Raw genomic sequence first — 139,497 nt, 5'->3', positions numbered from 1 at the left:
TTTTCTAAACAACATCTTGGTCCCTCATTTATATCTCTCTAATTGATTTTCTATTTTTTTTTCTTTAACTAACATAACAACATCGTTGGGAAGGAATTTTATGTTTTCCAATTGAATTGTCACATAACTAGTATTAGAGAAGTGTCAACAACAGCTTCTTTGAGATACTTACCCTTTAATTAATTGAAAATCATATGGATCTCATACCTTTTTTATAGAATTATTTTTAAAATGAGCCACTACATTGATTTCAAACAATTAGAAAGTAAGTGTTGAAAAAGAATTTTAAAAAGTTTTCGGGAGCATAATTCAGTTGGTTGGGACATTGCGTGTAAAATGCAAGAATCAGAGTTTGAACCTCGGTACTCCCACCATATCACCGAAATTCTAGCTACTAGGTTACTTGAAAAAAAAATAAAAATTCTAGCATCCTTGTGTTATATTAATATATAACCTACATACAATTATACTTTTTTTTTTCTCTATGTAATTTATAACAACTTAAGCCACTATGTTTGGTCTAGTGGTGATGAGTTTGGATATTACATTATAGATCCTGGGTTCGATCCCCAGCTCATCGTAAACAAAAAAAATTATAACAACCTATGACATATATTTACGCATATTAATTTTTTGATATTAATCTTTGTTTTATAGGCATGTTTAATAGGCATAGCAATAAAACCCAAACCCGCGGGTACCCGCCCAAACCATACCCGCTTTGACGGGGAAAACTCGAGTTGACTGGGTTCGGGTTTGGGTTTTCCCCGATTTCAAAATATGGGTTTGGGGCGGGTAATGGGTACATTGATACCCACCCCGAATCCGTCCCCGAACCCGTCCCGCTTATACTAAAAATTAGATTTCATCTCTTTTAAATTAGAAACGTTTAAACAATCTCTTAAATTACATTCATATATTTATTTTTAATTTTTAATTTGAGTATTAAACAAACCATTTTCTCTATTTTTTTCTTTATTTAAAAAATATTGTTGAGAAAAAATAATTTTGGACATTTAACTTTTTTTTTAATAAAGAAATACTAAAATACAATCTAAATTCATGTGAAAAGAGACGTAATAGGGATACCCGAAACCCGATAGGAATACCCGATCCCCGTTGGGTATGGGGTTGGGGTTATCATTTTTATCCCCGTTAGAATTTGGGATGGGTTTGGAGAAACCCGAACTTTATGGATTTGGGGAGGGCAAAACCCGTCCCCGCCCCGTCTCATTGTCATGCCTAATGTTTAAGTTGATTTTTCATATTTTAAAATCAATTGGTATCATTAATTATTAATAAGAGATATATTTGAAACAAGAGTAATAAATATATTTAGAAATTTATACAGGGTCTTATATTCAGAGCAAAAATTCATTGACAATTTCAAATTAACGTTAGCAAATTGATAAGCTTAATTGAATTGAGTCCATCATCTTTAGCTTTTCTGAGTGATAATTGTCATTGCTTGCAACATTATCATCTTGATTTTCTGTGGACATTGATATATCGTTATGACTACTCCCACAAACCTTTGAAAAATAATTGTCTTTGTTCCCCCACCACATATTCTACCTCAAACTCTTCATCCTTTGAATTATCTTCACTAGATGAATCTAAATCAAATGGTACAAATTCATCAATAGTGATATCAACCATACTACGTACTTTTTCTCTTTGGTTTTGGAGTTACCTTATATTTCCCTTTTCAGCAGCTGGAACATCAACATGTTCTTCAACGATTACATATGTTTGAGTTGGTATCTGAGAAACAAAGGCATGGGTTTGGGTAGATTCTTCAATCACCTAACTTAATTCAACATGTACACGTTTATTTTAAGAGTAAACAATTAAACATGCTTTCATCAACACATGCAATTAGCGTGTTTATCACGAATTTGGATCCTCTCCAATTATTTATTTTTTATCTTATCTATGTTTGTATGTTATAGTAATTTTAGTCATTCATTCAAAAAAAAATTATCTCTTTTCTTAAATGTTTTTATATTTCTTTTGTGATTTATCAACTACGTATTAGATTAGATTAAAAAAATGTACCAAAAAGAAAAATTAGATTAAAAAAAAAAAAAAAGAGAAACATGAGAAAAAAAAAATTGAAAAAGATCCAAATTCGGACATGTCTTTCTTCGGCGCAAAATATATCAACATTAAAAGGAGCAATTTCTAGGTTTGTTACCGAACCCACACCCGAAATCATCACCCAAACCCAAACTCAAAGGTTGTTCGGGTGGCAAAACAACACCCATTGGGTTCGGGTTTTTTCCACCCAAACTCAAACCCGCAGCACATTTGAAAATAATTTGCAAATTTAAGAAATTAAATTTCAACATAGACTTTGAATTAAATTACAACTAAAATTAAGGTCTTCCAAGGAAATTCAAACATAGACTTTCAAGAAATTACAACATAGACTTTCAAGAAATTAAATTACAACTAAAATTTAAGGTCTTCCAAGGAAATTGAGGAAGACTATGGGGGTAATTAGATAATTATAAAATATTCCGGGTGGGTGTATGGGTTTCGGGTGTGAGTTTGACTGATACCAAACTCACACCCATATTATCGGGTGTCACCCGAACCCAAACCCAGTCAAATTGGGTTTCGCCCGTTGACTTGGGTTTGGTTTCGGATGAGTCTCTCGGGTTTGAGTTTTTTTGTCATCGCTGGGTTTCTTGCATTGAGCTTGCTCGTTTACTCATAATATATAAATACAAATTAGAAAAATCAATGCAATATTTTCTTGCTCATTCTTCCAACTTGACATGATATTTTGTTGACTCTCTAAACGTACGGTTCTCATAAGACGAAGCATCCAAGCAATTTCCAATATTTTGTTTAGCCAGATTACCTGCAATTCTAGGGAAATCCATTTTTTTGCAATAAAGATGAAAGGAAATTGTGAATCAATCAAGGCTGGATACCAAACCAACTGAAGCAAATTAGGTACCCTAAAAAAGTAATCCTCCACCCCCAAACTTTTTCTAAAAGGAACGTAAAACCTATAAATAAGTCATGTACGTGTCCCACGTTCAATTTCAAAGCTTAATTTGCCATGTCTCCTACCATTAAGTCATTTTACACAATTTTCCGCTTTTTCGTTCAAAGTTCAAAAACCATTGGGAGTACTCGTGGTACACACACATGGCTAACAATGTTGAATTTGGATTCTCTTCAAACCTTTAAAAACGAAAAATTGAATAAATTTAAGTAACAATTTTTATAATTATAAATGAAAATATACTAGAAAAAAGATTTTTTTTAACCAATCCTTCGTCATTTTAGCTTAAAAAATGTGTGATTTGTAGATAGGTAGATGATGAAAGTAAAAAAGAAAAATGTGACTAAACCACATTTAAAACTCCAAATCTAACCTCCATTAGGAAATTTCATCAATACGGTGAAATGTACTCTCCCGTCCCAAAATATAAGCAAAAGTTGGTCAACAAGAGTGGATGTATTTGGTCCAAATCTTTAACCAAATACATCAAGTTTATTTGACCAATTATTGCTTATATTTTGGGACGGAGGGAGTATATAATTATCTCTTAACTTATTTATTGGTTTCATATTGATTTTTTAATTAATTAACGTTATAAATTGGTCATTTAACTAATTAACGTTACAAATTAATTCCTTAACTTTAATTGTGTTTTTCATATTGATCATTTCCGTTAGGTGATTGAATTTATTTTGAGACTTGTTCAGTGTTGTTAGCCAACCCACCAACTCGTTAATAAACAGGGTGGGCTTTAGCCGGATGCCTAAGTAGGCCCGCCCCACTCCATTTTTGGACGGGCTTTAGCGAGGGCGGGCCATCTGTTTTGCCACCCCTAAGAAAAACTAACTAAAATGATTAATATGACAAACAAAATTGAAGTTAAGCGACCAATTTGTATCATTAATTATTTAATGTGCTAATATGAAACTAATAAATAAGTTAAGGGACAAGTTTATAACTTTAATTACTTAAGGAACCCGTATGAAACTAATAAATAAGTTAAGTAATCAATTGTCCAATTTGACCTTATTTTTTCATTCGATATAAACACAAAGACAATCTCGCACCCGACGTAAAACTTCTAAACAATAACAACCAAATTGAAAGCTAAACATAAAATAACATTGGATAAAATGTTGGCCTTCATAATTTTATTCAGTCCGTTGTATTTCAGACCATCTCTGATTATGTTTGTGATGATAATCTATCTCAACCACCAATTGTGATTGTATTAAACAGATACTCCTATGGCAGAAACTGTTGGAGATTGTGCTTAATGCATTGTGACATCAAAGAAGCATTGGTGAAGGACATCAAGAAGATGTGTTAACCTGCCGGCTGCCACTTAGGTCCATGACAGCGTAGATAAGAAATTGGTGAAGAAGAAATTGTGTCACATATTTGGCTCATGTGTAAAAAAATGTGACACATCATAGCAACTGAAAAATAATAGATGCTAGTTAATATTGAGGACTAACTTTTACTCAAAAAAAAAAATGTTATGGACTAACTAACATAAAAATGATTGAAGGAGTTTTATGTTTTTTATTTATCTATGGACCATTGTCAAACCAGCATGTCATTTTCAATAGATTTAAAATGCAAATAATATTAATAAAATTAAAAAATTATTATTATTTTCACTAATATAAAAAAAAATTGACAAACAAGTCAATCTCTATCAATGCCTCTCCATTTGATAAAATTATAGTATACCAATTAACCATAAAACGTCTAAATTTTTAATCTTTAAGACCCTTCATAATAGAACAATTTTTTTTAAAAAAATTTGTAACTAATAATTTTTTTTATTTTAGAATAAAGAGAATCTTGCGTAAAAAAAACAATATAAAAATCTCTCATTATCTTATAATTTTTTTAGACCCCATTTATATATGTAGCACATGCATATGATTCCAAACATGATGACACAAATAGTTAGTTACAATCTAGTTAGCTTTAACTCTTGTTTATAAACATGACATACTGCATAGATTTTTTTTTTAATTTCTTAATACATTTTTCTTTTTCTTTTTTAGGAATTGAAGAGGGCTAAAGCCCACTAATACATTTTTTTTCTTTTAGAAAAGAAGTTAAATTAAACTATATTCTAACTTACTATTTTGTGGTATCAATACATTATATAAACCAACAAAACTTGTTGAATCTAACATAGAACTAATATTTCTGCAATCGTTGTAAAAGAATAAGTTGTATACTACCCACAGTTTCTTTTTGTATAATTTATTGACAACATATAATAAAATGAAAAGATAAAACTGAAATTGCCAAAATAAAGTACGTTATGTCCTCAGTTGGCCGGGACATTGCACTACATGTACAAAAGTGATGTTCGAACTTCGGATACTTCACTTATTCATTTTAAGATAGATTTTCTAGCCTACTCGATAAAAAAAATGTAGCTTATAATTAATTGACCTATCAAACCCAGGATGATGCAGAGCAGGTACAAGGAATTATTGAGATGAGGCGTGAGTACAAAACACATGCACCTCAACTATTGATTAATTGTTTGTTTGTGAGTTGTGACATATGAATACAAAATATTTCACATGCACCATTCACCCTTTCCCACTACACTACCATGCATTTTTTTTCTTTTCATAAAGGTACAGTTTGGTCCTCCACTATCTTCTTTAACATACTCCAAAACAGGGGAGATAATATTAGGGGACAATAGTGGTACTCATCATAGTTATATATATTTCATGTCCTTTTAAATTTGGATATTATTTTATATTTTTTGCATTGCAGTATATATCATGTGCTAGCTACCCAAATGATCACAGCAAACACAAAGAGCTCAAATGCCCTTCTTTATTTTCTTTGGTAAAATTGGATAATAAATATGCTTCATACAATATAACTGTATAAAAAATTGTGTACTGTTCTCATAGTTTCTTCCTTCTTGGGTTGCTGCAGTTGGAATTGGGTTGCTGCAGTTGGAATTACCAAACTGAAACTATATTGCTTCAGGCACCGAGCCCGTAAATATGTGGATATGGATTCCCGCAATTTAAAAGTGACTGCACGTGAATCATAACCATTAGATATGGATCAGTATATTTTGCAGTGTTAAATTAGGATCATTTGATTTCAATCAAAAGGAACTGAATGTATGAATGTACCATTCCCTTATTGCATGGTAATGGAATCCTTAACCGTAAATATGTTCTTCATTTCTGTACAAAATGGAGATTTTTTAAGGAGTAAACAATTAAATTGATCTGTCTCTGTAACTCGCTCGTAAATAAGTCATAAAATCTTTTAATATTTTGAATTAGTTTATGTCTCTATCAAATGTTTATCAATTTAGTACCTCTGTATTTCACTTCCTGTCAAATAAATTTTTGTTTCATCTACTTTCTATCAAAATAATCCATGACATATTTAACATAGTGACAAATAGTCTGTCTTTAAACCAAATCCTCTAACCCCAAATGGTTAAAGAACTCAAGTATTTATCACTTGTGTCACACTATGTTGGTCAAATAGTTATTGGTTTAAATTGGCAGTTAACTACGTGGATCTTAAATTTTGTGATGTCATTGTTCATGAAACATATTAACATTTCATATCAACGCATATTTACTGGTGTTAGCAAACACATTCAACATAGGGACTGAACTGAGAAACGTTTTAGCAGAAACAATGACTAATTTGACATATGCACATGCAGTATACTACTCCCTTAGCCCTCTTTTTAGAATGCATATAAGAGATAAGAGATGAATTGGCTGCAGACAATGTGTTATGTGGTCCTTTCTTCTATCTAGATATAATGTAGCAGCAATTGCAGCAGAATTGAAAGCAAAGCAATGTGGTCATAGTCACATATAAACTTTGGTGAATAAAATTTTAACAGATAGCGAATCATATTGATATTGAAGGTTTGATATTTCTATCTGCAAAAATTAATTAAATAGTACTAGCTAGACATTTTTCTTTCTCATGTCCATGTTCTAAGGTCAATATTAGTCTCAAATATATAATCCTATGTTGCTATGTGTCCTTGTCCCGTCCTTTGGTCTGCTCTTTCACTCTTTGCAGTTACTGCATTAATTAACCTTTTTTTATAGACAAAATAAAATAGTCATCGAAAACTCGCACACAAACGAAATAATTAGGGTTTGAATTTCAGTCATAACATGATCAATTGTACGTAGATGTACATGTGTGCATGTCTATGAAAAGGCACGCGCATGTGATGATCTATCAACATTGCATTGCATACCCCAATTTATACACGAGTCAATCTCACATTGGTATAGTGTCCCTCAAATTTATTTTCCCAATTATTTTTGTTTAAATTATATGATATGATATTACATGGTTGTTTTGAATTTTCAGATGTGGAGCCATGTTTGCGATTACATTTTCAATAGCCATATCTCTAAAAAGTAATTGTAGACCAAAGAATGAAAATTCAACTATTTCTCCTCTTTAGAATAATCTTCAATTTATAGTCCACCTCACTCACCAACTTCTCAACAAACGGGATTAATTGGACAATTGAAGTGCAAGTTGCATATATATAGCATGATGAGTCATACCTTTAATTTGTTGACTTCAACTCCATTTTCATTTTCATAATAAATGATAATTGCACACAATAATAAACATCAAATCAAACACCCGTATAAAGTTGGTCTAATAAATCTTTTTGCCTGTTTTTAATATTTTCTCACATAGTTTGGACTGCATGTACAAGCTCATCAACTTGCATTGAAAGTTACAATGTATGAAAAAATTTGTTCTCGTCGCACCTCTCTTTTATTTTTTATATATAGATAATCATTTTTCATATATAGATGACCGGTGTTGGAAAAAACAATCCAGAGAAATCAAGGAATACAATCAGAGCACAAGAGCATTAATTTTTTTATTTTTTTTATAAAAGCACAAGGGCATTATTGAAATTGTGTTGAAGTCTCTTAATATTGACGTTTAAGGGCTCACAGTCTGTGGGAACAATGTCATGATCTTTTTTTAAATGAGATTCAAACTCTTGTAATATGGTAATATTTGGATGTATATATATGCTGCCACAGACACGCTCATCTTATGAATTAGTTTTTGAGAATAAGTTCGATCCAATTCCATTTACCAAATATAATACGAAAACTTTAAGATGAAAAAAGACATTTATGTCCAACACTTTTCAAAAGAAATATTCAAAATACGTCTCATAACACTTTTCAATCAACTTCAATAATCCACCTCATCTATAGCTAATTCCATTAATTATTAGTCATTGGGAAAACTTCATTAATCATCAACCCTCTAAAAATGGTAAGTTATATACATGATGATTTGTAAACCTAAAGAAAATCTGAACCTCTTAAATGTGAAGTGTGAAATTGGATTGGCCCATCATGCTGGTTTATCAGAGTCTTCAAAAGAAGCTACCCATGTTCTGTGAACCAGATTGGTTATAGTATCTGGTAACAACAGTGAAACTATTAACACAAATGGGGTATATATTCAAGTGAGTATATGACCCTACAAAACCAGTTACCACACCCTCCACGGAACAAAGAAAGTGACCACTGACCTGTAATTAATTTCTAGCCAAATTAATTAACTGTGGTAGTGAAAAAATGCAACAAACATTATTAGCCTCTCTCTGTTATTATCTTCTCTGTTTCTAAGCACATGTAACCATGTTACTTTTTTTTGCACTCTCTAGCAAAAGCTGAAAGGACATAAACAATTGAACAGTACCAACTACTTTCTACAATTTAACAAACATCATTCAAAGCCTATACGGTTATAGCTTTCCATAATTTATAGCAAATACAAGTTAGAAGAAAATTTTAGCTACAACTCTACTTGTTTTACATATTTTAGAAATTCAATAAACACAAGTTAGCAGTTACCAAATTAAATTATGACTCTGTTGTTGTAGCATTTGGTAAATGGGACTCATGTGTTTTTATATCTAACTAAAGAAGGCATTAATATATCATCAAAATAGCTAGCTTCTACAATAAATGCTAGATATGCATTAAAATTCTTTTGTTGCTATTATATAGGTACGAAGTTTTTGCTATCACCTGTGGGACACATAATATGAGTTCTTCTATTTCAATCGAGTTTTTTCATACGCATGAGACAACAATGGAACCCCGACTCCTCTGAAGCATGGGTACTCCAAAAATGAAGAAGTACTTGTATGTATAAGTACCGAGTACGCGTATGGTACTCGTTGAGTACTTACTGGTCTGTGGTCGTTTTTATTTGGTTGATTTGGGGCGGGGAATATGACAAAAATGTATTGGTGGTAGAAATTTTTTTAATTTTTTATTATATTTCAATCATTTTCATCGCTTAAAAAAAATATCGTCATCGCTTTTTATGTAAATAGTGGAGACAAAAAATGGTAAATCTCTAAAATATGCCGATAATGATTCACTTAAAAAATATTTTTTTAATACTTCATATTAACCTACATGTACCTCCATTTTTTAAAAAATGTTCCACTACCGGGCGGGTACCATATACATATCTATGCATTATGGCTAACTCTGACCACCTAAGGTCCAAAACTCTTATCATTTAGAACAATTTATTTTCATATACATATACACATTAGTTAATCAAATACATCTGAAACAAACAATGTTTATACAAGTAAGAAATAATGATATACACCGACGACTGTATATATGTAGCATGCATCCATTTTGATTTTCATATTACATGTCTTAATAGTTCAACAACCAACCCATTAAACCAAGGTGGCTACCCTAATGCTGAGCCTAACAAATAATATTGAAACAGTAGTCGATGACCTATTAAGGGCAAACACTAGAGTAGGTACATATATAGCTTTATTAAGTTGGAGGGAAATATAATTGGGTCCATTCATTCACAGCTCAACAGAGAATCACGAGCACCAAAGGACTTTACGGATGTACCTCTAACGTGCACACCTACATGTGCTTCTGCTACATGACACGAATTGAAGTGAATATGCATATCAACATCAAATTTCGTTATTTCGAAACACAAAAACAAATAATTCTACAAAATGGGTAACATTTTAGTATATGCTTAGAACTTTGAGGGTCCAAGCCAGGTTGGAAATTTTGTTGTAATATTAAGCTCTAGATTGAAATCAATTCCATTTTTGACTAAATATAGTACTCTGCTGAGTTAATTGCTCAATAATAGTTTTTGATATTGATAGTTTTTCTATTGTGTTTTTTTCCTAATGATTTCTATTTTCTTGAAGAAAAAAAATTCCTGCTTAGTGGCACATTAATATATGAGACTCTTATTAATTTTTTTTTTTACAATTTTGCATAATTGATCTCCCTCGATTTTAAAATTTGACAGGTTTAGTTCCTCAATCAAATATTTTGTCTAAAATATGGTGATACGACATGTTTTAAATTAAATTTATAAATGAATTTTCACAAGTGGTCCACCGTGGACAAGTGATATACCGAATATGAATTTTACAAAATTCAACGTTGGATTAAAAATTTATATTGTATACATCATCCATAAAATTTTTAAAATTTTTTGAAAATCATTTGATATGTTATTGAGACCCATCAAGATTTACATTATTTAATAAACCGTTAATCCTGATGTGTCTCAATAACGTATCAAATGATTTTCAATTTTTCTAAATTTTTCTATGGATGATCTATATGATCTAAACTTTCAATCCAACGATAAATTTTATAAAATTCGCATTTGTTATAATATTACTCATAACTGGTCCTACATGAACCACTTGATGAAGTGGTCATATTAAAATTTACCAGGGTTTTAATAGTTGAATCAAAAAGTTGTAGATTATGATAGGGAATCCTTATCCAAATGACTATAAAAAAAATAAAAAAAATTCAAATGATTAGCAAATAATTTTTTTTTTTGACTTAAGCAAAAAATATTTTTTTTGTTTGCACATACTTACGTACGTACAAAATATTGATTGTTGTTTAGTAGTGACTAATCTTCAAAAAGAAATATATAGAATATATAAATTGATTCTTTTATCTTAACCAAGAATTTTCCCATACACAAGACTCAAATATCTTTTACCATTTTGAATTTAATTGGTATTATTTTTTTTATTTCTCAATATACACCACTTCATTTTTTTTTATTATATTTTAATTTGTTTATGCCAAGGAAGACACGCGTTAATTTGGAGAAACGTAACATTCAGAACAACTCTATATATTGAATTTTGTTTTAAAAAAAAAAAACTATATATATTGAATTTATTTTATCTTTAATCATCTAACCTAATTCAAAGTATTTAAGATAAGAGGGGAGACATGACATGTACCAAAACAAAAACAAAAGGAAGGGATATGATAAGTAGTTACTGAAATTGTAAATAACACGTGATCCTTGAAAGGTTATAACGACATGTTTAGTCTCAATTAAGATGAGTTTCTTAAAATTAATTATAGTAATGGTTCCATGTGATTTTGACAAACTAATTTGTGGCCAAGTATATGGGTCAACAATTTAAAATGGCTTTTAAGTACAGACATATTCTATCGACAAGTTGCATTGTATTAAATAAATAACCAATGGATCGAAGTTGATTATGAGAAAATTTGTATAAAATTTGTATTTTACGTATTAATAATAAATATTTATCTTATATCAACAAAAATTGGTAAATATTTTTCCCCGGTAATACATAACCAAATTTGCTGAGAAATAAGGTTTTTTCCTATGAGAACAGAGGATTATGGGTCCGATTGGCCCGATTTTTTTTTACATTTTAAGCTACTTTAAGATTAAGGCAATCCATAAGAATTTTTTAAGTTAAAGTTAAAGTTGTTTGATAATTTTATATTTTTTTTCTAACTTGAGTATAGTTATGTTTAAATAATTTGCTATCTTTTCTAATAACGTTTGTTAAATTTATTTATTGAAAACATTGATCATGAAAAAAGTTAAAATTAATTATAAAAGATGACTAGTTTTGAGAATTTATTTTTAATAAATTTATAAGAGTATTTATAAGAAGAGAATTCAATAGTAATATATAAACTATAAAATTATAATTATTATCTAGTAAAATGTTTTCTCGTGTTCTATATTTTAATTATAATTACGTCAAAAAAAAAATTATGATAATAGTATGTTAGAATAGCATTGTACAAAAATAATTACAATAGCACTAGATAAGTATATTTTAATTTAGTCGTAACCAAAAAAAAATTTTGGTCTAGTCTTTTAATTTTAATTCATAAAAAATGAAAAGAGAACGGTGTTTCTTTACTTCAAAAGATATAAAGATAGCGTGCTTTATGTAAAAATATTAATAAAATTGTTAAATGTGTTGCTGCCGGGTTTCGAAAGCAGTACCAGGTAAAAATCAACCGTATAAGTCACTACAAAGTTGCTATTTATGACTTTTTTTTAAACTCCTTATATGTTGTTTTTCTTCATTAAAATAAGTTCCTTATTTTTAGTAGAGCTTCTATCAATTTTGTTGTGTTTGGCCAAACTTCTCCTTAAATAAAAAAATAAGTTATAGAAAAGTCAGGTCAAACGGTACCTAAGATTAACAGCACATCATATACGTGAAATAACATATTTTATAATTTAAAATAATGATTTCATTTATATTTGACTAGCTTAAAAATTTAAAAACTAAAATTTGACCAAACTGTCTAAAACTCACGACTAACATAAGGTTAACCCATTTTTTACTATTTAAATTTTATACTTGTAATTTTTATGCAAATAAAAAATATATTTGGTTCTCACTAAGTTAGGTGGGTGTAGTTAGTAACTAATAAGTATCAAATAGAAAATATACTATGAAATAGCATGGGCCGAAAGATCAGAAAATAACAGTAAAGTGGGGGTTTATAGGATGATTTCTCTCCCGACCCCACGCCTTTCTTTTATGCCCCCAAAAATCTCATTTTGTTCCTTGTGGTTTGAAAAAATTTTGCCAATAAACTTCGGTTTTTACGAACCGAAGTTTTTAAACATGGAAAAAAAATTCGGTTTATATAAACTGAAATAACATAAATTTACCCCCCAAAAAGAAGAAAGATTTATGTGAAAATTCGTGTAGAGCTACATGTGGTAAATTTATCATATCACTCTGAATATAAGTCGTATGCTAATAATTTTTAATCTAGTGTAAAGAAGACAAAATTTACTACAAGATTGACACCGGAATTGTTAAATTTCATTAAGTATAGTATGAGAAAATCTACCTACAAGTTTGAGAAAAGTTTCTGCTCTGTTTTTGTACCAGTACCCATTATTTGGTCAAACTGAACCAATTGGATAGTTAACCCTCAAAACAAAAATTATATTTGTATTCTTGACACCCTAAGCTTTCTAACGAGTGATCGTTTACTCAAATCGGACATCGTTTAGTATTTCAAATAAATTGTGGAATTTGAGAGTCTCATGCAGAATTTATGCAGGAAATCTGGAAAAAAAATTGGAACATAATATTTCGGTTTATATTAACCGAAATTTTTAAGCATGACAAAAAAAATCGGTTCGTATAAACCGCAGTACCCCGAAGGGCAAAAACGGAAATTCAGGGGGTAGAAAAGAAATGCGGGGGGTCGGGAGATAAATCATCGGTTTATAGAAGCATGTTTTATGGAAGCACGGATGGATGTAGGTAGTATAACTAATAGAGGTTTATTTTTGTCACCCAACTGATTATGGCATGTGCCCTACGAATTTATCAAAATACTCCGCCCGCTACTTAAGTAGATGACGTTATTTTTTTTAAAAAAAAAAAAAATCATTTTTATAACATCCGCTACTTAAGTAGCGGAAGGGTAAAATGGAAAAGGCGTATGGTGCGCGAGTAACTGGTAGGGCGACAAAAGTAATTCTCTAACTAATAACAGGTTTAAATTGAGTCCAACGAGTGATAAAAGCTTATTGATCAGAAAAAAGTGAAACTTACCCTGACTCCCTCACTTGTTGTGTATGAATTTATAATGACTTTACAATTTCGTCTATTTACATAAAAAAAGTGAAACTATTTTTTTATGCTCTTTAGGTTTTTTTTTCATTTATATTATATATTGTTCTTAAGAGGCCCAGCTGTATTTTTTGTCAGATTTTCTTTTACAAATCTATGAATTTTTCTCTTTCTACCCCGTGTTTCTTTTTTACCTCCCGTTTTTCTATTTTTGCCTTGTATAACTTCAAAATGCTTTTTCCAAAATTTCTCTAGTTGAAATTCGGAAAACACATTACGAAATTTTTTTCAAGACAAAAAAAATTGAAAAACGCATTCGAAATATTTATTAAAGGGAAAAAATGAAAAAACAAGACGTAAAAAAGAAACACGGAAGATGAGAAGAGAAAAATGCCTATCCCAGCCTAGTTCCCAAACTTTGGGAGATTATTTTTAGATACGTTTGGCCCAAAAATATCATACATGAAAATTTCTCTTCACCCCCTCCCCTTCTTTGATACCCCTAAAATAATATTTTTGCTAATGAGAAAAAAGTTTTGAAATTTTTTTAGTGTAAATATTATTTTTAATGAAAAATATGTTCCGAACTTTTATTTATGGGCAAAAATGTAAATTCAAGAGGATAAAAGAAACATTGGGGGAGGGGAAGAGAATTTTTCCTCATACATAGGCATTTTTTTTTCTTTTAGTTTCGTTGGAACGCATTAGGATGAACCGATCTTGATGAAAACTATTGATGTGGGAGACAGGCCCGCACACATCTTTTTCGTCTCTAAAAATATAGTAAATTTTTATTTTAATCTTTAAAAATAATGTCTAAATAATGTTCATTTTAATGTCAAAGTTATAACTTTTTAAATGCAAGATGTGTCTATATTATGTCTATCAATTATATTGAACTTATATGTCTAAAATATTATATTGAACTTATATTGAAATTATATTGAACTTTTTAAATGCAAGATGTGTCTAAAAATATTATTTTTTTTTTTTTGTTCTTAGAAAAATAGAAATTTTAATTATTATAGATAATAATAGAATAAAACACATGTTACATAGTATACTATAAATATGGGAGTTAGCTAAAAATGAGTTCACTTCACACGTGATATGAAATAATCATCTTCATCGTGTTCTAAAAAAATGTGTTAAATTTACTAGTAGGTGATAAACAAACGAAGTTATCTATGTCTTAGTAGTATAGTATAAATGACAACATTTTTTTTTTTTTTGAAGGAAGTATAAATGACAACATTATTATAGCTAATTCACATATATATGTTTATTAATATATCTCAACATGTGGCTATTATGTGTGCAAAGGTGAATTTCCACCTAGTTTCATGGGATAGTTGGTAGTTTGGTAGAACGTAACCAATAAAAATCATATATATGTCCAACCATGCCCCTTACCCAAGACTTGTAAGTCTTGTGTTCATCCGTTATTAAAGAAAACAACGTTGGCTAATTTGTCTTTTCCTAGCACCGTCGAGAGGATTATACATATACTTGGGATTGTCTCTTCCTAAACATGCTTATTATTATAATCTTTCAACATCTACGTTAAATTAAAGTACTTAAATAAGCCATAGTCAAAATATCACCCACAGCACGATTTTCACTCTGTACCAACAAACATATTAAACAAATGCAGATTCAAACACTTGTCCGATTATTATTATTGTAATTAATATATACTAGTATAGTACATGAAAATTATAAATAAAAAATGACAAGACTAAATTATAGTGATACTTTTTGAGATGAAATTATGCCACGTCCACTTAAATATTCAATGGCATATACATAAACGTACACTGACAGAGTAACAAGTTTTAATTAAAAGGTAACTAATTTTCATATGGCCGCACATTTTATTTGATTTAGTAGGAAGAATATTTTTAAAAAGGTTATGAAATACAATGAGATGATGAAAAAAAAGAAAGAAAGAATTGGGATGGAATATTACTGAAACATTCTTTCTTCCATTGTTGAAGGTGGCTAGTAATGTAGCAATGGAGGGGTTTGACAAGACAATAAGCGTCATTGTTTAACTCCCACCCTTTTGTTTCCATGATTGGCAAAATCAAGTACAATAATTAATGAGATTGCCTCTAAGTAAATTAATTAGAAATATCTTCCTTGAGTTAGGGAAAGAGTTCAGTAATTCAGTTTCAGGAGTTTATCAAATAGTATAGATTAACAAATTCAATTTTAACGCATGTGTCGGGAAAACAATAGAAGTACAAATTAATTAACTAATTATAATCTCATGCGAGATTCTTTTGATGTTATAATTTTAGAGATTTCTCCTACGAATTTTTAGAGTATCTTTTATCCTTACAAGTATAAAATTTCATCCATTATATAATATTAATTGTTTACCGTTCCATCAGCTATGAGATACGATGCATAAGTCATAGAGTTTTTTTTTTTTTAACTAAATATTTTTCTTACACAATAATCATGATTGAACTAAAAGTCACTTGCTTAATAATTCTAAATTTCTTAGCACTAAAAACTACTTTGTTATTTCTTGATTGAAAAAACTAATTTTGAATTTGTATGAGATTATGTCCTTTTATTTTTTGCATTATTATTTTTTGTATTATTATGGTGATTGATGGGCAATTAATTTGCAGGCCCAGTAGCTTGGACCGGTAACTCGTGCAACAATCATAACAGCTGTGTTGATCACATCCATGATCCATCCTCGTATTCAGTAGGTCCATCTAAGTTTTGATGTACTAGTAGTACTTATTTTCTCCCATCATTGATGTTTTTCTTGACAAATACTATTGGTGAAAATTTTGAATTTGTCCATTTACACTATTTTTAGTAAATTCCATTTACAATATTTGAATTGCAATAATAAAAAAAATTACGTCAACATATCTTAATTCAATTGATAAAAAAATATCCAATCTCGCTCCTTTACTTATGGTGTGAGTTTTCAATAACTGCTATTTTGTCTACTAATCAAACATATCAAACGATTTTAGATTTTTATACAATTCAACATAGATGATCTATACGATATAAGCTCTCAATCCAACGGTGAATTTTGTAAAATTTGTATTCGTTAAAGCGTTATTGAGCGGTGTAACATTACTTAAATGTTGTAATGTTACACCGGTGTAATTTGATCCCTCCCCATATATATATATATATATATAATTTTATAAACGATAAAAAATAAAATTTAAATAAAAAATTTAATTTTACAATTTTTTTTATTTTTAGAAGGGCCTCATTTTTAATTCGTATGGATCTTTGAAATGTGTTGGACAAAGAAAAAGAAGAGAAGAAAGACTAGCAACAGGAAACTCACTACCAAGAAGCAACAAGACGCACACCCAACAAGTCACCAACTATTATCAACCTCAGCACAAGATGGTTGCACTTTCCACTGATCGAAGGAGCATGTGTGTTAATTCGTACAAATACATATATATGCAGTACATATTTATCCCAGTTAAATTCATACAATTTTTTTTTTGTTTATAATGTTGGCAATGAGAATCAAATCTAAAACCTCATGTATATATACTACCAAAATCTTTCACCACTACATTAAACCTAATGACTTAAATTCATACAAATTTTCAAATTGCAACAATCCATCCAATTTATTTTCCATTTTCGTATACAGGCAAAACACTACAATTGACGACCGGACAGACAATGTTTGCAATTTCACGTGCCATCAACGTGTGCTTAAACTCCCAACTCCCAAGTCCTGTGTACTAGGACTCCATAATATTTTATATCAAAGATATTTTTAATAATTAATCTATCTTTATTTCATAAAAAAATAATCTATAAATTTGTACATCTCTAATGATATTTTTTAGAGGATCTAAATATACTCGATATCTCAGTTTGATGACTTATTATTAGAGTCTGTTAGAATATGTCAATGATATAAAGAAATGCATTGATAAATCTGTAATGATCGTCAAACAAATGAATGAAGTATGTTAGCTTAATTTTTATCCCAATGCTGTAACATGTACTTGTGTTATCGGAGTTTGTTTGAAATTTCACATTACATAAGTTTCCGGATTGTTGAATGTATAAATATGTAAGGACAACCTCGCCTTATAAGTCAGCTTTTAGAATTGAGATACAAGCATATTAACATATAATACATCTCCTCCATTAATACGTGTAAGGGTAAGACTACTAAAACATTGTTTCGTAAAAGGCCTCATACTTATTTTTTGTAGAACAAAATGTCTCATAGTTTACTAATTCTAAAGTTAAAATTAACAAAAATTTATCTAAAGTTAATTTTTATACATTATTCGAGTATTAAATTTGAGTTTTTGAACCCGTCTACCCGTGTACCCAACCCGGTCATGGAAATGATGTATTTTTTGGGAATTTGCTACTCTTATTTAGTTTATTAAATGTTATGATTAAGGATGTATTTTTATTTGAAGTTAAATGAGTGTGTTTTATTCAATTTAAGTGTTAGAAATGTGGCACAATTATGTTAAATTGTATTATAGATTTTTTTGAAATTTTTTTAAATTTATTTTTTTCTATCAAAAAATTATTTTAAATTTTATGAACAACTCGGGAATCTAACTCAATTCATCAATGACCGGGTTGGTTCAGTTTGAATTTGATAATGAAAGTGTAAGTTTGATGATGAACTCAACCCAATAAATATTGAATGAGCTGAGTAACGAATTAGGCTAAATTCAGTTCAACCCAACCCGCGTAAACATATGTGTGTATTAAATGACATACTTGAATTTGAAAATAATAATAATAATAATAATAATAATAATAATAATAATAATAATAATAATAATAATTGTTGGAGTCATATAGCTTGGAGGCTTGGCACACGCCTTGCAATATCAAGCCCACTGTGTAGCTGGCCTTAGTGGCGCGCTAGTAGGTCTTGCCTCAACAATTGGTCAAGTTAGTTGTGTTTGTGTGTGTATATCTCTCTATATAAAGAGAGCTTGTATTGTTGGATCAATCAATGAGAATACAAACCCTTTGTTCACAATAATAATAATAATAATAATAATAATAATAATAATAATAATAATAATAATAATAATGACATACTTGAATAGAGTTAACATAGTTAGTGTACAATTTTAAAAGACACATGAATTATTATAACATAAAGTTATATACGTGTGTATTAAAATTCTACACGCTTTAAGTATGTATGGTTAGTTAATTTTATAGTAAATTTACACCACATGAAATACACCGAAAATGATAGCATCCAAAAAGTATAAGAAAAGAAAAACGAAACGATAAATGAATATCCACCAAAATTGCAGGAGAATATGTCACGAGACATGACATATGAGATATGATAGTGGTGACATTTCTTTTTTAAATGGTAGAACTATATTAAATTTGAGATTTTTTTTATAATTAAATTTGAGATTTTATACTCATATAAGTGAAACTCAATTAATCGTTATTACAAACATTATTCATAAAAGTGTGTATTTAAATTTGAGATTTTATTTCTACCAAAAAAAAAAAAAAAATTTGAGATTTTATACTTTTTAATATTTAAGTATGTGAGTTGAATCATTTTTGATAAAAAAAATTAAAAAATTTAAAAGTATGAGTTCAACTTCCACTATTAATGTGAGAATCTTGACAAATGATTTGTATATACTCCACATATCCTATTAGTATTTTATAAGTCTTGAGACATATTTCAGCCTTATCAAACTCCGATCCCACAGTTTTCAAAAAAAAAAAAAAAACTAAATGCATCTAAAATTATTCAATTTTTTTTATTTTTGATCGGTTTGCGGTTTTTATTTGAATGAGTTTGGATTTAAACACTCCTAAATGTAATAATCTTGACGAATGATTTGTATATACTTCTATTAGTGATTTATAAGTCTTGAGACGTGTTTCAGCCTTATCGAACTCTGAGACTAAATTCACCTAAAATATATTAGAACGAGAAAAAGAAAGGATAATAAAATTAGTAAGATGGATATATAATATCTAACATTATTAAATATAGAAATAGTAGAAAGCAAAATACTATAAAGAGGGATAAGCAATGACACACATTCTTATTCACTTTTGGATATTGGATTTCAAAGTGATTGCTGACTCCTAATTGCTTCCTTCTTTGTTCTGCTTTTCATTCATTTCCCTTTTCACATCACTTCACTAATAAACACACGTTCCCTTCCCTTCCCTATAGCTTCTATCTTACTATTATTCTCTTGTCCCTTCCTTAATTGCTTAAACCTCTTCTCATCATAACTAATAATTGAATTCTCTAAATTTTGGTCTTTATGGAAATTGAACAGCAGCAGCAACTACCCATGATCATCAAGTCTAGGTTCAAACGCATCTGTGTTTACTGTGGTAGCACCCCTGGAAAAAATCCCAGCTACCAAATTGCTGCTATTCAACTTGGAAAACAATTGGTAAGTATTTTATGGTAATCAAATAAATCCTCTGTTTTATCCTCTGCTTCCAAAATTGGCCGTTTTATGTAATTTCAGTTAATAATTGGAATTGGAATTGGAATAAATATAAACCAAAACAACACTTTTGAGTTACTTGGTTTGATGTGTTATGTGAATTATTACTTCCTAGTTCTTTCACATTGAGTTGTATTGATTTTTACCAAAGCAAGGTATTATTGTTCTGTTTTTCCTCTGTTCTATTATCAATCAATATATTGTTTTATTAAGGAAAATTGGGCTGCAAGAAAACATATCTTAATACATATGATTATTGAGTTTAGTTTGACATTTTGAATAATTGAATTAATAAAAGTGTGTGTGTGTGAGTGTTGTAGGTGGAAAGGAAGATTGACTTGGTATATGGAGGAGGAAGCATAGGGTTAATGGGTCGTATCTCACAAGTTGTCTATGATGGTGGACGCCACGTCTTAGGGTAACTTAACTAACCACTAAACAAATTCATTCATTCCTCTCTCTCTATCTTTATTATAATATTATTATTATCATGCTAATGAATGAATGAATGAATTTGTTGCTTGCTTGCTTCTTCTACAGAGTGATTCCAAAGACACTTATGCCTAGAGAGGTACTACTATTTAATTACTAGTAGTATACTGTAGTTTTGAATTTGAGCCAAATCATACTATATAGTACGTACTATTTGATTAAATTTTGTATTGTGTGTTATTTAATTGAAATTAGATAACTGGAGAGACAGTGGGAGAAGTAAGAGCAGTAGCGGACATGCACCAACGCAAGGCTGAAATGGCTAGACAAGCTGATGCTTTTATTGCCTTACCAGGTTCGTTCGTTCGTTGCATCTTTTCTACTCTCTTTATTAAGAATCTAATGTATCTAGACCATATTATGGATCAAATACATTAGATTCTTATATATTGGATCGGAGGGAGTATTTTAACTACTCTAGTACCTTACTGTAGAGTATAATTACTACTATACTAGTTAGTACCTTTATATATACAGTAAAATTTTAATAAAATAGGAATATTACTAATGAGTTTCAAATTTAAATTTGAACAGGTGGATATGGCACCCTCGAAGAACTACTTGAAATTATTACCTGGGCTCAACTTGGTATCCATGATAAACCGGTAAGATTAATTGCATCTCTCTCTAGCTTTGTCTAAGATATCCATCATACCATATTTCACATTAGGTTTATTCCGATGGTGAGAGATTTAAACTTATTGGTTGCATTGTAAATAATAAATAAAAAAATGACTCAACTGATTAAAAAATATTTGTTTTATAATTATAAATAATTAAACGAATGAACATTATTGGCAAGAAATTCCATTTTTGTGGAAGTCAAAGAATAGGACATATGGTAGTACGTGTTTGCAATTCAAAAGAAGAACTTAACTTATTTACCGTAAAGCTTAATAACCATCAAGCACGGATACAAACACGTAAACCGAACATGATATAGATATGGACAAGTCGACGCTAATAATAATTTAAAAATATAACATAGTTCATTGTAATTATAATTGTAGTGTCAGTATCATGTCAATAATATCAAACCCTCACACGTGTTGACACTGCAACATGCTTAATGTGAAGAATGTTTGGATCTTACTGTATTACTATTGTAAGAAAAATGATGAATGGGGGAATAATTTGGTTGTGTTGTGTAGGTGGGGCTGTTGAACGTGGATGGTTACTACAATTCACTGCTGGCATTCATGGACAAAGCTGTAGATGAAGGTTTTGTAACACCAGCTGCCCGTCACATTATTGTCTCTGCCCATACTGCCCAAGACCTCATGTGCAAACTTGAGGTATATACCTACACAATTAGTACACTTAATTGAACATTCTTCTTCTAATTATAACTTTGCACTTGCACATGATTGGGACAACACCGTGTTATGTCTAAATTATTGAATCTTATCTAAGCCGTTCATTTTTGTATTTTGAACAGGAATATGTCCCTATGCACTGTGGTGTGGCCCCAAAGCTAAGTTGGGAAATGGAGCAACAACACTTAGTTAATACAGCAAAGTCAGATATTTCTCGTTGACTAAATTAATTAAATACTACTCATGTCTTAATCCACAATTACTACAGTATTAATCCACCGTCAGGGTGGACCCTAAATTTAGTGTTTATTTATTATTTAGTCTCAGCCCAAAAGCAACCAAACCCGTATAGATGTAATGTAAGCTTCACATTATAGGCTAGGGACCCTATATTTTATTTTATTTTAGTCTTGAATATGATATAATGTTCAAGATTTACTGTATTATTATTATTTCTTGCTTATTTTTGTTCTTTAATTTATCTTTTGTATGTTGTTCGGCTTTTATGCCTCAAGCTTGTTACTTATGAACTAATTGTGTATTAGAGTTTGACCAAAGATGAAAGATTATATATTGTACTATGAGTTTTCTATCATGTCGGTGATGAGGAATGCTATATTCTTTTATAAGTTTTACATATAAAATTAATCTGCTGTTGAGTACAGCTTTCAATTAATCGAATTCCAAAGAATTGATGTGGATATATACATTACATACATGGCCCAAGGCCAACGGAGATGACATAAATTGAAATTTTGATTTCAATATTATAGAACAAATTAACATTATATAAAAGAAGACTAAAAACTCATATTGATTCAAAATAGCACTAAGCAAATCTAAATTAACTTCAGCTCATTTGAGTTATATCATTTGCAAAATATGATCAATCAGTTATAATTATCTTTAATGTACATACAAATAGAAAAAGATGAGATTTTATACGGTCATAATTTAGATTCTAATATCATGAATAAAACTATTACTTCTGTTAGTGCATCAAAACAATGAATTATTAGATAAGGAATTAATTTAACTATTTTTAATCATAATAATCAAACTAAGAGTAATTATTTTTAATCTAAAGTGAAAGTGAAAAATGAAAGTGAATTGATAATTGTTGGGTCATGAGGATTCCGAAGATGATCACATCGGATTTTGAACAACTACACAATTGAGTTGAACAACATATCTTAACAAAAAAAAACCTACAACTTTTGACACAAATAGCCGGATCAATAACCATCGGCTTTGATGTCACTGTTAGGTTATGAGGAGTCTAGGGATCATTACATTGGGCCTTGAACAACAACACAAATGAATTGGACGCCACATTTTAACCAAAAACCTTAAGACATTCAGTTTATTATCCTCTCACTTCTAAAATGTTCAAAATCTATTTTTCCATTTGATGTAGAACTCAACTCACACTTAAAATACCAACGATAAATAAACTTAACATTGAAAATAAACAAAAGGAAAATGTTATTCCAACACAATTTTCAAACAAAAATACAATAAATATACACTTTTTGTTTTTTTAATATTATTTGCATGTATCGATTTCCGTGCATATAAGTGGTAAAAAAATGTGTCAATTTTGTGTCCCCAAATTTTATGTTTAGCCGACACTCATCTAAACAAAAATAGTACTGTACAGTGTACTGTATAACTTGCACATATACAAAAATAGATGTGAGTGTATAATTTCTTCGATCTAAAACTAGAAGTGTTGAATATTTGAATAATTGAGGGTTTGGAAGAACACCTGTCCTTGACCGTACTGAGTGAAGAATAGACAGGTCACACACACACACACAGGTGCATCCCTCTTCACTTGTTAATTCGTGTACAAATAAAAACATAACAACAAAATGGAAGAAGGAAGGATAAATATAAATAAATTTATAAAGTGATGACGAAGGGAGGGCTACCTACAACTACAAGCTATAGTGTGTGTATGTGTCCCATCCCATATAGGTTGGTTGGTCTTCAAACAACAATCCAAGATAAGAACTAAGGGCCCACCTACAAACTAACATGTGAGTTTTCCACGTGAACTTGGCATTACTGGTGTTGGATTTATTTAATGGAACAATTTAGACTTCTTTGCTCACATGCACCTTCATTTTTTGAAACTCTTTTGCTAGGTTTGAACTCTCAACTTCATTCATTTAAATTCTAATTCAAATTAGCAGTTGAGCTATCCAACTCACTTTTTAATCACACTTTCATAATTTATAAGGTACGAGTATCTTTGAGATGATAAGTACTAGACATAACGATAATATAATGAGAATTGATCACGCAACTTATTTCATTCTCTTGACTTTCCATCCGGGCTTTAATACGGCTAGAGACGGAGACTTTCCCAGTGAAAACGCTAGCGTTCAGTTTGGTTGTGTGCTTTCCGATCTCTTTCCCTCCTTTGTAATAAATTATAAAGCATATACATCTTTTATATTAGACGTGTCATTATGTTAGATGGCATGGAGGCTACATGTTTAAAACTTGATGAATTTCATTACAAATCCTCCGATTTGCTTTGATCATAAATCCTAGATTCATATCTCTAGTTTTTCTAAGACCAATTTGCACACCTCATCTCATAATACCAAGTATGACTTCCTAAACATTTTTATCTTTACACACATAAAGCTCTGTATTCAATTTAACGGTTGGTGGTGAAGACAGTTGGAATTAGAACTAGGAAGGAAATATGGTACTCCCTCCGGTCCTAATTAGAGTATAAAAAAATAATAAATCAAACTGCCCTTAAAGTTAAAGCTATATATCTTTTGATCACTTTGATTTTTTTTCCTTTCCAATTAATCTTTTTTGGTATTGGATAAGCATTGCCCTGCCTGTTTGCTAGTCTTTTTATTGTGTGCATTTGCATTCCTCTTTCCTACCTCATTTTTCCTTTTCTGCTGGTCAAAAAGATTAAAGACAAAATCAAAAGAAAGATAACATTTATTTAAGTTTTTCTTAATTTAATTACTTGTGCTAATAATAGCAAGCTTAATCCTTTTTGACATGAGACTGTTGTCCCACCACGACCGGATTTGCAATTGAATCATTATGGTTCTACTTTTGTGGTGGATCAAAAGCCTTTTTAAACAGTTTTTTTTTTTATAGTTATAAGTGTGAATTCTTGGACAAGGCATAGAAAGTGTGTATGAATGTATGTTATTAATCTCTGAATTCTAAGCCAAAATTAATTTAATTAGGGGTTTGGACATGAAACTTTCTGCTACAAAATATCCTGTCGAACCCTGAAAGTAAACATTCTCGTCTAGTTTTCCCTTTATGCATTCAAATCAATGTCTTGGCTTTCCTTTTGCCTTCAAACTCAACTCCCCTTTTCTTCATTGTTTGTCCCCTCCACTCCATTCTTACGCCATTAATAATATTATTATTTTTAATTCCTGGACATTAGCTAGTTCATTCATTACGTAATCATGATTCCATATGATGCTACTAAAGCTTAAGCACAAACCATCAATCTCATTTATAATACTCACCTAAACCTCGAGGTCCAAGGAGACTTGATCTGACCTTAGTTAATTCTCAGAATTCAACTCGCCTAAATATTTTATTACCCAAAAAAAAAAACCTCTTACTTTTCGATTTACCTTTTAAATGAAGTAGGTACAACATGAACTTGGGAAATTTGATTCTAGGATGTCTGAGAGTATAACTTATTTTTAAATAAAAAAATGCCACTTGTCTCGTAAAAACTATGCATAAGAACAAGAACATCACAATAACAGAAGTGTAACCATGTACCAAAAAAAAAACAGAAGTGTAACCGTAGAGGACTCTCTTTCATTTTTTTCCGCCCATGTATTTCGATGGCTTTATGTGCATTGTTAGTGGTCTGGTTTTTGGCATAGTTTGAGTGTAATAAGCACATGATAGAACAAGAGCTTCGGAACATACGTTAATGAATTCAATGAACAACTGTGCCAAGATAGATTGCTTGTAGAATGAAAGAAAACCGAAGAAGATCAATAATGTGATCGCCTTCTAATAATACCAACAAGAAGAATGAACGATAGATTCTACAAACAAGTGCAGTAAAATTGCTCAGAGCTGGTGAGGTAACAACTATAAATCAAACTTCACGATACATTAACAACTAACCTATTCACACACACGGTTCACACACTCAAAATCAATCGTGTAGTTACAATATCATGATCGATACACTTATAATATGTGATGATCAGGAAATGAATAAAGCCACATAAAACTCAAACCGGAGTGAACTTCTTTTGGGTGGAACTGAAGACGAAGAAGCTACAGCTTAGGAAAACGATTGAACGGCCGAAGATGTGGTGACTAAACTTGACAACAGACCAACTATGACAGCACCGTTGTATGTGCTTGGTTCTGTTTGCATAGAATTGTTCCTGGAATCAATAAAAGTATCATTTAAGAAGGGTCCACCAACAAGTGCTCCAGTAGCTACATTGGGATTTGGATCAGTTGAGTCAAGCCACTGGAAGCCGTCCTTGCAACCTGTTTTTGCATTAGCAGGAATTGAAGCGCCTCTGTGATGCACGAATTGTGGGTATTTGTTTCCATATCCCACCAGAAAACTCATATGCAGAGGATTCTTGCCCAACACGTAATCAGCCTGGATATATTAGACAGATTTTCAATTTACACATGGATAACTCCAACATGATATTTTATAAGAACCAATAATGGATGCATACCTGAGATCTGGCAAAGTTTCGAAGATCTGATGGGGTGAAGGAATCTGAATCACATTTTAGTTTGGGGGTCTGCGTTGTAAGCATATAATCACTGTAAACAGCAGCTAAGAATGCAGATGCAACAGGTTGCTGCAAAGAGTTCCACTCGCTCACCCATATCAGACCGTCTGTACCAGAGAGAAAAAAAAATCTAATTAGAGAACATATAGCAGTAGAAAGATATTGCTAACAATGGAATTTCAGTAGTTTGTGTTTATCCAGGAGGTAGGAGCATTGGTTGTCACATGCAGTAAAACTAGCCAGCGTGTAATAATTTGATATCCGCCAATTATTCAAGTCAGTTAATTAGAATCTCAAGTTTCCTAGAGGCTCGGGCATCTTGATAAACGTGATACGATTAACGAGATATGAAAAATGGAACAGGGAAGGGAGACAAGTAAAAGATGAAGAAGAACATTACGATCTGTTCTGCTTTCTGTGGCTGTGGGAGAATCTGGAAGAAGGCCACACATTACAGCCTCAGCAGTTTTCCGGTAATTTTGTAGGCCAGAGCCAAATGAACTGGAAAGACCCTTTGCCTTAAAAAAGCTTATTCTGGATAACAAAACCTGCGTCAAGAAAAAGATTTATTAAATGAAATACTCTTAGAGTCTGCAAGTATCATCTGGGATAAGATAGTGCTGCTAGGCTTGATGTGGTGTGTGACATTAAAAACCACTTTCGGTAGCAACAGTATTTATATTGGGGCTGAAAAAGCTCGTGGATCCAAATAAAACATTTTCTACAGCTATTAATGATCATAATATAGAATTTGGAAAACAAGATCCAGTAGTTCTCTGTACCTGAGTTCCGGCAAGCTTGTTGTCCCAACTAAACCAGGTCGGGCTTCCAAATTGAGCATAGTCTTCTCCATTTTGGCCAGTCGCATACTGAAGGTAAGAATTATCACCTGTAGCATGATAGAGCCAGGCAGCTGCCCACAAAAGTTCGTCCCCGTATCCAGTTGAGTTATAATATGTCGCGACTTCAGGTATATTCTCACTGTAAATTCCTCTATGCTTGTCCGCAAAAGTAAATAACTGTTTTGCATGCTTGAGGAGAGTGCTTGAATATGTAGAATCTGCCTCTTTGAAGACCAAAGATGCTGATGCCATGGCTGCTGCAGTTTCAGCTGCAACATCTGATCCAGGACAGGATGTGTTCACTTGTATGAGGGGTCTTGCCTCGGTCATTGACTCAGGTCTATCCCAACACTTGTGATCTGCAACAGGATCTCCGACCTGCCACATCGATTTTGACAAATGAAATTGGATAAAAAAAACCAATTCTGGAAGAACAGCAATATAGTTTTATTTTAAATTTGATCAACTTTCAACTTAACAGTTTTCCTCAGCAAGCAAACAAGAATATACTACAATGTTCTAGTAATCGAGAAATATTAAACACTGCCGGTGGATTAAAATTTAACCCTATAATTTAGCTAGATGAAATGTTCCAAGAATTATGGACAGTACCTTGATTGTTCATGTCCTTCTGAGAATATATAACATAATAAATTTGTGAATTCACACCAGCTAACCTGAATATACAGAACATTCTCCGAAGGGTGAGCATTGACAAGATAATCAGTGATCCATCTGAGTGAATCTTGAGCTGGTTCCAACTGGCCAACAGCATCCATTTGATCTCCATATTCAAGAATCGCCCACGATAGCACTGTGGCAGTAAAAGCCATAGGAAAACCAAACTTCATGTGATCCCCGGCATCATACATTCCTTTTGACAGATCTAAATTTGCTTGACTTCCATCCTTAAGACCGGAATCCCCTCTCCAACTTATTTTGTTGTTCACTAACTTTCCAGCTGCATCACATGAATAACAAACATATCACTGTTAACTCAACTAGAATGTGCAAATCATGCGCAACATCATTAACATACCATATCTCAAATATTTAGTCAAATAAATGTATCCTATATTCTCATTAGAATCTAAAAACAACAAGCATAACAACTATCAAGTCTTCAAAATATTGCGCAATAGTTTTAAAAACCAAATCGGACGATTGAACCTTGAACCGGCCCATACTATCATTTTTGCAGTTCGGCCTCAATTTTATCCCAGTTCTACTGTTCTAACAGTTTCACGCGACGGTTGAACATGATTCACATGTCTTGTCAATTCCATATCCGGTTTTCAAAACATTGAACAGAAGATCATCCATGCCCTAATAATAACTACCTATTATCTTCAGCAGATTTAGTTATCAAAGCCAAAATATCTAAATCAGATACAGACAAAAAAAATTAATCCAACAGTAACAGAAAAAACAAAGGTATTATCCAAAACATGTTTCATTAAAAGCATCAATAATGAACAACATTATAAAATGCAAAAAAGAAAAAGTAAAAATAAAAAAGAATTATTACACTTTTGCACATCGAAGAATTGCATTGCAGTTTTGAGAGCAGAAGCATATTTCTGTTCAATGGCACCAGGAGGACCAGGAACAGGAGCTGGTTTATCTGAATCTGAGTTATCGATTTTCTTCTTAACGGCATAAACAATAGCACCAACTACAAGAGCAAGAATCACAAGCGCAATAAACCAACCACAACATCCTCCTTTTGATCTTGATTTTGCCATTATGAACAAAAATGCAGAAACAGAGTTTGGGGTTTTGGATCTAACTTTTTTTTTTTTTTTTGTATATAAAATCAAACCCCAAACAAACACATTGTTATTTCTTACTTGTTTAACAACTCAATGTAGCAACTTCGTACCGGAAATTAGTTGTTACAGCTAAACGAAAATGAATGACAGAGACAATTTCTATATTTGGAAGATCGATGAATTAATGTTAGAAATGGTTAAAACAGAAAAAAGAAATAACAGCACGAACAACAACCTAGTACACAGTGTGCTTCGAAATGGATCTGGTATGACCCGACCCGATTGCGGCGAGAGAATGCAGTGGCAAATGGCAACGATTGTTGTTCTCGCGGGAGTATCACTGCCACTGGATTTTGGAGTTTAGTGGTTGGTTAATTGGTTTTGTGTATTGAATGACAGAAATGACCCTGATGTTTTTGTTGTATTGTGTCGGTGAGTTGAGGGTATGAATGTAAAAATGAGAGTCAAAAGATTGACGGATGATATGTTCGTCGGTGGACTTTGTTGATGATGTGGACCGTTGATTTGCTGGCTGTTGAGAAAAGAGTGGAGAGGTTGAGTGAGAGTGACCCTTCATCTTAAACAAACAACCATCAACTCCTTAAACTTTTGATCTCACTTCAACTTTAATTAATTAAACTTTTGATGTGTTTTTGGAGTGCAGCTTTGCTCCTTTTTCTAGAGCTCTTTTTTTCCGTTTTCTTTAATTGATTGACGACATGTGGCAAAATTGAATCTGATGGTTAGAATTTAATGACTTTAATTAAATAATTAAAAATTAAAAACAATACAAAATAAACTGAATACACGCGCGTGATCTTTGTGTTGTCTTTCCATCTTCTTCCTTCTTCACTTTGTCAATCTCAGCCACCGTCACTGCCCCCACTTCCGGCTGTCATAGGGCGGCGGTTTTTCTCCCCTTTTCTCAATCGACCACCACGCACACAAACCATCTCAACATCTTGTCATTTCGCACTCAGCATGAAGCTACAACCCAAATAACACAATTTGACACATTGGAATTTCAGCATTTCTGTTAGATATATAATGTCTAAGTATTTTGATGTATTTGTTATGAGACATATTTTGTAATATGACTATTTATGGAGTAATTTTTTATGGTTTAATAATTTTTTGAATTATCAGGAATTTAGGATGAGATACTCTTCTATTTGTAATATGAGCATCTTCACCACCAAGTTAACAATTTGAATTATCAAGTTACATCAGTTTGTACTAGCAGATTGTGATTTTCTAGTATAACATATGGTAACAGTATGTATGTGTTTTAGATTGTCATTTTAGCACTTCTCTACATAAAAATAGTGAAAACCATGTTTTGTCCACATAACAGTGAGAAACACTCTGGGATAACACTGCAATTTATCATGTATATTGTCTAGTTTGTTTACAGCATAAATTGAATCAATATCTTTTTTCTTTTCTTTTTCGAATGGCACAAATTGAATCTATATCATTTCAACAAATTTCAAAGAAAGCATTTAAAAGTCAAACACCTTATATAAACTGTTTTAATTCAAATGCAGTGAGAAAATTCCCCACTTCATAGTTACAACAGATGTACTAATTTAAATGGATTGAAAAATTCTCTTTTTATATAATCAAAATCTGTTAAAATTCATCTTTGTTTCAACTCAAATGCAGTAAAAACTGCCAGAGTCGTTATGGCGAGATGGTGTGTGGAGAAGAATGGAGGAAGGACGCCAGATGGTGTGTGGAGAAGAATGGAGGAAGGACGCCGCTGTTGTGACGACGACGAGCGGCGGCGAGGGGCAAGATGAAACAATGATTGTACAGAGAAAGAAGAAGAAGCAGCGCGTGTGTCAGAGGAAAAGCATTAGCGCTCTTGTTCATGGATATTATTCACCCATTTATCAACCCAATTTGGAATTGATGATGAATTCATGTTTCCTGAAGAAGTAAAAAAAAGTATAGAGTCAATATATTAACTATTGTGAAAAATAATAAGAGAAGAATATACATTCTAAAATGACAGAATAAACTATGAATCAATGATAAAGTAAACATGACAGAGTAATATAACAGTTATACATATAAAATTAACAAAATTGCACATTGATCAAGTAAACATGAGAGATTATGTAGCACACATTGCAGAACAACAAAACTGCACAAAACCAAAATATACATATCAAATTAAAAAATATAACAGTTAACACACCTATAACAATATTTTAAAGAAGGGGTCAATGCCAAATTAACAGATTTCAAAGAAAGGATCTAACATTACACTTATAACAACGGTTTTAATTCAAATGTAGTAGTGAAATTTTAATGGATTCAAATGAAGCAAATGAGTGAAAATTCCATGGCAGCACAATAACAACACAATTCTATTTGAATTTTTACATAATTTCTTTCTCTACTTGCAATAACAAAGAGGACCAAGAATAAAAAAGAGTGTAGTTTTGAAAAAGAATAATACCTCGATCATGAATATTAGTAATGACGGCGAGCGGCGGCGAGGGGGAAGATGAAACAATGATTGTACAGAGAAAGAAGAAGAAGCAGCGCGTGTGTCAGAGGAAAACCGCCGCCCTATGACGCTGGGTTGCTTTGCAGCAGCTTCGACATGGTTGAGTTCTGCAATTGCGGCAAAACAGGCCGGCGAAAAGGCGAATGCGAAATGACAAGATGTTGAGGTGGTTTGTGTGCGTGGTGGTCGATTGAGAAAAGGGGAGAAAAACCGCCGCCCTATGACGGCCGGAAGTGGGGGCAGTGACGGTGGCTGAGATTGTATTGTTTTTAATTTTTAATTATTTAATTAAAGTCATTAAATTCTAACCATCAGATTCAATTTTGCCACATGTCGTCAATCAATTAAAGGAAAAGGAAGAAAAGGAGCTCTAGGAAAAGGAGCAAAGCTGCACTCAGTGTAAATACAAAGGGTAAGGAAATTTCAAGTTTGGATATAGGAGGAGGAAGGGATGATTGGAATAATAATAATAATAATATGTTTGTTCCTTATGATGATGAGTTTTATAGCACTGATTATAGTAAGGAGTTGGCTGTTAATAATGCTTCTTGTTTGGTTGATGATGAGAAGGACAATGGGAAACAATGGGGAAAAGATTGGTGGTGGAAACAAGATGGAAGTGGTGAGTTATGTAGTAAAGACTATGTCATGGAGTGGATTGGAAGTCAGATTTGTCCATCAAATGCTGATTGGGATGATGGTATTGATAGTACTAAGAACAACAACATTCAGGAGAAATCAGAGTTGGAAAATTCAAGTCCAATAGGTAAAACCAGTGATGCAATTGCAAATGGACCACAATTACAGGTATCTGTGATGGAAGATGCAGATAATGGAGTTGTTGATATGAAAGAACTGAAGGGAAAGAAAAGCCACAAGATGAAGAATAGGAAGATGCAAGAGTGGTGGAAAGAAGAACATCTTGCTGAATTAAGCAAGAAGAATTCCAACAAGCTGAAAAGTCTTCAAACTAAATGGAAGAAAGGATTGAAAGTGATGCCTCATTTTGGTTTGGGTAGAAGGTTCTATCTTTGCCGACGTAATAAGAACTATGGAGAGGAAGGACATCATGAGTGTGAACAAAATGGTGAGTTTAGCTTCAGAAGAGGTTGGAGGAAAAAAAGCACGCGTTCGATTGGAAGTGACATGTGGAGTGGAGATCTTTTCAGCCGCGAACTCAGCAGCACAACTAGTATGAGAGGTACACTGTGTTATGTAGCACCGGAATATGGAGGGTGTGGATTCTTAATGGAGAAAGCTGATATATACAGTTTTGGAGTTTTGATTCTTGTAATTGTGTCAGGTAGAAGACCATTACATGTTCTTGCATCTCCTATGAAGCTAGAGAAAGCTAACTTAATTAGCTGGTGTAGACACTTGGCTCAAGCTGGTGGCAGTAACATTTTAGAACTAGTTGATGAAAAATTGAAACAAGATGATTACAACAAGGAACAAGCAAGCATGTGTATCAACTTGGCACTCACTTGTTTACAGAAAATTCCAGAGATGAGGCCAGATATTGGAGACATTGTTAAGATTTTGAAGGGGGAGATGGAACTTCCACCACTTCCATTTGAGTTCTCTCCTTCTCCACCTTCCAGATTATACAGCAGATCAAGGAGAAAACAGAAGACCAATGTAGAATAGATATTTGTAATGTTAAATGTTTCTTGGCATTAACTACCTTGTTTATATGTTTTATATTTCTTAAGAAAATGAATCTATATGTTACATATTTAATTAATGCAGTAGTTCAGCTGAATCAAGCTTCTGAATGTTGAGTCATTCTCCAAAGCAATTAAGTATAAACAATTCTTATATCTCATTTTGGCTTATTTAAAAAAAAAAAAAGTATAAACAATTCTTATTGATGAAAGAACACGAAGCTAAGCTAGCACAAAGATTCATTTTTGCAACAATGGTTGGTCTATTTTAGGATATCCAATCCAACAACTAAGTTGGTTTTTGGTTAACAAAACAAATTAAATCTGACACCTAAAATGGGGCTTGAAATTGGCTGATATTGACTGTAACATGTTGTATGTTTTATTTATTTACACATGTAGTTATGGATGGACCACAGAAACACTAGTCATAATCAAAGACTAAAGTAAGTCACTATAAAACAGCAGTGCTTGTTCTGTTCCTTAGTAAAATACATGCCATAATCCCCACTGGTATATTTTTCTTTTTCCATATTTTTGCATGACATAAAATCATCTAGTTGTCTTCATCTTCACCATTTCTTGAAGAGGACAAAGTCATTACAAATGCCACCTAATCCAAAAAAAAAAAACCTGTGTAAATTAAAATATATTTTGAAGATATCTCAACATCTATGATCAAACAATCATTCAACAATTCACTCTTTATGTCAGTTCAACTATTGCAGTTACCATAGACAAAATTAAAGCCAACTGCATAAGAAATATACAGAAAGGAACGCCTAGAAAAATAGCAACCAAGAAGAACAATGATCTGCAGAAAAACTGGCAACAAAGGGGTCTACCACAATGTTGTTTGACCAAGTGAGCAGCAACGACGTACAAGCAATGGCATTTGTGTGAACATTTTTCTCCTACTCGTGTTGATGGCGTCTGAACAATGATTTAGTAAATAGTGCTTTTCTGATGCACGAACAATGTTTCTGTCACGTGAGCAATAGTAGTCAAAGGTCAGCAACCGCGGAGAGGAAAAAATATGGGCAATAAACCGCAATGTAGGCGGAAAAAAAGGAACAAAACTGCAATGACAACAACTAAGGTTTATGTTTCGGAAGCAAGACCCCCAAAACTGGAAACTCGTGATACCATGTAGAAAATATTTCTGATTGTATTTCAATGTTATGAAAATAGGACAAGCATTAATTTGCTCAAATAGACTCTTGATTAATAATTACAAAAAACTTATTTACGCCACTTATTTACAACACTCTATTAGTTCGTTAATCTATTTACACCACTTATTACAAGCCTTTAATAGGTAACGGCAAAGACATATGCCTTTATTTTTGTACCAGGTCAAACTTGAGTCGTGCAAAACCTAACTCGCTTCAACTAATTTCCACGCCTCCCTGCAAATATTCAGCTCCATTTGTGCTTCCAACATGTTGTGTGCAGGACAAAGGCTTGACATAGGGACTAAGCACAACCCTCTAGTCCTCAAGTTCTTTCCCTTATTCGCTTTTGCAGTCTGATTATTATTTTCAAAAAATGATTAATCAATTAATTTAATTGATATCATTACAAATAATTATACTTCTATGTGAAATTTCTAATTTCACTTCTCTATGAAATTTGACTTCATAGATAAGTGAAATTAGAAAAGAATACCTGGTTTGGAATTGGAGCACCCTTTCTTTTTAGGCCAGTGTCATCCAACAGCTAGATGGGAATAAAAAGAAGAAAGTATATTCAATAATACTATATGCTATAGTTCTACTAGTACATACAGTCCAACAAAATAAATTAATAAATAAGAAACATGACCTCAATTTGACCATGAAGAAACTTGATGTATCCAATGGCTTCAGACAATACAGAAGCCGTGTCAGTCTGCAAAAGTGAACCACATATCAGTTCACAATTCACAACACATCAAAGCTCTCATCTTTCTTTTTTTAATGTTAAAAGTGATTTTTTTTTATCATGTTATAGGTACGAAGTTTCCAATATCGACAAAAGTGAAATTCTAATTAACGACAAAAGAGGTACACATAACTTGAATCATGAAAGGCTACTTTGAAAACCAAATTAACACAAACAATGGTTTATGATATTGAATTGTGCTTAATTGTGTAAAATAATGATAATAATGGAGTGATTAATTAGTTTCACAATTACCCTTCCAAATGGGGAAACTAGCTGGTGAAGTGCTGTTATTCTATCACCTAGCTTCTCCTTCCTCACCTGATTCATTCAGATTCATATATAATATAATTAGTATATACTTCTGAAGTTACCTATAATTAAGGATATATAAGAATTTCATTTGCTTTAATTAATTTCTCTCTTCCAAAAAAATAATTAAGACAATCAAGAAAGACAACAAACAACAAAACATACACATATATACAAGAGAGAAATTATAGAAAAGAGGGAGAAAGTTAATTTAATATAACCTTTAGAGGTGGTTGGCTTGAAGATGGCTGAACCTTGGCCGTCTTATTAATTCCAACAGTAGAGCTATTACACTATAGAGAAAAGGATCAAATAGATAAAATTAATTTCAATAGCATATACATGACTGATATTGATAAATAATAGGTCAAATGTATCTTGCGGCCCTTTAAGTTAATGTTTGTAACAAATTGGTTTTTAAGGCATTAAATATCTGTAACATTACCCTTTTTCATGCAACTCCGTTAAAAGGTGTTTATGTAGCTGTTTAAATGTTTAATGTTGAGGTGGCAGGTCTGAATAGTACATATGACATGACACCAAACATGATTACTTGCGCATGTTTTCTTCTTCTATCTGAATTCAAACCCAATTTGACAGATACAAACTTCATGAACAAACATTATAAATTTAGTAGTAATTGATTTCGTTTCAAACAGTGACAGGATAATACACCTATGAACCATAGTAGTTTTGAGAGCAATGAATTTAGCCATGTCACCTCAGCATTATACGGTCATAGTTTCTAACAAGTATAATTAAGACAATCAAGAAAGACAGCAAAACTTACACATATATACAAGTAAGAGAGAAATTACAGAATAGAAAAGAAGGGGAGAGTTTAATTTGTGATTAGTTAACCTTTAGAGGTGGTTGGCTTGAAGATGGATGAACCCTAGCCTTCTTATTAACTTCAACACTAGAACTATTACACTAGAGATAAACACCAAAGAGATAGATAAAATTACTTTGAATAGCATATACACATGACTTATATTAATAGAAGTTGAGAAACATAATAATTAGCAAGAACCTATATATATTATGACCAATCTTTTTACCTTAGATACTTCATCAACTGTAGGTCCATAAGCTCAACTGCATACTAGATAATACAGTAAATTAAGAGCACTAAATCCGGCTATAACCCAATAGTACTTGTCAAAACGACCCTGGTTAATATTATCTGATATCCATCCTTCTTTTTCTCCTCTCGAAGTGACGTTTTCTATAGTGATGAATACAAAAGAAGATACCAAATTTCCTGCAACCATTCCCAATCCAGAAAGGGAAGCAGCAACACTAGACATAGTCCTCGGAAACTCCGTGTAATAAAACTCATTTTGGCCTATGCCATTGAATGCTTCAGCTATACCACCCAAACAAAGTTGAGGTGCAAGCCACAATGCAGACATTTTCAACACTCCATGAGTATCATTCAGATATCCTTCCTTGATTGCTTTCTTTCTCCTTATAGTCTCAAAAGTTGCTGCAGTTACCAAGTGCAGAAAAGATACCAACAATCCAATTCCCATTCTTCTCTTTGCACTGATCCTAATTGGTTTCCCTCTGATCTTTGATGCTAGAGGAATAAGAATGCGATTGTAGAGAACTATGCATATAAATAATGCAGCTACCATGATAACACTAAAAGATCCTGCTGGTACTTCAAAGTGTGAGGTGATATGTCTGTCTAAGGATTTAGCTTGAAGCAATCCAAATGATCCTCCAATGTTAAGGGACATCATGATCCCTGTAGACCACAATGGAATAACTCTAACAATGGCTTTTAGTTCTTCTACTTGATCTACGGTGCAGAGTCTCCATGGATTTATTGCTGAACCATCAGGGGCTATAACTTGCTCATGTTCCTTAATGACACAAGCTTTATTCAGAAACCTGAAAATGAAAAGCATAAGCTGATGAAATCAAATATTTAATCCGAGAAATGATTTTGCTACAAGCAAATTAAGACAACTTCTGCAATAACTTTTTAAGTTGCTAACACAATTCAATATGTGGTTAATTATATTCCGGTGATGGTTAATGAATATATCAGGTGTCAAAACTCATTTATAGCACAACTTCATTAGCCTAGAATTTGGACGTGGATAACCATAATTTTCGGGTGTTTAACTACATGAAAATTTTGCACACCTGAAAAATTGTGGCTAATCACGATCAAATTCATAGTTAATGAAGTTACGTTGAGGGTTAATGAGTTTTGACATATGGTATAAGCCAAAAAGATGGTATGATAATTTGATTCTATATACCTTAGTTTATCAGTTGGAACAACAAGATCCGAGTCCTTGTTGTGATGATAAAATTTAGGTGAGTTCTTCGGTGGTAATGAAAGTTTTCTGTTCTTATAGGCAGCAACAGTTACTTGTGCAAAACCAGTGAACAAGCTGGTTCTTCTTGTAACCTTGACATAAAGAGGAGAAGCAAGAAAGAATAAGAGGGTAGACAAAAGCATGAGTGCTGCTGGAACACCAAAACCAATTTTCCAACCAAGATGATCTTGGATATAAACAATTCCAGTGAGAGCTATTATGACAGAAATAGTTGTGAAAGCATAATACCAACTGAAGAATATTTCCAAGATCCTATGGTTATTCGGATTATCTTTCCTATTTACTTGGTCTGCACCAAATGCTATGGAACATGAACGACCACCATTTCCAATTGACATGAGACTAAATGCAGAGAGTAACATTGTCATTTGCCCTTTTGTTGCTGATTTACAGCCTTCAGTTAGATGGCTGCAAGCTGGAGGCCGTGCCGCTGGGATCATGGCTGTTAACCACAACAGTGTCATTCCCTATAACACAAAGAGAAGCATTGTTACCAAGTTTGATGGAACTGTTTTCCTTTGTATGATTGTTTTCTTTCATACAAGGGAATCTATTACTACTATCTCAAGTCTCAACATCTAATTTTGAATCATAAAAAGGAATCCAAGTAGACTTGAACAGAATTTCATTCATCCATCCACTAATAATTACTTTATCAGATGAACATAATCTATCTGTTTAGATAAACAACTTAATTTGCAGCTAATATTGTAAGTGCTTATCATGATAAGTGCTTATGTATAAGTTATTTCTATAACAAAGATAAAATAAAGTTAAATTGTTTTCATATAATCTATAAGATGTTTTCATAAGCTATCTTAGAGAGCATATGAAAATAAGCTGAAAACGGCTTATGAACATGTCATAAGTTGTTTTTATAAGTTGTCTAAAAAGCCTCACAAGTGCTTATGTCAGTAAATAAGTTCAAATAAGTCAATACAAACACAGAACATCCATGCATACCAAGAAACTGACAGCAGAACCTAATCCAACACCTAGGAATTGACCCAAATAAGGATCTGCAACAAAAGCACCAACAATAGGCGTGAAATTGCTAGCTGCAGAGAACAAGAGAAGTATCTGTGTAGCTTGTCCTAGATGAAGCTTGTAACTTCCCATCAAATACAATATCATGTTGGACAAAAGTCCCAAACTTGCCATTCTAGCAAGTGCCTCATTTGCTGCAAAAGAAAAATAATAACATCAACAACAAAACCATATTATACAACACAAAATTCAAGCTCATTCAAATAGAAAATATACCAATGATGAAAGGCATGGTGATAAGACCAGCCTTGCATCTTTTAGGTTGTTGAGAAACCATTTCATCAGCATCAACAGAACAAAGTAGAGCTTCCTTTTCCATTTTTTTATAGGTATCTTCCTAATGCAAAAGGAGAGTGAAGTGATCATATAAGAGTATTTTAGTTTATTTTTTTCCTTCGAAAAAAAAAAAGAAGAGTATTTTAGTATCTCAAAACGTCTAACTGCTCCACTAACAACTATGTCAATAACATTGTAATAACATTGTGTTTGATCCGTTAAAAAACTTATGACTGAACTGAATAACTTTTTATTGTATTCTGTTTGATTTAAAACTGATTATGGGACTGGACAAATTAGGTAGCAATGGACAGGACAAACTCACTAAATCACAGGACAACTTTTTGTCCACAGTACAACTATAAAAAATACGAAAATACCCCTTTTATTTTTTAATATAAAAATATTATCGTCATATATCTCTCCGATATAGTTTTGTCATGTCTTATATTATCTTGTTCTGTCTTATATTGTTCTATGTAGTTCTTATTATTTTACGAGTCAAACGCACAGCTAAGCCCCCTAAGGCCTAAGCTGAAAGTAGTAATCTTAATGGGTCCATTTTGGATGGGAAACTTCCTAAAATGTGTTTAATTTAAGATTGGATAATGTTAAATGTTACGACATAATATTCCAAGAATATCACGAAGCAATTAAAAGGTGCGCGCCTCCTCTTTGTTTCAGTAGTAGACTAGTAGTAATAGTACTCTTCATATTTATATATATTCTTTGGTTACATTCATATTTATATATATTCAAATGAACAAAAGAAAAATCATAAATAATAAAAACACGTTCACAAAGAAAAACATGAAATGTGACCACTTTGAGATTTCTATTAACATTTTTATTTTGTTTAAAGATGTCTATAAGTGTTTGTTTGGTAAAGCAGAAGGTCGTAGGTTCGACCCCTACCTGGCGCGAATTTTTTCAAGACAAAATTGTATTATTGGGGTGGGTGGGGTAGCTCAGTTGGCACTTGCTGACTGAGCAGGTGTATACTGTTGGTCAGGGGTTCGATCCTTGGCAGCAGCAATTGTAGTATTTTCTTTGTAAATAAGTTGGTGGTACTTATAAACCATCAACTTTTAAAAAAAAAAAAAAAAAGTGTTTGTTTGGTAACATAAATAAACTAATTTATAATTTATTAGATTAATTTATAAACTTATTTGATAAAATAAAATGTGTTCGGCAAAAAGTTTTTCCTTTGAATTTATAAGTTTTTTAGATGATATTTTAAGTAGCTTTTTACCTTATAGCTTATAATTTTTTACCTTTTATTTCAATTTTAACCTTACTATTTTAATTTTATTATTTCTTTATTTTTAAAAAATATAATATTAATAACTACTCACTAATCACGTATTTTTATGTCATTTTATACGTACAACAGTTAAGTTGTCAAACACTTTAATTTCATTTGATTAGTTTTTCAAGTATTAACTAGCTTTTTATTTATAAAATAATTTATAGTTTAATTTTACCAAATAAAATTTAAAACTATTTTACCGACGATGTATATCTATTAAACTTGTTTATATTAATGTTTTTAAAAATAAATTATAAACTATTTTAACTTATAAAATATCGTTACCTAATAGTAGTAATAAATGCAGAACAGTGAATAGTACTCTTTATATTAATGTGTTAATAAGCTAGCTAGGAATAGTACGTGTTAATAATGCGTTGATTTCACTTGTTCGTGGTATTCGCTAAAGTTGCTCTCGCGACAAATAGCAGTACTCTAATCTTAACTTTTTATATTTCAAAACACTTGGTGATATTAATTAAGGGTAAAAAGAGCTAGTAATGATATCATTTTGTTCAAAAAAAATAAAATAATGATATCATTATCGTTGATGAGTTAAGAGACGCTAAAAAGAGCTAGTAAGTTCATGAGCTCAAACCTTAATTAGAAACCAAAGTAACTAGCTAATTTAATAACATTTACCCAAAAAAATGTAAAAATTTAGAGAATACAAAATTATATCATTGTATGTCTAAAATTGTGAAGATATCTGAACATATATGACCAAACAAGCATTCAACAATTCACTCTTTATGCCAGTTCAACTTCAACTGTTGCAGTTGCCATAGACAAAATTAAAGCTAACAACGTAAATAAAAATACAATTGAATATGCAATATATTTTCTAGTTTTTACAAATATTTCTAACAAATCACTAATTTAGTAGGGGTACCACTTAATTTTTAACGTGTCAAGACCCCTCATTTAACATTTTATTTGCTTAATTGGTTGCTCTTTTTACTTGTTACACAAAAAGCTCCGGATCCAACCCTCCATTAGCGCTGAATACTTAATGAACCATAAAATTGTATTGAAGATGATACATAATCCATTGAAAGGGTTCAGCATCAGCTTCAAGTCCAGCTCAGATATCCATTCTGGAATCTTACACTTGGTTAAAATGATAAAATAAAAAATATAAACAATAATAATTGATCGAACTCAATATGACAAAAAAATGAGTATGTTCAGTGATACCTGTTGAAGGCAGCAGAACTGATGGGAATTACACCTTCTGGAGATACAAGAGCATCAACTAGAACATCAGTTGAAGTAACTGGTATCACACCATCATCTAGTATTTGTTGTGAATATGAGAGTGCAACTGCAAATCCAAATTGCGTTATAGTGATAGAATTGTAGGTTTTATTCAACCAAATATATATTAACTAGAAGGAGGAAATGAATACCAAGCAAGGGCTGCTTCCAATTCTGAGTCTCTGCAAGGTCCTGATAATTTTTCAAGAAGGTATCGTAGTAACTGTAGAAATGGGAATATTAACTGTTAACAATCCTTGGACTATGAAGGAAAACCTTTTCTGTGAAATTAACAAGACGAGACATCATTTGAGTTTGGAAACCATTAACTGGTTACATAATATACTAATGGAAAACCTAATGCTTTCGTCTGGATGCTAGAAATATAGAAGCATACCCTCCACCACGGCCTAAACGTCGTCCAGATTTGTCAAATGCCAACCCTTGGGAAATATAAATGATTAGCTATATGTAAGATTAGACATCAATAATCAAATAAGATATGAGAAGCTTACCAGGTAAAAGCAAAATATCAACTGGTTCATTCGCCTGCAAAACTGCACCAAAGAGATCTTTCAGAAGGTTGTTGATATTGGCCAATCAGAATAAGTATAAAAATACACTAGACGGAGGTCAACACTACAAGAATCAGAAAAATAACAGTAACTGCACAAAAGTAGCCATGAAAGGGAGTAGGACATCGATGTACATAACTTGTACCTGATCTTGCGGAAGCAGCTTTATATAAGTTATACCATTCTGACTGGCTTCATTATTTCGTTATCTTTTTTTTAAATTAAAAAAAAAAACTTTTAGATTAGAAACCCTGATTAGGATTTTCATATTATCTGTAAAATTATGTCATGTAAGATTCAACAAAATTAGCTTCATGTGATGTAATTATGACTTGATAATGGCGGCATTTTGAAGAAGATTCAAATTTGAATTTGGAGGTTAAGCACACTGTTTTTGGAACTTTGCTACATCTTTGACAGCTAAATATTCAAGCAGTGAGATTGCGTGTTTGGCAGTAAATGAAAACAAAAAAACCCAACAATGAAAGAGAGAGACAAGTACCATCTTCACGTGCATTTCCATCAGCATCGACAGGATCTGGTTCTAAGATGTTCATTGAGTTTGCAACAAGATCATCAATACGCGATACGTTAAGCATCCTCATGTTACTATTTTTATCCTCCACCCGTGGTACATATAGTTTTTTACCACCTGCATTTGGTCATCACATTGTCTTGATAAATAAAATTCATATACTACAAGATTTTATTTTGGAGGCAGGGAATAAATATTGTTTGACACATGACAGGCTTCTAAGAACAAGCAAAGAAAATATGTAAATTTTTTAAAAAAAATTTACCCAGAGCATTACTCTTATGAAGGTATGCTTGCTGTAGGATTTACCATGACTTTTAATTTGTAGGTGCAATATTCATTCGTATAAATTTGCAATATTAAAAACATAATATATAACTTTTGAAAATTAAAAGCATAATATTAATATATAACATAATTGCTCTCTACAACTTTTCATTTATAAAAACAGTCATCTCTCTTACGATTTCACATCAGATTCACGATGATATTTATAATAGAAAAAAGTTCTTTCAATTGTTGCAGTTGTTCCTGAATCCCTGATTGTATCAAACCATACATCTATGAAATAGAATCCAGTAAAATATATGTATAAATATCATGAGCTACCTAATCGAGGACAGGATATAGTTGCTCTATAATCATATTATATTATATTATTGAATTTAAGTCCGTGTTGAGAAATAGGATTTGCGACCTATGTAGCATTGACAGTACAGATTGAAGAGGTACTCGGTGTTTGACATGTGTCAGTGTCAAACACAAACAAGACATGTTAGTATAGTGTCTGGTGTCCGTGCCTCTGTCCATGCTTTATAGTTCACTGCTGCCTACCTCTAATTTGTATACTAGAATTAGTCACAATACCATCACAGTGTCTCTCACGTCAATCTTTTGTTATAATATATGTATAGTATACTAATCGAGAATGGTTAAAATTTCAGTTGGGCATCCCATACACCTGTTGCCTTACATCTCTCTTTGCTTACCAAACGGCCCCTACCTTCTGCTCAGATTATCTCTAACCGGTATAGCCATATGCCAGCCATTGGATATGAATTGTAGATTGATCCAACTGCCAAGATTTAGCTAGACAGCGCAGAGTATTTGATTAAATGTCACGAGGAAATATAACTAACATAGTTTTCAAAAAACATCAACAATAATCATGTATACAGCATTCTGTTTTTTGTCTTCAATACAAAAATTAAAAACTTTGATATAGTTTTGTATGTCTACAATACAAACAAGTGGAGACCATCTCCATTCTTCAAAGAAATGGCAGATTCCTTTAAATGCGGATCACGGAAAATAGTGGTTTGTTCAAATTCTGCTATGCTAGTATGCTACAAAGCCTACAATGCTAACGGTGTTACAAGAACCTCTATTTGACAAACACTGTGTACTCTCTAAATAGCATATTGCAGAACAAAAGTGATTTGGTCAAATTCCACTATGCTTACGGCTACAACCGCTATTCGACAACATTGATATAATATAAAGTTGTTGTCATTAATAATTCCTCAAACAATTTTCTCTTATATATTAGACACTTGTGTAGGATCAAGATTCTAACTTCCCCAAAAGTATAATTTATTAACAAAAAATACAAAATCAATTGTTAAACGACATACCACTGGGTGGAGGCTGCAAAATTTGTGATAAGAGTTTGAAAGTATCAACTTCTCGTAAAGCACTACAACTAATGTATGCGCATAGCCTAAGGCTTGATTTGAACCACGGAGCTCCCAAAATTATGTCTTGAATAGCATTGTCTGAACAAAAAGCAAATAAACCAAATTTGTTTGTAGGAATAAAAAAACAACAGTAAAAGAAGGAAAGAAGATTAAAATGTACCTTGTTGAGACCTGAGGGAGGGGTCGATGGCCTTGAGGGTTTTTCTGACCTGAGTTCGAAGAATTCGTTTCTGTTTGAAAATGGAATCCAGGTCATCACGGTTGTTGGTGTTGTCGTTGTTACAGTTAGTTGACATCCTCAGCAGACGATTTGGTTGCCACAATTGTCCACTAATTACCACACCTTTCGCGGCTGCTCTTGTATACCACTGTGTCATCATAACTCTGTCTTCACATCCATGTTTTCGTTCTTTTATTATTGATATATAAATATGGTGAGGGGTCTATTTGGTAAAAAATAGTGCATAGCTCATAAGCAAGCTTATAACGGATGAGGTTACAGCGAATAGCTTATAAGCTAGCTGGTTGAATTTGTAATATTTAGTAAAATTAGTGGATGAACTAGCTTATAAATATGAAATGACATTAAAAATATGTTATCTTTTCAAGTAAGATGGCAGGGGTAAAATTGAGAGAGAAAAATGATAAGCTATAAGCTTGAGGGCCCATCTGGATTGGCTTATTTTTCAGCTTATGTAAATAAATAAGATTTCATGTTAATTCATAAGTTCTAACTAACAAAAGTTGCATCTTCATAAGTTGTGTTTTCATAAACTCTCTTGACAAGCTTATGAATAATACATAAAAGCTTATTTCCTTGCAAAAGCTATTTTACATACTCTCAAAAATAAACCAAACCAAACCAAACCAAACGGACGTCTATAAGCTTTAAGCTATATAAGCTAATTGAATTAGCTTATCAAAATAAGCTATAAGCAATTAAAAATAAGCTATAAGCTCGTAAGAAAAAAAAGAAGTGTTACCAAACAAGACTGTTTTTTTTTCTTCTTGGTATGAGCTTATAAGCTATGAGAAGATCCCGAAGTCCCAGAGGAGGAGAGGAATGGACGAGGACCTCAACATTAGAAGAAGCACCAAGTTTGGCCATAAAATCCTCACATGAGTTATCTTCTCGGAGAGAATGAATTAATTTAATGTCACAGTTTCAAGATCGAACAATAAATCTTTGAAAAAAAAAAATCTATCCCAACAATTGTACCTCTACCCCTACAAATAATTTTTATTTCCAATTTTATCCTTTTTTATCATTTGACTTAACCCTTACAAATGTTTTTCAGAACGACAAAGTTTTTTGGTAGTCAAAATTTCAAACCAGAACACTTAAGAAAAGAAATCTGGTATGTAAAAAGAGATCCAGTATGTAATATTGCAAACCAAATGGAGATAGTTAGCGGAGAAGTTTGTAAAAGTATCCGGCATTTCCTACATTGATGCATGTTATGCTTCTTCGTTGGCATTCATAAAGCAAAGGCCTACTCAGTTACTCTTCTGCAAACCGTGTGTAGCCCTTTGTATCCGCTACAAATTACTATCTGGTTCAGAAGCAAACAGATAGAATCCTTGTTTCTATTGTATGAAGAGGGAAGGGAGGGAGGCAAAGGGAATGAATCATCCAATATAGGCGTATGAAAGTAATAATGTAACACCTTTCTTGACAGAACAACTCATTATCTGTACGCATATTCACAAAATTCAGCAAAAAGAAAAAAATACAAAACAAAAACTTGCAAATCCCCAAATAATTGGGAAATCAGCACATCCAAGTATTGAGTAGTAAATTAAATCAATCCTACAGACAAGCACCAAGATATGATAACTTTGTCGTAATTTTTGGAAGTATTCCTAATACTTGTAATTTTAAAAGGGACCAGTCTCTTAATGTTTGAGTAAGGAAAACTATGGAGGTTTATATGTCTTTTTTTTTCTTTCTTATATTCAGCTTGTGAGAAATTGGACTCACATACAATGTCGGACCAAGCTGAGTGTTTGCAACATAAATCCTCACGGTTTTGTAAGATATAGCCAACTAATCAACAATGGTGAACTCTCAGGAAGACAACAAAAATATGTACTTTGTATATTGTTCAATGATGAACCACAAGACAATCAAAACAACAAAGTATGAGGGCCAGAGCATGCAGCAACGACCAAAACTATCAAGGATTCATTTATAGATCAGATAACATGAGGGTCACTATTTTTTTCATTTCTTCATTACATCTCTTGTAGCAAAATTCAAAAATTAGGCAGGTTGTCAAAGGGCTAACAGCCAGATTAATACATGTCAGGACTATGAAGTGACCTCAAGAAATTCACCTTTTAGTCAACAATATTGGCACTGCAAATGCTTCAACATTCCCAATGGTAGAATGCAGAATCACAAGATAAAAATCGGGAGCTTCTGTTTCTCTGCTTCAAGTAAGAGATTTCTATATCTTCACTGCTCTCAATGTTTTTGCCATCTCAACTTATCGCTTTTCAGAATTCTCACACTTTATCACTAATAGCCTTTATAACATTCTGTTTTCTTTTATCACCACTATCAAGCACTTCTTTCTGAAGGAGCTTATTAAGCTTTGGATCTTCTGAACATCCGTTTGAGATCATCTCCTCATAAAAATCCTTGGCTTTTATGAACCACCTGCATGTTACAAGCCCTTTAACCATTTTTCTGTAATGTATACAACTGGGCTCCACATCATATTTCTTCATTTCTGCCCAAATTTTCAGTGCATTTACAAGTTGCTTCAACTCTAAGAACTTTACCAGATTTATAAGAAAGGAATCTTTATTTGGACCCAAACCAGAACCTTTCATCTTACTCAGAAATTCTAACGTTCCATGATAATCTGTTCCTTCAAAGAATGCATGGTAAGTCTCAACAGTTGGACTAATATTCTCCTCTACCATTGTGTTCAACACTATTCTTGCCGCTGCTAGTTTTCCAGCTTGACAGAGAGGACGGATCATGGAGTTAAATGTGTCAGAGTCTGGCTGCAAACCTTGTTCCTTCATTTTATCTATAGTCTTGAGAGCTTCCTTGGGACAATTTTCACGAGTTAAAACATACACTAAGGAATTGTAGATCTCTATCCCAGGGATCCATTCCCTTTTTTTCATCTGATCATAGAGTCTAAGAGAGTCAAAAAGATTCCCTTCCTTCGAAAAGCAAGAAATCATGTGGCTATACGAAGTAGCATCTGGTGTTATACAGTATTTTAACATGTCTCTCCAAACTCTTTTTGCTTCATATACATCAACTGTTATGTTACACCATCCATTAAGAATAATGTTGAAGCTCTCGATCTCAAGTGGGAAGAACTTGTTGTTGACTAGCATAAACTCTTGAGCCTCTTCGACGTTACCATATTTACAAAGAGCAGTCAAAAGTGCACGAAATGCTTCCCGATCAGGGGTCAATCTGAACTTGTTCATAAAGTTGAATGTTTCAATAGCCTTAGCAGAGTTATTTGCATATGCATATCTGATTGAAATGAAATGGCACAATAAAAGGTGAGTTATTTGCATATGCATTATTTCTGAATTATCAAGCAGAAACAATCCTATAGATGAAAAGTGAATGTTATTTCCTAATTTTCCTACCCACATACAACCGATGATTCTAGCAATGCATCGAATGACAATATAAAAAAAGGATAAAGAAAAGTGATGTACCTGTCAATGATAATAAGCATAGCCTGATGAGTAGAGAGAGAAGAGTTATGCATATCTCGAATGATGGACCATGCTATGGAAAATTTTGCATGAGTTCCCAAAACCCATATCATCAAGTTGCAAGCTTTTTCGTTATTATAGAGGCTATTCAATTTGAAGGCACGCAATGCAGGTTTCCAATCTTCCCTTAAAACCCAAATTGCTGCGGAACATATTAAATCTGCATTTGGTTCTTCCAGTGATGAAAGGAAATGAACATCATCATCATCATCGTTTTTGTCGTTGTTGTTTTTGAGGAATTGGATGAATTTCAATAGAGTTGGGTGATTGAAATCAAAGTTGAAGTGGAAAGGATAAGGAGGAGGAGGATAGTGATTGTTTGAATGAGAGTGTATTGAAAGTGTTTGATAGAATGCCTGAGAGGGAGGAGGAGGAGGTTTTAGAATTGGAAGGGCATTCAGCCGCCTTGAAATTGAAATGTAAAAGTTGCAACAACGTTGAGCCATTGGAATGGAAACCTTCACTTCACTTCACCTACTTATTGCTTAATTCTACCAAAATTTAACCACTCTCAAAAACACACAGTCACGCACTTCCTTGGATTTGGATTCCTAGAATGAAATTTTAGGTTGTTGTGTTAGTAGTTAGTTTTGATATATAAGATTAGAATTTAGATAAAAAGAGCAAACAAATCATGAGAATTTGTTCCAGAAGCATAAGCAGACTTATAATCAAAAACCCTTATAATAGAGAATAATTGCTTAGTGTGCCTTAAAAGCACTGTTCACAAAGTATTCTGACACGTGGTGGTGTGTGAGATTGGTATTTTAGTCCAAAGGAAGCCACATGCCAAGTTTGGATTCAAATCTTGGAAAATAATTTTCATAGGCAGTGTCCCACTTTGGAGTGGGGTCCACACCCTAGGTAGCCCCTATTTAATTTTCAATTTTGTTTTAATAACAAAATGCTTTGGCAAGATGATAAATATATTTGCATTATTGTCGTATATGGTTGATGGGATTTGTTCTTTATCTTTTTTGTTTTACATGCTTATATCCAATTGTATATTTTTTCTCTTGCCTTTGCCAGTTATCGCCAGCTCATATCTACCGTTTGTTGTACTTAGTAAGGTGTGCAATATGCAATATTAATGAGGAAGAAACAAAGTCATTAAAGACAATGGTTTTTGTTTTACAAATCACTGATGAGATGGTTAATTTTGCTTGTCATATAGGTAAATAACAAAAAAAAAACAGCTGTAATACTTTTTCCCCAAGTATCTTTGCTCATATCTTTTGCCCCCATTGCCTATAAATACTACTACGGGTAGCAACAACATTTCACACCATATATTCAGTTCCATTCATATTGAAAATTTGTTTTCATATCTTCTTCAATGTCATCAAACACCTTTTTCTTCCTATGTCAATCATATTTGTTATAATAAATTATATTTCATGCTATTGCCTAATTTTGTAGGTGCAAGGAAAATTCATTCTATTTATGAATGTAATCACAACAGAAATTCAATAAGAAAGTGTTTGTAACAAACTCTAACAACAACCATCCTGCCTTGAATATGGCTATGTCCATCCCAAGTTATTAACTAAAAATTCATAGAGTGAAACACATTGATTGTGTGCCAACCCAGATTAAAAGGAATATATATTCAAAAGAAGGGAACATTTACAAACATAATGATATTAGTTCTTCCAAAATTTCTTGTGCCTCCAAAAAATGCAGCAACAATCATTGAAGTTTATAATTAGTATACATATTATAGAGAAAACTCTACATAGTTTCATTGACATGCACAAGCATACAAAGTTTATAGAAGTTTCTAATTAGTGATTATTTGTTCCTTAGAAACATCCACATACACATCAATCAAGAATGTTAACAAGGTGGAAACTCAAATTTCATAGATGCAGGTATTGCTTCTACATTTATAACTCCCTGATATTCTCTAATAGGTAAATAAATTTATAGTTTATTCTTAGTAATTTATGAACTTAACTAAAAAAAAAAGAATTCAGATGTGTGCCAAAAAATTTCTTTTAGGATTGGACTAAAAGATGTTTACCTGCAAAGGAAGGAAGGAGCATACCCTGACAATGGAGCCTACACCACCAATAAAGGAAAGTGAGTTTATTGAACCAACCTTAATTGTTTAAACTTGAGCAAAAATATATTCACACAAAAATTAAACTCTTTACCACTCACTCACTTACATCCTCATACTTCTAAAATTCCTCATATTATTTGAAAGGGACTTAATTTAGCTCATACACCAAAACAACAATTTGTAATATATAATAGTAAAAAAAAACACCTCAAGTTGGATGCATAATATAAGCTTTCCAAGCACCCTCCAATTCATAAGAGATCCTGCTAAACAGTGGAAAGCATCAAAGCAACCCTGACACACAAATGAAATAGATACATATGAATTTGTATGAAATGGGATTCTTAAGGACTATGCAATTCCCTCCCTTAACTCAAAGACATAAACCTATAAACTTTAGAATTCCACACTTAATTTTGATCAACTTCCATATAAATTAATATGTTCAGGAAGAACTATTATACTATTATTATATACAGATAATTTGGATCAATTTGAACCATTTACGTCTTATTGAAAAAAAATCTTTAAGAAATATTTTATGATTTGAAACTAATTTTGCAGGTACCTTTGAGGAGAAAAATATGAAAAATTTCAATGAGATAGTTGTTCTTTCTTCTTAAACTACATTCCCTATATAAGTCACTCAACTACTTCAACTCATTCATCACTCCTCCTGAATCTCGCATCAACCTGTTTTCAGATAAGACATTCATGTTAAGCCACACATTCTATATTAATATGTCACTTGCTTAAATCAAATTCGGAAAGGAGCCAGGCATAACCAACCAAGTTTAAAGACATGTGATGCTAAGAGTATCTCCCATTGTAGTCACATATTAATTTCTTAACCTTAGTTAAATATTACTTATTTTGTTGTTCAAGATTGGAACATTTTAATGTGGTAGACATGATCGTTTCAGTTTAAGGACTGTTTTTTAGTAAAGAAATCTTTAATTAATTGAGACTCCTAAGAAATCGATGTTGGTGGTATTCTAGAGGTGGTTATTGACACTAATTTATCCAAATACATGAATATTCAACCCCAAAAATATTTTCTTACTTTAAATTCTGCAACAATATAGTTTATAATATACCACCTCTAGAATACGACCAACACTCCAACAATCAAACAAAATCATATATTAAAAGATGGTTTCTACATGCAAAACAAATTAAAATGAAACGCATATTTCACGAAAGAGTTTCAATTTCAATATGCTATTTTGTATATTTTACTTTCAGATTTCAATAATTTCGTTTTCATGTATTTTAGTTGTCATATTCAAGAGGTGAGAATTTATTAACTACACCCATTTGTTCTATGGTAATCTCAGAAAGACACAGAAACAACAAAAGAAGATATAAACCATAAATAGGTTGAAAACAATATTGGTAATCTGTTAGATCTTGAAAAAGAAAAAGAAAAATCGTAACAAAGGATAGCTTACATGATAAAAGATTACAGATCCGGTCATAAACTCCATGGATGAACCGAAAGATGACCGAAAATTGTGTTTCTTGAGACAGAGATACAACATCAACTTCAAAAAAAAATTTGAAAAACTGAACAAATAGAAAGAAACTAGACGATAAGAGTAAGATATTGACAGTGTTGGTAATGGCCGTTTGAGGGTAGATGGTGGTGGGGGGCGGCAACAAATGGGGGAGGAAGTTAGGGTTTGTGTTAGTGAAGCTTGTGGAGAGAAAAGTTAATAATAATAGGAGAGTGATTAACCGAGAGTTAAGAAGATTGAAAATAAAAATAGAGAGTAATAAATCATACGGATTCCAAACCAAATCCAATGTAATTTATGGACTTCAAACCAAAATTAAATTAAGTTAATTTTTTATTTTTCAATTCAATTAAATCTTTGCTGCAAAAATAATATTATATCGTCAATAGTTAGTTGGTTCGGTGGTGATTGACGATATACTTGGTATGAAAAAACAATTTGATCCCCGCAATTACAATCAAAAGACGGCTGAAACCACTTGAAGTCTGAATTGACACCTGAATAAAAGTGGATCGTAGTATTAAATTTGTTGACAATTAATATTATTTTTACAATTTTATCCTTTAAAAAGATTTAAGGGTATGCTGATAAAAAAAATAATGAGTGCTATTGGATATTTGAAAGGGGTCATATAAGAAGGATGAAAAATCTTATATTTAGGGACGTAATTACATCATTTGATTTTTCGGCTAACCGTAGGTGATAAAAATAATCTAATAAGATAACAAGTATTATACAAGACACAAATTATCGATCTATAAAAATTTAAGAGTTAAATATGATTTTAATCCCTTCAAATATAACATTTTTTTGTGGACAAAAACAACACAGGACAAACATTTAAGGTATTGAACAAACTCTGTGTTGTACGGTGTTTCGTGGATAAAAAATTATTTCGGTATTTTAGATAATTTGTGTAGAAAACAAAAAGTTGTCTCGTGGTTCTGTAGGAGACAAGAATTTCTATTTTTGTCTTGTCCATTGAACTCCCGTTTGTCCAGTACCAGGAATTGTTTTAAAATCAAACATCGTACAACAGAAATTGTCATGTCCAGTCTTTTATTAACGCACAATGTCATTCATATTTTTTTATTTACCTCCGACAGATATTAATCGTCACCAATTGAATTAATTTTCAATAAGAAGGTAATTCAAGTGGATCTTGATCTCTTAAGCATGTGGTTAGAGGTTCGATTTATGACTATACAATATGAAAAAATTCGGTTGAAATAGAGAACCTACTTTGTGTGCTCTCCGATGTAGATTAGTTATCATCAACCGATGAAGCACAAACTCTGACACGAACACGACGACACCGCTAATGTAAAAAATATATGACACCGACACCGCTACATATTTATAAAAGATATAAATTGAGAATCAATATATATATAAATCTAAGTTGAGCAATTTATTTCTTAAAAGAAATTTAAAACAAGATATAATAATATTTTACCATTTATCTATCCATCTACTATCGAAAAAACTAAAAATATTATTGATCAATATTGTTGTTTCGACACATCTTTAACTCTTGTAGATATGTCTGATATGTGCCTAAGGAGAGTGTAAGTAAAGAAAAAATAATTTTATTTGGGACACTTGTTCGACACGTGTCATATGAGTGTCTTACAGGTGTCGGACACAGATCAAAGGAATGTCAAAGTAAAAGAAAAATTGACTTTTTTTGGACACCGGTCAAAGCTATCCGACACGTGTCATATGAGTATACATTGATGTTTAATAGGAATCATTTATCATATTTTCAAGACTGTTATAGCATCCACAATGGAGCTCCTCAAGTTTGAGTACTTAACTAGGTCTCACGTGTACACATTACTTATTTATTAATTTTTAATAATAGTACCTAATAAATAAATAATTCCTTGAGTCCGGCATCTCTTAAAAAGTTTTAAATGGATCTCATCAATGAAAAGTAAGGTGGATCCCAAAGGAGAGAGATGATGCTTATTTTAGACTCAGTACATAAAAGGTACTCAAGTGTGTATCGCTCTAATGGTAGTACATAATAAGTACCTAATTGGTACTATAGTTGAAGATGATCTTAAACGGGATATATAGTTGTTATTAGATAAGCGTGTAAAATAATACTACACTGTCAACTCATATAATATTTGTGAAATTATTTAATGAACTTAATTGTTGTGGTCTGTTTGTGTACTCTCCGGCGAGATTAATCATCATCAATTGGTATTGATACTATGATAACTAAAAAATAAAAAAATTTGTACCAAAAAAAAATAAAAAAATTTACTCACAGCATCGTGCATCGCACGGGGAACCCACACTAGTAATGAAGACAAAAGAAAAATGATATAATAATTAGCATAGAATGAAAGAGATGCGTGAAGTGAAATGAGAATGGAAAATAGGATTGGCAAATTTGTTACTGACCTGTTCCGTTATGTACATAAGTGTTGTGTTACTGAGCTGATCAGAACGGAGAGTGAGACACGGCGGCGATCGAGATTAGATTCAGAGTTGTTTGTTTGTTTGTTTGGGATTAAAAATTAAAAATTAAAAATATGGGAGGTGAACAAACAAGCAAGGAAGGAACCAACGGCACATAACCGTTGGATTGAGTTTCTTTTTTCTTTTTCTTTTTTTCCAAAATTGATTTTAACCGCACATATAATTTATTTATTTTTTGGGTGTGTTATATTGTATTATTTTTTTGTTACAAAGCTAAAAAGAAAAGAAAAAAAAGACACCATGAGAGTCGGCTGAGAGAAGATCCCGAAGTCCCAGAGGAGGAGAGGAATGGACGAGGACCTCAACATTAGAAGAAGCACCAAGTTTGGCCATAAAATCCGCACATGAGTTATCTTCTCGGAGAGAATGAATTAATTTAATGTCACAGTTTCAAGATCGAACAATAAATCTTTGAAAAAAAAATTTCTATCCCAACAATTGTACCTCTACCCCTACAAATAATTTTTATTTCCAATTTTATCCTTTTTTATCATTTGACTTAACCCTTACAAATGTTTTTCATAACGACAAAGTTTTTTGGTAGTCAAAATTTCGAACCAGAACACTTAAGAAAAGAAATCTGGTATGTAAAAAGAGATCCAGTATGTAATATTGCAAACCAAATGGAGATAGTTAGCGGAGAAGTTTGTAAAAGTATCCGGCATATCCTACATTGATGCATGTTATGCTTCTTCGTTGGCATTCATAAAGCAAAGGCCTACTCAGTTACTCTTCTGCAAACCGTGTGTAGCCCTTTGTATCCGCTACAAATTACTATCTGGTTCAGAAGCAAATAGATAGAATCCTTGTTTCTATTGTATGATGAGGGAAGGGAGGGAGGCAAAGGGAATGAATCATCCAATATAGGCGTATGAAAGTAATAATGTAACACCTTTCTTGACAGAACAACTCATTATCTGTACGCATATTCACAAAATTCAGCATAAAGAAAAAAATACAAAACAAAAACTTGCAAATCCCCAAATAATTGGGAAATCAGCACATCCAAGTTTTGAGTAGTAAATTAAATCAATCCTACAGACAAGCACCAAGATATGATAACTTTGTCGTAATTTTTGGAAGTATTCCTAATACTTGTAATTTTAAAAGGGACAAGTCTCTTAATGTTTGAGTAAGGAAAACTATGGAGGTTTATATGTCTTTTTTTTTTTACTTATATTCAGCTTGTGAGAAATTGGACTCACATACAATGTCGGACCAAGCTGAGTGTTTGCAACATAAATCCTCACGGTTTTGTAAGATATAGCCAACTTATCAACAATGGAGAACTCTCAGGAAGACAACAAAAATATGTACTCTGTATATTGTTCAATGATGAACCACAAGACAATCAAAACAACAAAGTATGAGGGCCAGAGCATGCAGCAGCGACCAAAACTATCAAGGATTCATTTATAGATCAGATAACATGAGGGTCACTATTTTTTTCATTTCTTCATTACATCTCTTGTAGCAAAATTCAAAAATTAGGCAGGCTATCAAAGGGCTAACAGCCAGATTAATACATGTCAGGACTATGAAGTGACCTCAAGAAATCCACCTTTTAGTCAACAATATTGGCACTGCAAATGCTTCAACATTCCCAATGGTAGACTGCAGAATCACAAGATAAAAATCGGGAGCTTCTATTTCTCTGCATCAAGTAAGAGATCTCTATATCTTCACTGCTCTCAATGTTTTTGCCATCTCAACTTATCGCTTTTCAGAATTCACACACTTTATCACTAATAGCCTTTATAACATTCTGTTTTCTTTTATCACCACTATCAAGCACTTCTTTCTGAAGGAGCTTATTAAGCTTTGGATCTTCTGAACATCCGTTTGAGATCATCTCCTCATAAAAATCCTTGGCTTTTATGAACCACCTGCATGTTACAAACCCTTTAACCATTTTTCTGTAATGTATACAACTGGGCTTCACATCATATTTCTTCATTTCTGCCCAAATTTTCAGTGCATTTACAGGTTGCTTCAACTCTAAGAACTTTACCAGATTTATAAGAAAGGAATCTTTATTTGGACCCAAACCAGAACCTTTCATCTTACTCAGAAATTCTAACGTTCCATGATAATCTGTTCCTTCAAAGAATGCATGGTAAGTCTCAACAGTTGGACTAATATTCTCCTATACCATTGTGTTCAACACTATTCTTGCCGCTGCTAGTTTTCCAGCTTGACAGAGAGGTCTGATCATGGAGTTAAATGTGTCAGAGTCTGGCTGCAAACCTTGTTCCTTCATTTTATCTATAGTCTTGGGAGCTTCATTGGGACAATTTTCACGAGTTAAAACATACACTAAGGAATTGTAGATCTCTATCCCAAGGACCCATTCCCTTTTTTTCATCTGATCATAGAGTCTAAGAGAGTCAAAAAGTTTCCCTTCCTTCGAAAAGCAAGAAATCATGTGGCTATATGAAGTAGCATCTGGTGTTATACAATATTTTAACATGTCTCTCCAAACTCTTTTTGCTTCATATACATCAACTGTTATGTTACACCATCCATTAAGAATAATGTTGAAGCTCTCGATCTCAAGTGGGAAGAACTTGTTGTTGACTAGCATAAACTCTTGAGCCTCTTCGACGTTACCATATTTACAAAGAGCAGTCAAAAGTGCACGAAATGCTTCCCGATCAGGGGTCAATCTGAACTTGTTCATAAAGTTGAATGTTTCAATAGCCTTAGCAGAGTTATTTGCATATGCATATCTGATTGAAATGAAATGGCACAATAAAAGGTGAGTTATTTGCATATGCATTATTTCTGAATTATCAAGCAGAAACAATCCTATAGATGAAAAGTGAATGTTATTTCCTAATTTTCCTACCCACATACAACCGATGATTCTAGCAATGCATCGAATGACAATATAAAAAAAGGATAAAGAAAAGTGATGTACCTGTCAATGATAATAAGCATAGCCTGATGAGTGGAGAGAGAAGAGTTATGCATATCTCGAATGATGGACCATGCTATGGAAAATTTTGCATGAGTTCCCAAAACCCATATCATCAAGTTGCAAGCTTTTTCGTTATTATAGAGGCTATTCAATTTGAAGGCACGCAATGCAGGTTTCCAATCTTCCCTTAAAACCCAAATTGCTGCGGAACATATTAAATCTGCATTTGGTTCTTCCAGTGATGAAAGGAAATGAACATCATCATCATCATCGTTTTTGTCGTTGTTGTTTTTGAGGAATTGGATGAATTTCAATAGAGTTGGGTGATTGAAATCAAAGTTGAAGTGGAAAGGATAAGGAGGAGGAGGAGGATAGTGATTGTTTGAATGAGAGTGTATTGAAAGTGTTTGATAGAATGCCTAAGAGGGAGGAGGAGGAGGTTTTAGAATTGGAAGGGCATTCAGCCGCCTTGAAATTGAAATGTAAAAGTTGCAACAACGTTGAGCCATTGGAATGGAAACCTTCACTTCACCTCACCTGCTTATTGCTTAATTCTACCAAAATTTAACCACTCTCAAAAACACACAGTCACGCACTTCCTTGGATTTGGATTCCCTATAAAATAATTCTTTTTTTTTCTTTATTCATTTAATCCTATAAAGACTACATAGGTTCTCAAAACTAAGCCACTAGGATCGGTCTAGTGGTGACGGGTTTGAGTGGTATGTTGTAAGTTCTGGGTTCAATCTCCAGTTCATTGTAAACTTTCTCTAAACAAAATTTAATTATATTCGAAAATTTAACCACTCTCAAAAAACACAGTTACCCACTAAGAATAGCACTTTGACTCTCATGTTTTTCCTTTTTCTATTTTTGGTGGGGCTCAATCTAATACTTTAATTTATTGTTGTGTGATGGCTCTTGATGATTTTGGGTATCTGTTTGAATGTTTGATTGTGCGGTAGACATAATTGATTTTGATAGAATTGAATTTGACAGAATTGATTTATGTTTGTATATATTCATACAAAAGTGAGTTGAACAAATAATTTGAGTGTAAAAATCAATTCTAGAATCAGAAGCTACGATTTCTAGCTTCATGTAGAATCAATTCTGGAGGCAGAATCAATTCTACTTTTGACAAACTAAACAAGCCAAAATCAATTATACACCTCTAGAATCAATTTCGGCGGCTTGAGAATTGAAACCAAACATAACTCATTGTTACCCAATCCTACTTTTTTTTTTTACTTATATTCAGCTTGTGAGAAATTGGACTCACATACAATGTCGGATCAAGCTGAGTGTTTGCAACATAAATCCCCACGGTTTTGTAAGATATAGCCAACTAATCAACAATGGAGAACTCTCAGGAAGACAACAAAAATATGTACTTTGTATATTGTTCAATGATGAACCACAAGACAATCAAAACAACAAAGTATGAGGGCCAGAGCATGCAGCAGCGACCAAAACTATCAAGGATTCATTTATAGATCAGATAACATGAGGGTCACTATTTTTTTCATTTCTTCATTACATCTCTTGTAGCAAAATTCAAAAATTAGGCAGGCTGTCAAAGGGCTAAGAGCCAGATTAATACATGTCAGGACTATGAAGTGACCTCAAGAAATTCACCTTTTAGTCAACAATATTGGCACTGCAAATGCTTCAACATTCCCAATGGTAGAATGCAGAATCACAAGATAAAAATCGGGAGCTTCTGTTTCTCTGCTTCAAGTAAGAGATCTCTATATCTTCACTGCTCTCAATGTTTTTGCCATCTCAACTTATCGCTTTTCAGAATTCTCACACTTTATCACTAATAGCCTTTATAACATTCTGTTTTCTTTTATCACCACTATCAAGCACTTCTTTCTGAAGGAGCTTATTAAACTTTGGATCTTCTGAACATCCGTTTGAGATCATCTCCTCATAAAAATCCTTGGCTTTTATGAACCACCTGCATGTTACAAGCCCTTTAACCATTTTTCTGTAATGTATACAACTGGGCTCCACATCATATTTCCTCATTTCTGCCCAGATTTTCGGTGCATTTACAGGTTGCTTCAACTCTAAGAACTTTACCAGATTTATAAGAAAGGAATCTTTATTTGGACCCAAACCAGAACCTTTCATCTTACTCGGAAATTCTAACGTTCCATGATAATCTGTTCCTTCAAAGAATGCATGGTAAGTCTCAACAATTGGACTAATATTCTCCTCTACCATTGTGTTCAACACTATTCTTGCCGCTGCTAGTTTTCCAGCTTGACAGAGAGGTCGGATCATGGAGTTAAATGTGTCAGAGTCTGGCTGCAAACCTTGTTCCTTCATTTTATCTATAGTCTTGAGAGCTTCCTTGGGACAATTTTCACGAGTTAAAACATACACTAAGGAATTGTAGATCTCTATCCCAAGGATCCATTCCCTTTTTTTCATCTGATCATAGAGTCTAAGAGAGTCATAAAGATTCCCTTCCTTCGAAAAGCAAGAAATCATGTGGCTATATGAAGTAGCATCTGGTGTTATACAGTATTTTAACATGTCTCTCCAAACTCTTTTTGCTTCATATACATCAACTGTTATGTTACACCATCCATTAAGAATAATGTTGAAGCTCTCGATCTCAAGTGGGAAGAACTTATTGTTGACTAGCATAAACTCTTGAGCCTCTTCGACGTTACCATATTTACAAAGAGCAGTCAAAAGTGCACGAAATGCTTCCCGATCAGGGGTCAATCTGAACTTGTTCATAAAGTTGAATGTTTCAATAGCCTTAGTAGAGTTATTTGCATATGCATATCTGATTGAAATGAAATGGCACAATAAAAGGTGAGTTATTTGCATATGCATTATTTCAGAATTATCAAGCAGAAACAATCCTATAGATGAAAAGTGAATGTTATTTCCTAATTTTCCTACCCACATACAACCGATGATTCTAGCAATGCATCGAATGACAATATAAAAAAAGGATAAAGAAAAGTGATGTACCTGTCAATGATAATAAGCATAGCCTGATGAGTGGAGAGAGAAGAGTTATGCATATCTCGAATGATGGACCATGCTATGGAAAATTTTGCATGAGTTCCCAAAACCCATATCATCAAGTTGCAAGCTTTTTCGTTATTATAGAGGCTATTCAATTTGAAGGCACGCAATGCAGGTTTCCAATCTTCCCTTAAAACCCAAATTGCTGCGGAACATATTAAATCTGCATTTGGTTCTTCCAGTGATGAAAGGAAATGAACATCATCATCATCATCATTGTTTTTGTCGTTGTTGTTGTTTTTGAGGAATTGGATGAATTTCAATAAAGTTGGGTGATTGAAATCAAAGTTGAAGTGGAAAGGATAAGGAGGAGGAGGAGGAGGATAGTGATTGTTTGAATGAGAGTGTATTGAAAGTGTTTGATAGAATGCCTGAGAGGGAGGAGGAGGAGGTTTTAGAATTGGAAGGGCATTCAGCCGCCTTGAAATTGAAATGTAAAAGTTGCAACAACGTTGAGCCATTGGAATGGAAACCTTCACTTCACCTCACCTGCTTATTGCTTAATTCTACCAAAATTTAACCACTCTCAAAAACACACAGTCACACACTTCCTTGGATTTGGATTCCCTATAAAATAATTCTTTTTTTTTCTTTATTCATTTAATTCTATAAAGACTACATAGGTTCTCAAAACTAAGCCACTAGGATTGGTCTAGTGGTGAGGGATTTGAGTGGTATGTTGTAAGTTTTGGGTTCAATCTCCAGTTCATTGTAAACTTTCTCTAAACAAAATTTAATTATATTCGAAAATTTAACCACTCTCAAAAAACACAGTCACCCACTAAGAATAGCACTTTGACTCTCATGTTTTTCCTTTTTCTATTTTTGGTGGGGCTCAATCTAATACTTTAATTTATTGTTGTGTGATGGCTCTTGATGATTTTGAGTATCTGTTTGATTGTTTGATTGTGCGGTAGACATAATTGATTTTGATAGAATTGAATTTGACAGAATTGATTTATGTTTGTATATATTCATACAAAAGTGAGTTGAACAAATAATTTGAGTGTAAAAATCAATTCTATAATCAGAAGCTACGATTTCTAGCTTCATGTAGAATCAATTCTGGAGGCAAAATCAATTCTACTTTTGACAAACTAAACAAGCCAAAATCAATTATACACCTCTAGAATCAATTTCGGTGGCCTGAGAATTGAAACCAAACATAACTCATTGTTACCCAATCCTACTTTTTGTTTTTACTTATATTCAGCTTGTGAGAAATTGGACTCACATACAATGTCGGACCAAGCTGATTGTTTGCAACATAAATCCTCACGGTTTTGTAAGATATAGCCAACTAATCAACAATGGAGAACTCTCAGGAAGACAACAAAAATATGTACTTTGTATATTGTTCAATGATGAACCACAAGACAATCAAAACAACAAAGTATGAGGGCCAGAGCATGCAGCAGCGACCAAAACTATCAAGGATTCATTTATAGATCAGATAACATGAGGGTCACTATTTTTTTCATTTCTTCATTACATCTCTTGTAGCAAAATTCAAAAATTAGGCAGGCTGTCAAAGGGCTAAGAGCCAGATTAATACATGTCAGGACTATGAAGTGACCTCAAGAAATTCACCTTTTAGTCAACAATATTGGCACTGCAAATGCTTCAACATTCCCAATGGTAGAATGCAGAATCACAAGATAAAAATCGGGAGCTTCTGTTTCTCTGCTTCAAGTAAGAGATCTCTATATCTTCACTGCTCTCAATGTTTTTGCCATCTCAACTTATCGCTTTTCAGAATTCTCACACTTTATCACTAATAGCCTTTATAACATTCTGTTTTCTTTTATCACCACTATCAAGCACTTCTTTCTGAAGGAGCTTATTAAGCTTTGGATCTTCTGAACATCCGTTTGAGATCATCTCCTCATAAAAATCCTTGGCTTTTATGAACCACCTGCATGTTACAAGCCCTTTAACCATTTTTCTGTAATGTATACAACTGGGCTCCACATCATATTTCTTCATTTCTGCCCAAATTTTCAGTGCATTTACAAGTTGCTTCAACTCTAAGAACTTTACCAGATTTATAAGAAAGGAATCTTTATTTGGACCCAAACCAGAACCTTTCATCTTACTCAGAAATTCTAACGTTCCATGATAATCTGTTCCTTCAAAGAATGCATGGTAAGTCTCAACAGTTGGACTAATATTCTCCTCTACCATTGTGTTCAACACTATTCTTGCCGCTGCTAGTTTTCCAGCTTGATAGAGAGGTCGGATCATGGAGTTAAATGTGTCAGAGTCTGGCTGCAAACCTTGTTCCTTCATTTTATCTATAGTCTTGAGAGCTTCCTTGGGACAATTTTCACGAGTTAAAACATACACTAAGGAATTGTAGATCTCTATCCCAGGGATCCATTCCCTTTTTTTCATCTGATCATAGAGTCTAAGAGAGTCAAAAAGATTCCCTTCCTTCGAAAAGCAAGAAATCATGTGGCTATATGAAGTAACATCTGGTGTTATACAGTATTTTAACATGTCTCTCCAAACTCTTTTTGCTTCATATACATCAACTGTTATGTTACACCATCCATTAAGAATAATGTTGAAGCTCTCGATCTCAAGTGGGAAGAACTTGTTGTTGACTAGCATAAACTCTTGAGCCTCTTCGACGTTACCATATTTACAAAGAGCAGTCAAAAGTGCACGAAATGCTTCCCGATCAGGGGTCAATCTGAACTTGTTCATAAAGTTGAATGTTTCAATAGCCTTAGTAGAGTTATTTGCATATGCATATCTGATTGAAATGAAATGGCACAATAAAAGGTGAGTTATTTGCATATGCATTATTTCTGAATTATCAAGCAGAAACAATCCTATAGATGAAAAGTGAATGTTATTTCCTAATTTTCCTACCCACATACAACCGATGATTCTAGCAATGCATCGAATGACAATATAAAAAAAGGATAAAGAAAAGTGATGTACCTGTCAATGATAATAAGCATAGCCTGATGAGTGGAGAGAGAATAGTTATGCATATCTCGAATGATGGACCATGCTATGGAAAATTTTGCATGAGTTCCCAAAACCCATATCATCAAGTTGCAAGCTTTTTCGTTATTATAGAGGCTATTCAATTTGAAGGCACGCAATGCAGGTTTCCAATCTTCCCTTAAAACCCAAATTGCTGCGGAACATATTAAATCTGCATTTGGTTCTTCCAGTGATGAAAGGAAATGAACATCATCATCATCATCATCGTTTTTGTCGTTGTTGTTTTTGAGGAATTGGATGAATTTCAATAGAGTTGGGTGATTGAAATCAAAGTTGAAGTGGAAAGGATAAGGAGGAGGAGGAGGATAGTGATTGTTTGAATGAGAGTGTATTGAAAGTGTTTGATAGAATGTCTGAGAGGGAGGAGGAGGAGGTTTTAGAATTGGAAGGGCATTCAGCCGCCTTGAAATTGAAATGTAAAAGTTGCAACAACGTTGAACCATTGGAATGGAAACCTTCACTTCACTTCACCTCACCTGCTTATTGCTTAATTCTACCAAAATTTAACCACTCTCAAAAACACACAGTCACGCACTTCCTTGGATTTGGATTCCCTGTAAAATAATTCTTTTTTTTTTTCTTTATTCATGTGTGAAAAAAAATGATCTATATTTTTCTTAGAACATTAACCCGGACGATAGCACGAGTAAGTTATACTAGTTCTTGATAATTTAAATGTATTTATTTATCCAACAACTAATGAGAAGTTTCAAATAAATCGATTTACACGTCATACTTACGATTAAATTTTAACAAGCTTTTACTTCACATAATTTTTTTTTTTTTTTATGCTGATATGGACTTAGGAGTCCAATGCATTTACCAAATACATACCCATACTTTCTTCTTCTTTCTACACCCCTTCCCTATGTTTCATATTCTGCAGAAGAAGATAAAGGGAACGGTATTTTCATATTCCCACGCATCGAAGAAGTGATCAGGATCGTTTCGTTTCTAACAGGAAGTTGAATTGAAGTTCGTAGCAAGGGAGGGAGAGAAAGAGATCTAAAAGTGTAAGATGGACAGAGGAAAGATCGAAGAAGTAATCGAGAAGCAAGTACTGACGGTGGCGCAAGCCGTCGAGGACAAAATCGATGAAGAGATCGCCGCACTCGAACGTCTCGACGATGATGATCTCGAAGCTCTCAGGGAACGCAGATTACAACAAATGAAGAAAATGGCGGAGAAGCGTAGCCGTTGGATCTCCCTCGGACACGGTGAATATACCGAGATTCCTTCCGAGAAAGACTTCTTCTCCGTCGTTAAGGCCAGTGAACGTGTCGTCTGTCATTTCTTCCGCGAAAATTGGCCCTGCAAGGTACACACAAATCGCCATTGATATTCTTTTTCTGTAGAATTTCACTGTTCAATTAACTTCACCTTATGCAAATGTGAAATTAAATGCAAATTGGATGAGTTCCGTTTGCTTAGCTTGACGATAATGTAAAATGAATGTTAATGACGACGACGATGTTGAATTTGAGAAAATAGAAGATGCACTACTGCACTAGCGGTGTAAAATAGTTTTACACCGACATCCGATGAAAATAACTGAAATATTTTAAAATCAGTTGTTGAGAGTTTAAATTTAAAATCATCTTGGCTGTGCATATTGGATCCTCCATTCTATCAATGACACCATAGTAAACAATGTGAACATATTTTTTTATTAGAATTATTGCGTTATTATCGGAGGACAAACAATTTAGATACTACTTGTACCACAATTTGAAATTCAGTTCAGAACGCTTACAGTTTTGATATTTTTCTTTCACTGAAATGAGGAGAAGCATCTGTGCTTACAGTTCATTTGCAGGTTGTGGACAAGCATTTAAGTATTTTGGCGAAGCAGCATATTGAGACCCGCTTTGTGAAAATTAATGCTGAAAAAAGTCCGTTTTTAGCTGAGAGGCTCAAGATCGTTGTTCTTCCGACTATTGCCCTCATAAAGAATACAAAAGTGGATGATTATGTGGTATGTGTATAATGGCCAGGGTTTCCCTCTTTATTTAAGTAATTTTACGAACATCAAGATGATAAATTGATAATGGTATGTGTATTAGGTGGGTTTTGATGAACTTGGTGGTACTGATGACTTTAGCACCGAGGTTTTGGAAGAAAGATTGGCTAAAGCTCAAGTCATCTTTTTGGAGGGTGAATCATCAATCCACCGTGCAAGGTCTAGTGCACAAACCAAAAGAAGTGTTCGGCAGAGCACAAAGGCAGACTCCTCTGATTCAGAGTAACTTGTATTTCCTGTTGAGTTTTATTTACGTTGCCCTCCTGGAAAGACGAGAGCTCAGATCACCGTCTAAATTTTGTATCATTGGCCGCATGTGTCTTTCTAAGTTTAGTTTCATTGACCACTTGTGTGTCTCTTGTAAGTTTCTATCCGTTATTTATAGATCTAGTGCTTATAGTTTAGTACTGTTGTTTTTTCTAAAATGCTTTTTATATATTATTCCCCCTGGTTGTACCAATGATACTAATCATTAGAATCAATAGTAAGAGTTTTGAGATGAACACATAGAGCCTTTAACGTGTGTGTCCTTTGCAAATGTGTTAATGCCAAGAATTACTTTATGCAGTCTAATGTTTCCTGTAGTTATGAAGTAAATGTTGCTAATGATAAACTATTTATCTCTATTGCAGCCTCTTCCATGTAGTTTCTAAATGAAAAATAAATATGGCTATGTTGTGTGTTGAATTTGTATCATTCGAAAGAGATTGCATTCTTTTCACTATTTCATGAGGGACAGGATCACATAGTATTTCAGTGCTTAGAAAATTTTGATACTCTGCACAGCTGTGTGTGAATACTATCTATAGTCGCCACCACCGCAAAAGGAATCATGGGTGAAAATTGTAAAAAAAAAAAAAAACAAAAATATGCATGCAAAATGGTTCTGAAATGCTGCAATAAAATTGGGGTTGGATTATTTCATAGGCCCCTGTAGTTTTATGTCAATTTGCAATTAAGTCCGTATAGTTTATAGCCTTTTAAGAAAGTCCTTAAATTTTTGAAGTTTGTTATTAAATTCCTGATCACACTAACATTGTTAATTAACAATCCACTAAATCACTGTGGCATGGTATTTCTGATATGACAATTTTCCTTTCCCCTATTCTCATCTATTCTAAAAGTATATGTGATTGGAAATGCTTATTGCACAAAAGCTTGCTTCAAGCGTGTATAAAGGACATTCGAGAAGGGTCATCAAACTAAAGCTCATCTTCATGCCTTGTTGTGTCCATCAGGTCAGGTCTGTTTCATTTTCCCAATTCCATAAACTAGTGAATCTATGAATTCCTGTTTCCTTTGAGCTCTTTAGTTTTTTTCTCAGTTTCATTTGATGTCTCTAGATGCTTCAGATTTAAAATAATTTAGGGTTGAATGATTCATTTTTCCGGAATTGTGTCTATTACTCCCACTAATCTGACATGAAGGATATCAACAAATTCCTAGTTCACTTACATGTATATTAGTTTGGTTTTAACAAGATATATGTATCAAATTTATTAGAGACCATATGTTAATTAGGTTAAGGAGTGTCCCACAAATAGAAGCTACACACAACCATACAATAGTCCACCAGACATTTTTTTTCTTGTTTTGAAAACTCGGTATCCGGCCCAAGGACCGACTAATCCGAGGGGATCAATCCCACCGTCCACTTGCGGGGGTCCCATTTAAAGCCAGAGTATTTTTGCTCTGTATGGACTAGCCCACCAAAATTGGCACCAGAGGGAATCGAACCTGAGACCTTGAGAGGAGCATACTCCAAAGACCCAAGTCAACACCACTAGGCCAACCCATGTGGGTTAATAATCCACCAGACATAATAGCAAAGTTCTTGAAATTTATACTGGTGGTTTATGAAAAGAAACAAACAACTTTCACCGCATAAGAACATTCAATTTGCTAAGCAAATGAGGAATTATTATAATTTTTTTTTGCAACAACAACGAGTTTATCAGTAAAACACTAACCAAGCACAAGATGTGCAAGGAAAGAAAAAAATACAAAGTTCAGCCATCAAACAAACATACACCCAAACTGACACACCAAGCCTCACACAATGAAATGCCAGAAGACTGAACACCCACTCCTAAACAACTCTAAAAGAGAAAGCAGCCGCGGAAATAACAAAGAAACAACCGGTTATTATAACCTAAAACAGCCAAATACAAATTAAAACAAATACAAAATTGACTATGAAACCGATGAAAATGCAGAACCACCAAAACATTTTCCCCTTAAACATCGATCTTTTATCCTTCAATATATCTTTTGGCCATTGTCAACACATTTTTCCCGTAAATATGACTATGAAGCTCTTTGTGATAGGAATTAATGAGATTAGCAAGTTGTCTACACAGATGGCCCTGCAATAAAAAGAACAAGAAAAACAGGGATTAAGCAAAAAAATATTAACAATTTTAACAGAAACAAGATATGAATCAAAACATCAATAATTGTTACACGAAGAGAGAAAGCGAGTTAAACCTGACTGTATTGCAGTGCTCTCTGAGCAACATAATTCCCAAAGCGATCCTGAAGAACATCCAAGAAATTAGGGCTTCTCATTATCTCCTCAACGATAACTCGAACATCATTCTGATTAGAAACTCTCAACAGATCTTCCACTACATTGCTGGCATACATGTTCACTGAAAGTCTAACAAACTTGCCACAAAGCTTTTCTATAATCCATTTGTTTGCTGACGGATACTTCATTTTAATTACAACTTGCAACACATAGTTTCTTGAGACATGCAAAAAATATGTCAATTATATCAAATACTAGTGTTTTAAAATGAAGGAACATTCAAACTCGAAGAAATATACCATATTTTAAATTCAAAAGTCATTAATTTGTGGGAAACTAGTGAAGGATTCAATTGTATTATTTATGGTTAATTCAAAATCCCTAAAGATAGGTGATGACTCATTCCATGTTACTATTTTATTTTAATATTTTTTGATTAAATTGAATGCTTAGTTGCTTACCAAAAGATAAAGGTAATGGCTCTTCTATTAAGATTAGGTTTAAGATAATGCACCTGTTTAGTCTATATATGAAAATTACCAACAAAAAAAAAAAGTTTCTAGTGTAAAACTAAGCTTGTGTAAAGCAAGTGAGATGTGAGAAATCTATGCACTTTCAAATATGGAATGCAAATAAATTGTAGGGAACCAAATTTTACAATAAGTTCAAGAACTTCAAAAGAAAAAAACAGTTTAAGAGTTGGAATCAAACCCGTATGGATCTTCTGCTAGGACCATCGCATTTGAGCTTATTTCCCTAACCAATAGGGCTAGGGCAAATAAATTCCCATGTCTAAGGCATTTTTGAATAGCCGAAGTTCCAATTTTGTCTGTTGCAATATCAACACAATTTATTGCTATTTCATTCAAGATAATCTGAAATTCAGAAAATTCTCAATTAGTTGGTGAAAAACAATTGTCTTGTTCATGTTTACAGTACTTTTATAACCACTCAGTATAACACATTAAGGAAGGAGAAATCCAAAAGTCATCATAAGCATTAAACAATCAAGTCAAAAGGAGAACAACACAAGACTCAAACCTGGCATTATTACTTACAATTTGGAGTTCAGTTGGGAAAAGCTTCACACATTTCTCAATGACATAATTACCATTAACATTTTTCATCAATGCAACAGTGATACGCTTCATGATATTCACAAACGCATGTTTTGTGTATGGACATGTCATATTCTCCAGCATTATCTGCACAACCCTAGTTCTGCACCAAGAAAATTAAAATTACATAAACTACCAATAACAAGATTTTCAAGAAAATAAAATTTAACCAATGGTTTGTATAGTATTTACATACCCATGATTGTTCATGCACACTTGTCTCAGCTGTTGATCATCGACGATAATCAACTTAATAATAGAATCCACCTGCTCAAAGGTGATACCTCTCCTTGCTTGAAAAATCTTTTGAATCAAGTAGTTGCCGAAAGAGTGCATCATAAGCAAGTGTAAATAATCCTTCACTTCTGAGAGGATCTGTTGAATATATATCGGGTTACCTTCTTCAATCACCGCCTGTAGATTCTGACATTTAAATCGATCCATCGCCCATGAAACCACATCCCCTCTCCACGATGGTGGAGGGAAGACGTGACCATACATTCTTGGCACGGTATGCGCCTCAACAAAAGCTCTCTCCCTCGTCATATAATCCTCATAACGCGGTAACCCGCCATAACCATGGCCAATACTATATGTGTTTCTATGGTTAATACAAAGTCCTCCTAATGCAGAGTTAATCTCTTCAATAGTAGGAGCATTATTTATATGTATTAAACCATGTTGATAATCACTAGGGTTATGCTGGTGGAGATTTCTTGGAACATGATGAGTAATAGAAGGTTGTGGAAGTTGAAGAGAATGAAGTTGTTCCTCCATAGGGAGAAAGTTTTCAAAGTGAATAGCAGAAGTAGAAGGAGAAAATTGTTCCCCCATTAATAGTAAACAATTCGCGGCGAGTATGTATATATATATTAGAGAAAATAAGGAAAGTTATTTATGATAATTAGAGAGAGAACAATGGAAAGACACTATTTTTAAAGATTTGATACAATTATTCATAAGCACTTGATTCCATATTTATATATTGTTTTTAATGAGAGCGCTTAGAATTTGAGTTGTAGAAGGACTCTACGATGAAGTATTATTTGATTATTTTGTTTGAGTAAAAAAAAATATGAAAAAAAGATTAGATATCAAAATATTAAATTGAGTTTGATTATTTAAGTTTGTTACCGATTCAAAAAGAGTTTGTTGTATCCAAAAAAATAAAAAATAAGAGTTTGTTATTGTGCAAAAAAAAAAACGAGTTTGTTACTAATCAGAAAGAAAAGAATATTTCACCCAAAAAAAAAAACAGAAAGAAAAAGAAAAGATAATCTGTTTCTTTTTAGCGATATTCTAAGAAAAATAAAATTAAACCTAGTGTAATATTTGGTTTGATTTCTTTCTTATTTAGTTGTATTGCCTTCCCTATTTTTTTAAAAAATGTTTTAGTCTCCAATTTTATTTTTTTCTATGAATTTTGGTCTCGTCTCATTTTTAGATATAATTTTTATAATGTGGCATATTCATTTATGACGTGACAACGCATAATAAATAAGACACGTCATAAATGAATAAGCTTGCCTCATAAAATGAGATGAGACTAAAATTTAGAAAGAAAAAAAAAGAAAGTAAAATTAGAACAATAGATACTACTACTAGTACTAAGAGCAAAAAGATATCAAAAACACATCGATGACATAGTAATAGCTCTCTTTCCATTTAATTAGAGATCTTCGGTTCAAATCTAGCCTAAAAATGCATCGGTATTAAATCATTTGAGGGAGAACTTTATCACCCATTGCAATCATACTCGACTCCTAAAAATAATCTGTTAAAAAAAAGTGCGAGGGAAAACTTTATCACCCATTGCAATCCTACTCGACTCCTAAAAATAATCTGTTAAAAAAGTGTGAAGATAATATTAGAAATTTATTAAAGAATGTGAGAGATTTAAGCATAATAAACCAAATATATTTGCCATTTTTTCCAATCTTTTTTAATATATTCAAGATTTAAGCTAAATAAACCCAAATAATTGCATATTAGTTGTATGTATTTTTTTTTTTGGTATTATATTAGTTGTATGTGTTTATATATGTATTTTAAAATAGTTTTTTTTTGACAGATTTTAATTAAAATAGTCATCACTTTAAATAATTAATTTTTTAAAAACTACTTATCCTTGTAAGAACTTATTTTTTTAAGCTCTGTTTGCTAAGGTAAAAATGAGTTTATGTGTCTATTCTGCAGCTTGCGGCGGAAAGCTTATATAATGTATATAAACTCAGGAATATTTTGATCTTAGAGACTTAAAATGTGTATTATTTTTCACTCATTTTTTCTCTTATTACTTTAATTGAAAAAATAGGCACATGCTACAAAGCATAAGGACAATCAATCAAAATAAGCAAATCCATGATGAGCAATCTGATGGAGTGAAACTTGTGTGGAGTTTGCAAACTGCATGAAATGTAGTTCCACAACCACATTTGTCACTTTTAATACCAACCCACAAAAAAGATAAGAGAAAATATAACTCTTGTAAAACCAATAGACAACATTTTTTTAAAAGAATGACCATCATTGGATGGAAAATTCTTTCACAAGTTAACATATGCCATTTTATAAAATTCTTAACATTTTGTGCTGTAAAATTTTCTCTGCATTAAGACAAAAACACAGCTACAGCTTCTTTGAAAATTCTTAACATTTTGCATTAATACCAAAAACACAGCTACAGCTTCATTTTTAAAAGAATGATGTTGTAACTATGTCCTGCATCTGTAGAAATCCAGCATTTCTTCCTCCAGAGGATGAGTCTTGCCTGTTATGACTAGGCAATGCAAAGGCGCTCCAAAATCAATCAACAGTAATTGCTTCATTGTTCCAGCTACTACCATTTGATCTTCACTTCCAATCCGAGCAAGCCCAACACACTCAGTATCTTCAGTGTAGGCTGCAAAGCAAGGTGGGATACTACTATTAATTCCATAATACTGTAGAAAAAACATTGGTTGCTTCTTTCTTTCAAATGGCGGAGCTTCCATTGATTCAAAAAAATAGCATAAATTTATAAAAGCTAAAAATGTTCTTATTACAGCAAGTTTCTGGCAGATAAGGTAAAATCTATACCAAATTTCAAACATGTATATTTGATTATATTAATACAGTCAAGAATTGCATAATCCAGACTTGAAATCCATGCCTAGAGTGATGTAAATGTTCAAAGAACTCACCGGATTCTTCCCGTGCTTGTGCAATCTCCAATAGCTGCTCAATGGCTGTGTTGATTGTCATATATCTGGGTGGTTCATAGTCTTTTCGTCCTCTTGAATGAACAAAAATACAAAGATAAATGGAAAAAAAATGAATTAGAAAGACAAAGACAAAACCGTTGAATAAGAAAAATTCACTGAATTCCATAAAACATAAGAATGATGTAAAGATAACTTGGCAACCAATACTTAATGACCGCTTAAGAAACTACATCATCAACAGAAAATAAAGGACCACTTAGAAAACCAACCTGCACAAAGATTCCAATGTGGGCTCCTTCACCCGAATATCTGTAACGGTAGCAAAGTGAAAATTATGTTAGTTTTTCTCAATAAACAAAAAGTAATAACCTTTAGCCAGTACAATCACACTTGTATCATATAAGAACAAATAGTTTTTAAGGATGGAACCATCCTTAAAATATTTACATGATATAGTTTTCTTAGGCTTTGGCATTTGATTCCAAGTAGTGGAAGGGACTAAATTAAGTACCACACTGTTAAATAGTGGTTATAGCACTATAGCCTGATACCATAACATAATTCCTACAGAACGCTATTATTTTGTGATACATTGTTTAGGTCAAAGTGTTGTCAAATAGCTTCTATAGTGACTATTTTCCGTGATCCACAGCTAACAACACTATTTGGTATACAACTATTGTGTTTTAAGTTGATCAACACAAACAGCAACATAATCATCCTACTTTGTTTTACTACTTACATGATCAGACTGTTGTCTTGTGAAATGTTGTTTAGGTCAAAGTGTTGTCAAATAGCATCTATAGGGACTATTTTCCGCAATCCACCGTTAACAACACTATTCGGTATACAAGTATTGTGTTTTGAGTTAATCAAACACAAACAGAAACATAATCAGTTAAAACATAATCGTCCTACTTGTCTTACATTACATAGACCATATACATCAGTTATTAGTTATTCATTGAATCTAAAAAAAATAGACTTATGCTTATAATTAAGGACGGAGTATTAGAGACACAAAATTTCAAACAATCAAGCATAAGTCATAAAGTAAGGTAATCTAACCTAACAAGCAAAGTGTGTGAAGTCCCAAATTTCGATTTTCTCGAATCTTTTCATAAAAGCTATCAGGTCTCCATGTATCCGTGAAGAAGGGTATTGAAACAGTCTCTCCATAACGATATAGCTGCAAACCACAAATCCCAACAGCATTCATAACAGATGCATTGTGGACAATTTTGACCTCAACTCCCATCTTCTTAGCTCTAACAACAAGATCAGTATGGGTTGTAGCCCTGCAAAAAACACAAAAAAAAATCAAAAATTGAAGCAAAAAGAATAACAAGAGAAGCAAGAGAATGCATACCCAAAAGGATCACCAACAACAAGAAAAGCAACATGAGAGTGTTGAGCTTGAGAGAGAAATTGATCGGCTTTTTCTTCAACCATTTCTCTATCAGCAAGAATGATGGGTTTACCGTAGAATTTTTCGAGGTTGGAGAGGCCATGTGAGGAGAGACCGAAGGAGAGAAGTGAAGTGTAAGCTTCCATGTAAACCTTTTCGCATTTTTCAATAGCTTCTAAGCCTTTGACGGTTATATCTTTCTCGTCGCCTAACCCTAAGCCGATTATGTATAACATTTTTCTGGTGGACCGACGGCGCAGGCAAACGACGGAACGAGGAGGAGAGTTAACGGTGGCGGTGGCGGAAGAAGGGAGAATGGAGCAAAGGTCTTTCTCGTCACATACAGTCTTTCTCAGTTTCTCACTCGGGTTTCCTCTGAATTTAATACCCGACCCGAGCAATTATTAGGATTTTTTTCTCAATGTTCTACGATGAGTAGTGCTAGCAACACACTCTTTAACAAACACACTCTAACACACTTTCTTCTATTGGTTAAAATTTATATGGGTCCCATAAAAGTTATATGAGTCCACATTTTTTTATGGGATCCATGTGAATTTCAACCAATAAAAAAGAGTATGTTGAACTGTGTTTGTTAAAGAGTGTATTGCTAGCATTATTCGTTCTACGATATATAGAAACGACCGTTTTTTAAGCTAAATAATATATTGAAAGAATCTTTTGTCAAAAAAATATATGGAAAGAAATTTTTTTTCTTCGCAATATATATAAAGAATCTTTTTTTAATTCTGTTAAAAAAAAAAATATATATATAGAATAGTATACGATAAATATAAAAAAAAAATGATAGGCTTAAAAATATAAACAAAACATATTATAGATTGAAACAAAACAAAATAATTTATGCTCATAAAAATAACAACAAAACAAATTATCAACTCAATAATCTATTTAGGCAACGTTTGAATTAACTTATTTTTGAGCTTATGCAAACAACTTATGCAATACTCCCTCCGTCCCAAAATATAAGGGAAAATTGGTCAAACAAAATTGATATATTTAGTCCAAATTTTTAACCAAATACATCAACTTTCTTTGATCAATTTTCTCTTATATTTTGAGATGGAGGGAGTATAAATTATGTTTTATTCTATTTTATAAGTTCACACTAGTGAAAATTATATTTTTATAAGCTATTTTATCATAAACTACCTTGACAAACTTATAATAATACATCAAAATTGCATAAACTGTTTGCATAAGCTCGTAAATAAGTTAATTAAACAACCTATGCAGCAACATATTCATTGCTTGCAAATAACCTACAGATAACTCTTGCTCATTCAATTCAACCTAAATCTCCTAAAGATCAAATTATTTTATTTTTTTATAATTCTAAAGGTCAAAGAAAATAAAGCATTGAAGTCTACGACCAATGTTGTTTTCAAAAAAGTTTTTGAAAATTTATAGATCGTATGTATTTTGTTTAATTTTGAATATGTAAATAATTAATATATTAGATAAATATATATCATCATATTGTATGATAAGTTATTTAAAATATTTTAAATTACTATTTTTAAATATAAATAATATTTTCACTCTCTAACTTTTATAAATTTATAATTTTAGCTCTGATCAACTCAATGCACGTTGTTTCCAAAAAAAAAGTCAATGCACATGACTTTCATCCTAAATGAAAACTATTTAGCAAGAATGAATTGGTCTAAGTGGTAAAAGTTTTGGTCCACTTAAACACGTCGTCAGTGATACGATTTCTGACTCATATAAAAAATTCGATTAAAAGAAAATAACTCATTTTGTATGCCCACAAATTTAGCGATGAAGATTAGTCATCGGTAACTATCAAAACTTCTCACCAATTATTTAAGTTTGTGACCGAAAAATATACCTCTTAGCCAAAATAAAATTTAAACAGCTAAACCGATTACCAAGTTTTGCGCTTAGTTTTCTCTCTTTTATATTCTTCTTCTTCTTCTCTGCTCCAAGTATACTCCACCCTTCTCCCGTGCTTTATCGGAACCGTTGATTTCCCCCTATGTTGTTGCCGGCGATCAACTGAACCTCTCCTTTCCGATTTACACTTCACCCCCCCCTTTTTTTTTTTTTTTTCTCTTTCTCTAACCAGGTATCAGTTTTCATTCTTCTCATCTTCCTTTCATTTTACCATTAAATTGAATAATCCCCTTTAATTACTATAATCGATTTTTTTGTTAGTTTGATATTGAAAATTGAACATTGGTTAAGTTGGTAATTGCGTTACTTCGCCCTAATTCAATTTCAACTGATTTCATTATAGAACACCCATAACTAATTGCGTTTGTGTCAACTACTGTAGGTTATTTATAGGATAAATATATCAACTTGTTTGCAATTTCAACTTTTTGAATTCAATTGTATTCATAATTAACCAACCCCGTTTGGTTTTTGTTCAATTTTGCACTGTAGAAATAGAGGGGTAAGAAGTTTAACATTACCTCAGCATTCCATTACTGAATATAGAGAAACTCATTCTGAATTTGTGTTATCAATAGTAGATTGCGAAAAATCCATAGCAGATAGGGTTGCATGAAGATAACAGATGCTGCATAGCAGTGAAAATGAGTGTAATGTTCTGAAGCACAAACACTTCTCGGATTAGGTGTGTCCCGGTGTCAGACACCGACACGACACCAACAATTATAATTAAATTAAACTGTGTCATTTTCTCAGATTATTATCGGTGTCGACGTGTCTGTGTCGTGTCCGGTGTCTGTGTCCGTGCTTCATACTAATGAATAAGGGAATGGGTGCATAGTATAGATAATGTATTGAAAGCTATATGTAGTATGGTAAATATAGGAGTAACACTCACTCTTCAGTTTTTAGGTCATGTTTGGTACACATGCAAATTCTTTAGTTTTGTTACTTAAAAATAATCCTAAAATTATATTTTTCCGCTAGTGCCTCTAGGACAACGTTGCAGTTTTCATACCAGATTTTGAAAATTTTATAACATTGCAAAACCCTTATAAACCTTAATTTGAGGTGCTAAAATTTGTCCATTTATAACTCTTCTTCTGTTTCAGTTTCTTGGAGGCTATCCTGTTTGGTTTAACTTATTGTATTTTCTTCTTTTCATGCCAGGGATACAAAATGATAGGATCCTTTATTACCAGGATACTTGTGTATGTTCATGACATTATAACTTTCTGATCATTCTTTTATGATGGGTTTATGCTATAATTTTCAAATTCAACTATTCCATATTACTGTGTTTACGTATTTGCAGAATGGTTTTTGGCTATGCCTACCCAGCCTATGAATGCTATAAAGCAGTTGAAAAGAATAGACCTGAAATTGAACAACTACGCTTTTGGTGCCAGTATTGGTATACTTCCATGAAACTTAACTAGTAAATCGTTGGTATACATTGGTATCTACTTTTTAAATTTTCTTTTTGTATTGCAGGATTTTGGTGGCTCTTTTAACGGTGTTTGAGCGAATTGGTGATACATTTATATCATGGTAGAGATACCAGACATTGCCGTGTCCTTTTTTTCACTGAAAAATTGTGTTATTATGCTTTCTGATAGCTTATTATTAGAATTACTTAGTGTTTTTTTCTTCTTGCAGGGTTCCAATGTATAGTGAAGCTAAATTGGCATTTTTTATATACCTATGGTACCCAAAAACAAAGGTATGAAAATAATTACTGTGATTGAATCTGATATAGCTTTAGTATTTGGTTCTCTTTAGATTGATCTGTAACATAAATGTTATTGCCTATGTTAGGGAACGACATATGTGTATGATTCTTTCTTTAGACCATATGTTGCTAAACACGAGACGGATATTGATCGCAATTTGATGGAACTAAGGACACGGGCAGGAGATATTGCAGTTTTGTATTGGCAAAAAGCTGCTAGTTACGGCCAGACTAGAATTTTTGACATTTTGCAGTATGTTGCTGCTCAATCAACGCCACCGGCTCGTCCTGCTCAGGTAGTTAAACATGTGTTTTGTCCTGTTAACCATGATACTTGTGCTGTAGCTTAAATGTACTATAATTATGATTAATTCCATTATATCAGCATTCTTTTATCCCGTCAGATCCGGATTGTGCTGCTCACCCTGCACTCTTTTGTTTTATTCTAATTTTTTTATACAAATAAGAATAATGTAAAAGTACATTTTAAATCGGGCATATCAGCACGAAATTTAACTGATGCCAGTTGAATTGATTAATCTAAGGAGATATATTTTGCACGCACAAAAACTACGAAGTAGGCTCGCCCGGAAACAGATTTATTAACTTTAATTTGTACACTGAATGTTTATCTCATTTCCTTGTACTTTCTCACAAATAAATGACATTGTTTCTATTTACAGCAACAACCGGGTGCAAGAGGCCGCCAACCTGCACCTGGCAATAATAGCCAACAAGCTCCAGCAACGGCACCACCAGCTGAGGGTCCAACTCCTCCCACTTCTAGCTCATCTTCAAGTCAGCACCAGAAGGAAGTAGCAGAAGAGTTGGGTTCTTCACAAGTACCTAAAGCACCCTACTCATTAGCAGGTTTAATTTCTCAGAAGAATAATCCTACACAAGAATCTGGCAACCAATCCATACCTGCAGAGGCAGAGCCAATGCAGATTGAAGAAACACTGCCTTCATCATCTTCTGCAAATGAAAATGAAAACCCTCCGCCGAAAGAAACAATAATGGAAGAGCGCATTAATGTTACACGGGCCAGACTAAGAAAAAATATATTAGTAGGAAATCAGTAGGGCTTCTAATGTTTTTCAAGTTTTAACCTGAAAAAAAGGAATGGGTGGTGAACTATATGATGAGCGTTGAATTGAATGTAGAACATTTACATTATTATGCAAGTCAGATGCTTCATTTTCCATTCAATTTACTTGTTTTTATTTATTTTATCAAATACTTTTTAGTCTAGCTACCTAGATAATGTGTAATTTTGATCAACCGCTAATTTTATGAACAAATTTAATTCCTCTAATATTTACTAATCAATTTAAATGGAGTCCTTCACTCACTTTCTTATATACTATTGTTATAATAATAAAATAAAAATCCCCTTTTCAAAGTAAAATCTGACACTTAGTATGTATTTGGAAGGGCGTTTGTTTTGCAAAATTGAGCATGAAACTGTATCAACGTGAAAGTTTGATTTTTCTAACTTCTCTATTTTCACAGCACTTGCTCGTTGAGGACACACAATTGATATTTCCACCGCAAAACCAAATAGACCATTAGTCACTCAAATTCTCTATCAATTTAAAATCTAATAAAATTGAGTCAATCAAATGTTTTCCATTTTTTAGCAAAAAAAATCACAAGTAAAATCATTGATTTAAACAAAGAAATCACATAATTAAAACCAAAACTAAGTTTTTATTTGTTGGCCGAGGCAACATGGTAGTTGTCTTAACATTGTATTGCATTTTCATCCTCAAGATATAACCATAAAATTAATGGCCGCTTCTTCTTCCACATCTATTTTCTCAAATCTCAAATGCTATTGTGGCTTTTTATCGCCATTCTTCACTACTATTGCTTCTTCTTGTTGGTTCGTCAAGCACCTTTATGGTTAACAACATAGGTAAAGTTTTTTAAAAAATTATGAATACTTTTCAACAAAAAATGATTCAGAAATAAAGGAATACTTTTAAGCACCATACACAATACCTTCCAAATAATAAAAGTAACAACGATCAGTTTGAATCAATGTCTGTTGTGTATGAAGTACCAAATAAAGTACAAAATTAAATAAGATAAACTTATTGTAAATTATGGTATATGTTTATTTTCTATAGTTTTGTTTTTGTTGGGGTTCACAGGCACCCTAATCTTATTCGGCAGTCCTAGTTAAGAAACAGTGTCCCCATAAACGAATACATAGAAGGAAATAAAAGAGCTAACATTTACAGTTTGAAATGTCCCCTTTTGTGTCATATGCAACAATCAGCAGCCTAACATTTACATATTGACCACATATGTCAAAGACGCCTACTCTAAGCAAATGCCATATCGCAGCTGAATTAATCGTTGATAACTAAGAAGTTTGTCTATCTGAGCCAACTGCACTTGTGCTGATCAACAAAGAAGAAAGAGCATTAATAAGGCAGGAGCCTTCAAACTGATGGATTTATATCCTCACTAGAGGTTAGAGGTAAAACCAACCAAGTTCATATAATGACAGAGTAAATAGAAGATATTTCTACCCCCACAATTCTGTTAGGCCAACTTTGGGATCGGATTTAAACCAATAGTCACCATCAACCTGCAAAAATATAAATAAAATGAATGAACACCTTGGCTTAAAACTTTCATTATCATTATTTTGCAGTTTTTTGGTTTTTAATAAAATCATTTAGAGTTTCTGTTCATACATCCAAATGAGTAGGAGTAATTTGTTGAATTCCAAAAGCCTCTGAGCCAAGAAAACTTAAACTCCCAGAAGGGTTTTTCTGTAAACCTTGGCCTTCTAATAGTCCCACACCCTCCATTCTGCAGTGGTTGCTACTGCGCGATGGATCTTCTAAATTTGCCTGCTTTACACTCACACCCTCAAACTTGCTGTCATGCTTGCTGTGAGCATATAATAGATCAGTTAGAGACACGTATACAGACTTTAAACCAACAGTGAAAAAGGATATTGACAAGCAAGCATAGAAAGAACATGGCAATAAAGAAGAATATTTAGGGTGTAATGTTACGGAAGAGAAGTACTTCAAGAGGTACAAATTTATCGGTCCAGTTGCACTTCTAACAATCATTCTGTACTGCCTTTGGTGGAAGTCTAATTCCTGCCCATTGGAATGAAAAGTCAATTAGAAACTTGTTATACCGAACATATTTTAACATCCATATAGTTGAATCCCACCTCATCGGGATCTGGGACCTCAATGAAACTGGCTTTTGGAGCCTTTATTGCAATAAGTTCCTTATTCTGTAAAAATAGTTAACAAAAGTGAGTGATAATAATGGATACAATATAGTAATACAAAGTTTTCAATACTTGGAGGAAATTAACCTGGAAGCATGGAAGGGTAAGAATATCTTCCTTGGTAAGAAAAAGGTACCTAATGATAAAGCATGCCCACTATTACATAAAGTTGCAGTAAGAAATCACAACTCAAAGAAAAAGTTGTCAGAAGTTCTTACTTTCCAGTGTTTTTGCCTTCCTCCAGGTTTCTTATAAGCTCCTTCCTTTCACTGCGAATTGACATGACAAATTTAAAGATAAAACATATAGGTAAAAATAACACTCATACACAATATTAGTAGCAAGTACCTTATACACTCCTCAAGTTTGCATTCCTTGGCATATAAACTTTTAACTTCAGCCTGTAATGGACCAAATTATCAGAGTTGGACCAAATCATTTCCGTACTGCAGAGCATTAATATGTTAAATGTGGAGCTTAAATCCTACATGCAACATTCATTTAAAGTTATAGCAAAAGTGATAATCAATTCCAAAGGGTCCAAAGCGGAAGCTAGATAACCTCTCCTACTCAATTGCACAACTAAATATAATTCATGAAGCAGGCAGATCAATTGATTCACTTCGAGAATCTGCAGTTTATAACTGGTTCTTATTTCTTTTTAAGTATACAGACCAGAGATTCCTAGGTGCAATATCAAATCAGATGACTAGAAATATGCTGCCAAGAAGACAAGATTGCTGAAGCCAATGACTTAGAAGGAAACTAAATAGGTTTTCTAAAACATGGTTATGAAAAAATTAAGGGGAGAAGATTACAATCCAAATTAATCATACGATCGACAAGATGTGTAAAAGAAGGAAATGTGGAATACATATTAACAAACTGACACGAGTAAAAAAAGATTAACAAACCTGTAGAGCATTAACTTGATCCTCCAGTTCTCGTGGCCCAAGTCCATCACATCCCCTGTTAATAAGGCCCATCATGTATCAACATTTCATAAACATGATAAAAACCAACCCAATAGTAAGTACCAATAAAAAGATTAGATATTTACTTCCACCGTATATGGTTCTTTGAAGTTTTCTCTATCAATCCTATTCCTTCAAGAACATTTGTAATGTCATAAATTCTCCTTTTTTGAACCTGAAAAGATGAATGTTAAACTCATTATTAAAAAAAGTAGAATTATTCGTAAAGCACGAGTAGGTCACGCTCAAACTCTGTCCTGCTAATAGGATCCATCAAGCATTTACACAATGAAAGACAATATCTATACCTCTAAGACCTCAGCAGTTTTATTTAGATCAAGCGTACCATCCTTGGCATCTTGGATCAAGGTGACAAATTTCTTGGTTAACAATCCTGCAAACATTACACGATGTAATCATTTGTCGTAAAAATAACCAAATTAATGAAGACACTTGCTTAAAAGATCACTTGAGTATGGACATACCTAAGGAACTGTCATAACGACAGTTATTAACTGCAGCTGAATTCATAGCTTCTGCTATGAAAAGTCCACCCAACATAAAATTAAAAATAATGTGAGAATTGAGATACTAATATACAATTTGATGCAAAATTTGACAGATTGAGATTCATCACCATACTCTAAAAGAAAATTACCTGTATTTGAATTCTGAGCTGCGGATTTTCCATTTCTTGGAACTTTTGATTTACCATTATTCTTTCCTCTTTGGACGGGCTCAGTTTGAATAGGAGGAGGAAGATTAACTATGTTGCTCTGACTGGGAAATGCTTCAGCATTGCTACCAGTGTTCAAGTTGACATTATTGATTTCATTTCTCGGACTCTGACACTGCATAGACAATTCAATTGGATGTGAACATTTTTTTTTTTGAAGAAGCTAAATTAGCCCACCCAAATTGGCACTAGAGAGAATCGAACCTTAGACCTTAAAAGGAACACACTCCCAGGTCCCAAGTCAATACCACCAGACCAACCCAAGTGGATTAATTGAATGTGAACATTTAAAGTGCGAGGAAGTGCATTATATTGACTACTATTTGAACCTTCAGCAAACATAAGTGAGTAATTGTTTTAGTCTCGAATGAGCATATAACACAGTTCTAAGTAACAAGCCGCATACGAACGAATTATTATTTTCCAGCTCAAATTAAGCGCCACTAAAATGCATGTAATGTGCCCTAATTAACTCACGTGACCATAATTTGCTGTTTGTTTTCTACAATTCGTTCATAATAATAATAATCAGAGCAAAACATCAACATATATAAATCAAGAGTTTAATTGTGATACACTGTCGATAAAAATTACAACAAATGAGTATGTGTGATTTTAAAAGCAGTTACGATTTAAGTCAAACGTGATTAATGATCTATCGGTTAGGAACATTGATGATTTAATTTATTTTTTGTTACACTGCAATTATAAACGAATCCATCCATAAATTAATAGTAGTAAGAAGTTGTTGTTGTGATAATGAACAATAAAGCAAGCAACAAGTATAACAGCTAGTGAAACTGAGGAAAGTGTAAATAATTTGGAAACATAACCGAATTTAGGGAACAAAAAATATGATCGGATATTATTTTTGATATAACAGAAACACAAATACTGATCAGATCTTTCAAAAATGAATGAAAAAATAAAAAATAAAAAAAATGGGAGAAGGAGAAGACTTACGGGATGCATAACAGGAAACGGAGAAGGGTTAGGAGGAGAAGGGGAATGCAATAGATTGAAATTGAATTGGGGAAAATGTTGAATTTGATTCTCGCTTGGAATTGACATGAATGAATTGAGTGTATTAATCTATGTTTATAAGTAGTAAAAGTAAGTAATTAATTAAAGATTAAGAGAGTGAGTGAGGGTTTAGCGGCAATTGAATTTGAGAGGGAATGAAAATAAAAAAAATCAGCTAGTTCAAGCTGTAGCTGAGAGAGAGAGAGAGAGAGAGATGTGATTTGATTCTTATTGTGTGTGTGAGTGTAAGAATGAATGTGGGTGTGGGGGATGAGTCATGTGAGTGAGTGAGGCCAACAGAAGAAGCGGTGGTGTATTGAGTTCGAATACACACGCCACCCCGCCTTTTGTTTTGCCTCCCAACTTTAACTGGGCCTGGGCTTGGGCCTTTCCTCTCCTTATATATATATATATATTGCAAACAAATCTCAGTTATAAATCAATTAAATTTTACAATTTGATTCTAATTTATTTCAAAATCAAAATATATATATTTTTTTATAATTTATTTAGTTGGTATTATTTCTTTATTTTATTACACCGGAACCAATGAAATTCAAAACTAAAAGTTTATGTATACTACATAAATCTCTTACTACGATTGATCAAACTTAATAAATTTAGAAAGAAAAAAACCTTTTGAAAAACAAGATATTAATAAATACAAAATATATACTGTATTGAATTAAAATTCCTAATATCAATCAAATCTGATATAAAGATTGAACCCAAAAGAGGAGAAGTATCTTCTATCCACACCTCTTATGAGCATACTCGGCCAAATTATGCTGTAGGAACTAGGAACTATCCACAGTGGTGTTATTATTTAGGTATGTGGTTGTGAATAAAAGCTAAAGATCTAAAGTTAGGCAAAAGTGTCTAGCATACTCTTGAAAACTTCTCTTCTTCATTGACCCTAGAAATACAACAATCAATCAATTTGTGATCAAGCTCCATCCCATAGTTCCTACGGCATAATTTTTTTGTGTTAATCGGGAAGTATTTATAATTTTTTTTTTACTTGTTTTGAACATTTTATAATTATTTAGTGGAACTCATTAATCAGTTAAACTCATTGTTGTGAATTCAAACCGAAAATCACACCAATAATACGTGTGTGGGACAAATGAATTGAAACAACCAAATCAAAATGAATGAGCAATAATCACAAAAGGTAAAACTACCAAAAGCGATAAAGAACACGAAATTGTTTACCCAGTTCGGTTAAAACCAACTTACTCCGGGGAGAGAGAGCTCTCCGTTCCACTATCAATAGAATACTTGATTACAACGAGATTCACCACAAGAGTTACAAGATTTAGAATTTTCCTAAATCTACCATTTTCCCGAATCTCTTCCCGTGACCAAGAGATTCAAAGGTGTTACAACCACTTTCCCGACCCTAGAGATTACCCAAGAGAAACCCTCTAACACTCTAGTCTTCATGTTGGAAGCAAAACCTAAAAACCTCATATTTTCTCTCTCTTGCTCGTGGCTGCAGAAAAACATAAGCAGTATATATACTGCATTTTGCGCATGATGCGCAACAATCTGGCGCATGGGGCGCAGATGGAAGCAAGCCATTCCCCCAGCTGCGCCTCATACCCTGCTTCTGGCGCATGGGGCGCAAGTTCCAGCAACTCCGCAGTTTCAGAACATTGTTTTCCTGTTTTTCAACATCCAATTCAAAGGCAAATCCAACACTCAGTAACTTGATTTCACCGTAAATCTTTGAAAAAGTTGAATCCCATAAAAAAAAAACGCCTAAATCCTCACCAAAAAGATGATCCAAAATACTATAGATACAAAATAGATAGATTCTCATCTTTCAGCCGGATTTTCTTTTTCGTGTATTAAGAAACAATTTGAAATTCGATGATAAATAATGATCTTAATTTCTCTTAATTACATTGACACGTCTATCTCAATATATTAAAATTACTAAAGTATATATTTGATAAGCCGGAATCACTGTGTATAGTTAATTTAGTCCATTGCATAACTTATAACTATATTCATCATATAAGGCCAATTTTTCCAACTCAAAAGCCTGAGTTTTGATCTCAACTATTGAAGTGGAATTGTAACTGTTGTAACATGAAATCCACAACATGCAAGTATCCATATACATTCGGCTATTCTACTAATCAACATCTCATACAGTTCAACTAAATTTTACAGGATATTAGTTATTAGCCACTCTTTGTTTGATACATATATAAGACACCAAAATAAAATTTTGTTCAAAAAAAAAATTAAAAACAAAAAAAACTTGAAAACAAAACCTTGTTGTCAATTATTATTCCCGGTAATATATGTAATGCATTCTCCCTAAAATTCACAAATCAACTCATCATTCATCATGGAACTTCTTGGCTAGTTCCCCTTTTCCTTGAAAAGATACTTCCAATAAGTGGAAGCAATGACTTCTTCTTCTTCTTCCTAAGAGAAGGGTGCCTTTCCAACTTCTCATCACCCTCACTTTGTGGTAACATGACATGAGAAACAGACGGTGGGTTCGCGAATGTCACGTACCTTTTCTTTTGAAACTCCATCATCAATTCTTCGTCGAATCTTGAACTTTTCACTTCAAATGTGGTTAAATTCTCGACAAACTTCACATCCTCGATTTCTGATGTTTCCACTTGATGTTTTTCTGTTTCCCGTTGCTTCAATTGTTCGAGCTCTTGCTTCGTGCGTTCGAGTTCTTCTTGGAGAGAAGACATGCAATGTGCCATTACCATGCTTTCTTCTTTAGCTTTCTCTAAATTCTCTCGTGTCTCTTCCAACTCAGCCGCAACGTTTTCAATCCTCGAGTATTGATCAATTCCATTTTCATTTACTCCACCGTGTATCTATAGATTATAAGACATGAAATGGAACAACAATAAATTTTCAATCATATGAGTAATAAGTGTAAAATTTACACTATAACAATAAATAGATTGATATATAGAACCCTCCACAAGTCCTAGCTCAACTGGCAAAAAATGCCAAAATTGTTAAGCCAGACGCCATGACCGGGGTTCAAACCCCGGCTCCTCCACTTGTGTGTGTAAGTTTATAATGACTTTGTCATTTCGTCTATCTACCAAAAAAATAGATTGAACCTGGTGTTTGAGTTTGGTTGCAGTTGCATAGAGCTCTCCGGCTAAAACTTTATCACCAAATAATGTAACAGCCTCTTTGACAGACCTGAATGGTGCCCTTGTGTCTATCTCTGTGTTTCTGGTGAGCAGCATCACACCATCTTTCCTATTCATGATCTTTATTTATGTTGCTTTCACTAGTCTCCAAGATAGAGAAGAATGAGATTGGTGAGTGGTTATATTAACTTATAAGTAGAAGTTAGTAAGGAATAGAAAATAGAGAAAGGAGACAATTGGCATAATATATGGTATGAAGATTGGAAGCTTCGTTTCTTGGCTTCCACTTCACTAGAAAGAACAATTCTAACTGTGTGAAAGAGAGCCAAAGCGGTGGGTAGATACTCTTGTCTTGGTATTGTTCATGTGGGGGTACATTTTGGACCTAACCTTAAATGGCCGAAAGATTTTATTTATATATATTTAACAGAACTGAATAGGACTCTTCACCCATAGGCAACTTAACTCAACTCTGTTTCCCCACTCACACACACTACTAGAGAAAACTTGTTGTCTTAGAGAAGCAAAGCAAGCATTTTCATGATTTTTGAAAGGGAGAAGCTAACTAGCACAATACTATATAGTATAGTATTAGTATAGTAGTAAAATTCTTTTTATTCCTTTGTTCACAAGATTGAATATTCACACACTACTGTTTGTTGTGGATTGCCAACTTTCCAAGCAATCTATCCTACCTTTCTTCTTAATTACTCACACTTTACAAAGCAAACCTATCGGTTTAGCTAATATGGGACTTCTCTTTTTCCATGAAATTTCTGCATTAAGTTTTTATACCGAGTTTAACTCATTCGTACAAAATTGAAGGATTTCTCTCACGTATAAATAAATATCTTGCTGACTCTTAACAAATGTTGAAGGGTTTTAAATAAATTTGTTTTTGTGGCGTACTTTAGCGTTATTGGATCGATGATTTGCGTGGCTAATTTCATATGAGAATGATCGCATTTACAATTTAATGGAATGACTTTCAGTGTAGTTAAATATTGGTGCAAGTCATGCAGTCAGCTATCCTGAGGTCGTCTAATTAAGATTGGACTGTCCAAATTTCAACCTCAAAATTTTATACTAAAAAATAAATAAATCAACAATTATCTTAAAATATTAGGTGTTGACTGCATATAATCTGATTCCCTATTTGATTGCATCCTCATCCAGTAGTAGCACATAGAGGAACATTGAAATTGTTCACAGCAAGAGCAATAACACTTTTTGGAAGAATATTTTCCTGCCAAGGGAAAAAAGGCTCCAACTAATAGCAATAACTCCGAATTAATTTTTGTAAAATCTTAGTGATATATTTGTTAAGAGTCCCACAACGGTAAATTTATAAGTAAAGACAATTCTCACCTTAAAAACTGGTTTCGTAGAGTTGGGTTAGAACAAACTCCAAATTCTAAGAATATTAAAGTATTTGTATTTGAGCCGCAAAATTCAGACTAACTTTTATTACAAATTTAATTTTAGGTGGAAAATCATTTAACATAAATCAATTCAATTAAAATGCATTTTTAATGAACTTCAATTTAACAATGCTCAACCAAACCAAACAAAGTAACTTGCACGTAAGCACATTCCTTCTAATCCTTGCCAATCAGCATGTGTGTTTCTATAAACAAATGACATTAATATAGTTTAGGTTCTTTGGCAACCTATCTTGTCCCTTTCTTTAGTTTAGTAATTTTGTTCCTCGGATTTTTACATTAAATGACACACTCCACAAGTCAACAATAATTGGAGCATCTAAAAGTCCAAAGCATAAAAGCTAAAAAGGATTAATTTGGGAAGGTACAGAAGAATTACCAGTAAACTATTTGTCCTTTTCTTTTATTTTTTTCTTTTCGAAGTTTTCAGATTTATCTACCAGAATTTATTTTCCTTATCCCTGCATGCTCAGCAGTAATTTCCTCTAAAATATAGACCTCACAAGATGTGTGCTATGAGGCCCACGTCTCGAGTTGACTAACGCGGCTTTTCAAACAGAAAATGAACGTAGGAGTTCAATTTCAGATACGCTCATCACACAGCAATTGCAACGATGAAACACCGCTACCATGGAACCTACCTCTACGTTCTTCTAGCCCATTTGTCCTTGATGGTGGAATTGATGAAAAGGGTTGTTGGTCAGTGACTGAAGTTACCTTGGAACCAAGTGATTCTAGCGATACAAAGGACTGGTGGGGAAGCATGATCCGGGCACCCGAATTAACAGCAGAATTTTCAAGTCTTCCATTTTGCAAATTAGGATATTGGCCCCTCATCATTGCATTGCAGTTTACACCACCAGACCCACCTTGTGCTACTAGTTGCGCCGCCCAAAAGTTTTGGTATTGCTGCTCTTTATATGAAATTGTCGAACTATAATGAGTTCCACGTAGTGGCGTACCATAATAATGAGGTTGCTGCAACCGCACCTGCATTCCATTAAAGCGCGAGGGAACAAAGCTTATTATCATCGCAATAACAAATTAGGTGCTACAATAGTTATTTATATGAACGGCTCATTGTCCCTTTTTCTTGGTGGGGCAGGTTATTCTAAACAATAAACTTTACCTGCCACATTCATGTTTGAACAATAATATAAATATAAATCGATGTAAGCTGTCACTTTAAAAGATTGTCCCTAAACTTTGTAGTCCACTAATATAAGTATATAACATTAGAGTCTACAGCAAGAAAGATTAAAACCTGTGGTCCTGCAGCAGGAAGCTTATCCAGGTAAGTTGAGGTATACTGACTTGGTGGAGGCGTAGATATTGGCATGAGCCCATGCTGCTGTTGTATAGACCGAAAGTAAGGCACTTGCGATTTTGAGAACTGTTGCAACCTACTTTCACCTTTATTAAAACAATCGCTGGTCGTTAACTCATTACCTCCAGTCGACAAGGACAAGAAATTGAAACTCTACAGAATATGAAATATAATCATCAGAGCATGAGGAAGAGAGGACATTGGGAGATGCCATTACCAAAAGTATTCATAAGCTTACTTGCTTTTGAGGACCATATTTCGCAGCCGCCGGAGGAGCCTGAGACTGAGACAGAGATATGTCAAGATAATGGCACTGCTGCTGCTGAAGAATACCATTTTTAGTTTCAGGGAAATTCTCCAAACTAGAAGAATGAACTGTTCCAGCAGCAAAACCATTTCCATTTCTTGTCCTAATTGAGTTTTGTCCTTCGGGTAGAGCTCTACATTTTGATCCTTGGTGTACTCTGATTTGATCACATTCATAAAGCTCGGGTTCTTTGGCAACCTGTTGTTTTGGCAGTTCTAAACTCCGGATGAGTTGACCAATGTGAACATGAGCTGCACAACTCTTCCATGACTTTTTATGAATGAAAGCTTCGGAGCTCTGCATCATTAATTATTGAAAACAACCAATAGGCATTTGAGTGGAGTGTATCGACTAGGATGAATAACTTTTATGTGAGTATATAGATCATGCAAAACAGCAGTAAGCATGAATTTTTATTTTCTTACCTTTCCACTAGAGGAACAACTTCCCATCAAATCCTGTTTGGAGTTGCGAATAGCAGCATTAAGCCAATGTGGAGCTTTGACAGCAGCAGAAGATCTTCTAGGAACAAAAAATATCCATCAAATTTGGATGAGCAGAAATGGAGGGCGTGGAGGAATTTAGGCTACATAACAAGGTCAAATGAAGTTGAATAAAAGAAATTTACTGCGAACAAGAAGCATTAATTGCAGAAGATGCACTCGATGTCAAGCCTGGCCACAATGTTGGACCTTCTGATAAAACAACCAAAGATGTCTAGGTATCAGCCAAATGATGAAATACTTTAGTCATCACTGAAATAATAAAAATCACGGCAATTATGTCCTTGCATACCATTTTCTCTTTGGCACTTGATAATGTGTTGTTCTTGCTTACAATCAATGCCTCCGACCTGAAACGCAAGTTGATAAGTCACCTATAGCACTAGCACTACCTTGTATGACAAGAAATTTATATCCAAAAACTGAAAAAGCTAAAACAACTACCGTCTCATTCTCCACATCTCGCTTTCCCTCAATATGTGAAATTTGTGACAGTGCAGACACATTTAATCTGCAATATGATGGCAAAACACAATAAATAAATAAATAAATACTACGAAAAAGAACTTGAACACATTAGAGATTTTCACAATGCAGCTTCAAAACTACTCACCCGATTTCAAGACACAACTTTGAGTCATTCAATTCCACTTTGCAATCATCGTCATTCGTCTTAACTGTCATAGGCACGTCCTGCAGATTTGTTTCTGGAGCAGTGTTGTGAGATTGTGGAAAATCAGTCTGTTCATCACCAATGGTTTCACTTAAAGAACTAATTTTTTCTTTTCCCTTAGATGAACTTTCAGGAATAAGATTAGCATCCTCAATAGCTGCTGAAGCTAAAATTAAAATACATAACAAATACAAAAATAATCAGAAACTCATAATACAAAAATAATAAGTAACTACAGAAAGTGATGTAAGTTATAGAATGAATGAATAACCTTCAAAAGTAGCATTAATACTCTCCTCTTGGTCCTGCGAAACCGAGGAATTCTTCGGTAACGATTTGCTTTCTAGTTCATTCTCCCCATTGGAGCCACTGATATCAAACATTCCAGCCAATGCATAGAGAGTCTCAGCAACCTCTTGTTCATCTTTTGTGATGGGCCCAAGTACAACTTGCTTCTACAAAAGCAAATATAAAAAAACTGTTAGAAATAAAAGAAAAAGGTAAAAGCTTTGAACCATAAAGAGGTTTAACATAACAATACTGACTTTGGATTTTTTCTTTATGCTGCTGCTATCTTTATGAAGAGATTCTATTCCATGGAACTTATGGTTCAACTTTTCTGAATCACTTAAGATTGATTCGCGACCCCTCTTCTTCATTGCTGTTATATCAATAATAATAATAATAAAAAAAAAATTAAAATTAAAAAAGTTCTTTTTTTTTTTATTTAAGCAAAAATAAATAAAGTTGGCACCTTTTTTTCTTAGCCCCAAAAATTAAAATGAAATCTGAAAAAAATGGTACTACCTGAACGTATCTTCCTGGGAACAGAGGAATGATCAACGCCATTGCATTCATTGAAAACCTACCAAATCAACAATAATAATAATAATAAGAAATTAGTATTTTTGAAAAATAAAGATGATGATTTTAGTTAGTAGTAGAAAATAAGAACCTTGTTTTTGGGTAGTGAAGATGGCATTGATTTATGAACAACAGCAATAGCACTCAAGCTTCTAACTTTCTCTTTCTTTGATTTCTTCTTCTTCTTCTTCTTGTTAAATTTAATTAGGTCCCCACCACAAATAGCTTTCAAACCTCAGACAGAAAACAGAAATATTAAATTATGAAGAATAATAATAATAAGAAGAGACAAAGAAAGGGACAAGAAGAAGAGATAATAGAGAGGAATTAACATACAAACATACCAGATTGTTGTTGTTGTTCGTTAATAATAATGTGTCGTTTTGTGGGTAGACGTTTCTTCATCACAGTTTTGTCCATTTCATAATAATAATAAGGTTATTGTTATTCTCATCCATTCCATTCCAATTCCAATTCCAATTCAAAACAAAAGCTTTAATTTGAAGAGAAACAAAAAAGAAAGGTAGTACGGTGAGTTAAGATAGGAATGAATGAGAAATGTGAAAAGCAAAGAAACAAAAAGGAAAAGATAAAAGAGAAGAAAAGTAAATAAAATTGTTCCTGACTGAATTGCGTTCAGAGAATCAGGTTCTTTTTGATTTTTGTGTGAGAGAGTAGAATAGTACTACTGGTGTGTGGTGGTAGTAGTAACAGACTCAGAGTTGAGCCATAAACAAAAAAAGAGAGAGAGAGAGAGAGAGAGAAATAAATGCTAAACAAATAGTACCACACTGACTCACGTGAAAAGAAAGGCAACGGAAATAAAAAGATAAGGAGAATGTTAACTTGTGCCCTTAAGGCACATGTTAAGAAAGCAAAAATAGAAATTATTAAATGCTAATTTGTGCATTTTGACTTTTGAAGCATTAAATTTCTTGTATCATTAAATGATAAATTTCTATTTTAGTATCTTAACATGTGCCCTAAGGGCACATGTTAACAAGACCCAAAAGATAAAATATAAAGGAGGAAGCACCCTCTCAATTGTCTTGTCCGTGATTCAACTCACAACAATTCTATCACCTATTCTATTTTATGAGTTTGGGTTCTCTCCATTTATTATCCCTCCATTTATTCTTTATTTAGAGAGATAGACACATTAAAAATTAGTGGGACCCATTAAAAGTGGGTCCTACTAATTTGTGGATCCCACTAATTTTTTCTTGTGTCTATCTCTTCCTAAATGAAGAATAAATGGAGAGATAATAAATGGAGGAAATCTTAACTCCTATTTTATCATTTAATATTCATTACTTAATTACTACTAGTACTACTACACTAATTTTACAATGTTTTCTTCATATACTTAATGACTAATACAAATAATTTAACCAGTTAACAAATTTTAATTCGACCGATAAAAATGTTCGAACTTCAATTTAATCACTTGTGTGTGTAAATTTCTAATAGCTCGGAATATAGAATTTGACATATAATAAGTAAACTTTAACTTAGAATTATTTTTTTTGAAAATTAAATTTGGGCTCAATTAATAAATAAATTATTATATATAAAGATGATATTTTAATGAAGATACTTAATACACACAGCTTCTTATTTGAAGCAATTTTACTGACAAAAAATAAATAAATTTTGAAGCAATTTTTTTCTTTTGGATTTTAGTTGTTTAAAATGTTGTAACAAATAGATAAAAAAAAGGCTAAAAATATTATTAGTTTATTTATATAAAAATTGGATTTTAGTTGTTTAAAATGTTGTAACAAATAGATAAAAAAAAGGCTAAAAATATTATTAGTTTATTTATATAAAAATGAAGGAAATAAAATTTATTTTTCACTTAGAGGCAAACGTGATCTTCTTTTCTACTATATCTCAAAATGGTGACAAAGTGAGGGAAGAGAAGAAAAAGGGACAAAAGGATGATCCGTTTAGAATGCAACGTCAAACGACCTCACTCTCTTTTAATAACAACTAGCTCTACACATTCTCAAACTCACTCCATTAATTAATAAATTCATTCATTCATTCATTAATCTACTATGATGGCATGAACCGTTTGATTAATTACACTTACTATCTTCACATAGGTCAAATATGAATTCTCTTTTATTTATTTTTTTTACAGAAATATGGATTCTCTTTTATTTTGTTGTTACCTTATTTTAATTATAATATATTAACTGTTATTTTCAAATTTTAAAATACAGTAGTGTTTTAATTATTATTTTGAGAATCAATTTTGTGTTACTAGCTTTCGCATTGAAAAACAATTTTAATCTTAAATATCCAAACAACACAAATTAAAAAAAAAAAATTATGTGATGCATCACAAACACGAACAATTTTATAACAATCATTCAAAAACAATTGTCACCAACGGAAGAAGCAAACATATAGGTACATGCAATCTCAATAAAAAAAAAAGTATATTGTCAAAATTACCGAGTAATCTATTTGTAGGATTTAGAGAGTAATGACTAATAGATTACTCTCTAAATCCTACAAATTTGTCATAAATTGACATAAATTAAGAAGTTATTAAGGTGACAGTTTTAATGTTGAGGTGTACTACTACCTACGGAATGCATTAATTAATATTGTAAAAAGGAGATAAGCATGTGGATGGCATATGATTCTTATTAGTACAATGCATGTAGAATGCAGTATGTATGCAAAAACTGCAAAGCTCTCGTTCTTAATTCTCGTGTCTTGTAGTCTTCTATCTTTCTGAGACTGAGATTTCACTCTGAATTCTCATGTTTCCTTTTTCATCTCATGTGTATCCCATTCCCACCACACTATGAGTGTGTGTGTGACAACCACGCACATGATCAGGGTCAAGTGGATGTTTGTGATTTGTGAAGAAATAAAAAAAACTTAATACACGTGTGGAGGGATACAATATCATGCGGTTTGTTATTGGTGGAGATCAAAATTGATTTTCTTGTTAAAATTTTGTTTTGGAGTGGGGCTTCAGCCCAAGGGGAAAACTCTTCTCACATCCGTCAAGCAGGCCCAAAACGTAGTAGGTTCAAGGACCCGTGTTTCTCTCTAACGACCATAATATTTAGCCATACTGTAATGGTTGACATCAAAAATCAGAATGATTGCATTTATTGTCAATCATAACTCCTTGGCCGTTTTTCGACATACATTGATGGCATCAATATGCTCATCAGTGGTCTCGATCCAGCGTTGAAGCTATATATACTCCTCTCATGCAGATGAGTCAGGTATATTTTTTATTCTCTTAAAACATATGTTTCATACTCTTATTAACTTAAGCGTCAGAGCACGTAGATACAAATTTCTCCTCCCGTTCACCGGAGCTGTAGAGCATCACCAGTTGACTCTAATAAAGGTAAGATCAAATTTAATACTTCTATGATTTATAGTAGGGTCTTAATGTACTAGTACTCTTTAAAAAATTCATTTTAAAAGATAAATATTTTAAATTTCTATGCGTTAACTAATTAAATTTCTATGTGTTAACTAATTAGCATTTGCCTCTGTTATAACAAATTAAAAGGGTTGGTCGGATTAATTGAGAGCAACATTATAGCAATGAGAGTAGAGGTGAAGATCTACATACAAACACTCTGGCGTTCATGTACAAGAGACTAAAAGAGTAACCATGATATAGATTTGGATTCGTTAGATTTGATTTCTCTATTAATTTTTGGGTCATATTAACTACTCCATCCGGACACAAATATAAAAAAAAATACACTTTTTAGATTCATTAAATAATAGATATATTTAGACTATAATATAATTTAGATAAATTAAAATTCCAATAAACCTAAAAAGTAAAATTTCACTTATAATTAGACCAAAAAGGAGTATAGTAGTCTTCCAAATTAAAAGTGTAAGCACTTATTTATGATGGTTTTAGTCTCGGCGCTAAGATCAGTCATGTTTTCTGCGTGACTGTCACATCTCTTTGTTTCTCCACTCGTCACTGTCACCTTTCAAATCCATTTGACTAGATTAAGAACTTCAAATACAGTAATATCATAATAACTTGTACGTAAATATCAAAATAAGATTGATAAACTATATGATATTTGTATATAATAAAAATTGTTATTAATTAATGACAAAAAAAATTATAGAGGAGAATATTTGTTTTACATTATTTCTAATTATTATAATATAATAACAAGGTTTTACCTTGTTATTGTTCCATTTAGTGAAAATTGCATCTCTTACTATTACTAACTTTCAATCAAATCATTTTATGAGCATTGATTAAAGGTTGAATCGTTTGAGAAATAAGTCACAATGTAAATTATGTAATATAACACTCATAACAGAGTCACAATGTAATAGAGAAATCACAATACAGAGTAAACACTGGAAATTAAAGAACATGACTAACATAATATGATTATTACATGCAATTTTATTATAAAATACATTCACAAACACACTGCAAACAATTCAATATACATTGAAAGCAAAGTTTATTTTCCGACTTAGACCCTCATTGTTATAAAAAAAATAAACCGAGTTTATTTTCCACGAAGAAAGCCTTTGCTCCACACACATATAGACTTATTATTGTATTGTATTATATGTAACGCATTATGCGATTGCAAACCGTATATATATTATATATAAATAAGTTGCATTGCATGAGTTGGTTATGGAAATTGGAGGTGATCATGAATTCAATTTAAGGGCATTTGCGTTTGCCTCCGCGGGTGGTTTGGTTGTAATAGCAGGGACACATTTCTTGGTGACCAGAAGTTCCCGGTGGCACGCAGTTGCAGCGTCTGCAGCAAGTTCCACATGCCCGGTGGCAGAGGTTCGGACGAGATGATTTGCTGCATCTTGCAGCACATGCTCCATTGCAATCTGAAAGTTATATCAAACATAAATTTGAATTAGTAGAAGCTTGGTTGTGTTTGTTTATAATAGTAAAAATTATTTTTATTAATTTTCAATCTCATTTATAAACAATTTTTCATTAAAAAATATTTATGCTTAGTTTAGTTCTTATTTGCCCTGTTTTTATATTATTTTTTCCTCACTTAACAACTATATAGAAGATGCTATTGATGGAATAGTATTTTTACCTATCTGCTGCTGAAGAGAAACTTGATCAATTTGTGTGTGTTCATGCGGTTCCTACAAGAACAAGTAAATTAAATTAAATTAAATTGGTTATTACATTATAATATAAAGAAAGAACACATAGAGCTTGAAAATCATAAAGGAATGAAGAGAGTAGCAATATCTTGAATTATTACCAATTGGTCATCAGCATCAACGAGATGGAAAATGACAAAAGATACCAAAAGAGATGCAACTAGAAGCTTAAAGAGAGCCATTAATTGTTTATGGCTATGGCAATTTAGAAAAGTGGAATTTGCTTGATTATTGAAAAGGTATTGTTCTTAAAATGTGCACTTAATTGAGAATAGAGGATCCTTTATTTATAGTTGAATGATAAGGATGTAAACAAAAGATGAGTGCTAGCTAGCTAGCTACTACTTCTTCACTCTTGGGTTTGGGTGTGTGGGCATACATACAAAAAGGTTTTTTCTACGCAACTTCTAATAATTTAGAGGTATTTATTCAACAATTAATAAGAACAAATCATATATATATATATATGAAATAAAAATTGGTTAAAAGTGAGTTGTGGATACAACATCTAAATCTATTTATGTAGTTTGTCTTACCGTTTGTTGGATAAATACCTTCAAATTATTAAGGAGTAGTACGTGTCTCACCATATACAAATTAGTAAAATTGATTTACGCATGCATCATTCAATAGAGTAGTGCTAGCTAGGAATACTCTTTAAATAATTTATCACTCATCGTCAATTGGTTTAGTGGCGATTGATGCTGAACTTAGTAGAAAGGACCGCAGTTCGATCCTCCGCAACTGCGATCGGGAGGGGGCTGGAACCACTTGATGCCAGAACTGACCCCGAACCAGATTAAACTGGTGGTGAAAATATATATATCACATAAAATTGTGAAACTCACTTGAGTTAAAGAGTGAAAATTGTATTCTTTTCTTTCTCATCCATATCAAATCACTTTTATTTATAGAGATTAATTATTATGCATTAAAAGTGTAAAAAATTTACACATGCATTCAATTACTATTACTTTTACAGATTATTTCATGAAATATCTATATTGAAGATTTACATGATATTATGCTTTTAAAACGATCAAAATTAATAATTAGTTGTTAGAACCATGAACCTTCAACTACTTTAAAGCCTTAACTCAAATAAATTTGAGTACCCACCCTAATGCCATTATGCAATCCTTTGTTTAATTATATTTGAAAAATTATTTTAAAATTTCTAAATTTATAGACATCTGATAACATATAGCCGGATGACGATATTCATGATATAATAGAGGCGAGATAAAAAAAAATTGAAAAAGCTAAAATAGGCGAGATAAAAATTATTTTTCATATTTAATTTGATGCACATATTTTTTTATCTCGCCGGTGAAGATAGACATAAGTGAAGATTAGTGGGGTCAACCAATTAGTGGGACCCGAGATTACACTAATCTTCATTCGTGTCTATCTCTCTTTAAATAGAGAACAAACGGAGGAATAATAAATGAAAATAACCTAAACTCTTTTTTTTTGACAAGTATTTGATGCAAATGCGATAGCAAATATAATCATTTATGTTATCAAATATATGTTTTTGATAGACACATCAATAACAAATTGGATTTGCTGCAGTCCAATTTGGGTGCAGTTCCGGCTGTTAACACACACAAAAAACCTTTTTATTATTTTTGTTGGAACATGTTTTCTCTCTCTTAACAAAAAAAAAAATTCTCCCTCACAATTATTTCAACAGCACCAAACTGCAGGATTTACAACTGCAGTAAATCCAAGTCCCATCAATAATACATGCAAAATTATCCATTAAAGAATTATATATAGGTACGTAATTATTTTTATTTTTTATATTGGAAAATTAGAGGGTCAAACGTCAAATCCCACAAGTAACTAACTCTTTTTAAGGATAGCGCATTAAGCACATTTATTTACCAAAACAATTGCAAATGAAGTGAGTGAACATGCTATGCAATTTTAACCACTCAATGCACGAAGCTATATATGTATATATTCTTGGTCTTGTCGTAGCAGCTAAACATAGCACTTCCTAATACAAATTTAACCATAATGGGGATTAAATTGCATTATTGGAGGAGAACAAAATAGTGAGAATAAAAGGAAAAGTTATGTTTTTTTGAATACATGGAAAACTACAAGTGCTGAATTATTACTATAAAAAACCAACATTTTAGCTAAGTGGCCTGCCGCCAACTTAGGCTTTGAGAGATGGTGATGGTTAAATTTGGATCATGCAATGAACTTGTGAAGCTTCAAGATAAATTAGCTAGCAAAGTTAACAGAAAAATAGGAAAAGAGGTTAAGAAGCCAATTCTGCCAGCTGTGTATGTCATGGCATCATAGCTGTAACATTGTAACATCAAATTATCTTTTGTCCATGTTGTTCAATAACAATGTAGAGTGTAGACAAAACCATAGTAGTGGACATATGGAATAGTGTAGATATGAACCATTTACCAAGATTTATGAAATTCCTGATATAATAAGTAAAGTTTGTTCAAAATAATAGTTTACTTTTTTGTGATAACTAGTATTAGGTGGTAGGGTTAGATTTATTACAACAAATTTTATCCAAAGTGGATCTCAATGGTGGGCGAGGTGAAGTAGAGTGCTAATGGCAAAATTGTGACAAAGTCTAGCTGTAGTACTGAATTCATGGAGGTATCCCCTTCAACACTCAAATCAATGTCTGAATAATGTGAATAAGAGAAAGTAGAATAATGGGTATCTTTTCTAAAAGGATAGATTACTGTGTATGTGTGTTCGTGTGAAGTATTCTCGTGGAAAGACCATTCTTACGATGATAAAAGATTATCTCCCGTCACATTTTTATACAATGAAACCTCGGCTCTCGAATACTTCATGGGAGACGATCCAACTTCTCTTACAAGACCACACACGGTACCATTGTTACAATTTCTCCATATATAAACCAGTTTACACCATGCTGAGGTAGTGTAACTTCCCCATGTCTCACTTACGAGCCTGATCTTTTGTATAATGAGCATATGGAAATTCCACCTAGTTGCATTTTTTCAGAAAAGAAATTGTTATTTCTCAGGACAAAAAGCTAGATGGTAGTTTATAAAATTAATAGAACTAACTTTAAGCTTGTCATCTCACTTTGTGATTCATTTGTAAGGTTTTTTTTTTTTTCATGACATGCGACATTTCTATTTTTTAAAAGATGGTGTGTAAAAACATACGGCTTGTACTAGTAAAAAACTTAATCTGCAATGAGTTAAAACATAGCACTATTGCTCAAGTATCTTTTTATATCCGCTAGAGTTGCTTAATTTTTTTACTTTAATTTTGAGGCCTTTCAATCAAGAATGGGAGCTAGACTAGAGGAATCGGCTCATAGGCCTTGGGTGAAAAAGTGGCATGAGAGAAAAGAAATATGAGAATATAATAACTCATAAATGTCCAAGTTACATTTATATTACATTCTGATCAAACTTCTCTAGCTATCCTCTGAGTTCTGCATTTTAATGCAAAAGGAGAATCCAACTGGAAGGAACTGAAAATAAATGTCAAAATCACACCACTCCTGAAGGAAGCCGAACAACAAGTTGTCCCCCAACAATGCTGCAACCAAAGGGAAAAAAGTCAGATAGTTTTCAGGGGCATATCAAGAGGTATGTTGCATGTTATGAGAATTTGTTATCCACCTCTTGATGTAGTAGTAGCAAAAATCTGCCAGGATGAAGGTTTGGACAATTTCTGATAAAAGTACCATTGAAGGCCACAATCCATAACCCAAAGCAGTTAGTAGATGACCACGAGTATCGAATACCTGAGGAGGATAACATAAAAATAGCCTTTTACATTGGATATGGCAGGATGACAGGATAAAAAAATAACAGTGAGCCAAAGGTTAACATTAGTTGTGGTAAGCTAGTTTGAAGTGGGAGTATCATACTGAAATAACTGAGCAAAGATTTATAATAAAGCATGCATAATCCAAGCTATAATAAATATGAAAACTATCGACAATACTCGATCACAGGATATTATGATAGTTTTAAATGTTTTGGGAAATTGGATGATAAAAAACATCTTAGAAGTTAAAATTCTGACAAACCTGGAGGACCCAATGTGCACAACTCAAGAACCTTGCAATTCCAAGGGCAAAAACATAGTGTGCTGTGAATGGTTCAATAATCTGAAAGTTGAATTTCAGAGTTTACTACAAGTGTATCTAGAAAAACTGACAAAAAGGAAGATGTAACTATAAACACGATTAAAAGATGGTAAAGATAGTAATGAGACCTTAGTGTTCTGCATAACCCGCAGCTGAGGTAGAACCGACACAGCTTCAAGATAAACACAAAAAGCCCAGAGAATCCTGTTAATTGGATGATGCCGGGTTGTTGGATGAATGAGCAAAGACAGTACAGCACAAGGTATCACCTGTATTTTGGTATAAGAAAATTAATACACTCCATACTCATAGCAATTGATCCTCAATTCAATTAAATTTTTGTCCTTTTCATCAAGTAAATTCCATCAAAAATAAAATTATTTCAACAAAAGTACTTTCATATTGAGATTGAAAAACACAATTGTAATAAACACTGAAATTTCATTTGACACAAGTGCAAACTTACTAAACTTTAACAAATATAAATTTCTTAATGGAAGTTTATTTGGCATTAGATTGTTGGATAAATTTGACACGAGAGCTATGAGATGCTTAACAGGAAGGCCAAGTAAGCTATGTAGCCAAATGAAAATACAGACCATATTATAGTTAATACACGGGAAATTGCATACCTTAGATAGAAGACAGAGGACTTACCACATAGTATATTGCAAGGTTATCCTTAGCACCCATATAACTGGATTTCAGTTTGAAACGTATCATATAAATAACCCAGAGCGTCGTCCCCAATGTTGCAGTATCGAGTAAGGTGTGTATATCGTATTCCATGACAAAACTGCAGTACAATCTAACAGCTAGAAATATAGCTGTGAGTTCCTGTGATTTAAGTGAGAGTCCTGCAAAGATTCATCAACACAGTGAAAATACTTGTTAATTGTTGTCATATGAAAAATATATTAGTAGTAGATAACTAAATAGAAGATTAATTTCTTGTCATTTCTTTTCTTTTAAGGGTTAGCGACACAACTTGTTACCGGTTTGTCTTTCATTAAAGTGTAATTATCTTACATATATATATTATAATCAAATTATTGCTAAAAATAATCAAATCATATGGTAAAAAAGTGAATCTCTTCTTATAGACAATAATATAGATACATTCAAAATTTGATGTATTTAGGCAATAATATAGACTAGATACATCAAACATTCAATGTATCTAAAAAGTGAATCTCTTCTTATAATTAGGAACGGAGGGCGTATAACACAATAGCAATCAAATCAAACTACTTTCATCTAAAAAGGGAAAATGTATAGCAATTAGCAAGGTAAAAAGGTACTTTGACATTTCATACTCATAGTAACTAATAAGTTTTCAAAATTCTTATATCAAAAAGAGGCTACTCAACCAAGTAATTGAATTGAACCTAAGTGGTTAACGAGCTCTACTTAAGAACAAATCGATCATTTGGGAGAACTCAATCAAGTTTGATCATGACTAAACAATTATTGATCAGACTTTACTGATGTCTCGGCCGAACTTAGCAATATGTATAAAATATAAATGACGCGCGAAAACAAGTTAACATAACCCTAATCTGAAAATTTGATGGTAAAAATATACAAGGAATGCTGGGAATTGAAATTGGAGCTAATTAAGCTAATTAATTAAGATTGAAAATTACCAGCGCAAGTTTTTTCTTGAGCGAGCTTGTAAATGAGGAGGGAAATTCCTAATGCATGCACAAGTTCAGCAGCTACGAAGAGGTTATCGTGGTCGTGAACTACCATTCTAAGAAAAAACAATGCTATAAATGCCAGAAGAGTCGCCAGAAAGAGCTTCATCTTGGGCGGTTGACGGCGAAGCCATTTAGTTACGGCGTAGATCGGCCTCTTCGGTACCTTCATTTTTGTTGCTTGGTTGGAGTATGATGATTTGCGTTGTTTGTTCTGGTTTTGGTGTAAAATGAATTAATAAGGGGAATGAATGAAGGAAGAAGAAGAAGATAGAGATGCGTGAGTGACACGTGAGATAGTGAGTGAGTGAGTGAGTGTGTTTATTAAATGCGTGACGGGTGGGTTGCTCAACTAACTCTTGTTCCGCCACCATCCCACTTTGACAAACTTCTTCTTTGTCCCATTCTATTCTCCAAATGTGAAAATGGAATTCCAATTTTTGTATTTTCCTACACAAGGATAGCTCTACTAAATTTACATTAATGGCACACCAACTAATTACCCTACTAAGAAAGACTTTTATCAACATATAAGCAGCTAAGGTAGAGTTCTAACTTCTAATTAGACAAACTAGAGGTCTAGAATCACACATTTTTTTCTCGAGTATTCTTTACGCGCAACTAAGTCTTATTGTAAGAGTCAAATGGATGATAATTTTTTTAATATTGTTGTATGCTCAAATTAGAGATCAAATCAAAATTTTTGGTTAAGATAGAAAAAACTTACACCATGTAAAAACGATATTAAAAAAAATACTAGATTAGTAATCAATGTACTATCAACACACTTGGCAGATTTGCTTATAAAAATCTTACTAGTACTACTTCAAAGACTAGTCTTTGACTTTGGACTAGAAGAATACCTTATGCAAAGAAAAATAATCATATTGCTAAGAATTTGTCTTTATAGAAGAAGCATTTATGCACACAACTTTGAACTACTTCAGAATTCATAACATTTTCATATTATGCCCTTAACTACTTGTGTTAGAGCCCAATGATACATTAGTAATCAAACATTTTATACATTCAAAATTCGACTACTGGATCAGTTTATTCATCTGGAGAAATAGTATAAAAGTTGTCCAAGAATATTGAATATTAAAAAAATGATAAATCCATTGACATCGTGTGTTAGTAAACGATGAACCGTAGTAGTTGTTCTATTTCTTGACCATAGTACCACAACGAACCCACAACCAACTATGAGCACAGTCTAATTTATTTGTTCACCAATTTTTGAAATTAATGCATCTACCTACTACACTTCTCCTGTGAATAAGTAAAATATGTAGCCACAAGAATTTAAAATATGGTTACATCTTATTGATATGGAAGTGGAAAATATACAAAACTCATGATGATAATAGTACAGTATGAAATTATAAGTTTACAACAACACTCTTTAAGCAAAAATATTAGAACACAAAATTGGCAACCACATAGGTTACAACTTACATAATGACACACCAATTAATTGGGTCTCCAAATGAGTGGCGACCACATAGACCTGAAATTGGAGAGTTTGGAAGCCAAAACCAAAAGCAAAACCACCAACGCTGCTAAGCCCCAAGGCGCCGAGCCTCCTCCTTCTGTTCTTGCTCGTGATTGTACTAATTGTCGACCAAAGAAATCCACCGGAAGCACAAACCGTGGCCCGCATTTGGAGATGAAGTATGCAATGAAAATCAACAAGAGTGGTAAAATCATAAGGAACAAGTGCAAAGTTATGTTGGCTTTGTGCATAGTTGACTTGAAGTTTATATAAGATGGAACAAATAGCAAAAACATCACAATCCCAACTATGGATACTAGTTGAAAAGGAGGTGCAGATATGAATTTCATGATTTCAGTTTTTCTCTAATGCGTGAGCACTCTATGCTATTCTAACTTGTTAATTCTATGACTTTTATAATACATGAGAAAGAAAGAGCAATAGCACTACACCTCAAATTTAATAAAATTCAAACAGAATTTGTGTGAATTTTTAGCTTTAGCATAAAGTAATAAAGTGTTAAGGTGGATGCATGAGGTGCAGTTATTCTTATTCCATCTACAAAAGAACCACATTTTCTTGGTACTTTTTGGCCCATTGATTTTCAACTGGGAATTGGATTGATACCAAATGGGACACGATCGCCTATGTTCAAAGGACACTTGACAGAATATGTACATAGTTTGCTTTCATATTAAGCTTTGTATCGGTAATTCTTAATTCTAAAGAATGTCTTATGGCACAAGTAAAGAAATTTTAGAAATTGTCTTTGAAAAGTGGTGTATTTAACATTTTGAATGTTCAAAAGTTGTTATTTTCAATGAAAATTTTCTAATTTTTGTTTTATTAACTAGTATTCTTAGAGCACTTCATTCTTAATTGTATATAAGAAATTGTCTTTTGAGTTATATTCACTTATACATCTAACGACTTTCTACTTAAATGCTAGTGGTACTTTTCTGTTTATAAAGAAAAATTCAAATGAGTCGAGTTTCTCTAAAGACCAATCTCATAGTTTATTGAATATTGCTGACAAATGTACTTACACCCACTAACATGATCCTTACACAGGAAAAGTTTTGTAAGGTAGGAGCTAACATTTTACCAATTGAACCAACTTATACTACTATTGTATATGGTGATTCACTCTATTATGTTTCGAAATACAAAGAACATAAGTTATTATCATCTGAATAAGTCGGATCCTATCTTCCAAATAAGTTGGCTTACCACCCCACACCTCCTCCCCCCCCCCCCATGACTCTTTTTTCTCCCCTAAATTTTCATGTTTGCCCTTGAATAAAAACTTTGGGACATATTTTCCGAATTTGAACCAGGAAAACATCAGAAAACACGTTCCGAAGTTTTTATTCAAGGGCAAAAATGAAAATTTGGGGAAGGGAAAGAGAGTCGTGGGAATTTTTTTTATTTTTAGGTGGCCTAAATGGAAGGAGGCCCTTATTTGAGGCCCAGCCCAATAATCTGCAAAGAAATTTGGAATGCAAAACCCCAGAAAACAAGACACAGTCGAAACCAAAGGGAGGAGAGGGTAACAACACTTCACCACAAATCTTCTTCGTCTTCATTCAACACAGAACACTCTCTTCCTCTCAACTTTTTTCAGAGCAATGCCTTCTGAAGATTCCAAACCCGTGAAAATAGAAGAAGAAAACAACGACGAAGACAAAATTTCTAGTTACAAAAAGGTCGCAAACTCCAACGCTAAACCTCAATCCAAGGTTTCAAAACTCAAGAGAGGTCTCAAACAAGAACCAGAACCAATTCCTCATGCTACTACTTCAGCTTCTCGATCCAAAGTTAAGAATGAAGTCAATGACGATGATGAAGACGACGACGATGAAAAACCTATCTCCAAAAGGATCCCCAAAACCTCCAAAGTTAAGAATGAAGTCAATGAGGATGATTACGATGAAGACGACGACGATGTGAAACCTATCTCCAAAAAGATCCCCAAAACCAAGGTAGAAAATTCGAAGAAATTCTCCGACCTAGTTTTTTGTTTTGTTTTAGGAATGTGTGTTTGGTTTTTCACATTATTGTTGTGTGTGATGTGTTAGGTGGTGAAGGAAGTGAAGAAGGTGATAAAGAAGGTTAAGAAGGAAGAAAAAGTGGTTGTTACAGAGGAAACGAAGAAGATAAAGAGAGAAAGGAAGGTTTATGATTTACCTGGCCAGAAACGAGATCCACCTGAAGAGGTTGAATAGTAATGCATTTGCTTTTTATTTCATGTTTATGGTTTCTTTTGATTATATTTTCAAGTAATTTTTTTGTTATGTTTCAGAGAGACCCTCTTAGGATTTTCTATGAGTCTTTACATGAACAAATTCCCACTAGTGAAATGGCACAAATTTGGTGAGTTTTCAAGGGGCTATTCTGTTAATGTTTCTCTTTATCATTTTAATTTGTTAGTTGGATCATATTTAACAATGTTGTGAAAATGAATTAGCTTAATTAGTAGACTTTGGCTTAATTAGCTTAATTAGGGCAAGAACAGTATTAGTATATGTATGTGAATTGTTAAGTGAGCATGAAAAATATTCCATGAGAGGCTCAACACAATGAGAGGGGAGGCTTTGGCGATTAAAGAAGTCGCGCATAAAGTGATTCAAAGAGGTCTCTCCCATGTTACTTTTGAAAGTGACGCAAAAATTGTAGTTGATGTTATTTCTTCTTGTTATGTAGGATACTCTGAATTTAGCAAGTTAATTTCTAATATTAAGTCTATGTTAATGTTTTATACCAACTTTGAGGTGAATTTGATTAAGCGGCAAGCGAATATGGTTGCTCACATCCTAGCTAGGGCCGCCTATTCTCATTCTAGTCGTTGTCTCTTTGATTTGATTCCTCTTTGTATTGAGAATATTTTGATTAATGAAATTATTTGAGTTTACTATTGTCAAAAAAAAGAAAAAGTGAGCATGAAAAATACATTGTACCACTAAGTAGCTATGAAGCACTAACACAGACAATATAACAACCACATGTTACATGGATAGGTGTTGTTTCGGTGTGTCAGACACTAGACACGCCTTCACTGTATATAAACTAGTTATGCATTTGAGTAAGAAATGAGAGTAGAGATGAATGATATCCCAACTGTGAATGGAAGACAAATAACATGTTTCTAGTTTAAAATCTTTTTACACAGTACATATTTTAAAGTTAGAGCAATTTCAAACCTCAAAATGCAAGTATATTTAGGGTTTCATCGTATCAGTAAGCTTAATCCCCTGTAAAGTGTAGAATTGGTTTTAGTGATATACAATAAGGCTAAGTATGCTTTCAAGTGCACTTTGTACAGATAATAGAATGCTCTTAATGTTTCATGTGAGCAATAGACTCAGTTTTTTTTTCCTCTCTATCTTTTATAACACCAAGCTGTACCTAGTACCCTGGAAATATAAGTGTGCGCTAAAGTGAAGGTTACACGTGATATTATTTTCCTCACAGGTTATGTGTACGGTTTAAGGTGCATAATGACTCTTATTTAGGTAAACCAGAAGCCAATTTAAAGAAAGAAGTGGTTTTTTCCCTTTGTGGTTGTCTAAATTCTCTCAAAGGATGGTTGAGATGGACATACTTTCATTCTTGACCTGAAAACAAAACTATGTGAGGTTTAATCTTGCTGTTACCGAAGGCAATTGAGGTTTTTTACTTTTCTTTTGGGATACCTATTCACCGGCATTCCGACTAATAAATAAACATACACTGGTCCTGTAGTTCCTAGTAAATTGCATGCCACCGCTATCAGGCGGTATTTGTTCGGTTGTTTCTTACTATCTATATTGGATTTGTAGTTTTCATGATCAAAGTTCTAGACCTGACATCACTCTTTGCATCTGATATTTTGTTAAATTGTTTATATGCTTGTATCAATGTTGGTAGCATAAGTATGCTTTATTTTGTTGCTTTCCTGTAGTTCCTAGTAAATTGCATGCCACCGCTATCAAGCGGTATTTGTTCGGTTGTTTCTTACTATCTATATTGGATTTGTAGGTTACATGATCAAAGTTCTAGACCTGACATCACTCTTTGCATCTGATATTTTGTTAAATTGTTTATATGCTTGTATCAATGTTGGTAGCATAAGTATGGTTATTTTGTTGCTTTCTTGTCTTAGGTCAGTTTTTTCAGGCTCATCATCTCTTTCTTTTGTCTGATTTATCAATCTGGTATATGCATAACATGTTTCTTGCAGTTGCAAATACCTAATAGGTGTTTGATTTGTTAACAAATGAAGGACTGAACACACCATGCCATATTAATTGTTCTATTTAAGATTTAAAAACATAAGTCTTAAGCTTTGATAATTGATTCTATGGTAACTTTTTGTTCCATACACAGTAACATCCAAACATAAAAATATCCACCTTTTTCTGTGTAATCTCAATGACCCACTACCCCAAGCCCACAAGCCGCCTCTTTCTCATCCTTCTTCCCCTGCTATTTCCTCCCCTCATCTCATTTGAAATTGCTTTTGCCGTACATGGTAGGGGTGATCGTATCCGTACAAGTTAAAGTGTTGTGTAACTCAGTTACTTTTGTATTGTCGAATGCTCATATTGTACTCTTAACGGTTTAAACCCTTATTTAAACAAAACAATCTGCAATGCAGATTGAAATTTCCTTCCCCACATTTTCTTACACTGTCTGGCAGAAGGAGTAAACACTATCAGACTGATTGTCTAAAATAATGTAATGTAATGTAATGCGTACTATGCTTGATTGAAACTGGCAAGAAAGATAAGTTGTGTAGCTTGTTTCCAAGCAATAAAAGCTACTTCCATTAAGTTAATAAAGTGTAGAAGAGTGTTTATTTGCATTACTGAATGTAACTGCAGGTTGATGGAATCAGGCTTGCTTCCTAGAGAGGTGGCAAAGAAAGTATTTGAGAAGAAGCAAAAGAAAGGTATGCAGGCGAAGATCACTTCTCCTGTTAAGGCTGGAACTACTGTGAAGCAAAGCACCAAATCTGTTACAGTTAAGAAAGAAAGCTCAACTACCCCCAATTCTTCTGCTAAAAAGAAGACAACGAACTCCACATCGAAGCCGACCAAGAAGCGGAAATTTGAGAGTACAAGCTCTGAGGATGATGACTCTGATTTTATTGGTTCAGCAAAAACAAAAAAGAGAAAAGTGGCTTAACTATGACAAATGTTTTGAATTTTTTTCTCACCTGGCATTTGTTGCTGCTGACACAACTTGTAATGGGCACATGATGTTATTAAACTTTCAAATGTTTAGAGTTTAGTTTTCAGCTGTGTGTTTGTGTAGCCTGCTGTAGACCTTTAATTCGGCAATTATGCAAACAATACACCCTAATATTTGAAGATGTGGAAAATTTACTTTTTATCTTGAAAAAATATTACATGTGGTACTTAGTAAGATTAATCCTGTAAAATTTTATATGTTCAATCCAAAGTTTACGCGATTAACCTCAATGATTTTGGCTGAATTCAACTGTGATCGAAAAAGTCTGATGTTTTAATAGATTGATAATGTTATATTGTTAGATTAAATATCTTGTGTTTGAACTGGGACCTCTCAGCTGCGCGATTGTTAGACTAAACATCTTTATTTGTGTTTGAACCGGGGCCTCTTGGCCATCTGCGAGTATAGTGTTTGTCAATTTGTTTACAGGCTTAAAAGAATAATTATTTTCTTGGTATATCTAGTTGGATAACAGCATATTTCCCATTATTATCTTGATCGAAATTTTGGTATTAATTTTATGGTTCTTTAGGGAATGAGCCCTGAAAATCTAGAATTTGACCATAAAATAAAGTCTATAAAAAATTATTCCCACTAAAAATCAAACTTGGGTTTTGATAAAACGTTGGTTACCCAAAAGAAGTATCTCAAAACACTGCTTGGATAAATTTAAACGTACACACTGCAACTATGCATTTGATATTATTTTTTTAAAATGAAAAGAAAATCTACATAGAACTTGGAGTACATAATAATTTATGTTTTTTTTTTTGTCTGTATTTACTTATTTATGGTGTCTGACTTTCCAAGTCATGGTTAATTACTATATCTTATTTTTATTTTAGTTTTTGGTATATTCTTATAGTGGTTAGACTTACACTGAGTAATCCAGAAATGAGGTTTAAATACTAATCTCTCTAATAATTTTTTTAGGGTGTGTTTGTTTCGGGGATTAAAATTATAATTCTAGGAATATTATTTTTTGGAATATTATTACTGAAAATATTATTCCTATCAATGTGTTTGGTAAATAAATAAAGTTCCTTGGAACATTTTTCAAATAAATTCAATTAAATATTTAAAATATTAAAATAAAAAATAAATGAGTTACAAAATAATGGGAGAGTGGGAAGTTATGGTTACCTCTTATTCCCGTGAGAATGTAAGATTCTCACCCTTTAACATGAGAATAAAAACTGGGAAAGTAATTTGTAATTTATATTCTAAGGAATAAAAAGTTCTTAGGCATAATTTTTTAAAACTTGAAACAAACATAGAAATTAAAGATTCCCAAAGTCACATTCCTGAGAATAAATTTATAATCCATGAAACAAACACCCTCTAGTAGTTATTTACGGGACATTACTAGATCTTATTTTTTTGATAATGACATTATTTTATTTTTTTGGCAAAGATAAATATAATATCAATACTAGATTTTCTTAATACATACTAGATTTTATCTTGCTTCAAAAAAAAAATACTAGATTTTATTTTATTGCGATGATTAAATAATTATAAAATGTGCACATATATCTATCTTTGTAACAACATTCTTTTGGAAATTGGATCCTGAGCTTTTTTATTTTGCTGACCCCAAAACACTTGAAGCCCAAGCAAACAAAAAAAAATGTAGTCGTGGCAAGCTAAGGGGATGCCTAGGGTTTCCCTAATGTCCATTATAAAAAGCCCTCTCACCTCATTTCACTTGTCACTTTGTGCCACACTCTCTGCATCTGTATCTATCTACCTTTCTTTGTGTTCTGCATTTTGTTTATTTTAGTATTAATTTTATCATGATTTTTATTGATGTTAAGGAAGTAGCAAATGACGATAATTTCTATTATGATTATGAGAAGCTCGTGTATTTACGAGCCATGTTTATCCTCATACTTCCATGACTCTGATGCTCTTTCCTTTACATTTTTCTTATTTTAAGCTTTAATTATTTTTTTTATTTTTTTTGCAATTTTCAGTAGTTCTAATTATGAAACCATATATAGTATTATTATTTTATGCTTGAGGAAGTAGCAAGTGATGAGAGTTTATTCTTTGATTATGAGAAGCTCGTGTATTTTTGCGAGCGATGTATAATCTCATACTTCCATGACTCTGATGCTCTTTCCTTTTATATTTTTCAATTCAATTTAACCTATTATTATGCTTTTTATAAATGTTTAACTACCACTTTCCTTTCTTTATTTTTCACAATTAAATATTACTTTTCTGTATCAAAATAAATAACCTAATATTGCAGGGATTGAAGTTCAACCTTCGGATTTTCTATTTTTTCATGTTTATAATATGAGTCTAATCATTAGATTATTATTAAATAAAAACACATACTCCTAGAGAAGATATTGTTAATACTCCTAATGATTATTAAATTAACTTTGAAACATGTTTATAATGCTATATCTGTCAAATTAAACTTTTAGAAGCATGTGATATATGATCAAGCTCTAATTTTATACTCCAAAATGTGTTAGAAAAGTGTTCTTAAATTTAAAAACAACATCCGAACCATGGTAGTTCATCAATCTGGTCTTTGAAATTTTATGGTGTGGATTTGGATCATGGGGTCAATCTTGTCTTTTTGAAAGTATGAATTATTTTGTTTGATTTGAAATGTACAGAGGATTGTCACTATTTTGCATAAAATTGGATTGTACAGAACAATGTGTTGTAGCTTGCATTGGCATCATGGGTGACTGACTGATGGGAATGGATTCTCTCATGAAACATGAGGGTCCATTGAAATCTCACCATTCATTTGGAAAGAAGAGAGAAAGAGAACTTAGAAAGAAAACTCTTCACTTGGAGCATAAATCAAAAGTGTATTGAAATGATATGAGTACAACAATGTATAGTGAAGTTGTTCACATAAGTTTAACTAACAAATTTCTCAATTGTTATCTTAATTGAAAACCAATTGAATACAACATACTAACATAAGCAACTAAATAATAACAAAAATCAAATAGAAATTTAAACTATTCAAATTTGATGATCCAAAAATGATAGGAACGTTAGACATGGCAGTGGTGACTGGTGTGTGTTGGAACATAGAGAAAAAAATAAAAGAACGCAATCAACATAAGAATATAACTTGGAAGGTAGTCTTTGGTTGTCGGTTTTGACAACAATCGTGATTTTTCTCCGGTTTTGGAGTTTTCACGTTATATTCTTATGTTGATTGCGTTTTTTTATTTTCTTTATGTCCCAATAGTGTGGTAGTTTTTCTGCCAATAAAAAATAAAAAAAGCCTCATTACCCCGGAATGCCTTATGGTATTACGGTGGTTAGCCTCTAGAGTTAAAGTTTTACCATCAAATATCTTGATAGAACTTGGTTATGGGTAACAAGCCGACATCCCTACAACATAACCTCTCATCCCATATTTTGGGATTGAAGTACATATAACCCTCCCATCGTGATAACATTATCACAACCATAATTGTATATTGTTGTACTCGTATCATTCCAAGTGAATGGTGAAGAGTTATCAATGATCCAAGTGAATGATATATACAAATAAAATTACATGTGTTCAAAACACCACAAGGATAAGCACCACATATACAACAAAAATGCATATCAATGCAAACTACATTCAGAGCATAACGCCAACAAAGCAAAAAGAACAGACATAACAGGGAAACAGCACCACTAGAGGCCAAATGAAACAAAGGGCTAGCTAACACGGCCTCCGATTATAAGACCACCTCACGATCAACTACGCCGCAACAGACCGAGATGATCCTTAAAGCAGAACCAAGACAAACCAAAGCAATTCAAAATCAGATGTGTATCCCATGTTAACTAAAACTTTTTTTAAGGATACTCTAGAGAAAGAACATTACCTTTGCTTCTAAATTTCTTAACTTAATGTGGAGTTTCATTTTTTATTTTATCAATGCTTTGAATGAATAGCTCCTATCTCAATGTATAAGGGAAGGGGATCCAACCTCATTGTTTTGTTAGATTGCTTCACCTAGTAGAACTTGAGTGTTGAGAATATCAAGCATAATTAGTATTTAATTATTATCATTATTATTTTAGGATTTGTATAAAGTCTATAAAGTCAATCACCTTAATTGTTGGAGATATTTGTTCCTTAATTTACTCCAATTAGGTTACTATACTTGTGTATATATACACCTCTTGTAAACTCTCAAAAGCAATGCAATATACAACTTTATTCATTCCTTTATATGGTATCAGTTGGTAACGTTCCAGCCCTACCCTGTTAAACCAGAAAACGCCGTTTTTTCTCCGTTTGCCGTAACACTTTGCCTCCCATGGCTTCCGATGGCTCTCGCTCCATAGCTAACCCCTATGAACCCTCCAAACCCTTTGCGTGTATCACCCTCAGCGGTGTCACCAAGCTTCTCCCTACCAATTACCTCAATTGGAAACTCCAGGTAGAAGCCTTCCTTGATGGTTTTGATCTACTCAAATACACTGATGGATCGTTCCCTGCGCCGACAGCAACGATCACCACCACCGCAACGCCTCCGGTAACATCACCAAACCCTGCTTTTCAAACATGGCGTCGCCAGGATCGCCTCATCTATGGTGCCATCCTCACCACTCTTTCCGACGAGGTGGCCTCCTTGGTGTCCCAGACGAAGACCTCGCACGACCTCTGGGAGCTTCTCAAGAACACCTATGCCAAAGCCAGAAGGGGGTCAAGAGGTAATAAGGTAGCCGACATCAGTCAAGAGGTAATAAGGTAGCTCGTCTATGTCGACGACATCATTGTTACGGGGAGCTCCTCGACAAAATTGTCTCGTCTCATTGCTACACTTGCTGCCCGTTTCTCATTGAAAGATCTTGGCTATCTCAATTATTTCCTGGGTGTTGAAGTCATTCCTTCCGCTGCGGGCATGTTTCTTTCACAACGGAAATACATCACTGATCTCCTTCAAAAGTCGGGCATGACAGAAGCTAAACCAGCGTCCACTCCAATAACTGCTACTCCTCCGCTGCTCAAAAACTCTGGTGATCCCTTGCCCTCCCCGACTGAATACCGAGCACTAGTTGGAAGTCTCCAATACTTGAGTCTTACTCGACCAGACATTGCCTTCGCGACCAACAAACTTGCTCAGTTCATGCAGAACCCGAGCACCATGCACTGGTTGGCTCTCAAGCGCCTACTTCGCTATCTGGCCGGCTCTTGCGACAAAGGCATTTTCATCTCCGCGACTGCCCCCCTGAACTTTCATGCGTACTCAGATGCGGACTGGGCGGGTGACAAAGATGATTACATCTCTACCACTGGTTACCTGCTCTATCTTGGCGACACCCCCATCTCTTGGAGTTCCCGCAAGCAACGCTCGGTTGCTCGATCATCCACTGAAGCTGAATATAAAGCCTTGGCCGACACGGCCAGTGAACTCCTTTGGGTACTCTCTTTGTTCACTGAACTTGGTCACACTCCTACAGCTGGTCCTGTCATCTACTGCGACAATCTTGGTGCTACACATCTGAGTGCTAATCCTGTCTTCCACTCCAGAATGAAGCACATAGCCTTAGCTTATCACTTTGTCCGTGAAAACGTTCAACGTGGCCGTTTTCGTGTTTCCTTCGTCTCTACCAACGACCAGCTTGCTGACATTCTCACCAAGCCTCTGCTTCGCCCCCGGTTCGAGTTTCTACTATCCAAGTTGCATCTTTCTTCCAGGTCGCCCAACTTGCGGGGGGATATCAAGCATAATTAGTATTTAATTATTATCATTATTATTTTAGGATTTGTATAAAGTCTATAGAGTCAATCACCTTAATTGTTGGAGATATTTGTTCCTTAATTTACTCCAATTAGGTTACTATACTTGTGTATATATACACCTCTTGTAAACTCTCAAAAGTAATGCAATATACAACTTTATTCATTCCTTTATAGAGAAGACTGGAGCTTTCTTTTCCCGCAATGTCTAATACTTAATTTATAAGAGTATTAGACAATAATTGATGTGATACATTGTAAGAGTATAAATATTGATCATTTTATGATACGTCAATTGTGGTCTGTGGACCAAAACTCACAAACTTAGTTGGACCATATTATACACACACTCCATTTTTATTTCTTTCATCTAAGTGTTGAATCCACTTAATTATTCATATTTTCTTTCCCCTGATCACGTTTCTATTAAACCAAAAAACAGAGGAGTTTCTACTTTTTTTTCCCTTCTCATCCAAACAATGTGCCAATCTATTTATGTTCTCCATTTGTTCCATATATTTTCTTTCATCCAAAGCAAAGATGGGAAAATCTCAACCCTTTTCTCAAAACAAAGTGATTACGTAACAAACAAACAAACAAACAAACAAAGAACACTCAACCCTAAAGCTAACAAGATAAGCTTGACTCGCTCGTGAGATAAGTCCCCAGCAGAGTTGTCAGCTGTCGCGTTGCGAAAAATGTCTTAGACGAGCGTACTAACGCTCGAAATGACTAGAGAGTCATCACTGAAGTTTTATTTTTGAAGGCAAACGTCGATAAAACTCATATTTTCGAGTTTGGGAGTTGATTATGGAAGGGGAATGTGTCAGCACCCCTCACATATGTTGTATCCAAAGGTAACCTACTAATTAGTTTGGGTTTGAAAAGATGTTTAATTTAAAGGATGTTTGCAGCTTTAATTTTATTAAAATATTTACGGAAGGGGAAAAACTTAATACGTATTCTTTGGTGGGATGGGAAACTCAAAACTTACTACTCATTAGTGTGCTTGACAAGAAGTTGAATCATGCTCCAACGTATTCTCTGGTGCGATGGGAAACTCAAAACCTCATAGTTAGTGGTAGAAAATATTTGTTGGTTGGTTGATTTTTAGGACCGATGCTTAGGTCGCGTTCTAGCGTTTAAACGTAGCTTGTATGCTCGCGCGTGAGAGACTTAAGCGTTTGTTTGTATCACGCTAGAAAACACGGTTCGTTTGTGAAAAGTTTTTTTTTTTTGATTGCACCAAGGCAAAAAAATTGATTTGATGTGTTGAAGTTATTTTTAGGTGTGGAAGACGAATGACCGTTGGACAAAGCCTATGATAAGCCCTTGATTATTCGGGAGATAAACGAATGTACATTCGCCCTTCTCTTTTTTAGTCCAAGTTTGTTATTGATAATTTTGTTGTGTGGAAGATGAATAACCATTAGACAAAGCGTACACTAAGTCCTTGATTATTCGAGAGACAAATTAATGTACATTTAGCCTTCTCTTTTTTAATTAAAGTTTGTTATTGATAATTCTGTTGTGGAAGACGAATGACTATTAGACAAAGCGTACACTAAGAAGCCCTTGATTATTAGAGAGATTCACCCTTCTCTTTTTTTAATCAAAGTTTGTTATTGATAATGAAGAGTTTTTTTTTTCATCAAATTAAATAAAAAACAAAAGATGATTTTTTTTATCAAGTAGTCTAGTAGCTAGAAAATCCACCTTAAAGGTGAATAAGTGGAGTGTCTCGGGTTCGAACCTGAACTCCTGCATATATAGCGTGATGTCCCTACCAACGGAGCTAAGCTCACGGGGACAAAACAATAAATGATTTTTAACTTAACTTGTTCTCCTTGTTTTGCTTATTTTCTTAGAGAGAGATACCAATGGCGGAGTGGTGGTTGGCCGGATTCGTGTTGGCTTACAGAGGTGAGTTTGGAATTACTTCCCTCTGTACCAAATTATAAATTACTTTGAGAGCATCCACAATTGAGGACTCTAATTTTGAGTACTTAACTGGGTCCCACGTGGACACATCACTTATTTATTATTTTTTAATAATAGTACCTAATAGGTACTCAACTCCTCCAACCTAGCACTTCTTAAAAAGTTCTAAATGAGTCTCATCAATAATTCTACATCAATTCAAAAATGTGTGTGGATCCCATAAAAAAAATTTAATCTAAAGTAAGATGAGTCCAAGAGAAGAGAGATGGTTCTTATGTGAGAAGTGGTACCTAATAGATACTCAAATGTGTTTTGCTTCTATAGTAGTACATAATAAGTACCATGAGTACCTAATGGATACTACAACATTGAAGATGGTCCGAAAAAAAATTTACACTAAATTATAAGTCGCTTTAATGGTATTTTTCCCTATTAGGAGGGAGAGAGACTATTTGTTTTTGACAAAGACTTTTGTATTTTTTATTTTTTTTTACTAATTAAACTCCGTGATTTGGCCAAGTGTGTGGTTTGAAGTGTATGAATTTAGACAATGAAAGCTCATAAAGATCACACGTTACACACTCGCATTTGACATCCTTTTTCGCCTTAACTCACACTCTTTGACAAGTCATCGTTCATGTCGACGACGACTCCACTCAAGTCAATCCTATGTTGCTTTGTCTTCAGTTAATATCTTCCATTCAATTTCCTCTCTCTCTCTCACACACACTTCTCTCCCCTATCTCTCTCTCATTAAAACATTATATATTAGGCATTAAACAAACATAACCTTGATACAAACATCTTGATATTATGGAGTATATACCTCTCTTGTTTGTTCTCTTCACTGCTCTTCTTGTCTCAACTTCACAAGCCTTTAAATTGGATGTTGGTGGAAGTGATGGTTGGACTCTAAACCCTTCTGAGAATTACAACCATTGGGCTGGAAGATACAGGTTCCAAATCAATGACGTTATAGGTAACTTCTTATAACTCCATATGCTTTTCACTTTCTATTACTCAATTAATTCAAATATATCATTTTTTTTTGTATTTATTTCTACCGTTTTTTAGTTTGAATATAGATAGATAGATAGATAGATATACATCAAATTAATTGCTGTGTCTGGGATTCTATACTAAAAAAGAAGAGTTTCTTCTGTATTATTTACATAATTCTTTTACACAAAATAAGAATTTTTTATTTTATCTATTTAACATTCAAAAGTTTTGATATATATAGTATTGTGATGAATCGGACAAAATCACTGTAATTTTGCTGAAATTATAAAATATATTTTTTACAAAATTATTGTTGTCTATTAAAATTGTCAAAATTAGAAATTAGATGGGTGTTGGCTGTTCACAAATCTTAGTTCAATTTGTTAGGTTGAATAACGGAGTTCGAACAGTGACTCATCTATTTTTGTTTGTGTGTGAGTTCTCAACTGTTATTATCATTTTGTCTATCTATATACAAAAAATTAGGTTGGTTTATTGTGAATTTGTGATTGTGTTAAACTCATGTTTAATAATCCAATTAAACATGCACAATAGTAACCTTTACTTTGTTGTGGTTGTGTGCTGTATTGAAGTTAAAATATAACAAAATGTATTTCTTGGTCTTATAATTATTTATTTGATTTGATGATACAGTTTTCAAATACAAGAAGGGTTCAGATTCAGTGTTGGAAGTAAAGAAAGAAGATTATGAAAAGTGTAACAAAACAAACCCAATCAAGAAATTTGAAGATGGTGAGACAGAGTTCACTTTTGATAAATCAGGACCATTCTATTTCATCAGTGGAAAAGATCAAAACTGTGAAAAGGGTCAGAAATTAACACTTGTTGTTATATCCCCACGTAAACACACATCACCCTCTGTTTCTACTCCAACATCACCACCAAAATCTTCCCCATCACCCTCTGTTTCAACTTCTCCACCTGCCCCTGTACCGGCTGGTGGACCTAAGCCTTCATCTCCCTCTCCAGTCACCACCCCTCCTGCCGGTGGACCTACAACTTCATCTCCTTCTCCGGTCAGCACCCCTCCGGCCAGCGGACCTACTGCTTCATCTCCATCTTCAGTGACTACACCTCCAGCCAGTGGACCTACGGTTTCATCTCCATCTCCAGTGAGCACACCGCCGGCCGGTGGACCTATGACTTCATCTCCAGTGAGCACACCTCCAGCGGGTGGACCTACAGCTTCCTCTCCTACGAGTAGCCCTACGGCCGGTGGACCAACATCTCAATCTCCGGGGAGCTCTACATCGGCAGATGGTCCTGTGGCACCGGGAACATCGACACTGGGACCATCGGGAACTGAAAATGCAAAGGCACCGTCGGGGAGTGGCTCCTATGTAGGTCCTTCGAGCTTTGTGGTGTATTCTGTTACTGTTGTCGTTGGTGCTCTGTTTTTGAGTTACTGATACATTTTGGGTTGAAGGATGAAGCATAAACTCGCACAAATTAGTTATATGATATTTTGTAATAAATTACTCGGGAATTTGTCATCGTTATTTTCACTTGGGTATGATTAATTAGCATGAGTTTGCTATCATTTTTAGTTTCTTGTTATTCTGAATCCCAATACTATTTGTTGTAGAGCGATTCAATCAGATTTTATTAAATTTTGTGTATCATTATGTACTATGTGTAATAACAACAATAAAGGGGATTCATTTTTTATTCACAATGAGTCAAGTGACAAGAGATTTGGATCTTTTAAACAAATGATTAAAACCCGTATATGTGGGTTTGAATTTTTTCCGATTTCAAAAGAGTGAGGCAGGCGGGTAATGGAGATATCAGTATCCACTGTACTAGTTTCAAAGCACCACAAGGATAAGCACCACACAAAAATGCATACCATACCAAATGTATCCACACCACATTCAGAACATAACGCGAACGAAGCAAAAAGAACAGACATATAATAAGGGAAACAACACCACTAGAGGCCAAATCAAACAAAGGGCTAACATGGCCTCCACACTAAGAAAACCACCACACCATCAACTACGCCGCAGCAGAATCCTTAAAGCAGAACCAAGACAAACTAAACCAATACAAGATCAGATGTGTAATCCGCAGCAAAATTTCATGTGAAGTAAAACTTTTGTTAAGGACATTCTAGAGAACTTTATCTTTACATCTTCATATTTTTATTCTATCAATTCTTTGAATTAATAGCTCCTTGATGATTGCCAACCATCTCGATGTATAAGGGAAGGGGGGATCCAATCTTTGTTTTGTTAGATTGTTTCACCTAGTAGTATTGAGAAGACTGTCGCTTTCTTTTCCCGCAATGTCTAATTTTTATAAGAGTATTATAATTTGTATGATCCAAATTTTGGTTTATAATGGTCCGATTTTTAACAATAAATCATATTTTCTTTCCCCTAGAGTTTCTATTATGCCAAAAAAACAGTTTCTAGTTTTTTCTCTCTTTCCAAATGAATTATTAGTCTTCGAGTAGTTCATGGTATCGTATGTAAAGCAAAGTGAATAGGTAGGAAACAAAACTCTATTTCACACACATACATAAGTACATTCATAGCATTATACCAATAGGAGTGTAAAATAACTCTGTCTGATGGGCCACATTCCGATTTCCAAACAATTCAGAAATACTAGTATTGAACTTAAAAATGAAATTGGCAAAATGTAAAGATACAGGGTAAAATAAGAATAAAAGAGCATATGGCTGTAGATACACGAATAGCAGCAAATTTGTATAGTGCACATAGTTACCATTAGGGCATTACCCCGAGTTTTTGATCCAGCTACTGTTCCTCATAATGTTCCTCACCTTCTTCTTCATAATCATCTTCCTCCTCCGCTATTGCATCCTGGTATTGTTGGTACTCTGCTACCAAATCATTCATGTTACTCTCTGCCTCTGTGAACTCCATCTCATCCATTCCCTCCCCAGTGTACCAATGCAAAAAGGCTTTGCGCCGGAACATTGCAGTAAACTGCTCACTGACCCTCCTAAACATCTCCTGAATTGAAGTTGAGTTCCCAATAAAAGTGGACGACATCTTCAAACTCTTGGGTGGAATATCACACACACTAGACTTCACATTGTTGGGAATCCATTCAACAAAGTATGAAGAATTCTTGTTCTGCACATTGATGATTTGTTCATCTACCTCTTTGGTGCTCATCTTTCCTCTGAACATTGCAGAAGCAGTCAAGTATCGGCCATGACGGGGATCTGCAGCACACATCATATTTTTGGCATCCCACATTTGCTGAGTCAGTTCCGGGACGGTAAGGGATACATACTGTTGAGACCCACGAGAAGTGAGAGGTGCAAACCCCACCATAAAGAAGTGAAGACGTGGGAATGGGATCAGATTGACAGCCAACTTCCTGAGATCAGAGTTCAGTTGTCCAGGAAACCTCAGACAACAGGTAACCCCACTCATTGTTGCAGAAATCAGATGGTTCAGATCCCCAACTGCAATTAGACCATGAGAAAAAAAAATAACAAAAGTCAATATTTACCCAATCTAAAGAGCAATAGAGGGAATAAGACAGAAGATATGATACTTACAGCTAGGGGTGCTGAGTTTTAATGTCCTGAAGCAAATGTCATAGAGCGCTTCATTGTCAAGAACCATGCACTCATCTGCATTTTCCACCAGTTGGTGAACAGAGAGTGTGGCATTGTATGGCTCAACAACTGTGTCAGATACCTTTGGAGATGGGAAAACAGAGAAAGTAAGCATCATTCTGTCTGGGTATTCCTCCCTAATCTTTGATATTAATAGTGTTCCCATGCCAGAACCAGTACCTCCTCCAAGTGAGTGGCAAACTTGAAAACCTGACAAAATTAAATGAAATTTTTAGATTTCAGAATCAAAGATGGCAAATATACAAGTACACAAATCTGCCAGTAAAATTACAATGAAGTTATTAAACTACCGACATTCAAATTTTGGCAGCATGTACCAATTCTGTGCCATATTACAAATTTACAAGAGTACATGACCATGAAAGCATACCAGTCCTGTTTTGTTTGCCCTGTTAGTGAACCATGATCATAAGAGTGTTCTATATATATGGCTCTACTTGATAAAAGCCCTTCAGGCTATTTTTTAGAAAAAAAGAACATACAGTTCTGTGTAGCTTATAGATCACTACTATGATTTGAATACTATAGTCTAAGTAATACTACTAACTTATTATATGTAAAGAGAAACAGCCATTTATTTCGTAGATCTACATTGGTGTTTCAATTCAATCTCTGAATTCAAATGCAGATGGTATATTAACATGGTGCAGTGTTAAGCTCCTTGTAGAAGACAGGGTTCATGATTTCTTACACTACTACCGACATTTTCATGATATTTTTTTGGAAAATGCTAAACAGTGCCCCGGGGCATTGGTTAAGCATGTTAAAATAGAAATTCTATCTCAAAATGCGTGCATTCAATGCCTCAAAAGTACAAAAAGTTGTATTTTCAATATAAATTTTATTTTTTGTTTCCTTTTTAGGTATGCTTAACAAGTGCTCAGGGGCATCGTTTAGCATACCCTATTTTTTTTAATGAACTTTCACGTGCCTAAGGCTAACTCCTTTTAATAACATCATGTGGCTTCAATTTATTTTGGTGGAATTGCAAAAAGAAAAATAACAGTGTGTCTGTCGGTGCATGTAATCAGAGGATCCAAATTCAGTTATTAATATTATCACGAGAGTACTATAAAAATATAAAACATTCATACTCTGCTTAAGTCGGAGTGCTTTTTCTTACTTGAAAAAAACAAACATAGTTTTAGACTTTTAGTAAAGAATCCGATTTAATCGAAAGTTTTTAATTAATTATTATGCACTATAAAAGATAACGTGGTCCCTCTCTGCATGTCTTGCACTAGATAGAACGTGGACAATACTATATCCATGATCCATCTTCGCCTTGTCAATTTCTCCGATATAAAAAACGGAGTTGCTTTAAATCTGACATGAAGATAATCATGACGGTACCCCTCAGATCTTGTTTCTAATACTATTTTACAGTATAAAAGATCTACAGATGACAAAAAGCATGAACGATCCACAAAGTTAGGATTCAGGAATGTTGACGTATCCCCGTTTGTCATTATTATTATACACAAAAGTCATGGAAGCTTCTTCGTTCTATAAAACAACACCTAAACTAAAAAAAATACTTCTGTTGTGATTTTCTGACTTCTTCTTACCGAGATTTCAAGGCATATCCAACAACTACAATTAAATAGATTAGAATCTTTATGTAGATTGAGTTTAATTTATGTATAGAATTCATGGATCTCGCAATAATAGAATCGGATCCTCTCAGAAAATTCAGCGTGCGCATTCTTCATCATTCATTATAGCATAAGTTAAAATTAGAATGCAGGATCTTAACCTCTGAATTGTTAGCAAGGATTTCAACCGCGATTTCAATAATCGATAACACAAACATAGAAACAGAGATAAACTATATCAACAATGAAATTCAACGGATCTATACGTGAATCGTGTACAAGCATTACGCAATTTGAAAGGAAAAAAACAAAATCCATAAGATACATGAACATTAATTGTGCAAATAATAACATTGTAAGAATTAAGATACATGAACATTGAGCGATGAAATTAAGAGGATATAGAAGTTGAAATTACCTTGCAAGCAATCACAGTTTTCTGCTTCTTTACGAACAACATCAAGAACAGAATCAATCAACTCAGCACCTTCAGTATAATGACCTTTCGCCCAATTATTACCAGCACCAGATTGACCAAAAACGAAATTATCAGGACGAAAGATCTTTCCAAACGGACCAGATCTGATACTTTCCATAGTACCAGGTTCAAGATCCATAAGAACAGCTCTAGGTACATATCTTCCACCAGAAGCTTCATTGTAATACACATTGATCCTTTCCAATTGAGTATCATTTCCACCTTCACTTACATACTTACCAGTTGGATCAATGCCATGTTCATCACAAATAACCTCCCAAAATTTGGATCCAATTTGGTTACCGCATTGGCCTCCTTGAACGTGCAAGATCTCTCTCATTGTTAGGGTTTGGTGTGTGTGTTGATTTGATGAACCGAACAATGAAGAAGAAACGAAGGATCGAGTGAGCGGTTACGATGAAATAGAGGGATAGAAGGAGAGATATTTATTGATGGATGAGAGTGGGAGTGAGAAAGAGAGGGAAATGCGGGGGTTAAGATGGTAAATAATGGAGGGGCGGGATATTTTTGTTTCGTTGTGAAATGTTTGTGTACCGTTCAATTTTCATATTGTTGAAGGTTGACAGGCATGTTACGGCCAACTATAACCAGCGCATAACTTTGATCACGTTATCTATGAGGCCCCCACTTTTCTTAACTTCTTTTTACGTTATTGCCCCATTGCTCTATTATTGCATCTATTTCGGTGCATTTTCACGATTTAATTATGCTTCCTCAATCATTTCTTTTTTTTTTTAGCAAATATATTTTCAACTTTACTGTACATCTTCATTTTTTGTAATTTTATCAACTTGTATTATTGTTTGTATTCATCTATAGTATAAATGAAGTAACCAAAAAAAAAAATCTATAGTATAAATGAATTAGCAAAGATATTATATTTAATATGCTTTGCTTGTAATGCATATATATATATATATATAGGGGCTGCTAACTTAGACCCAGTTGGATCTAAGTTAGCAAGGTGCACCTTTTCAGTTGGACAAAAATACCCATTCTTTTTAATTAATTAACCAAATTACCATCAATGGACGCGGATCCAGTGTCGCGCGCGTACCGCAGGACCATGGTTACAAACCGTTGATTTCCATCAGACAGCCAAGATCTGATCTCATCAAGACTGTCTGATCAATCAGACAGCCCAGATCATCCGAATCCATCAGATTCCAGCGCGTGCACCACACTGGATTACACCCTGGAGAGAGAAGAATCTACTTTTTAAAAGCAGGACACGTGTCGCTGTCTGATCGGCTGGGCGTGATTTTTTTCCATTTAATACTTTGAACTCAATTATTTCGTTGTAAATTATTTTTTTTTTTTTTATACCAAAATTCATAATTTTTTTTTCTCTACAAATAGAGACTTGGTTCGTTTGATTTGGACACAGAAAAAAAAACCCAATTTTTCACTACCTTAATCTCATTTTTCACTACCTTACATCAACTCACTAAAACCATTCTACCAGCAAAATGGTTTCAGATTACAACTCTCTGAAACCATTGTACCAGATAAATGGTTTCAGAAGCAAACACAATTAATAAATTACTCACTGAAACCATTCTAACAGTAAAATGGTTTCAGAATACAACTATGTGCAACCATTCTACAAGCTAAATGGTTTCAGAAGCAAATAACTAATAATCAACTTACTGAAACCATTCTACCAGCAAAATGATTTCAGATTACAACTCTCTGAAACCATTGTACCAGATAAATGGTTTCAGAAGCAAACACAATTAATAAATTACTCATTGAAACCATTCTACCAGTAAAATGGTTTCAGAATACAACTATGTGCAACCATTCTACCAGTAAAATGGTTTCAGAAGCAAACACTAGTTTTTAATTACCGTTTTATCTCATTTAATTAACTAAAAATAGTTTCAGGTCTCCAAAAATTTCATAAAATATACCAAAAGTTCCAGAATATTATCTACTATTTTCCTGGTATAATGGTTTCAGTGAGTTGGTTGAGTGGTGCGTGTTAAATTACAACACACAAGTAAAATATTTAGTAGACAAAAAATGAGATTAAGGTAGTGAAAAATTGCATTTTTTTTCGGTGTCCAAATCAAACGAACCAAGTCTCTATTTGTAGAAAAAAAAAATTATGAATTTTGGTATAAAAAAAAATAAAAAATTAATTTACAACGAAATAATTGAGTTCAAAGTATTAAATGAACAAAAATCACGTCCAGCCAACCATTGTGTGACACGTGTCCTACTTTTAAAAAGCAAATTTTTCTCTCTCCAGGGTGTAATCCAGTGTGGCGCACGCGCTGGAATCTGATGGATCAGGATGATCTGGGCTGTCGGATTGATCAGACAGTCTTGATGAGATCAGATCTTGGCTGTCTGATGGAAATCAACGGTCTGTAACCATGGTCCTTCGGTACGCGCGCGACACTGGATCCGCGTCCATTGATGGGTATTTTGGTTAATTAATTAAAAAGAATGAGTATTTTGGTCCAATTGAAAAGGTGCACCTTGCTAACTTAGACCTAACTAGGGTCTAAGTTAGAAAACCCCATATATATATATATATATATATATATATATATATATATATATATATATATATATATATATAGTGTACAATATAGACTAAATATGTCACTTTTTTAATGAATCTAAAAAATCATTTTTTACTTTATATATATATATATATATATATATATATATATATATATATATATATATATATATATATATATATATATATATATATGACCGGATAGAGTACTAATTAGTAACTTCAAATAAAATAATAAGATTAGGAGGAGTAAGAGTGACCGAATGGTGCAAGAAGAATATGGTGGCAGACTCTAATATCTTCTTTGAATGGCAAGGGTGGCAGCACTATATATACAAAGGGTAGTATAATAATCTTATATATTTGATGGGTGGCGGTCGCCCCTTTTAAGCATTACCTGAGTGCGTCCCTGAGGAGAAGATATATGAATTATGATAGCTATATCTTTAGGTCAAAAAGCAATGCCATCACATACTCATTTGATCAATCCAACATTCTAAATGTAATCAGTCCATTCTGGTTATGCATATAGTATCATTTTGATTTTATGAACTAAACTATATTTGTGTAGTTTGAACATATAATTGTGTAGAAGTAGTTTTTGTATAGCTTGGATTCACATTTTTAAAATATAAAATTTTCTCTAGAAATAAGAACAGTAGAAAACAACTCCATTAAATTATGATGATTGTTTTTTTTGCTCCCTTGTTTTTAATAATTGCAAAATATACTATTGGAAGCTAGGTTATAGTAGGGTGTTATAATAAGAAGAAAGAAAACACTACTGAACCTACGAATTGTTTATTTTTTGAATTTATTGAATTTATTGGGCCTATATTTTTGGTCCAATAATGCAGGAGTTGATACACGTCTACACCTACACCGGCTGCGAACATGAAATTTATTTTTGCCACCCTCTCAGTTTATCGCGCGTCCTATGACTCCCTCGTCGTTTTACTCTTCTGCTACTTAAGTAGCAGAATATATTTTTAACAAATTTTTTATTTTTATAACGTCCGTTGCTTAAGTAGAGGAAATTAAAAAAAAAATCTGATCGGATATTCCGCTACTTAAGTAGCAAATATGTCAAAAAAAAAAGTAGCAAATAGGGGTATTTTTATAATTTCATATGATGGGCTAGAAAATGAGTAGGGTAGCAAAAATAAATCTATGCAAACATTGAGATAAATAAGAAAGGTGGCCCAATGGGTTTTATTTATTCTTCTAAAATTGTGTTACTCCAAAAGCTTCAAGTTTTTACCGTGCATCAACATAGAGAAAATGCGAATGGAGGAGAAATTGAAAATTTACCGTGCAACAATGAGATCAACAGTGAGACAAAGTATATATTTTGTAACACAAATAAGTTACTTTTATCTTATTATATTAACTAGTATGAGACCCGTGCCAAGCACGGGGTGATTTGGAGTTAGAATAATATTTTTTTGTTTATGAGTTGGAATAATATTTAATTATTATGTAAATAAATGTGTTAAATGTACCCTAAAAATAAAAATATTAATTGTATATTCGATTTTTTATGTTATTGATGTCAACTCGTCTTTTCTGGTATATTTTGAGTTAAATTCGTCTACAATTTTCACGTGACACATGACAATGGGTATGGTACTATAGTACTCATCCCCATACTCGTAGTTTGAAAAAATATCTCTACCCATCTCCATACCTGCGTGGATAACAATCATTGTGTCCGTGCCTATACCATATGAGTACCTAAGTACTCGTTACCCGTACTTTTGCTAAAAATAAATCGATTAATTTTTGTGGGTAATTATCCATATCGTGTCAGTACACAAAATGCGGGTTTTGTATTATTTACTTTGATTAATTTAAACAATTAGGTGAAATATAAATATATAAATAAAATACATAAAATAGCTTTTTATTTAAATTTTTTATTCAAAAGTAATATTTTTAAAATCAAATAGGAGGTTAGGCAGGTGTGACCTCCAAGTCATGATTCAGCTTATTGGTCATGATTCAATTTATTGGACCGTATCGTTGTTGAACGAATTGAACCAGATACTAAATAAATAATGCATTTATCACTAATTTTTTAAGCATGTTATTTAAATTCATAACTAATAAATTTAAATGTATAAATCAATATCTTGTTAAAGAAAAATGTATAAATCAATATCAAATACAAAAAAAAACAGCATGACAAATACATTAAATTCATAAAAAATACTTGGTCTTTATTGGAGAAAAAATGCAGCTAAAATTGAGATCGGTTAGTCAGTTTTATCATTTTCCACCAGTTTGCACCAATCTTCTCAATTTTTTCTGATTTTTAAGACCTCCAAATTTTATAAGTTGTCCAGATCAATTCTAGGTTCAGTTCCCAATCCAACCATTTGTACCAACTGGTTCAATTTTTTAAAACCCTTACTATTAAAAATGTTATGTTCGTTGACACCAGGTGAGCCGGGACATATAGCATGTGTGTGTACCGGTGGTTTGGAAAAATATACTCATATCGCAAAACCCGTGCCAAGCACGGGTATCAAATTCATCTAATTGTTTTATTTTAATAAGTTAATCAAATATTATATCATTTATATATTATTATTTATAGTCTTCGTATATGTACATGTATATATATATATATATAGGCTTAAATGCAGTTTTAGTCCTCCTATTTTGAAAAAATTGAAATTTTACCCCGTATTTTAAAATCCGGAATTCTGCCCCCTATTTTAAAATCCGGAATTTTACCCCCTATTTTATAATTTTTTTGGATTTTTCCCCCCATCAAAATTATGTATCAAATCTATTTTTAAGCCTCAAGTTCAAAGTTTCGCACATAACTCAATTTGGATCAATAATTCACCAAACTGGTATTGAAATTATCGCAAATGAGTTAGTTTTACACAGAATCAAACTCCACTAAATTTAGAGTTACGAAGAAAGATTAATTACTGTTTTAGTGAAGGTCTGTCCAAATTAATGATCGTATGGAACTACTACTGGTATTTTCGTCAAGTCTCTCACCCTGTAGCTCATTTTTTCAAAGTATTTACATGTCTGGAAAACTAACGAAATTATCCTTGTTGGCATTTTAATTTCGTAGAATTTGGAGTTACGATGCGTTCCATAGACGATGTTGAATTTGAAGGTAAGAAGTAGATTTCTGCAGAATTAGTAATTGGACAGACCTTCACTAAAACAGTAATTAATCTCTCTCTGTAACTCCAAATTTAGTGGAGTTTGATTATTTCAAAATATAAATTGATTATGGTCATTTCGGTATCTGTTTGGTGAATTATTGATCCAAATTGAGTTCTATGCGAAACTTTAAACTTGAGGCTCGAAAGCATATTTTGTGTAGAATTTTGGGGATAGACCTTCACTAAAACGACAATTAATCTCTATCTGTAACTCCAAATTTAGTGGGGTTTGATTATGTGAAAATCTAACTCGATTACGGTCATTTAGGTATCCGTTTGGTGAATTATTGATCCAAATTGAGTTTTGTGCGAGGCTTTGAAGTTGAGCCTCAAAAGCAGATTTTGTGCAGAATTTTGGGGGGACAGACCTTCACTAAAACGGTAAGGTAATTAATTTCTTTTTTACTCCAAATTTAGTGGTGTTTGATTCTGTGGAAAACTAACTCGATTACGGTCATTTCAGTATCCGTTTGGTGAATTATTGATCCAAATTGAGTTCTGTACGAAGCTTTGAAGTTGAGTCTCGAAAGCAGATTTTGTGTATAATTTTGGGGGGCAAAATCCAAAAAAAAAAAAAAACCGGAGGGTAAAATTCCGATTTTTTCAAAACAGAGAGGGTAAAACTCTATTTAAGCCTATATAATAATAATAATAATAATAATAATAATAATAATAATAAACAGAGACCCCATAAAAAATAGGCCCATGTATGAATATATGAGTAAAAGTATAAAATCAGGTATAGATGTCTTAAAAAAATGTCGACCAAGCAAACAAAAAAGATTTAAATTTTTTCCATAATATCTAAAGTAAAATAACAGTGAAAAAAAATTTAAAATGTGCCCTTGGCTTTTCGCTATAATGATAATAATAATAATAATAATAGTTTTTTGCCTTTTCTTAACAAAATTATTATTAATATTATTGATTTTAGTTATGTTTATATATTGTGTATTTATATATTTAATTTTTAAATAACGTATCGTGACAGTATCGTATCAAAAATTTTAAAAAAATTCCCGTATCGGCGTATCGGTATCGTATCGGTATCGTGTCACGTATCCAGGCTTCATAGATTTCAAGCCTTTGATTAAATTAAATTGGAAGGTTACAATTTGGTGTCAAATTTAATTTGACACCTAGGGGTATCAATTGATCCTAACCATATATATAAATTCGTATAAATTACAAAGAAAAAAAACCTCATATTAATATATTGTAAGAAAGGATACGAAACAAAAAAAAAATCACTTAGAATGAGATCACGTTGTAAGTGAATAAATATTAACCGTTGAATTAACAGAAATAGATGAGTAAGGTTTGATGTCAAAATTAACTCTGACACCTTCTAACTAATTCTTATAATAGGCATAAATTGATCACATTTGGAATAGGAATTTCTCATATATATATATATATATATATATATATATATATATCTTTCCAAAATTTTATTGTTGCACCGATGGAAAGTAAAATAACTTGAATAAATCAAAATATACACAAAAAATTATACATATATAATTGAAATAAAATTAGCAAAATCATAAATAAAGAAGAAATAGTAAAAAAAAAAAAAGTGTTTAGGAATGGAATGTTCCACATCTTGTTCCATATATATTTTTCTTCGCCTTCTTATCATTTGAACATAAAACGTAAAAATCACCAAAGGCATTAATATGTTGGTATGTGATGAACATGAAAGGATGAGTTGAGGGGAGAGAGAATTGAAAGAGGCTAGATAAAGGGTTTGTCATTGATTTTTTTAAAATAGATTTTTGTAGTGTTGCATAATTCCGAGTAAAAAAAATTTACAAAGAAATTTTTTATAAAAGTTTCAAATGAAAAGTTGGTTTGAATAGTTATTCTTAAAATGTTATTTTAGGTATTTGATCATTTTATTAAAACTTTTTTTGAATATCAAAATTTCGAAACATAATTTAATTTTGAAGCTATTTCACATAGATTTTCATAAAAATCATTTTGAAATACAACTTTTTCAAAAAATTATGATTTTGACTATATTTTGAGCTTCAATAATGTGTGTTTATGTTATATGATGTCAAAATTAGTGTTTCAATTTAAAAAAACGAATATAAAAAAATTTGTAATATTTTGAAAAACGATTTTAGAAAATCTATTTTCAAAAATACAAAATAATTTTTTTTTTTAAAGCTGAAACAAACAGGCCCAAAAACTAACCCAATTCAAACAATTGTCTCATGACTAAGTAAAATTACAATGTAGTAGAAAAAAAATCATGGTAACAACACATTATTGAAGATGAACACACTAAAGTAATTCTCACCTATGATCGGAAGACCAATATTATTGAAGAAGACAACGTAACGATATTAAAATTAGAGAGAAGTTAAAAAAAAAAAAGCACAATATTGGAGAGGAGAGAGAAAGATTTGACGGAAAAGATGAAAGAGAGAGGCTACACATTCAATTTTTTTTAATGGACTAATTCTATATTTAATGGGGGTATTAGCTATAAGATTTTTTTTACCAAAAAAACTATAAGAATTTTTTATTTAGAAAAATATATTTATACGGTCTATTAAATGTGTGTAAATGATGGTTGACACTAATAGTACCACAAAAATAGATATAGTTATACAAATCTTTATGTGCTAAAACTTCAATTGAAATTTCATATTTCTATTTTTGAATAATTATACATCATTTATAACAAATCAATAAAATTTAGTCAATAGAAAGAAGAAGAATCTTTTGTCAAAAAAAAAACAAAGAAAGAAGAAGAATTCGAAATATATATGTTTTTTTTTTTTTTTACCAATTTTTGAGTTATAGTAAAATTAATACACTATATATTGTTTCTATATTAGACGTGAGCAATTGAATGCCAATTAAACTTCTAAAAAACACTTACATGTACCAATAAAAAATAACTACGCACATAAATTTTAATTTCCCATGTTTAATTTCCTTTTTTTCCTTTTTTATTTTTTTTCCTTCATGTTTTCCTTATATATACTTTAATTTTTTTGTATTCACTATTTTAGAAATATTAATTTTTTTTTTTTGGTTAAGTAGCCTAGTGGCTAGACTCTCACACATTTAAATATGGAGAAATGTGGAATCCGGGGTTCGAACCCCGGCCACTCCAATAATGTCCCTGGTAGCTACCATTTGAGCTACACTTATGGGATTAGAAATATTAATTTTATTTACTGGTTTTATTGAAATGATTAATTTTAATTTATTTATTTTCATTATTTTTATTGAAATAATTACGGTTGTTTGAAAAAATAGCCAAATTCAAACAAACAAAATTAATTAAATGATAGTCAAATTTCAATCGACCATTGCATATATTCATTTTTTTTTTTACAATTGCATATATTCATTTGAACAATAAAAAAAAATATCTTTTATGTAAACATTTCAAAATTCTAATTAAATCAAATTTAATTACAATAAAATCAATATTTTATGAATCTTAAAATTGCTAATATAATCTTGAAAGTATCAAAGATGAACCTGTCATCTAAAAAACTCACCCCTGCAAGGAGAATTCACATTCATGTTTTGAAAGAAATCAACAACAAAAATTAACTAATCAAATAGAGAAGAATAAAGGAAGGATTCATGAAGAAATGTAGTGGACTTACCAATAGAGAAGAGAATGACTAAATGAAGCAAATGTATAAAAACTCACCTTCAATATCTGTCAGGAGAAATAACACAAAATGCTAATACGCTTTAGATCTTGAAAAATAGAAAAATATAAACTTACTATTCTTCCTTATTCATATGCACTTTGGATTCAATAAAAAATAAAATAAAATACAACGATTAACACAAATAACATCTCATTCATCACTTAATACATCACCGCAAAAATTAACAAAACACAAAAACAGATAGGGAAGAAACAAAGAGATAGACCATAGAATAAATAAAAGAAAAGAACCATTGATAAAATTCAATGTCAAATTGGTTAAAAAAAACGATCCTAGATGAGGGTAAAGAGTAAAAGAGATGAAGGAGAAAGGTGAGGCCATGTATTTTTGATCGATTTTTGTGATGTTTCTGAACTTTTGTTTTACCCTAAAATTTTGTTCATCGAGTGTGGCTACCTTATATATTAATATTCGACCTAATAGTTTTTGTGCAATAATTGATTCATAATCTATAAATTAATATTCAATTTCCAAAAAAAAAATAAAATATTAATATTCAAACTTCTTGAGAAAGTCAAACCTCATAAAATATTAAAATTCAAATGAATTAAATGCAAATAATATATGATCAAAAACATTCCGATTTTGTTTAATAACAGAAATACATAATAAAAAAAATAGTAAACTAATAAATTCAAACACCACTGATTTTTTTTTCGGTCATGTAATTAAATTAAAACATTTACACATGAATTTATCAATTTATTCTTCATAAAATAAATTTTAATACCTAAAACTATATTCATCATTTTACATAAATTTGTTGGTTTTATTTTAATATGTTTTTAATAACAAAATATAATTATATTTCATATCTAGATATCTAATATGAAATTAAAAAAAAAAAATCATATACAATGTGATAAAAATAATCATACGAAAAAAATTCTTTGATAGGTATGTACCAAAATTCATATATAATATTTTGTTGCTTCAAAAAAATAATATAATATTTTGTTATATATTAGTGGAATATAATTATTTATATTTGAATTTGAATTAATTCCTTTTTCATTTTTTCTAATAGGTGCATTAAATACAATTTTTCTAAGAGCTTAGTGGTGAAAAGCCATGTGTACATAACCATTAAATGAGACTTTAGAAAATAAGCCTCAAATGTATAGTATTAAGATTTATAAGTTTATTCCATAAATTAAGTGTTGCGTAACAAATTTTTCTCTCAGACTTATAACTTTTTTTATATGTTATTTCAATCTTTATAGCTTTTTTATATATTGTCTTCCATTTTTATCTTTATAACTAACCACACACACACAAATTATGACTACTCACCCACTTGGGGTTGGTCTAGTGACGTTGGATTGGGTTCTTGGAGTATGCTCCTCTCAAGGTCTCAGATTCGATTCTCCCTGGTATCAATTTCGGTGGGCTAGGTCCATACAGAGCAACAAAAAAAAACTTTGACTTTAAATGGGACCTCCACAAGTGGACGGTGGGATTGGTCCTCTTGGATCAGTCGATCCTAGGGTCGGATACCAAATTTTCAACAAAAAAAAATCACTCAATTCAATAATTTTTTTTAAAAAAATAAATATGTCATTTTATTTAATTTTATATTTATAATAGCCAAATTTACTAAAAAAGTTTAACTTCAATCAATTAGTTTTTCGACTATAAGCTATCAGTTAGTTTTTCAGTCATCAACTAACTTGTAGTTTATCTTACCAAATAGAGCCAAAGTACCGAACTGTCAATAGTCAACACAAAATAAATAAGGGTAGCAAAGATGGGGATGTTTGTCTGAATATGTGGTAAGATTAAAAATGATAGCATTAGAAATTATGGCTTAGAGAGAAAGTTGGGGTAGCACCGATCGTATAAAAATATGGTGAAAATTAGGTTTATGTGGTTTGAGCATTAATGAAGATCAGTGTGTTAATATTTCCTTTGTGGTTATAGTCCTTTTGGGTTGTTTGGATTGTGCTCTTACTGGGTTATACTTTATGTCTTCCGAATTATTGGAAATTTTCTTTTTATTATAATATTTATCATGCGTTTGATTCGTAAAACAACAAAGATTGGACATGACAGTATAAGACATAACAAGATAATACAGGACAGGACAAAACCATATCGGAGAGAAATATGACGATAATATTTTTATATTCAAAAATAAAATGTGTATTTTGATTTATTTTTTTTTATAGTTGTATTATAGACAAAAAGTTGTACCGTGGTTCAGTGAGGGACAAAAATTCTTGTTTTTGTCTTGTTCCTTGCTACCTAATTTGTCCAGTCCCATAACTAGTTTCAAATTAAACAGAGTATAACAAAAATTGTCCAGTTCAGTCATCTATTTTTTAGCAAATCAAACGCATCCTTAAGGTGTCAGAGTCTCCCATATGTTTAGTTTATATTGTTTTATTTTAGAGTTGTATTATGCTCCTTGATTGTGAAGTTGCGGGCCTTTTTAGCTCATTGTTGAGTTTTATAACTATGGGTCATTTTTCTCGTATGTTTAGGTATGACTAATAATTTTGTTATCATTTTTAACTGAGCGTAAATGCATGAGTTTTGTTATTCAAATTTCGATTGAACTCGGAGTTGATTTTACTCCTATAAGTTTTTGGATGATCCAATTTTAGATATAACAAAGAACATTCCTATTCTTGTGACATATCCACGATCAATCTTATCACTTTTCAAGAATGTGACCACCATTCCTCACATTTCTTTTCTAATTTCATTTTGAATGTTTCTCAATTCCCTTCTTTTCTCGTAGAATTTTCTTAGGATTCCAAGATTTTTCCTTCATTTTCCTCTATGATTCAAGAAGACTTATAGACATAAGACTTGTAGATTTGTAGTAAGCGGAGTAGATCGGATAGATCGTAGTTAAATCACTAAAGTTAGAGGAAGACTTAGAAAAATTATAAGAGGAACCATTAAAAAAATATAAAGATTAATGTGAGCGGGATAAAAGTATGATATGCTAGCAGGCTTGCCCGAGTGGTCTAAGGGGGTAGACTTAAGACCTACTGCACTGAGTGCGCGTGGGTTCGAACCCCACAGCCTGCAACCATTTTTTTATTCACAAAAAAAGCGATAGATTTTTTTTTTTGACACACAAGTTTCGAATAACACTATAATATGTGGAGATCATGTGAGAATATTAAAATTAGACTCTAATAAAAGAAAAAACATAAAAAAATATTAAAAAGAATTGTTATCGATTTAAATTATAAATAGATCAATAATATTAAAAATAACAATTTTTGTCATTGATATAAAAAAATCGATAGATAAACCAATATTTATCAGATGCATCTCCATCTAATAAAAGTATAGTATACCAATTAGTTAGTTTTGGCTAACATTAAATAATGACTTATGTGGAGCATGATGCACAAGTTTTGAATAATAATATAACGAATACGAATTTTATAAAATACATCGTTGGATTAAAGTATTATATCATATAGATTTTCCATAAAAGATTTTAGAGAAATTAAAAATAATTTGATATGTTAAAGAAACTTAAAAAAAAAAATATTTTGTGTGAGTAGCATATATGATGGTCATTTTTATATGCTTCATTGCTGACTTATTTGTACTACTATTTTTATACATCTCTATGACCAATAGAATACTATAAGTACTTATTTATGAATATATTTTCACATGTAATTGGAAAAATAAAATATCAAAATTGTCAATTATTTTGAAATCTTGTATTCTTTTTTTTTTTTAAAAAAAAAACTCCTCCCTTGTTTTTTTATTGCATAGAAGATTAAGTAAAAAAAAAAGTAAAAGTAAGGAAATCTACGATGTTTGGCCTAGTGGTGAGGGACGAATGAGTTTAAGTAGTATGCATGAACCCTTGAGTTTGATTCTCTGCTGCATTGTAAAAAAGAAAAAATATATAAGGATTGAAATACAAATGATTGTATAAAAAATTAATAATTGGTCTTGACCCAAAAATAAAATAAAATTCCATCTATCACAATAAAAAGTTCACTATTTAATTCCTCGCTAGCATTAAAAAACCTTGTTGAAATATTTTGATTATATTTCCACATCTAGAATTCATCCATTAGCAAATGAATCCTCATAAAAATTAAAACAAATGAAATTATTTTTTTGGTCAACACCAATTAATTGTTTTTTAAGTATTTTAATCCTTGTTTATTTTTTATGCGTAAAAAAAATCAAGGGAGAAGAGAAATCCTTGTTTTCACACTTAATAATAACTATAATTAATTCCTTTCTATCCTAATTAAAGTATATTTTGACAATTCTTGTGGTACCATTTTTTTTTACAATGAGCTGGGGATCGAACACATGGCCTATAACATACTTTTTCGTACCACAATATATGTCACTTTGAATAAAATTTTTGTATCAAATTATATGTCGTTTTACAATACCAATGAAGCATTGAATGCTATTTTTCCTATTATACCCTTACTTATTTATTACTCTCTATTATTTTAATTCTTCAATTTATCTTTCTCGTACAATTAATGAAAAATAATTTTGTAAACTAACTCATAATTTCTCTTTTCCATACAATAATAATTAAATTTCTTAACATGTACTATAAAATTGTCAAAGTAACATATATATTGTGGTTGAGGGAATACTATACTACCAAAATTTTTCACCACCAGATCAAATCTAATGTCTTATTGTACTATTTTTTCTTGACAAAGTCTTGTTTTTCAATGTAGGAAAGAAATACGGTTCATCATGGTAATCATTAAATATTATCAATCAATCATAACAATTGATATTAAAATTAAAAGTTAGTCAAGAAAAAAAAATTAAAAGTTAAGATTCGGAGTAATTTATAAAAATTATTCTTGAGTCAATTTATCTCTTCCTATATCTAAGTCAAAAAAAAAATCTCTATCTATATTTATAAAAAACCTATATTATGAGCAGCAGCAGTAGGCTACATACGATCTATGCAAAGTCTTCGTTTCCGTTAATTTTTTCTGCCACGTCATCACCTTACCTAGTCGAAAGGGAGTCACTATTCATTGTAGTACCAAAATTTCCAAATCCAACAAGCATTGAATTTCATTACCATTAGCGCGTTTTCCATTTTTATTAAGGCATCAAATCATCGCTTACTTTTACATTATTACTATTTTCTTTAATACTCCGGTCCTTTCTATAAGGAATACTTAGAGCATAAAATTTGGTCATTTTTATAAGAAACTTTGACCAATTTTCAAATGTTTTAAATGTTCAATTTCACTTATGCCCTTATTTATTATGAGAGAGAATTTAAAAATAAGTAAGTTAGTTGAATAAAGAGTAATTAAATAAGGGTATACATGGAATAAATTAAAATTTATAAGAGTATTAAATGAAAATAACTATGTTAAATGTGCTTCATTGGTCTGAGTGATTTTTTCAAAGTGTTCCTTATAATAAGGACCGGAGGGAGATTTTTGTGCATTGTCGATGTCGGTATAAAGATTCTTTACACATACATTCAATGATGTGTTGTTACTTTATTTAATGAATATAATACATCATGTATACCATACATTATGTATCAGTATATTATATTGGATATGTGTATAAAATAACTTTACACTGGACATTTAAATTAAATTGTTAATATATTTATATTGAGTTTAATTGTTGTACACTGTCAGTGTAAAAATTATTTAAACATTCATCCAACGATATGTTGCCACATCATTTAATGAACATAACACATCATGTATCTTAATCTTAATACTATACATTTGAGGCTTATTTTCTAAGCTCTCAT

General features: G+C 32.7%; 20 protein-coding genes, 1 non-coding gene and 1 pseudogene across 49 annotated transcripts; 7 read left to right on the top strand and 15 right to left on the bottom strand.

The window, feature by feature from the left end:
* Window positions 1-20,041: 20,041 nt before the first annotated feature.
* On the top strand, window positions 20,042-22,632 carry LOC123897400 (cytokinin riboside 5'-monophosphate phosphoribohydrolase LOG1-like). Its single transcript, XM_045948005.1, has 7 exons — window positions 20,042-20,422; window positions 20,800-20,897; window positions 21,020-21,050; window positions 21,167-21,266; window positions 21,506-21,576; window positions 22,123-22,266; window positions 22,410-22,632. The coding sequence occupies exons 1-7, from the start codon at window positions 20,288-20,290 to the stop codon at window positions 22,506-22,508; spliced, it is 678 nt and encodes a 225-aa protein (XP_045803961.1). The 5' UTR covers window positions 20,042-20,287; the 3' UTR covers window positions 22,509-22,632.
* Window positions 22,633-26,272: 3,640 nt separating this feature from the next.
* Window positions 26,273-30,288, bottom strand: LOC123897394 (endoglucanase 2-like). The gene is made up of 6 exons (XM_045947998.1): window positions 29,442-30,288; window positions 28,591-28,874; window positions 27,854-28,291; window positions 27,472-27,619; window positions 27,012-27,178; window positions 26,273-26,929 (listed from the first exon to the last, which is right to left on the bottom strand). Exons 1-6 carry the CDS (start codon window positions 29,656-29,658, stop codon window positions 26,597-26,599), a joined length of 1,587 nt encoding a protein of 528 aa, XP_045803954.1. The 5' UTR covers window positions 29,659-30,288; the 3' UTR covers window positions 26,273-26,596.
* A 1,107-nt stretch (window positions 30,289-31,395) lies between these two features.
* Window positions 31,396-33,919, top strand: LOC123900107 (putative receptor-like protein kinase At1g80870). Its single transcript, XM_045951421.1, has 2 exons — window positions 31,396-31,625; window positions 32,554-33,919. The coding sequence occupies exons 1-2, from the start codon at window positions 31,396-31,398 to the stop codon at window positions 33,848-33,850; spliced, it is 1,527 nt and encodes a 508-aa protein (XP_045807377.1). The 3' UTR covers window positions 33,851-33,919.
* A 1,326-nt stretch (window positions 33,920-35,245) lies between these two features.
* LOC123900104 (transcription factor bHLH113-like) lies at window positions 35,246-36,120 on the bottom strand. Its single transcript, XM_045951420.1, has 4 exons — window positions 36,046-36,120; window positions 35,692-35,757; window positions 35,536-35,586; window positions 35,246-35,395 (listed from the first exon to the last, which is right to left on the bottom strand). The coding sequence occupies exons 1-4, from the start codon at window positions 36,118-36,120 to the stop codon at window positions 35,246-35,248; spliced, it is 342 nt and encodes a 113-aa protein (XP_045807376.1).
* Window positions 35,536-39,938, bottom strand: LOC123899669 (protein NRT1/ PTR FAMILY 1.2-like). Of its 3 annotated transcripts, none has more exons than XM_045950875.1 (9): window positions 39,723-39,938; window positions 39,423-39,640; window positions 38,379-38,926; window positions 37,280-38,001; window positions 37,164-37,188; window positions 36,324-36,395; window positions 36,046-36,111; window positions 35,692-35,757; window positions 35,536-35,586 (listed from the first exon to the last, which is right to left on the bottom strand). In XM_045950875.1, the coding sequence occupies exons 1-6, from the start codon at window positions 39,823-39,825 to the stop codon at window positions 36,326-36,328; spliced, it is 1,686 nt and encodes a 561-aa protein (XP_045806831.1). In that variant the 5' UTR covers window positions 39,826-39,938; the 3' UTR covers window positions 35,536-35,586; window positions 35,692-35,757; window positions 36,046-36,111; window positions 36,324-36,325. The 3 variants fall into 3 exon arrangements, with proteins under 3 accessions (XP_045806831.1, XP_045806833.1, XP_045806832.1); XM_045950877.1 differs by lacking the exon at window positions 35,536-35,586 and having other exon boundaries at window positions 35,691-35,757; window positions 38,379-38,530; window positions 38,744-38,926; XM_045950876.1 differs by lacking the exon at window positions 35,536-35,586 and adding an exon at window positions 36,964-37,035.
* Window positions 39,939-41,744: 1,806 nt separating this feature from the next.
* On the bottom strand, window positions 41,745-55,147 carry LOC123899667 (5-formyltetrahydrofolate cyclo-ligase, mitochondrial-like). 12 transcript variants are annotated; one of them, XM_045950862.1, is made up of 12 exons: window positions 52,428-52,735; window positions 51,545-51,669; window positions 51,184-51,270; window positions 50,935-50,972; window positions 45,316-45,564; window positions 45,093-45,233; window positions 43,426-43,575; window positions 42,864-42,905; window positions 42,746-42,791; window positions 42,501-42,571; window positions 42,289-42,415; window positions 41,745-42,188 (listed from the first exon to the last, which is right to left on the bottom strand). In XM_045950862.1, exons 4-12 carry the CDS (start codon window positions 50,954-50,956, stop codon window positions 42,176-42,178), a joined length of 861 nt encoding a protein of 286 aa, XP_045806818.1. In that variant the 5' UTR covers window positions 50,957-50,972; window positions 51,184-51,270; window positions 51,545-51,669; window positions 52,428-52,735; the 3' UTR covers window positions 41,745-42,175. The 12 variants fall into 12 exon arrangements, with proteins under 12 accessions (XP_045806818.1, XP_045806821.1, XP_045806823.1 ...); XM_045950865.1 differs by having other exon boundaries at window positions 45,316-45,543; XM_045950867.1 differs by having other exon boundaries at window positions 45,316-45,543; window positions 51,184-51,239.
* Window positions 55,148-56,685: 1,538 nt separating this feature from the next.
* Window positions 56,686-59,128, bottom strand: LOC123900103 (annotated as a pseudogene).
* A 147-nt stretch (window positions 59,129-59,275) lies between these two features.
* LOC123899665 (pentatricopeptide repeat-containing protein At1g80880, mitochondrial-like) lies at window positions 59,276-64,561 on the bottom strand. Its single transcript, XM_045950859.1, has 3 exons — window positions 64,455-64,561; window positions 60,904-61,444; window positions 59,276-60,712 (listed from the first exon to the last, which is right to left on the bottom strand). The coding sequence occupies exons 2-3, from the start codon at window positions 61,419-61,421 to the stop codon at window positions 59,716-59,718; spliced, it is 1,515 nt and encodes a 504-aa protein (XP_045806815.1). The 5' UTR covers window positions 61,422-61,444; window positions 64,455-64,561; the 3' UTR covers window positions 59,276-59,715.
* On the bottom strand, window positions 62,282-64,433 carry LOC123899668 (pentatricopeptide repeat-containing protein At1g80880, mitochondrial-like). The gene has a single exon (XM_045950873.1). It carries the CDS (start codon window positions 63,841-63,843, stop codon window positions 62,722-62,724), a length of 1,122 nt encoding a protein of 373 aa, XP_045806829.1. The 5' UTR covers window positions 63,844-64,433; the 3' UTR covers window positions 62,282-62,721.
* A 246-nt stretch (window positions 64,562-64,807) lies between the features above and the next one.
* On the top strand, window positions 64,808-66,565 carry LOC123899512 (thioredoxin domain-containing protein 9 homolog). Its single transcript, XM_045950660.1, has 3 exons — window positions 64,808-65,296; window positions 65,795-65,953; window positions 66,042-66,565. Exons 1-3 carry the CDS (start codon window positions 64,997-64,999, stop codon window positions 66,222-66,224), a joined length of 642 nt encoding a protein of 213 aa, XP_045806616.1. The 5' UTR covers window positions 64,808-64,996; the 3' UTR covers window positions 66,225-66,565.
* Window positions 66,566-68,250: 1,685 nt separating this feature from the next.
* LOC123900099 (pumilio homolog 12-like) lies at window positions 68,251-70,480 on the bottom strand. The gene is made up of 5 exons (XM_045951416.1): window positions 69,843-70,480; window positions 69,587-69,749; window positions 69,240-69,403; window positions 68,486-68,744; window positions 68,251-68,364 (listed from the first exon to the last, which is right to left on the bottom strand). Exons 1-5 carry the CDS (start codon window positions 70,478-70,480, stop codon window positions 68,251-68,253), a joined length of 1,338 nt encoding a protein of 445 aa, XP_045807372.1.
* A 1,645-nt stretch (window positions 70,481-72,125) lies between these two features.
* On the bottom strand, window positions 72,126-74,631 carry LOC123897559 (probable diphthine methyl ester synthase). The gene is made up of 5 exons (XM_045948251.1): window positions 74,219-74,631; window positions 73,918-74,147; window positions 73,119-73,158; window positions 72,829-72,920; window positions 72,126-72,548 (listed from the first exon to the last, which is right to left on the bottom strand). The coding sequence occupies exons 1-5, from the start codon at window positions 74,491-74,493 to the stop codon at window positions 72,361-72,363; spliced, it is 825 nt and encodes a 274-aa protein (XP_045804207.1). The 5' UTR covers window positions 74,494-74,631; the 3' UTR covers window positions 72,126-72,360.
* Window positions 74,632-76,135: 1,504 nt separating this feature from the next.
* LOC123899686 (putative HVA22-like protein g) lies at window positions 76,136-79,136 on the top strand. Its single transcript, XM_045950899.1, has 7 exons — window positions 76,136-76,367; window positions 77,366-77,406; window positions 77,511-77,609; window positions 77,690-77,746; window positions 77,855-77,918; window positions 78,014-78,223; window positions 78,611-79,136. Exons 2-7 carry the CDS (start codon window positions 77,375-77,377, stop codon window positions 79,007-79,009), a joined length of 861 nt encoding a protein of 286 aa, XP_045806855.1. The 5' UTR covers window positions 76,136-76,367; window positions 77,366-77,374; the 3' UTR covers window positions 79,010-79,136.
* An 851-nt stretch (window positions 79,137-79,987) lies between these two features.
* On the bottom strand, window positions 79,988-84,296 carry LOC123893571 (transcription factor E2FC-like). 5 transcript variants are annotated; one of them, XM_045943319.1, is made up of 14 exons: window positions 83,866-84,296; window positions 82,825-83,017; window positions 82,652-82,702; window positions 82,475-82,560; window positions 82,253-82,341; window positions 82,107-82,161; window positions 81,541-81,593; window positions 81,411-81,461; window positions 81,280-81,328; window positions 81,130-81,195; window positions 80,976-81,052; window positions 80,636-80,834; window positions 80,468-80,526; window positions 79,988-80,335 (listed from the first exon to the last, which is right to left on the bottom strand). In XM_045943319.1, exons 1-14 carry the CDS (start codon window positions 83,971-83,973, stop codon window positions 80,299-80,301), a joined length of 1,173 nt encoding a protein of 390 aa, XP_045799275.1. In that variant the 5' UTR covers window positions 83,974-84,296; the 3' UTR covers window positions 79,988-80,298. The 5 variants fall into 5 exon arrangements, with proteins under 5 accessions (XP_045799275.1, XP_045799277.1, XP_045799274.1 ...); XM_045943321.1 differs by having other exon boundaries at window positions 80,427-80,526; window positions 82,652-82,705; window positions 83,866-84,200; XM_045943318.1 differs by having other exon boundaries at window positions 82,652-82,705; window positions 83,866-84,200.
* Window positions 84,297-85,901: 1,605 nt separating this feature from the next.
* On the bottom strand, window positions 85,902-87,461 carry LOC123893570 (WEB family protein At1g75720-like). The gene is made up of 2 exons (XM_045943317.1): window positions 87,036-87,461; window positions 85,902-86,780 (listed from the first exon to the last, which is right to left on the bottom strand). Exons 1-2 carry the CDS (start codon window positions 87,186-87,188, stop codon window positions 86,286-86,288), a joined length of 648 nt encoding a protein of 215 aa, XP_045799273.1. The 5' UTR covers window positions 87,189-87,461; the 3' UTR covers window positions 85,902-86,285.
* A 1,202-nt stretch (window positions 87,462-88,663) lies between these two features.
* On the bottom strand, window positions 88,664-93,004 carry LOC123893569. 12 transcript variants are annotated; one of them, XM_045943308.1, is made up of 13 exons: window positions 92,532-93,004; window positions 92,279-92,412; window positions 92,131-92,188; window positions 91,869-91,984; window positions 91,595-91,778; window positions 91,264-91,489; window positions 91,095-91,161; window positions 90,943-91,000; window positions 90,776-90,842; window positions 90,573-90,669; window positions 90,079-90,444; window positions 89,778-89,993; window positions 88,664-89,503 (listed from the first exon to the last, which is right to left on the bottom strand). In XM_045943308.1, the coding sequence occupies exons 1-13, from the start codon at window positions 92,605-92,607 to the stop codon at window positions 89,096-89,098; spliced, it is 2,073 nt and encodes a 690-aa protein (XP_045799264.1). In that variant the 5' UTR covers window positions 92,608-93,004; the 3' UTR covers window positions 88,664-89,095. The 12 variants fall into 12 exon arrangements, with proteins under 12 accessions (XP_045799264.1, XP_045799269.1, XP_045799261.1 ...); XM_045943313.1 differs by having other exon boundaries at window positions 91,264-91,483; window positions 92,532-93,001; XM_045943305.1 differs by having other exon boundaries at window positions 92,279-92,421; window positions 92,532-92,989.
* A 3,554-nt stretch (window positions 93,005-96,558) lies between these two features.
* LOC123893568 (gibberellin-regulated protein 11-like) lies at window positions 96,559-97,640 on the bottom strand. Its single transcript, XM_045943304.1, has 3 exons — window positions 97,464-97,640; window positions 97,290-97,341; window positions 96,559-97,068 (listed from the first exon to the last, which is right to left on the bottom strand). Exons 1-3 carry the CDS (start codon window positions 97,542-97,544, stop codon window positions 96,887-96,889), a joined length of 315 nt encoding a protein of 104 aa, XP_045799260.1. The 5' UTR covers window positions 97,545-97,640; the 3' UTR covers window positions 96,559-96,886.
* A 3,083-nt stretch (window positions 97,641-100,723) lies between these two features.
* LOC123893567 (ER lumen protein-retaining receptor erd-2.2) lies at window positions 100,724-103,673 on the bottom strand. Its single transcript, XM_045943303.1, has 6 exons — window positions 103,129-103,673; window positions 102,140-102,339; window positions 101,611-101,751; window positions 101,423-101,503; window positions 101,010-101,134; window positions 100,724-100,926 (listed from the first exon to the last, which is right to left on the bottom strand). Exons 1-6 carry the CDS (start codon window positions 103,349-103,351, stop codon window positions 100,878-100,880), a joined length of 819 nt encoding a protein of 272 aa, XP_045799259.1. The 5' UTR covers window positions 103,352-103,673; the 3' UTR covers window positions 100,724-100,877.
* Window positions 103,674-106,168: 2,495 nt separating this feature from the next.
* LOC123893566 (ABC transporter F family member 4) lies at window positions 106,169-110,027 on the top strand. Its single transcript, XM_045943302.1, has 4 exons — window positions 106,169-106,656; window positions 106,753-106,890; window positions 106,977-107,047; window positions 109,537-110,027. Exons 1-4 carry the CDS (start codon window positions 106,303-106,305, stop codon window positions 109,838-109,840), a joined length of 867 nt encoding a protein of 288 aa, XP_045799258.1. The 5' UTR covers window positions 106,169-106,302; the 3' UTR covers window positions 109,841-110,027.
* Window positions 110,028-118,140: 8,113 nt separating this feature from the next.
* Window positions 118,141-120,273, top strand: LOC123893736 (early nodulin-like protein 2). Its single transcript, XM_045943536.1, has 2 exons — window positions 118,141-118,554; window positions 119,232-120,273. Exons 1-2 carry the CDS (start codon window positions 118,389-118,391, stop codon window positions 120,005-120,007), a joined length of 942 nt encoding a protein of 313 aa, XP_045799492.1. The 5' UTR covers window positions 118,141-118,388; the 3' UTR covers window positions 120,008-120,273.
* An 817-nt stretch (window positions 120,274-121,090) lies between these two features.
* On the bottom strand, window positions 121,091-124,894 carry LOC123893735 (tubulin beta chain). The gene is made up of 3 exons (XM_045943534.1): window positions 124,234-124,894; window positions 122,140-122,409; window positions 121,091-122,043 (listed from the first exon to the last, which is right to left on the bottom strand). Exons 1-3 carry the CDS (start codon window positions 124,631-124,633, stop codon window positions 121,364-121,366), a joined length of 1,350 nt encoding a protein of 449 aa, XP_045799490.1. The 5' UTR covers window positions 124,634-124,894; the 3' UTR covers window positions 121,091-121,363.
* Window positions 124,895-136,704: 11,810 nt separating this feature from the next.
* Window positions 136,705-136,787, top strand: TRNAL-UAA. Its single transcript has one exon. It is a non-coding gene; the product is annotated as a tRNA-Leu (tRNA).
* The last annotated feature ends 2,710 nt before the right edge of the window (window positions 136,788-139,497 follow it).

This window comes from Trifolium pratense, linkage group LG7 (assembly GCF_020283565.1).
Source record: "Trifolium pratense cultivar HEN17-A07 linkage group LG7, ARS_RC_1.1, whole genome shotgun sequence".
Lineage (NCBI taxonomy): Eukaryota > Viridiplantae > Streptophyta > Magnoliopsida > Fabales > Fabaceae > Trifolium > Trifolium pratense.
Note: the sequence above shows the minus strand (reverse complement) of the source record. Positions and strands in the feature narration are given on the sequence as shown.

Excerpts from the sequence above, each read along its gene's own strand:
- LOC123900099 (XM_045951416.1), bottom strand. The coding sequence starts at position 70,480 with ATGGGGGAACAATTTTCTCCTTCTACTTCTGCTATTCACTTTGAAAAC. Across the intron at positions 68,745-69,239 it reads CTAGCAGAAGATCCATACGG|AAACTATGTGTTGCAAGTTG; the intron begins GTTTGATTCCAA and ends GCATGTCTCAAG. Across the intron at positions 68,365-68,485 it reads GAGCACTGCAATACAGTCAG|GGCCATCTGTGTAGACAACT; the intron begins GTTTAACTCGCT and ends TTTTTATTGCAG.
- LOC123893736 (XM_045943536.1), top strand. The coding sequence starts at position 118,389 with ATGGAGTATATACCTCTCTTGTTTGTTCTCTTCACTGCTCTTCTTGTC. Across the intron at positions 118,555-119,231 it reads CCAAATCAATGACGTTATAG|TTTTCAAATACAAGAAGGGT; the intron begins GTAACTTCTTAT and ends TTGATGATACAG.
- LOC123900107 (XM_045951421.1), top strand. The coding sequence starts at position 31,396 with ATGGAGGAAGGACGCCAGATGGTGTGTGGAGAAGAATGGAGGAAGGAC. Across the intron at positions 31,626-32,553 it reads AATTCATGTTTCCTGAAGAA|GAAAAGGAAGAAAAGGAGCT; the intron begins GTAAAAAAAAGT and ends AATCAATTAAAG.
- LOC123897400 (XM_045948005.1), top strand. The coding sequence starts at position 20,288 with ATGGAAATTGAACAGCAGCAGCAACTACCCATGATCATCAAGTCTAGG. Across the intron at positions 20,898-21,019 it reads GGTGGACGCCACGTCTTAGG|AGTGATTCCAAAGACACTTA; the intron begins GTAACTTAACTA and ends CTTCTTCTACAG. Across the intron at positions 21,051-21,166 it reads AGACACTTATGCCTAGAGAG|ATAACTGGAGAGACAGTGGG; the intron begins GTACTACTATTT and ends AATTGAAATTAG.
- LOC123899686 (XM_045950899.1), top strand. The coding sequence starts at position 77,375 with ATGATAGGATCCTTTATTACCAGGATACTTGT. Across the intron at positions 77,747-77,854 it reads GGTGATACATTTATATCATG|GGTTCCAATGTATAGTGAAG; the intron begins GTAGAGATACCA and ends TTCTTCTTGCAG. Across the intron at positions 77,919-78,013 it reads TATGGTACCCAAAAACAAAG|GGAACGACATATGTGTATGA; the intron begins GTATGAAAATAA and ends TGCCTATGTTAG.
- LOC123893567 (XM_045943303.1), bottom strand. The coding sequence starts at position 103,351 with ATGAAGGTACCGAAGAGGCCGATCTACGCCGTAACTAAATGGCTTCGC. Across the intron at positions 102,340-103,128 it reads TCAAGAAAAAACTTGCGCTG|GACTCTCACTTAAATCACAG; the intron begins GTAATTTTCAAT and ends GAATCTTTGCAG. Across the intron at positions 101,135-101,422 it reads GTGCACATTGGGTCCTCCAG|GTATTCGATACTCGTGGTCA; the intron begins GTTTGTCAGAAT and ends TATCCTCCTCAG.
- LOC123899667 (XM_045950861.1), bottom strand. The coding sequence starts at position 49,357 with ATGGCTCAACGTTGTTGCAACTTTTACATTTCAATTTCAAGGCGGCTG. Across the intron at positions 48,661-48,851 it reads ATGCTTATTATCATTGACAG|ATATGCATATGCAAATAACT; the intron begins GTACATCACTTT and ends CATTTCAATCAG.
- LOC123897559 (XM_045948251.1), bottom strand. The coding sequence starts at position 74,493 with ATGTTATACATAATCGGCTTAGGGTTAGGCGACGAGAAAGATATAACC. Across the intron at positions 73,159-73,917 it reads TCACACACTTTGCTTGTTAG|ATATTCGGGTGAAGGAGCCC; the intron begins GTTAGATTACCT and ends CTACCGTTACAG. Across the intron at positions 72,921-73,118 it reads ACATTGGAATCTTTGTGCAG|AGGACGAAAAGACTATGAAC; the intron begins GTTGGTTTTCTA and ends TGTTCATTCAAG.
- LOC123893568 (XM_045943304.1), bottom strand. The coding sequence starts at position 97,544 with ATGGCTCTCTTTAAGCTTCTAGTTGCATCTCTTTTGGTATCTTTTGTC. Across the intron at positions 97,342-97,463 it reads TTGATGCTGATGACCAATTG|GAACCGCATGAACACACACA; the intron begins GTAATAATTCAA and ends TTGTTCTTGTAG. Across the intron at positions 97,069-97,289 it reads TTCTCTTCAGCAGCAGATAG|ATTGCAATGGAGCATGTGCT; the intron begins GTAAAAATACTA and ends TATAACTTTCAG.
- LOC123899512 (XM_045950660.1), top strand. The coding sequence starts at position 64,997 with ATGGACAGAGGAAAGATCGAAGAAGTAATCGAGAAGCAAGTACTGACG. Across the intron at positions 65,297-65,794 it reads GCGAAAATTGGCCCTGCAAG|GTTGTGGACAAGCATTTAAG; the intron begins GTACACACAAAT and ends GTTCATTTGCAG. Across the intron at positions 65,954-66,041 it reads CAAAAGTGGATGATTATGTG|GTGGGTTTTGATGAACTTGG; the intron begins GTATGTGTATAA and ends TATGTGTATTAG.
- LOC123899669 (XM_045950875.1), bottom strand. The coding sequence starts at position 39,825 with ATGGAAAAGGAAGCTCTACTTTGTTCTGTTGATGCTGATGAAATGGTT. Across the intron at positions 37,189-37,279 it reads ATGGATATCAGATAATATTA|ACCTACAGTTGATGAAGTAT; the intron begins ACCAGGGTCGTT and ends TTGAGCTTATGG. Across the intron at positions 36,396-37,163 it reads CAGTTGATGAAGTATCTAAG|TGTAATAGCTCTACTGTTGG; the intron begins GTAAAAAGATTG and ends TTTTCTCTATAG.
- LOC123900104 (XM_045951420.1), bottom strand. The coding sequence starts at position 36,120 with ATGAATCAGGTGAGGAAGGAGAAGCTAGGTGATAGAATAACAGCACTT. Across the intron at positions 35,758-36,045 it reads TAGTTTCCCCATTTGGAAGG|ACTGACACGGCTTCTGTATT; the intron begins GTAATTGTGAAA and ends TCACTTTTGCAG. Across the intron at positions 35,396-35,535 it reads GTGCTCCAATTCCAAACCAG|ACTGCAAAAGCGAATAAGGG; the intron begins GTATTCTTTTCT and ends AATAATAATCAG.
- LOC123893569 (XM_045943305.1), bottom strand. The coding sequence starts at position 92,607 with ATGGACAAAACTGTGATGAAGAAACGTCTACCCACAAAACGACACATT. Across the intron at positions 92,422-92,531 it reads CGAACAACAACAACAATCTG|GTTTGAAAGCTATTTGTGGT; the intron begins GTATGTTTGTAT and ends TTTCTGTCTGAG. Across the intron at positions 90,670-90,775 it reads ATTAATGCTTCTTGTTCGCA|AAGATCTTCTGCTGCTGTCA; the intron begins GTAAATTTCTTT and ends TTTTGTTCCTAG.
- LOC123893570 (XM_045943317.1), bottom strand. The coding sequence starts at position 87,188 with ATGAATAGGAAAGATGGTGTGATGCTGCTCACCAGAAACACAGAGATA. Across the intron at positions 86,781-87,035 it reads CAACCAAACTCAAACACCAG|ATACACGGTGGAGTAAATGA; the intron begins GTTCAATCTATT and ends TATAATCTATAG.
- LOC123897394 (XM_045947998.1), bottom strand. The coding sequence starts at position 29,658 with ATGGCAAAATCAAGATCAAAAGGAGGATGTTGTGGTTGGTTTATTGCG. Across the intron at positions 28,875-29,441 it reads ATTCTTCGATGTGCAAAAGT|CTGGAAAGTTAGTGAACAAC; the intron begins GTAATAATTCTT and ends CATGTGATGCAG. Across the intron at positions 27,179-27,471 it reads CACAGAAAGCAGAACAGATC|ACGGTCTGATATGGGTGAGC; the intron begins GTAATGTTCTTC and ends TCTCTGGTACAG.
- LOC123893566 (XM_045943302.1), top strand. The coding sequence starts at position 106,303 with ATGCCTTCTGAAGATTCCAAACCCGTGAAAATAGAAGAAGAAAACAAC. Across the intron at positions 106,891-106,976 it reads AACGAGATCCACCTGAAGAG|AGAGACCCTCTTAGGATTTT; the intron begins GTTGAATAGTAA and ends GTTATGTTTCAG. Across the intron at positions 107,048-109,536 it reads AGTGAAATGGCACAAATTTG|GTTGATGGAATCAGGCTTGC; the intron begins GTGAGTTTTCAA and ends ATGTAACTGCAG.
- LOC123893571 (XM_045943318.1), bottom strand. The coding sequence starts at position 83,973 with ATGTCAATTCCAAGCGAGAATCAAATTCAACATTTTCCCCAATTCAAT. Across the intron at positions 83,018-83,865 it reads CGTTTCCTGTTATGCATCCC|TGTCAGAGTCCGAGAAATGA; the intron begins GTAAGTCTTCTC and ends TTGTCTATGCAG. Across the intron at positions 81,594-82,106 it reads ATCAAGTTAATGCTCTACAG|GCTGAAGTTAAAAGTTTATA; the intron begins GTTTGTTAATCT and ends GGTCCATTACAG.
- LOC123893735 (XM_045943534.1), bottom strand. The coding sequence starts at position 124,633 with ATGAGAGAGATCTTGCACGTTCAAGGAGGCCAATGCGGTAACCAAATT. Across the intron at positions 122,410-124,233 it reads AAACTGTGATTGCTTGCAAG|GTTTTCAAGTTTGCCACTCA; the intron begins GTAATTTCAACT and ends TAATTTTGTCAG. Across the intron at positions 122,044-122,139 it reads AAAACTCAGCACCCCTAGCT|TTGGGGATCTGAACCATCTG; the intron begins GTAAGTATCATA and ends GTCTAATTGCAG.
- LOC123899668 (XM_045950873.1), bottom strand. The coding sequence starts at position 63,843 with ATGTGGGTAGGAAAATTAGGAAATAACATTCACTTTTCATCTATAGGA.
- LOC123899665 (XM_045950859.1), bottom strand. The coding sequence starts at position 61,421 with ATGGCTCAACGTTGTTGCAACTTTTACATTTCAATTTCAAGGCGGCTG. Across the intron at positions 60,713-60,903 it reads ATGCTTATTATCATTGACAG|ATATGCATATGCAAATAACT; the intron begins GTACATCACTTT and ends CATTTCAATCAG.